This window comes from Erpetoichthys calabaricus, chromosome 13 (genome assembly GCF_900747795.2).
Source record: "Erpetoichthys calabaricus chromosome 13, fErpCal1.3, whole genome shotgun sequence".
NCBI lineage: Eukaryota > Metazoa > Chordata > Cladistia > Polypteriformes > Polypteridae > Erpetoichthys > Erpetoichthys calabaricus.
Window position 1 is genome coordinate 90,559,399 of NC_041406.2, and position 112,231 is coordinate 90,671,629.

The following is a 112,231-nucleotide window of genomic DNA, read 5'->3' on the forward strand; positions in this document are numbered from 1 at the left end:
TAATGTTCCTGTTAGCTTCACATGTTGAATGTATATGCGGTCTTCCATACTACTAGATATATATATATATATATATATATATATATATATATAAATACTCCTGCTCTGGCATCACTCAGACTGGCATGTGATGTCTTAAATACAAAGCAGAGACTCTTAAGGCCTGCGCTAAATGAACTAGAAAAGCAGGGAGGGAGGATTGCTGGTGGCAGCAATCTTGCTGATCTTGAGCATCCAATTCTGTTTTCTAACCTGCATATTTAATATATTAACTCATTAAATCCTATTACGTCATTAGTATGGTATATGTAAAAAATATTTTTTATTAAAGCTACAGAAACAGAACAGCATCAGGTGAAGAAAAATGCAATAGACAGCAGTTAGTAGATTATTATTATTTTTATATGGCTGAATCCTTTTTCTAAGGTAACTCACAACATTTTGAGACATGCAATTAGTTAAATTCCTTATTTCTTTTGACCAGTTGGAGCACAGGCAGGTGAAGTGACGTACTCAAGGTGACACAGTGCCAACCAGTAACTCAAGGTTTGAAGTCCAAAACCTTAACCACTACACCACACATCATGTTGCTTCATTATTAAAAGTCACCTCATAAATTCTTATTCTCGTTAACAAAGTAGTGCATCTCTGTTTTTACTCCACCCCTGTAAAAGGTGGCATTAGTAGAGTTCCATTAACCCATGACAAACTAGATGGAGTAGGACTTGACAGTTGATGGCTATCTGTGGTGATATAATGGGAAAAGGACATTATGTAAAAATCATTGTGAATAGCCAGGTTTAACCATTTCTTAATCCATCTTCATTCGGTGCAAAGGAACAAGAGGATGGAGACTAACAATGGTACAAAATAAATACAAGATGGCAAGAAAAAGTATTGTATATTCTAATGAACGCACAATAGTAACCAGTTAAAGATCACTAAACAGTCAAAACAGCACATGTGTACTGAAAAACTGGTGTACTATGGGAAATGTCATATCAACAAGGGGAGAACAAGCGCATCTCAGACACAAAGTGCCTTATCCTCACTTATCTTCTCCTTTACTAACATATACTGTATTAGTGTTGTGGGACATGGCCGGCCTTTTATCCCGGGCAATACCCCCAGGCCGCCAGGTGGAGCCCTGCCTGCAACATAGAGGTGCCCCGAGTTCCAGCAGGGCATCATGGACAGTGGAGTTTTTCATCACAGCCCTGCTGGATACCATGGGAACCTCCAGGGGATGCTGCAGGAACTATTATGTGCCCTATAACCCGGAAGTACGTTGTAGTCATAGCGACAGGAAGAATGACGTGCTTCCGGGGTGAAGAAGAAGAGTTTTTTTCTGACCTGGAAGTGTTCCAGGTCACGTGGACAGAGAGGGCGAAACACTTCCTGGTCAAGGACTATAAAAGACGTTGAGCTGAGCTGGGTGGAAGGGTGGCAACACGTCTGGGAGTGTGGAGGATTGTATTGATTGATTATTGGTGATTTATGAGTATTGTGGAGTGGAGGGTGCTTTGTGCACATTATTGTTCAAATAAAAATAATATTTGGACTTTTACCTGGTGTCTGGAGTCAAGTCAGAGGGTTCAAGAGGACGACAGCACCCTCTATCTGTCACAGTGTCCAAATGTTTGGGGTCACCCAGACATTTTCATGTTTTTGATAAAAACTGATACTTTTTTTTATTAAGATACCATTAAATTGGATTTAAAAAAACAGTCAAGGCATTACTAGTGTGTATAATGGCTATTACTGCTTGAAATGAATGGTTTTTAATTTATTATTCACATATGGCTGCAAAGTAACATTTTCGGCCGCCATTCCTTCGGCGTCCTAATGGTAAACTCTCTTTGTTTATCCTTAAGTACTGTAGTTATATTTATAAGCTAATTTATTATTAGAGAAACCTTTGTATTTGCATCTGCACCACTGAAAACTCTAATTCTGTTTACTTGTATTGCAAGGTCCTGGTATTCCTAGAGTTCAGTTCTGGACTCAAAAATGGCCAAAATGAAGCAGTTTTCTCAAGAAACATGTTAGTCTATTGCTCTTTTGTTTCTTTGTTTTGTTTAAGACTATTCCATATGACAGTTTTGCAAGAAACTGGAGATTTCATGCAAAGGTATCGATTACCTTCTTGACAGTAGAGGGCAAACTGGGAAAGAAAAAGAAGAGGAAAACTTTGATGAACAAATGCATTTGAGGAGAAGGACGTCAGAGTGTTTAGTTTGAGAAACAAACACCTTACAAGTCCTCCATTGGTTTGTTCCTTAAATACATGTAAAACACCAGTGAGTGTCATCTGCAATTTTATCGGTAAGAAAACTTATAAATGAAAGTGGTCGTTTTTTTTTTTTTTTTACATATTCTGAATTCTTGCTTCAACAGAACTTTACACTTTCTTTAAAGGAATATACCATCATAGGTGTGATTCCTGATGGTATACACACTCTTATGAAAGAGACAGGTTTCCAAAATGTGTCATTTAATACATGAAAACCTGTCAATGGGGTAGGCACAGCAAGTTTATGAAGGATCTACGTCTTCCAAAATCCACTCCCGTTGTGCAATTTAAATGGACATCAAAATACAGGGTTGAGTGGAAAATATATATATATAAAATATATATTTTGACAAATAATGTCAAAAGATATATAAGATAATTCATGCAACAGTTTAATATCTAAATTAATCTCAGATATACCAAATGTATGTAGCTTCTGTGGTGAAAATAATGAATGTATTGAACATGTCTTTTTGTAAATACCAGGGGGCTCTGCCCCCTGCTTGCTTCGCTTGCCAACCCCCGCGGCTCTGCCGCTCGTGTAAGGGGAGGCAGGTATACAATTTAAACAGATTGTTATTTTCATGGGAATTGTTACATAAACATAATAGACCTAACTATTTTACATTACATCGAGTAATTAACCATGGTAAAAAATAGTAAAATGTAATAAATTAAAAGAAAATTATGTTTCATGTTGCGTTAGAGGTTTTTGTTGTGCTATACGTTTACGTGCAAAAGTTCGCTGACGACACTGCTATCGTGGGCTGCGTCAGGAGTGGGCAGGAGGAGGAGTATAGGAACCTAATCAATGAGTTTGTTAAATGGTGCGACTCAAACCACCTACACCTGAACACCAGCAAAACCAAAGAGCTGGTGGTGGATTTTAGGGGGACCAGGCCCCTCATGGACCCCGTAATCATCAGAGGTGACTGTGTGCAGAGGGTGCAGACCTATAAATACCTGGGAGTGCAGCTGGATGATAAATTGGACTGGACTGCCAATACTGATGCTCTGTGTAAGAAATGACAGAGCCGACTATACTTCCTTAGAAGGCTGGCATCCTTCAACATCGGCAATAAGATGCTGCAGATGTTCTATCATGCAGTTGTGGTAAGCACCCTCTTCTACGCGGTGGTGTGCTGGGGAGGCAGCATAAAGAAGAGGGACACCTCACGCCTGGACAAACTGGTGAGGAAGGCAGGCTCTATTGTAGGCACGGAGCTGGACAGTTTGACATCTGTGGCGGAGCCACAGGCGCTGAGCAGACTCCTGTCAATCATGGAGAATCCACTGCATCCACTAAACAGGATCATCTCCAGACAGAAGAGCAGCTTCAGCGACAGACTGCTGTCATCGTCCTGCTCCACTGACAGACTGAGGAGATCGTTCCTCCACCACACTATGCGACTCTTCATTTCCACCGGGGGGTAAACGTTAACATTATACAAAGTTATATCTATCTATCTATCTAATGTTATCCACAGAAGATGTGCTACATTACCTTTCTTATCACCTGTTAAAAGTTTACATGTTACAATTGTTTGACCAATTTTCAATACAACTAATCTTGTCCAATTGCATAGCTTGTCACTCATACATAAATTACACAATAGCACTATGATACATCCTTGTTTCTAAAGTAATTCGTGTGGTGGAAGACTGGACAGTGTTAATGGTTGTAGATATTCTTTGGGATATTGCAAGTTGATGTTTTCATCTTCCGCAACATCACCACCAACTGTTTCAACACAGTCTACTGATACGCATTAACCAATTTGATGTGTAACCGATCGACAATTTTCGCGTCAATTTGTTTGATTTCATCGTTTCTCTGTGCTAGGATTGCCCGTGTACTCGTTTCTTCTGTCGATAACCCTTTGGGATGAAATTCTTCAATAAGATTTTGACATAATACGTCTTCTTTTATTGGGAACTTAAAGTGAGGAAAACGTAAAAATTTATAAGACCCGAGAGCACAGGAAGTGTATCTGTCAAAAACATTCACACGAATGAGATGTGAGAGGACCGTGGGCGCGGGTTGTTAACCGGAAATGATTGAAAGGAGGGTGGGACCCCCTCCACAAACCTGAATAAATCTCTTGGCAATAGTCTCGTCTTGCCTCAAGATTTTCTTTTATAATAGAGAGGTGTACATTCCAAAAATGTCTGACTAGCTTTAAAGAAAAAAATGCAGAGCAAAATAAATACTGAGAATGCTGATATCCTATTTTATTACACAAAAAGTAAGAAGGAATGCAACTCTGTAATAAATGTCTTAATTTTACTTGCAAAATGCTTTGAGCATGGGAAAGGCGTTATATAAATAAAATGTACCGCTATTATTAAAATTGTAGTCAATTTATGAATGGCTTAAACATTTGTGTACACCGTAAAAAATTAAAATAGCAAGGCAATCAAAACACTAAACCTATCACCCAAATATAAATGTATTTGTATTTACTGTTGACTGTAATCTGAATTTTAAATCGCATATTCATCAGATTACTAGGACAGCATTTTTTCACTTAAGAAACATAGCAAAAGTTAGACCTCTTATATCATTGAAAGATGCTGAGAAATTAGTTCACACATTTGTTTTCAAGTCGACTAGATTACTGTAACGCACTCCTCTCAGGAATACCCAAAAATGACATAAATCGTTTGCAACGAGTGCAGAATGCAGCTGCTAGAATCCTAACTTGGAAAAGAAAATCCGAGCACATTTCTCCAGTTCTGATGTTACTACACTGGTTACCTGTGTCATTCAGAATTGACTTTAAAATTCTGCTTATGGTTTATAAAGCCTTAAATAATCTCGCCCCATCTTATATATCGGAATGTCTGACGTCTTATATTCCAAATCGTAACCTTAGATCCTCAAATGAGTGTCTCCTTACAATTCCAAGAGCAAAACTTAAAAGAAGTGGTGAGGCGGCCTTCTGCTGTTATGCACCTAAAATCTGGAATAGACTGCCAGTAGGAATTCGCAGGCTAATACAGTGGAGCACTTTAAAAAACTGCTGAAAACACATTATTTTAACATGGCCTTCTCATAACTTCACTTTAATTTAATCCTGATACTCTGTATATCCAATTCATTATAATAACTATTCATGGTGGCTCTAAAATCCGTACTAACCCCTACTCTCTCTTCTGTTTCTTTTTCCGGTTTCTTTGTGGTGGTGGTGGCTTGTGCCACCACCATCTACTCAAAGCACCGTGATGTTCCAACAGTGATGGATTAAAAGCCACAAGTCTGCATGACCATCATCATCAAGTCCTTCCGTGAGAACCCTAACTACAAAGAGGACTATTTCATTTATGTTAGGTAGAATACCCAGAGGGGGCTGGGTGGTCTCGTGGCCTCAGGACCCCTGCAGATTTTATTTTTTTCTCCAGCCGTCTGGAGTTTTTTTTTTGTTTTTTCTGTCCTCCCTGGCCATCGGACCTTACTCTTATTCTGTGTTAACTAATGTTGTCTTATTTTAATTTCTTACTTTGTCTTTTATTTTTCTTTTCTTCATTATGTAAAGCACTTTGAGCTACTTTTTTTGTATGAAAATGTGCTATAGCCTATAAATAAATGTTGTTGTTGTTGTATTTAATCTTAACTAATACAGTTTTGTCTCAGTGTTAATAGTTTAACACTATTTATTTATATTTATTTATTAGAATTTAAGGTTCATTTTACACTAATTTTACACTGTTTATTAGAATTTTTCAATTATTTGAATGTTCTCCTATATTTTATTAGTCGTAATCTACAACGTACAAAATGTATTAGATACACCGGTGACGCATTGTTATAATGAATAAAATTGTAATAAAAAAAAACAAACCCCTTAGAATTTAATTTATCCCGCTTACCGCCAAATCTCTTCCGTGGTCACGCTGACTTGCGCAAAACGCTCACCCCGCTCTCGCGAGGGTTGGGCTCCGAAAGCTGTTGCATTGTGGGACATCTTTCCTTTCTCTCTGCGGCCATTTTCGGGTATCGTCTGTGGTAAGATACGCTCTGTCGTTAGTAATAAATTTGTCTGTGTCTTTGCGTTCTGAGCAGTGTTTCATTTAGTCTACTGTAAAGACAAATTTCTTGAGTGTTTGTTGTCTCTTTGTTTAGGTTGGCTGGACCGCACTGAACTGCGAAAATGGTGGCTGCCAAGAAAACGGTGAGTGGAGTACGGAAGGTAGCAGGAGCGCAGGCGTCATATGTGGCGTGCATGGCGTTTCACGTGGAGGAGCAGGCCTGGCTTTATCATTTTAGTTAAAGCGAACATTTATTTTATCTGTTTGCTTTAGAATGTATGTCGTAATTTTGGCACCCTCGTCTTAAACGTTCGGTAAAGCTGTGTTCTATTTACGACAAATTGTTTTGTCAGTGTAACGGCTTAACTCGCTCCTTACTTTCCAGTTGTCATAGTATATTTTAATACGCATTATGTCGTTAATTTCTAAACTTTTCCTGCTTTTCTAACTTTGTGTCTTTGTTGGCGTTATGGTTTTCCAAAACGAAACACCGAGAAGGTGACCATGCGGTTACACTCTTGTTACTCCTCATAGTGATAATAGCGGCCTGATTTGAAAGTTTCTGAAGATTGACATCGTGAATCATTTTTCAAAACCCTGTTTCCAAAACAAGTTATTTGGTTTGGTGTTTCCCGTTTCAGTTGTTATCATTTTGAATTTCGCCGTTTGCACTGTTGCCTTCTTTCAAGCAGGTAAGGTAGTACGAACTCTCCCTGTATTGGGTACAGCTTACTAGTTGGGGTTTTATATCTCATTTTCTTTAATCTCGTCGAACTTGCCAGAGGAGTAGTTGTTTTTTTTTTTAAAAAAGCATTTGAAATTGTAACGGTTTTGCTGGTCTTTAATACAGTCTTTCGTGGGGCCCTGGGTGCGTATTATTTGGTGATGGATTTCTATTATGAGTTAATAGTTTGTCCCAACCTATTGTAGGTGCACTTACTTGGCAAATGTTTAGGAACACGATGGTAATACTGGCAAGCCCTCTTTTTGCTTGCTCAACAGCCATAATTTTTTGTGGTCCATGTCGACAAGGTCGCATCAAAGATTTTCAGATGCGTCATTAGGAACCATTGCGAGGCTTTTTAGTTGTAAGCATTTTCTTGCTCAAAATACCCGTTCACAGATAAGTGCAGCGTTGCTGTTAAGACAACAAGTTCTAATGTCCTATGCATTCAAATGTTTCCCATCTTAGCTCAAGGAACCCTATGTATGTCACAAATCCCTTATACAGCTTATATAGGCCCCCAGTGTTCATGACTAGCAGGACTTACCTGTGGTTTTATTCTTTCAACATCTCGCAGAACTGCTAATGGGAGTCCATAAAACTCTGCATTCCTCTAGCGTTTGTGTTCATTAGCCCTCTTGAGTCATTTCTTTTTGGCCGGGAGTGGCCATATTACACTTGTCTGCTATAACCCAATCGTAACAAGGGATAGTATGTTCTGTGTTTTGATAACTGTTCTTTTAAGTTCAATGTGGTGTTGGTCTGCACTAGTATTGTCATCCTCCATCACATGAATATTATCTGACCTGCTGTTCCTCATATGCTAATGCTGGTATTTGTGGTGTATGCTGTCACACTTAACTTAAATCTTGAATCCCCTCAGACCTTGCATGCCCCTGCTTTAATCAGCATTGTGTTTATACGATTTTCATTGATTTAAAGCCTGTTAATCTGGAGGTGGCTGGTGTACTCTTTTAATGTGGTCACATGGCGCATATAAAAATTGAATAATGGCTTTTAGGGTACTCTGTCATTTTCAGTCCACAGCTTATTTTTTGTGACATCTAGGGTTTGATTTCTTCAGGGTATTGGTAAGATTTAGTTTGGGATTAATTTCTGCAAGTTGTATCTTGTCTCTGAACTAGCCATGCTACCTATCAAAGATTGTTAATAGTATTTCTAAATTCTGTCTCTTGCCCTACATGTACCTTCAGTCCCTTTCCTCTGTATTCGCATGTCTGAGCCTCTCTTCACCAGTGCTCCCTCTTGAGTTCTTTCCCGTAAAGTCTACATCTCAGACTTAATTCCTTTCTGACCATAAAGGTGATTCTCTGTGTGCCTTCTGCATCTTTTTTTCCTCCATGTCTTTCACACTCGCACATGCTCTTTTAATCATGTCACATAAGCCATAGTGACCAGTCAGATTTCTCTGAGACATTGGACAAACACACATACCTTAATAGTTACAGTATGGCTACCTTGCTATTAACCCTATTCTTTGTCAAGGCAGACTTGGAGGTGTATATCAGTGACCTGATTCTGGTGTGCAGCAGCCCATCCCAGAAGTAATATGCTGCTCTTGCTTACCAATTTCTAAAATAGTGTATGAAATTATCGTTTTAAATGGATACATTATAAAGATTTTTTACAAGTATATATGCAAGTAAGCATCATTTCCTTACCTGTATCTGGGCTGGTGTTAATACTCAATCCAATCCATTGCCAGATTTGTGACACCTGATTGGACATTATTGCTTAATGTCCAATCTGTTGTGATAGTACTACAGTGTTCAAGTTTCGTTTCACATACTTGGAAGAATCCTAACCCACATACCACAGTTAAATATGAAACTTGTGTATTAGTTTTAACAGTACAAATTTATTCATTTTCAATTTACCATAAGTTCGCCAACTTCCTTTTAAAATTTTGTCAAGCTTTTTTTTTTTTTTTTTTTTTTCTTCAATGTTAAACTGTGCTAAACTGCTGCCAGCTATAAGGCTATGTCTGTTTGCAAACAGTTACAATAATACTGTTGTGTTCAGTTTGCTGGTTAGTTTTCTTGAAAATCACTAGTTTTGTTTTGCACATTTTTCTTGATGTGAGTAGTAGGCATATTCTGAAGATGAGAAAATTAATTTTTTTTTCCCTCTCACAGAAAAAGTCACTCGAGTCTATAAACTCAAGGTTACAACTTGTTATGAAGAGTGGTAAATATGTCTTGGGATATAAGCAGACCCTCAAGATGATCCGACAAGGCAAGGCAAAGCTGGTTATATTGGCAAACAACTGCCCTGCTTTGAGGTAAGAAGACTGTTGTGAAGTTTTGTAAATGTGTAACTGGTTTTCTATAATATGTGCTTTTCACTTTTTAAAAGGAAATGTTTGAATGTTATAGTAACTTCCTTAGCATTGTGTACCCAAGAAAAGAGCCAAAAGGTTGATTTTTAAATTTTTCTTTCAACAAGAAACTGTTGTACAACAGAAACCTAATGCCAAAACGATACTATAGGAGTATGCTGTACTGATGCAGGTTAACTGAATGTTCTTCTATGACAGTTTTTGAAACAGTCACCTACACACAACCCAGTGTTGCAATCAAGACAACAGAAGTGTTTCTTTACGCTTTTTGTGTGTGTTTGTGCACATGAGAGGTTAAATTATAGGTGCCTGATCTACATGGTTGACATGCCCATTGTTATTGTAGGCTACCACAACAGTGTAAGGCTTAGCGACCTCCACATTTCTTTTGACATGAACACTGACTGTTGCTTCATTGTGAACAGTGCTTGGAAGGCTAACATCTTTCTTTTACTAACTTTTGATCAGTCATTTTATCTTTTTGCCATGCTGAAGCTTCACGCAACCAGCTTCACCAGGTATATTACGAAGGCTCGGTCATGCAGTGCCTTGTGCATCAGCTTTACTATCTTTTTAAATGTCTGATGACCACTTCACATTGTTGTCATCACATCATTCAACTAATGGTTTAGTTTGTTCTAAAAGTGGCTTTACATTTTTTGTTTACATGTAATTGTGTGTTTTGGTTGATCGCCCTGCCCCACTCATGAATATTGAGTTACCACAGAATGGCAAGATGTGTTGAAAAATATATATTTTTGGCAGTATAATGTTTTCAACCCAGTAGATGACAGCAGAATACTCTCCCAAGTGCTGTTTGGGCTTAACGCTGTACATATGAACAATACAGACACTCTGGCTTAATTGTGTTTACATAGGATGTAGGCTTGAGAGACGCTTGGGTTAAATGCCAAGGTGTTAAGGGGGTTAGCATCATCAGTGCGTTCATTTCCTTCCATGTCTGAAAATGTAAGTTTTTAATGTAAATTTATATTGCTAGTTAGGCTAGGAACTTTTTTTTTTTTTTTTTTTTAAGATCATTTCTGTTCAGCTCCATAAGGGTCCCACTACTACACAAAGCAAATCTTGGTCACACCCATCATCCTAAATCTTGTCTTTCCATCTGCATTTTTGGAAGAAAAGCATAGCCACTGTTGATTGGCTTCCAAATTGGAACATCAGAAGTGAAAACATTTATTTTGTGGAAAATTAATAAAACCCTTTGTTTACACATCATACTGTTCAAAGTTTAACTTAAATTTTTTTTTTAAGATTTCTTGATACTTTAATGTTTGTAAATGTCAATATTTTGTACCTTAACCTTGGTGACCTCCCTAGTTATGTAGTACTACCAGGAAAATTTGACCTTATGCTACCTGTGTTATGTAGATCGCACTATATTGGAATAATGGCTAAGAAAGGAAGACGATTGCATCTGCCTTTTACTACAGCAGAACAACCTACAAATTGTTGTGCTACTGAAGCAACACGTCCTGATCACTGCACAAGGCATGCATGATTGTGTGTTTATATATTGATGCTGGCATGAAATCAACATTCATCTTTCTGAAAGAAAATCAAAACCACTAAAAATATTCTGTACTTGGTTATAAAAAATCAAATTAGTGCGTATAGTATATTTAATTTTGTTTAAACTTAGATACTTGATGGTTTAATAGATGTGGTAAAGCGCATTGGTAGGTATGCTTATTTGCCTTGGCAGCTGTGCTGGTCATGGTGTCCAGTTTGAGGCTCAAGTGTTTGTTTTAGCTAAAGTTTGAGCAGATAATGCAGACATTTCAGTTGCTTTGATATGACTATAATAGATGGGTTTTATTTATTGTAGAGCAGTAGGATATGTTAGTCACAAGTTGATTTAAGGAGTTAGTTACAGTTACAGCTAGAACTTATGTTGATTTCTTTGTAATCTTAAAGATTTTTAATCTTGTGATCCAGGTTACTTTTCTGCTAGAGTTTTGGCTTTGTATTTTATTGGCTCCATTCCATAAAAATTAATACAGTATTTTCACGTGGTATATATCATCAAAGCACTGAGGCTGGGTGGGAATGTTTATTTGTGCCATATACTGTAGATTTGAGGTATTTATAAATGCTATAGAGATTCCATTACCAAATGATCTGTTTACATTAAATGTAGTGTTTTATGAGTTCGTTTTTGGTTTTCACACTGTTGCAGCAATGAATGTGCAAGTTGGAAGTAAGGCTTTCACACCAGTGCTCCCTCTGAGTGCATGTTTAGTGTGGCTGACAGCCAGTACATTAAAGCCAGACAAATATGCTTCCCTTCCTAGCTTGTCATACCTTACGTTTTAATGTCTCATTGCACTTTTGTGTTGGTTCATTTTTTTGGACTAGTTAGAACTTCTAGCCTTTTAGTTGCAGTAAAGATATATATATAAAGTTTTAATTGTATTGACTAAGTGGGTGGGGAAAGTTCTGGTGTATTTTCTATAGGCTGCTGTTGATGGTGATTTGCGTTATTTATATAAAAGTTGCACTGACTAAGTAGTTTAATATGTATTTTAGTCACTTGTTTTCAATAAAGAAATTAACTACTAGTAACTTGTGCTCCCAACACAATGTACTGTAACTGGAAGAATTGACGGGTTCATTTTCTTAGTGACTTTTAGGGCAAAAATGTATTCATACTTGATTATAATGTTAATTGTAAGAATTTTTTGGCACTAAAAAAGAATACTAAATGAAGAAACTATGCTATGTTTCTTTCTTCAGGAAATCTGAAATTGAGTACTATGCTATGTTGGCCAAGACTGGTGTGCATCATTACAGTGGAAACAACATCGAACTGGGTACAGCCTGTGGTAAATACTACAGGGTATGCACTCTAGCTATCATTGATCCTGGTGAGTTGATATTTATGGAACTTCACTCAGTTATGTTTTTTTGTTTGTTCTTTTTTCAATCAAATTATGAAGCATTTTTCATATGCACAACTGTTTTTTTTTTGGTGGTGGTCATTACATGTTGAAATGTCTTAACAAAGGTTAATTCATTGGCAGCCATAGCACACACTACAGAATAAGCTGACGTTAATGCCACTTGTATTATTTCCTCTTAAGCAGACCTTCACTTCCCACTAGTTTAGAAAATGGATACCTGCCTCCTATGAGGACGATAGTTAAATCAGAACTAAGATGCTTCTTTTAATGAAAGTACACTTGGTAAAAGTCAGTGTGGGTTTTATATTACCTATCCGGCACTTCGAGTTGGCCGTGCCCACCTCCTTCAGAACTTTGAACTCTGTTCTAAATGATGGTGCTCCTTATTTTTAATAATAAAGATAAAACAATTTCTGTCTAAAACAAAAGGTGTTTAGCTGTCTGTTGTACTTACCTTGGTATTTTAAATATCATGTTGTCAAAGATCTAGGAGACAACTGTGCTCAGACTGCTTTACCAAAGTTTATGATTGAAGATATTGGGGCCTTGACCCTGGCTCTTTGGAGAAACATGGAAAGTAGTCATTTCCTCAAATGCAGGCAGTTTTTATTTAAAAAAAGTTAATTTTCCCTTCCTGAGACTTCTACCAGAAAACAGTCGCTACAAGCAGGTATTGAGAATTTTTCACGTTTTATTACGTATTACTTACCCTTTTTTTTTTTAAAAAAAAAAAAGGTACTCTCGTGCCTTATAAAGAGATGAGGCCAAATAACTGAAAGAATAACCTTTGCAGAGAGAGAAAATAAATGTTCGTCCGTGCAGTCTGCATATGGGATTTCAACGCCGTTTCTGTGGTGCTTTTTTTAAAAAAATTTTATTTTATTGTAATCATTCCATACAAATCAATTTATAACAAAAAATTGAAGAGAAATCAAACCCCAACCCTGAGAAGGAGAGCTTAACCAAAGGAGAATTGCTTAGGGCTTTTTAATAAGGCAGCAATAAACAAAAGAAAGGAAAATATATATATATATATATATATATATATATATATATATATATATATATATATATATAATATATCTATATATATCTATATATATATATAATATATATATATAGGTAAATAAAAAATGGAGAAGGGAATTAAATGTGGCAAGTTATTTCTCTTATTCTAAAATAATATTGATTTTTAGATCCTGCCAGGTTTTAAAAAAGTTCTGTACAGATCCTCTAACTGAGAATTTGATTTTTTCCAATTTCAAATATAAAACATCGGTTTCCCACTGACTTGTCAGAGGAGAGTTAGGATTCTTCCAATTTAACAAAATAAGTCTGCATGCCAAAAGTGTAGTGAATGCAATCACCGTTTGCTTGTCCTTCTCCACTTCAAGTCCGTCTGGAAGAACACCGAACACAGCTGTTAATGGGTTAGGAGGGACTGTGACCCCAAGGCTGTCTGAAAGGCACTTAAAAATTTTGGTCCAAAATGTTAGTTTGGTGCAGGCCCAGAACATGTGAGGCAGGAGCTTGGTTGCAGTGTTTTCAGGTTGGATCTTGCCCTGGAAACATTTGACAGTTTTAAGCGAGACATATATATAATCGATATATAATTTTTAGTTGAATAATTCTATGCTTTGCGCATATGGAGCTCGAGTGAATTCTCTGCTTTGCTACCTTCCACTTCTTTTCTGATGTATTGAGTTTCTGTGGTGCTTTGAGTTAGCATTGCAAACCACTGCTGCCACCAGGAATGGATTTTCCTTAATTACTTAGTTCCATTTCACTTTTGTGTACTGTATGTTAAGGTTCCTTTTTTCTTAAACTTTCTGATGTAAATGATTTCTTCCATGTTGAAGTCCACCTGATGAAAAAATTTTAATGCGAATAATTCTCGCCTGTTTGGTCTGTTTAGTGATCTAATCAGGGCTAGACATTCGCTAGAGTAAAAACCTTCAGAGTGTCCACAGATGAGGTTTTCTACTTCTCTCTGTTTTCCTCCACTGTTGGTGACAGCTAACAGTCTTTTTGGATTTGCTTATTCTGTTTCACAAATTGCAAACATTTTTATTGTATTAGACTACACTCGGTAAGAATTTAAGTTGCTTTATTGGAACAGTTAACTATTTTTAATGCTCTTGGGAGTTATTAATTTGATTAAATGTAAGCTAGTCAGGAATTGCATTTGGGGAAGCATGAATGCACTCTGTAGTGAAGATGTGAACTTGCTTGCTTTTGAGTTTTTTTCAATTGTACTTCATCTGCTGATGTGAGGCACCAATATAACTAACATTGCTGGTTTGTTTTGCTGCTTTCCAGGTGACTCTGACATCATCAGAAGTATGCCAGAACAGACTGGTGAAAAATAGATCAGACAGAACTTTCTTGCCTTGTTATAAATAAACCTGATTTAAAAAGAAACTGGTAGTGTGTTCTGTGCTGAAGTTTTTTCCCCCAGTATTACACATTCACATTCTCAAACATCAGAAATGGCACCCATAGACACGCTGGGCCAAATGAGGGCCACCAGTTACCATGCACATCTTACTAAGTGATCGTACTACAGATTGTCTCCATCAATCTTAATTTTCCTCCTTGCATCATTTTTTAGTTTTATATTTAATACACGAGTTTTCTTGGGACACAAATTTTTTTTTTTTTTGTCATGAAAAGTAAATGACACTGGCTTGGTATTTGTATGTATGTTTTTATTACATTCTGTACAAATAGACCTCCCACATCGATGTTAATATTAATAAAATGATCAACTACTGCAAACTGCTGTGTGTCTCACAGGTGTAACAATGAGTTGTTAACTTCTGCTTGATAACCGGTGCTGTATGAATAATAATTTGGCCTGATGTGTGTGTCAGCAGAATACTCCCAAGTGTTTTTTTAAAGCATTTATGCTTAAGTAATTTATCTGTGTATTCCACTGTTCAGAAACAATTTTTCATGATGTATATTCCCTGGAGTGATACGTAATATACCCTAGACTTTTAAATCGAGAGATGGCTTAGTGGTTTAGCTAGACAAACAAGCCTGATGGTCTCTGGTTTGTTAAATTTAAGTTCTTGTGTTTGTTCAGATTCCTTTTGTGTCGTTTAAGTGAAGTGTAGCTTGCTTAGCTTCAGTTTTTAATGACTCCAGAGAACAGAAGCTGCCATTGACACTATGAGGCAAACATTCACTCAGCTGGCTATTTTTAATAAATGATCAGAAAATACCCTCTCCATAATAAATTGGTAATTAATGATGGTGTTTGCCTTTTCTTTCCATAAAATAAACCTGTTGTAATTCTAAAATTTATACCTCTCCTTTAGGTGGTTAAAACCAATAGCTTGCATGTGGATTTGGTGATTGCATTATGGCACTTAAATTGCCAGAAGAGCTACTGACTTATCCAGTGCACACATTTGGTTTGCCCACTTTAAATAGCCTCATACTTTGTATGGGGATTGGTGAAGTATTAACAGTTAAATAAGTTTAATAGTTACATAAAAATGTCACCTCAGTGACATCCATATTCGCAGCTAGCACATTTTTGTTTATACTATTGGAAAATGAGCAGGATTTTCAGGTTAATTTTAGACAATGAAACAACCCTAACAGTGGATATGTAACACAAAATGCATGGTAAATAATACATTCCTTGACATGCCTTCTAACATCTGTCGAAACAGCTTGGTCCCTTTAAAATTGTCAGTTGTATATCAGCTGGTTTTCCAGAGATTCCAGTTTTCTTCCAATCTTTTCCAGTAAAGTGATGAGTTAAGGAAGTTCAGTATAGTTTAAACCTGACTTAGCTCTTCTCTTGCACTTTAGTATAGGTGTTCAGAAACATTTTTCTCCAGTAACCCCTGTCTCTACCCAGCCACCGCCACCCCCCCAAAAACACACTGTCTCGTGGACTAGAATGTGCGGCCTGTAGCTACGACGTTTGTGGAGCAACAGCTGCCTATAAAAAGGAAAAAAAGTTAGTTATTTTCATCCTGAACCGGAAAGACCATAAAACAATGTTTTGGATGTTATCGCCTTCATTAGAAAGAAGGTAGAAGACAGCTGAAATGTCTTGTCCAATGCCGCCTTTCCTTTTCAGTGTGGAAATAACCTTTTAAATTGTAGCTTTGGCAACATGCAGTGTGACTTCTGTCTACACCTGATTATTGTGCATGTTGTTAAAAATAAGGCCACAGGGTGGCAGTATTATACTATATAATGAAGGACAAGACCTGTCCTGCTTTAAATGCATTTTACTTTAAAAATTGCCTTTATTTTAAGTGTCCTGAATGATTCTAAAAAATAACTCTTCTCATAGGGCAAGTTTACCAATTTCTACCCATTTTCACTATTTTAAATGTTAGAGTGTAGAGAATCAACAACAAACTTCCTCCCTCATTCTCTGCTAAAGTGGATATCAGAATGAATACCTGATTGATTAGAATTGAAAGCTGGCAGTCATTAAGAAAGGATATGCTGCACTGTTAGTTTTTGTATTTGTTCGGTGGCTTGGTTTTGGAACTTGATTACATTTTCACACATACACTGGTCTTCTGTGGCAGGCTTTTCTGTCAAAGAGAAAAGAAGAACACGTATACAAAAGCTGGGTTATTGTCAGTCTGAAAAGGAATCATTCAGTGCTAAACACCAAGCTGCAGAAGGACAATGTCACAGTGTTTTGATCACGGTTAATGTCAATATGTTGATTAGACTCTTAAGTTTCACATGACAATAACCTAACTTACCATCCATCTACTAAATAAAGTCCAAAGTTATAACAGAGTGGGCTTGTGCTGAGGCTTATTACTTGGAATGATGTGCCATTGCAATTCATATTGTGGAATGTGTTGGTTTAAAAACTGCGGTGGGTTGGCACCCTGCCCCGGATTGGTTCCCTGCCTTGCACCCTGTGTTGGCTGGGATTGGCTCCAGCAGACCCCCGTGACCCTGTGTTCGGATTCAGCGGGTTGGAAAATGGAAGGATGGATGTTAGTTTAAAAAACCATATGCTGCTGGGATACTCAAACACTCCCATTGGCAAGTAGTGCTGCCCAGTGAACCTGAAGTTTGTGTCTTCAATACATGTCACTGATGTACATACAGGGTGACCCTGAGCAAGTTACTGAGCACTAATGTGCTCTGGTGTGACTAAATAAAAATAAAATGAGGGTGGTAAAGGGCCTTGGAAATGCATCTCGTCTCATTCAGTATTTTGTACCGGCACTGATCTTGTGCAAGCCCATTGGAGGGTAGACACACACATCAGGGCCAATTGAGCATTGTTTATACACCTAACCTGCAAGTCTTTGGGTTGTGAAAGGGAACTCAAAGAACATGCAGTGTCCACCTGGGGAGCACTTGGAACTTGAATCTTGGTCTCTTTGCACTTGCAGTCCATAAGAGTCCAGTTCTTGGAAGTTCTAAGAATTCCTGAGTTAGACACCTTTGGTATATGAGAAGATACCAAAATGCTTGAAAGAACTTTCTAGAATCTGTTAGTAGGAAATGCATGTGATTGGGAGGTTGTGTGCATACAACTGGATGACTTCATGTGTGGATTAAACATCACGAGTAACAGATGTGGCACTCCAGGGAGGCAACTGTGAAGAGTGATGTGGGGCATAGATAGATATATAGGAAAGGCACTACGTGAATAATAGATATATAGCACCTTTCATGTCTCTAAATGCATCTAATAGATAGAAATTTGAACAAAGCAGTTCCTGCCTGTTGTGTCTGAAAACGGAACATGGCATTAGAGATGCAGGACATTCAGAAGTTCACCAGGAACACGGACACCTTATTGCTTTAAAGTGACTGAGACTTTACCAGAGAGAGGATTGCTTCAATGTGATGCATGGCGTGGCACACCAGGGTGATGAGTTGCAAAGTGCAGCGCGCCAACTTCACTAATAATTCTCCAAAGTTCAAACTACTAACAAATTTGCGCATCACCCAAATTAGTTCCTGATTGAATGAAAAATACAACACCTGGAGTAGGAGCACAAAAAAAAAAAAAAAGTACCAGGATCTACAAATGGCCCGAGTTCCTGTGGTGTGGTGGGAATGCTACAAACGTCAGTGAGTTTCTAACAAATCCCTGCAGTGGGAAGGGGCCTAATGATATTTCAGTCTTCTTGGCTACCCGGACGGTGTGGTAAGTTCACATCTTTTTTTTTTTTTTTTTTTATTGCACCCTTTATCCATACATGTTTTTTTTTTTTTTTTTGGTTGAAAGGCTCTAATTGGGTGGTTAGGTGTGTGTGGGGGGGGGTCTTTGGGTTACACTGTTCCCTTTTTAATTGACTTGTCTTCAGGTTTTCCATGCATGCATTTGGTTTCATTAAAAATATGATGAACAAAACAAAAGGACTTTGCTAAGCTGTGGACTAATTTGTTGTTTAACCTCACTGTTCCACATAGTGAAGTGTCCTTTTATAAGATGCACTTGAAATGCTAGCAAATGACACATTCCAGCATAAGCGTAATGGAGTAAACTGGCTTCACTTTTCATTCTTAGTATTTTTTGACTTACCTTCACAGATGCGGGATTTCAACTTCTCAGCGATGGTCCCCATGTTGCTGAAATCTTCTGCATAATACAGATGTTTATTCTGAGGCTCTGAGGCGATTTCATACAGCTCACCCTCGATGGCTTTGCCAACACCCACTGCATACATCGTAATGCCTGAAAAGAAAAATGTGACCATCATCACCGGTTTAAGTCATTTTCAAGGTCCTGGGCATCCAAATAGCATCATCCCTACTGGGAGGCTCATGTTTTTGTGTTGCTTTGCTGTCTCTTTGAATTTCTACAGGGCCCAATAAAATCAGAAGACTATCGGGGCATTTTAGGTTGAATTATATAGCCCAGTGTCAGTAAGCTGTGTTTCAGTTACAAGTCAGGAGTCCTCCCTTTGGACCCAATGACCCAAAACATACTGTACCTCAAAAAAGCATCCGAGTATGAAGGAGAAGAAAATATTGGACCATTCTGAAAGTGGCCCGCTAGGATTCCTGATCTAAATCCCATTGATCAACTGTGGAAAGAGCTGAGAGTTGGGAGAAGGCGCCCATCACACCTGAGATAACTGAAGAAGAGTGGCGTAGTAATAGACTTGAAGTGTGTGCCACTGTAATCTGTGAAGTTTATTTCAAAACGATTAATAAGGCGACAGGGTGAAACTGACAGATGCATGACATAAATAGCAGATGACACAGACATGCAATTTAAAAGTGCTGTTTGATGAATCAAAATATGGCCAGGGTGACTAGAACAGCCATGAGTGACTAGAACAGGGGAAGATGTTATTTGGGCACAGTACACAACACAGACAGCTCAGATGGCAATTGCTCATACCTGGCAAGGTTCATGACAAATTTTAAAACTATGTAAATATGTGAGCGTTTCTAACGGCGAGGAGCCGTCTCCATGCCGCTGAAGACCCTGCTCGACATGACTCGTATAGCTGTCAGCATTCCCCTTTGAAGAACTGAATGCCGACCACACGTTCCATTGGCTTCTCTCTGGCCTGGATATGTAAGTACTAGTCATTTAGCCCGTTACAATAACGGGCGCTAGAACAGTAGTGCATAAACATTAGTAGGAACGGTCTATATTAAATGGCAAGGGACTTTGACCTCATTCTTTTTGTTGGTCGTATTTTTCTTTCTTTCAGCCTTTCTTTTGTTGATGTTTACTTGCTGAGCTGACCGTTCTTCGTGGGCTGCCGCCGTGTATTGTGTGTCTTTAATTTTCTGTGACAGTAATACTGTCTTGTACGGCTCTATTCAATAAGGGCGCGCACAAAAAGGCGAGCTTCAAAAGGGCGACCTCAATTGAGCGCGGCGAATAAAGGCGTTCGTAGATAATTTAGTTCAAATGGCTCTGGAATATGTGAAGAGCAACAAAGGTGCAGATCTTTATTTACGCGCGCCTTTATTCACTGCGCCCAATTGAGGTCGCCCTTTTGAGGCTCACCTTTTTGTGCGCGCCCTTATTGAAGGATACCATTTTGTACGTCCACTGGCTTGTACGTCCGTAATATATCTTTAATTTTCTCTGGCGGTAATACAGGCGTGCGCGTTGGTAATATGCCTTTAATCTCCTCTGACAGTAATACTGGCTTGTATGTGGCTGTAATATGTGTCACTGTATTGTGTACCTTTAATTTCCTCTCGCAGTAATACTGGTTTGTATTTCCGTAAAACGCCTCTAACTTTCTCTGACAGTAATATCGCACATTGCACCGTACCCCGTGCATGCGCACTTCACCAGAAGACACACACACACACGGACACCTGGACGCACATAGGGATTTTATATATATAGATAAATGATTATACATTGTATTTTGGGGAGGAAAGCTGTGTTTTAAAGAAAGTTAAATAGATATTTCACTTTTTGTACCATACTGCTCTTGTCTGATTATTTCCGCTATGGTTACTAAAAGGATGTGTATGGCTTGAGTGTGTTCTGCATCAATAAAGAACACGATGCCAGGCAGCAAGCACCCCCTGCTGCAGCCAAGTGGGCCTAATAACCAGTTGAGAAGTGTAGAAATGTCACTCAGCATTACAGAAAGTGCTTGATGGGAGTTAGTTCTTTTAAAAAGGCTGTGCTATGAATATTCGGTTAAGGGTACCAATAGTTTTGTCACATCCTGTTATGTTTTCATAGGTGGAGTACATCTCAAATCATATAGAAACATTCACTATCTACCCAGTATATGAGGTCCAAAATAGATCCGATGTTACTAATAATAAATCTGTCATTAGGCAACTTAAATAAGATTGCACAATTTACCATACAAACACAATTACCAGACTTCTTTGCTTTATCCGCCCACTCTGAAACATCATCTTGAGATCGGCCGTCAGTAAACACAATGCTCACTCGGGCCACATGAGCTGAGGAAGGCCTTACTCCTTCTGCTTCTGTAAAACTCTTCTCAAACATGTACTTCAGGGCACTCCCTGTCATGGACCCCCTGCCCATGTACTCGATTTTGGAAACCGCTTGCGTGATATCCGCCGCTGTCTTGTGCTGCCCCAGTGTGAACTCAGAACGTACTTTTGTGGAGTACTGCAAAAGGCCCACTCTGCTGGCTTTTGGGGAAACATCCAAAGAGCTCACGATCCCACTGACAAACTGCTTGACCTTCTCAAAATTATCAGGGCCCAGGCTTTTGGATCCATCAATCACGAACATCAGGTCAATAGCCCCTTCTGCACATTCTGAGGAATAAAATCAAAAGATTAAAGTTAAAGCAGGGTTGGGTTTTACAAGAATAATTTACTATTAACATTATGAGGAGCACAGAATCGGTGGAAAGGCACTAATTTCAATCCAAAGACTTTATGGCGTACACTTGGCTGGCCAATAGACAATTGAAAGTGTTGTGTAGCCTCCTGAGCGTTGGATTTTTTCCTCGAAGAAACACATGCAAAGCATTGCATTGTTTGGCATGAAAGATTACATGTTTAATAAAAATGATCTTTCTACTGTAAAACATGCAAAAACACTGCAAGTACAAAGTCAGAAGTGTAGAAAGTACTGTATAATAATGACACAAATAATAATGAATAATAATAACAATAATAAAAATAATGCTAATACCATATATACTGTCAAAATGTGTCATTTGTGTGGTATATCTTGAAGCACAGTGAAATAAATAATCCAACTTCACTGTCGGCATCGGCATAGTCAAGGTCGGTGAATCCTTGTTCACCAACAGATTCCCAATAGCCGCTGGACCCCACAACCAGCCCCTCTCCCAGCCCATGCAAGCATTGAACAGAAAAGGAGAAAAAACACCGCTGACAAACCCCAGAATCAACTGGGAAAAATGCAGAAGCTTTCCCTCCACTCTGCACAGAACTCACAAGTACCATTGTACAGGCCTGCCATGATATCCAGCAACTTCTGGGGGATCCCGTCAAGTCTCAGGATGTCCTACAGGGCATTTGATCACCTGAGTGGAATGTCTTATGAAAATCAACAAAGGCTGCAAAGAACCTGCTAATATTCGTGTTTGCCAGGGTGCAGTCAATGATAGACTTCTTAGGCATAAAACCAGACTGCTCTTGATGCTGGAAGGTGAGGAAGTGATCATGAATCTTGTTGAGGATGACTCTAGCAAGGACTTCACCTGGCACAGAGAGCAGTGTTATCCCCCAGTTGCTGAATCCAAGCGATCACCCTTCCCTTTCCAGATAGGACGAGAAGTCCCGTTTTCCACTCAGTTGGGATGATGCCAGTCTCCCAGATGGAATCAAAGATTGCTTGCAATGCCAGGGGGACAGCCTTACTGCCAGCCTGGAGACATTCACCCCGGATACCACAGATCCCTGCAGCCTTCCCTGCCCTCAGCTGGTTCACCACCTGTGCAATCTCAGCGAGACTGGGTGGTTCACAGCTAATAACCATCACAACACCTTCTAAATGCCTTCCTGGCCCTACTAACCTCGCCCCACCGCAAACGAGCTTACTCTGTGAGTAAGACAATTTAATGAAACGTGACAAATTGCCTGTCTGAAAAGACATCCTTAGTGTTCTACCAAAACCAGGAAAACCATTGGTTCATCTTGTAGAACAGCTTGCTGCAAGAGGCTTCAATCTGCAACGAACATTGGAGGAATGCCAATCTTTAACAACACTGTTGAAGGATGTGGGTGGGTGGGATGGCACTGGACGGGCAGGCACAGCGAAGGCTGAGAGAGAGCCTGTATCTGCTTAAGAGAAATCCTTATAGTTAAAACCCCCAATTGGCCACTGGGGTGATAGGCTTCTTCTTTAGCACAGTGTTATGATATGAACCATTACTACATTTTTATGGGATTTTTAGGAAAGATTTACACAATCTGTACATTGATCTAAGGGTTTTAGAACTCAATGTTTACGATTTTCTTTTTTGATTTGTAGTTAGTGTAAATTTATGGTAATGTTGCATTGCCATATTTGTTTGCTTTGGTACTGCTGCTTTTTTTTTTTTTTTGTTTCCCACTGTCATAGTAATCCTCCCACAATTTGGAGAGATGTGCACCTCCTGTGATATCATCGGAGAGGAGGATTATGGGTTGCTATAAACGTCTCTATATTATTCGAGTATTATAGACAGAACTTATGCTCAAAGCCTTTTTGTTTCTTTTGACTTTCTGATCTCTCGCTCTCAATTCTGACTACTGGTTTTTGATTATGTTTGCAGTTTGTTGGAAAGTTAGGACTGACATTCCGTTCCAAATTTTGTTTGCCTTTTGACTATGCACATATCCTGGTGCTCTACTTTAATAACGTTAATGTCTCCCACTGAGTTGGTATACACAGCGGAGGAAAATACAAGTAAATAATCTGTTGGCCTGAGTTTGATCCCCCAGGGGAAGCAGATTCCTGATAAGAGACATTTCTTATTAATTCATTCTAATTATTTATTAAATATGTAGCAGGTTTAGGTTTAATGCTATTACTGTCATGCATATGGAATGCAGTGATTTTGTTAAGTGAATGTGCTTATCACCATGCCACACATACAGTTAGGTCCATAAATATTTGGACAGAGACCACTTTTTTTCTAATTTTGTTTCTCTACATTACCACAATGAATTTTAAATGAAACAACTCAGTTGCAGTTGAATTGCAGACTTTCAGCTTTAATTCAGTGGGGCGAACAAAACAATTGCATAAAAATGTGAGGCAACTAAAGCATTTTTTTTAACAGAATCCCTTCATTTCTGGGGCTCAAAAGTAATCGGACAAATTAAATAATTGGAAATGAAATGTTCATTTCTAATACTTGGTTGAAAACCCTTTGCTGGCAATGAGAGCCTGAAGTCTTGGACTCCTGGACATCACCAGATGCTGGGTTTCCTCCTTTTTAATGCTCTGCCAGGCCTTTACTGCAGTGGCTTTCAGTTGCTGTTTGTTTGTGGGCCTTTCTGTCTGAAGTTTAGTCTTCAACAAGTGAAGTGCCTGCTCAGTTGGGTTAAGATCAGGTGACTGACTTGGCCATTCAAGAATTTTCCACTTCTTTGCTTTAATAAACTCCTGGGTTGCTTTGGCTGTATGTTTTGGGTCATTGTCCATCTGTATCATGAAACGCCGCCCAATCAATTTGACTGCATTTTGCTGGATTTGAGCAGACAGTATGTCTCTGAACACCTCAGAATTCATTCAGCTGCTTCTGTCCTGTGTCACATCATCAATAAACACTAGTGTCCCAGTGCCACTGGCAGCCATGCACGCCCAAGCCATCACACTGCCTCCACCGTGTCTTACAGATGATGTGCTATGCTTTGGATAATGAGCTGTTCCACGCCTTCTCCATACTTTTTTCTTGCCATCATTCTGGTAGAGGTTGATCTTGGTTTCATCTGTCCAAAGAGTGTTTTTCCAGAACTGTGCTGGCTTTTTTAGATGTTCTTTAGCAAAGTCCAATCTAGCCTTTCTATTCTTGAGGCTTATGAGTGGCTTACACCTTGCAGTGCACCCTCTGTATTTACTTTCATGCAGTCTTCTCTTTATGGTAGACTTGGATATCGATACGCCTACCCCCTGGAGAGTGCTGTTCACTTGGTTGGCTGTTATGAAGTGGTTTCTCTTCACCTTGGAAATGATTCTGCGATCATCCACCACTGTTGTCTTCTGTGGACGTCCAGGTCTTTTTGCATTGCTGAGTTCACCAGTGCTTGCTTTCTTTCTCTGGATGTACCAATCTGTAGATTTTGCCACTCATAATATTGTAGCAATTTCTCAGATGGGTTTTTTCTGTTTTCGCAGCTTAAGGATGGCTTCTTTCACCTGCATGGAGAGCTCCTTTGACCGCATGTTGTCTGTTCACAGCAAAATCTTCCACATGCAAGCACCACACCTCAAATCAAGTCCAGGCCTTTTATCTGCTTAATTGATAATGACATAACGACGGACTTGCCCACACCTGCCCATGAAATAGCCTTTGAGTCAATTGTCCGATTACTTTTGAGCCCCTGAAATGAAGGGATTGTGTTAAAAATGCTTTAGTTGCCTGACATTTTTATGCAATCGTTTTGTTCACCCCACTGAATTAAAGGTGAAAGTCTGAACTTCAACTGCATCTGAGTTGTTTCATTTAAAATTCATTGTGGTACCGTACAGAACCAAAATGAAAAAAAAGTTGTCTCTGTCCAAATATTTATGGACCTAACTGTAGCTACTCTCAGGTGCCATGAGTAAAATTAGCTTATCTTGAAACATCCTTCTCCCTTGCCTGAGATATAACATTAAAAATTACACTATCTACCTTTAGGAGGCATATTGATTTAGCTAATATGGCACAGAATTTGGCATAGGCTGATTTGTGATAATATCATAAAGCAGAAAAATACATAGCTTCACATACTGGGCTTGGAAAAAAAATTATTTTAAGATTACACAATCTAACATTATTATGCTAGTAATATATAATTCATACACACTTCGGCATTTCTTTCCATCTTCAGCCAAGGTGAAACCATCAAAACATTTGCATATGTAGGAATCTTCAGTATTGACACAAAGATGTTCACATCCATGCTGAGCAGTGCTACAAATATCAGGTCCTAAGGATATTAAAAAAATAAGACGTTTTAAAGTAACATAATATAACATACAATAAGTATGTAATTAATCATATCTAACATTAAAACATGTAATTATAAAATTAACGGATAAATCATTTAGTAAATACACAATGAATCACAAAATTAATTACGACAGAAAGGAATTCAAAAAAATAATGTAATAGTAGAAACAATGACCTTAAACCTAAACTTTTAACAAAATACTACTTGAGTAAGCACAACCTGAATTTGAATGCCTTCCTACACTAAATCTTGTGTTAAAACTCAGCAAATACTATCCTCAATTGTTCATCACCATCAACGATTGAAAATTATATTGTACACTGCTGCGTTTGCAAGCGGCAATCTCCAAGCTGCTTTTTTTGCAACCCCCTATCCCGTACCATTGGACAGTTTAGCACGTTTAAGAGATTTAATGCTTTTGTGATTGGGTAGAATTGTGGTGTTTTTTGGGATTTTTTTTTCTCTTCCTTCAGTAAATCTTAATTTCTCAGAAAATATTGGTTACAACAAAAGGTGAAGAGAGAGGTGGCAAAGGCTAAAGAAACGGTGTATGATGAGTTGTATAGGAGGCCGGACACTAAGGAAGGAGAAAAGGACCTGTACCGATTGGCTAGACAGAGGGACCGAGCTGGGAAAGATGTGCAACGGATTAGGGTGGTAAAGGATAAAGATAGAAATGTACTCACAAGCAAAGAGAGTGTGTTGTGCAGATGGAAAGAGTACTTTGAGAGGCTGATGAATGAAGAGAATGAGAGATAGAGAAGGTTGGATTATGTGGAGATAGTGAATCAGGAAGTGCAATGGTTTAGCAAGGAGGAAGTAAGGACAGCTATGAAGATGATGAAAAATGGAAAGGCTGTTGGTTCAGATGACATACTTGTGGAAGCATGGAGGGGTTTAGGAGAGATGACAGTGGATTTTTTAACCAGATTTTTTAACGGAATCTTGGAAAGTGTGAGGATGCCTGAGGAGTGGAGAAGAATTGTACTTGTACCGATTTTTAAGAATAAGGGAGATGTGCAGAGCTGTAGTAAATACAGGGGGACAAAATTGTTGAGCCACAGCATGAAGTTATGGGAAAGAGTAGTGGAAGCTAAGTTAAGAAGTGAGGTGATGATTAGTGAGCAGCAGTGTGGTTTCATGCCAAGAAAGAGCACCACAGATGCAATGTTTGCTCTGAGGGTGTTGATGGAGAAGTATAGAGAAGAGAATAGTTACATTGTGTCTTTGTGGGCCTTGAGAAAGCATATGACAGGGTACCTCGAGAGGAGTTGTGGTATTGTATGAGGAAGTCGTAAGTGACAGAGAAGTAAGTAAGAGTTGTATAGGATATGTACGAGGGAAGTGTGACAGTGGTGAAAACTGCAGTAGGAGTGATGGATGTATTTAACATGAAGGTGGGATTACATCAGGGATCAACTCTGAGCCCTTTCTTATTTGCAATGGTGATGAACAGGTTGACAGACGAGATTAGAGAGGAGTCCCCGTGGACTATGATGTTTGCTGATGACATTGTGATCTGCAGCGAGAGTAGGGAGCAGGTCGAGGAGACCCTGGAGAGTTGGAGGTTTGCTCTAGAGAGGAGAGGAATGAAGGTCAGTAAGAACAAGATAGAATACATGTGTGTGAATGAGAAGGAGGTCAGTGGAATGGTGAGGATGCAGGGTGTAGAGATGGCGAAGGTGGATGAGTTTAAATACTTCGGATCAACAATTCAGAGTAACAGGGATTGTGGAAGAGAGGTGAAAAAGAGAGTGCAGGCAGGGTGGAATGGGTGGAGAAGAGTGTCAGGAGTGATATGTGACAGATGGGTATCAGCAAGAGTGAAAGGGAAGGTCTACAGGACGGTAGTGAGACCAGCTATGTTATATGGGTCAGAGATGGTGGCACTGACCAGAAAGCAGGAGACAGAGCTGGAGGTGGCAGAGTTAAAGATGTTAAAATTTGCACTGGATGTGACCAGGATGGACAGGATTAGAAATGAGGACATTAGAGGGTCAGCCGAAATTGGACGGTTGGGAGACAAAGTCAGAGAGGCGAGATTGCGTTGGTTTGGACATGTGCAGAGGAGAGATGCTGGGTATAATGGGAAAAGGATGATAAATATAGAGCTGCCAGGCAAGAGGAAAAGAGGAAGGCCTAAGGTTTATGGACGTGGTGTGAGACGACATGCAGGTGGTGGGTGTAACAGAGTAAGATGCAGAAGACAGGACAATATGGAAAAAGATGATCCGCTGCGGCAACCCCTAACGGGAGCAGCCGAAAGAAGAAGAAGAAGAAGATTTTGGTTGCAACAAACACATATTATTCATCTTGTTATAGTCTTCTATTTGTGATTATAGGGTTAGGCATGGTTGATCAATGGTTAGTGCTGCTGTCTCAAAGGTTAAGGAACTAATCAACTGCTGATGCTGATGGTACACACTATAATTTTAATTGACTTGCATTTTAAGTGGTTTGTTTATTTCTTACAGCCAGCAGCCAAACATTAATGAGATGCAAAGTGTGCAAACAGATAACCAGGCTAACTTAGATCCATCTCATCTGCCCCTGCGTCTTTTATGCAATATCTGTCTTAAGAAAATATTTGAAAATAAAAAAGTGAATGTTCATCTGCTGTGGTCCATGAAGCATTTGGAAAGCAATCTCAGAAAATCAGTTTTGGCAATGACAGGTGTGGCAGAATGAAACATTAAAAAGCCATAGAATTAAGTGATGGATTTCATTAATACCTAAATGGGTGATTGGCCCTCCAAGACCGTATAAGACCACTGAGTTAGCTTGTCATCTTTCACCTTGCTTTGCTTCTCTTTATTGTTTTTAGGTAAAAATAAAAAAAAATTAAAAAAAGGCAAAATAAGTGTGTTAAATAATTAGCAGTAACTGGTTACTAAGTAAGCCTTTAGCCACTGCGGCCCTCCAGGATCTGAGTTTGATAACACAGCAATAATTAATCAGTGACTTACTTCTACATGTCTTCCCATCTGCATTTAAAGTGTAGCCATCAAAACACTGACAGATGTAGGACTTCTCCGTGTTCAGACAAAGGTGCTCACAGTCATGTCTAAACAACGCACAATAGTCTACCTCTGTGGCCACATGACAGATTCCAGAAAATACAATAGTTAGGATCTAAAGTTTGTAAGACATATTAAAGCTGTAGTAATGCAAGGGCAAAAGCAAGAATGTAAAACTTGCTATTGAGGCTAGATATATTTAAGTTAATTTATTACTTAATTTAAAATACCAGATGTTCAAATATTTTTAAACACATTTATTAAAATGGATTTAATAGAATACTAATAAATTATGTTTTTTAATGCTACATATACTGTTACAGTATCTCTAAGGAAGCATAATATATTAACAAATTATTTAAAGTTTTGCTATTTAAATTAACACAATAATTAAAAAAATGCCACCTTTCAGCCTTCTTTGAGCAGCTTCATGTTGTAGGCAGAAGCCAACACTGAATAGGGTGCCATTCAGACTCATCTCAGGTAAAACCATGGAAAATGTCTAAATACTGTTAGGGTGGACAGAAGCACTGGAAATGTTTACTGCACAGGGTTACTGGCTTTAATCTCGGCACACTGCAGCTATGGAGGACAGCTCTACAAAGGAGCTGCCACAGTGATAAGCCAAGTGAGTGACGGATAAACGCTGCAATAAGCTATAGGATCTGCTAGTATAATTTTCTATCTCTTCTGGGAATATTTAAAAGAAAATATTTTGGAAAAGGAAACAAAGGAAAATAAAAAAACAGAAGGAATGTTTTTTATAAGAACCAGCCATTCAGTCCAAAATAGATTGTAGATTCCAATTTACGTAAAATGTCCAGAATAAGTCAATCTTAGATTGCAAAATCTCAACCTGTTCCACATCATGTACCTAAAGAATTTTTGTTCTACATTACCTTAACAAACGTCTCTCTGTATGACTGTGCTGTTAAAGAAGAGCTCATACTAAAATATCTGTTGACATCTGTTGTTAATTATTCATCCATCCATTTTCTAAACCCGTTTTCCATTACAAGGTTACTCAAAGTTAAACCATATTCTTGCATCAACTGAAAGTAACCCATCAATGGTCCATTGCAGGCCACATTCACTTACACCAGGCCAATTGAAACTTGCTAGTGAAATTAATTTTACATCTTGAGGACGTAGGAGGAAATCAGAATACTCACAGAAGACCCCCACTGACATGGGGAGAACATGCAGTTCCCTAGTAAGGATTCAACTGGAGCTGGGAGGGAGCAGCCATATCCTTGTCAGCACCCTTGAACTTACCTACTTCCTTCATAGTTTTAATCATTCTATCACGAAAAGACTCAGCTGTTTTAATGTTTCCCCATAGCTTATATCCTTCAGTTTCAGAATAACCACAAACACATAAAAAACTAAATATAAAAACCCTCACCTAAGGTCACAAGCTGTGGGTAGTGACTGAAAGAACTAGATCATGGATACAAGTGGCAGAAATTAGCTTCCTTCACGGGGTGTATGGGCTCAGCCCTTGAGACAGGGTGAGGAGCGCAGACATTCAGGAGGAGCTCAAGGCAGAGCCACTCTGTATCGAAAGGAATCAGTTCAGTTGGTTCAGACATCTAATTAACATGCCTCCTGCATGCCTCCCTGTGGAGGTGTTTTAGGCATATCCAACTGGGAGGAGACCTTGGGGCAGACCTGGGACATGCTGGAGAGATTATCTGGCCTGGGAATATTTCTGCATTGTCCTAGAGGAGTTGGAGGAGGTGGTGAAGAAAAGGAAAGTTTAGGCATCTAACCCAAACAAGTGTCAGAAAATGGATAGAGGGATATAAGAACATAACAAAATGGTATATTATTATTAATCACTAGAGATGTGTAAATTATTAAATATGTAAAACTCATGAAGTTATGGGTGGTCAGCAAATTAAAAAGAAAAAGCTTACTTGTACATGTTTTTAAATCTTCATTGAGGATGTAACCCTTATTGCACTGACATATATAAGACTCGTCCGTGTTAAGACAAATGTGTTCACATCCATTGTCAGTCCCTGCACAGTGATCTACTTCTGCAGTAGGGTGGTAAGTTAAAGAAAAATTAAATTAGTTAATCAGTTTAATAAATTGAATATCCACAGACACTGTAGATACATAAACAAATACGTAAGAAAGCAGCAAGACACCTTAAAAAACAGCAGAACGTCTACTTAAAAGTGATGCTATGTGACAATCTAAGTCAAATATTTTTCTGAAAAACATATTTTTAACTTTTAGTCTATCACAGTTTTGCAGTGATACACACCACTGCCTCAAAGTTCAAATCTCATCTTTGCCCTGTGCTGGTATGTTCTGAGTTTTTAGTATGTCCTGGTACCAGGCATTCCTGGTGTCTGTGAGAGTGCCCTGTACTCTTATGAGCCTGGTGTCTCTATGCCAGTATAGCAGAATCAAAGAGTTAAAAAAAAATGGGATGATTTAAAATTTTTTAGCACATTTGTGGAATATTGCAGAAAAATGACTAATTCTATAAATCATAACAGAACTATAAAACAAACACATATACTACACACACAAAGACATACTGTACACACACACACATATATAAATATATATACACATATACTGTACATTATATGTATATTTTATATATTCATTATATATAGTTGGACATGCCTGCTGCGGGAGTATATACACATATACACACATGCATACACACACATTTATGGATTTTACACATTCTATATATGTATATACAGTGCATCCGGAAAGTATTCACAGCGCATCACTTTTTCCACATTTTGTTATGTTACAGCCTTATTCCAAAATTGATTAAATTCATTTTTTTCCTCAGAATTCTACACACAACACCCCATAATGAGAATGTGAAAAAAGTTTACTTGAGATTTTTGCAAATTTTTTAAAAATAAAAAAATTGAGAAAGCACATGTACATAAGTATTCACAGCCTTTGCCATGAAGCTCAAAATTGAGCTCAGGTGTCATCCTGTTTCCCCTGATCATCCTTGAGATGTTTCTGCAGCTTAATTGGAGTCCACCTGTGGTAAATTCAGTTGACTGGACATGATTTGGAAAGGCACACACCTGTCTATATAAGGTCCCACAGTTGACAGTTCATGTCAGACCACAAACCGAACATGAAGTCAAAGGAATTGTCTGTAGACCTCTGAGACAGGATTGTCTCGAGGCACAAATCTGGGGAAGGTTACAGAAAACTTTCTGCTGCCTTGAAGGTCCCAATGAGCACAGTGGCCCCCATCCTCCGTAACTGGAAGAAGTTTGAAACCACCAGGACTCTTCCTAGAGCTGGCCGACCATCTAAACTGAGTGATCGGGGGAGAAGGGCCTTAGTCAGGGAGGTGACCAAGAACCCGATGGTCACTCTGTCAGAGCTCCAGAGGTCCTCTGTGGAGAGAGGAGAACCTTCCAGAAGGACAACCATCTCTGCAGCAATCCACCAATCAGGCCTGTATGGTAGAGCGGCCAGACGGAAGCCACTCCTTAGTAAAAGGCACATGGCAGCCCGCCTGGAGTTTGCCAAAAGGCACCTGAAGGACTCTCAGACCATGAGAAAGAAAATTCTCTGGTCTGATGAGACAAAGATTGAACTCTTTGGTGTGAATGCCAGGTGTCACGTTTGGAGGAAACCGGGTACCATCCCTACAGTGAAGTATGGTGGTGGCAGCATCATGCTGTGGGGATGTTTTTCAGCGGCAGGAACTGGGAGACTAGTCGGGATAAAGGGAAAGATGACTGCAGCAATGTAGAGACATCCTGGATGAAAACCTGCTCCAGAGCGCTCTTGACCTCAGACTGGGGCGACGGTTCATCTTTCAGCAGGACAACGACCCTAAGCACACAGCCAAGATATCAAGGGAGTGGCTTCAGGACAACTCTGTGAATGTCCTTGAGTGGCCCAGCCAGAGCCCGGACTTGAATCCGATTGAACATCTCTGGAGAGATCTTAAAATGGCTGTGCACCGACGCTTCCCATCCAACCTGATGGAGCTTGAGAGGTGCTGCAAAGAGGAATGGGCGAAACTGGCCAAGGATAGGTGTGCCAAGCTTGTGGCATCATATTCAACAAGACTTGAGGCTGGAATTGCTGCCAAAGGTGCATCGACAAAGTACTGAGCAAAGGCTGTGAATACTTATGTACATGGGATTTCTCAGTTTTTTTTTTATTTTTAATAAATTAGCAAAAACCTCAAGTAAACTTTTTTCACGTTGTCATTATGGGGTGTTGTGTGTAGAATTCTGAGGAAAAAAATGAATTTAATCCATTTTGGAATAAGGCTGCACTGTATGTATATATATATTTGTGAGTGTGTATAAAACATACAGTGGATTGGAGGAATATACAGTACGTTCCTTCCTGATTTCCTCTATTGCTACAGATTTTTAAAGTTATTGTTTAGAGGGCCTCATCTAAACTTTTACATTAGACAGGGCACTTGAATACTTTGAAGATCTTTTGGAAAGTGGGTCCATTTTCTTATGGTCAACTCACTTGTGCATGTTTTGCCGTCCAGGTTGAGGGTGTAGCCAGCGTGACATCTGCAGATGAAAGAGTCCACAGTGTTAACGCACTCCTGCTCACAGCCATGGGTTCCTAAAGCACAGTGGTTAATCCCTGCAGTGAAGAATTGTCATATTAATTGCAAATTCCATAGTTAGTGCGTATATATATTTGTATTTCATATAGTTAGGTCCATAAATATTTGGACAGAGACAACTTTTTTCTAATTTTGGTTCTGTACATTACCACAATGAATTTTAAATGAAACAACTCAGATGCAGTTGAAGTGGAGACTTTCAGCTTTAATTCAGTGGGGTGAACAAAACGATTGCATAAAAATGTGAGGCAACTAAAGCATTTTTTGAACACAATCCCTTCATTTCAGGGGCTCAAAAGTAATTGGACAAGTGAAATAACTGGAAATAAAATGTTCATTTCTAATACTTGGTTGAAAACCCTTTGCTGGCAATGACAGCCTGAAGTCTTGAACTCCTGGACATCACCAGATGTTGGGTTTCCTCCTTTTTAATGCTCTGCCAGGCCTTTACTGCAACGGCTTTCAGTTGCTGTTTGTTTGTGGGCCTTTCTGTCTGAAGTTTAGTCTTCAACAAGTGAAATGCATGCTCAATTGGGTTAAGATCAGGTGACTGACTTGGCCATTCAAGAATTTTCCACTTCTTTGCTTTAATAAACTCCTGGGTTGCTTTGGCTGTATGTTTTGGGTCATTGTCCATCTGTATCATGAAACGCCACCCAATCAATTTGACTGCATTTAGCTGGATTTGAGCAGACAGTATGTCTCTGAACACCTCAGAATTCATTCGGCTGCTTCTGTCCTGTGTCACATCACCAATAAACACTAGTGTCCCAGTGCCACTGGCAGCCATGCACGCCCAAGCCATCACACTGCCTCCACCGTGTTTTACAGATGATGTGGTATGCTTTGGATAATGAGCTGTTCCATGCCTTCTCCATACTTTTTTCTTGCCATCATTCTGGTAGAGGTTGATCTTGGTTTCATCTGTCCAAAGAATGTTTTTCCAGAACTGTGCTGGCTTTTTTAGATGTTCTTTAGCAAAGTCCAATCTAGCCTTTCTATTCTTGAGGCTTATGAGTGGCTTGCACCTTGCAGTGCACCCTCTGTATTTACTTTCATGCAGTCTTCTCTTTATGGTAGACTTGGATATCGATACGCCTACCCCCTGGAGAGTGTTGTTCACTTGGTTGGCTGTTGTGAAGGGGTTTCTCTTCACCATGGAAATGATTCTGCGATCATCCACCACTGTTGTCTTCCGTGGACACCCAGGTCTTTTTGCATTGCTGAGTTCACCAGTGCTTGCTTTCTTTCTCAGGATGTACCAAACTGTAGATTTTGCCACTCGTAATATTGCAGCAATTTCTCGGATGGGTTTTTTCTATTTTTGCAGCTTAAGGATGGCTTCTTTCACCTGCATGGAGAGCTCCTTTGACCGCATATTGTTTGTTCACAGCAAAATCTTCCACATGCAAGCACCACACCTCAAATCAAGTCCAGGCCTTTTATCTGCTTCATTGATAATGACATAACGACAGACTTGACCACACCTGCCCATGAAATAGCCTTTGAGTCAATTGTCCAATTACTTTTGAGCCCCTGAAATGAAGGGATTGTGTTAAAAAAAATTATTTAGTTGCCTCACATTTTTATGCAATCGTTTTGTTCACCCCACTGAGTTAAAGCTGAAAGTCTGCACTTCAACTGCATCTGAGTTGTTTCATTTAAAATTCATTGTGGTAATGTACAGAACCAAAATTAGAAAAAAGTTGTCTGTCCAAATTTTTATGGACCTAACTGTATTTACCTTTCACTGATACATACCCTGAACCATACTTACTAAAATGTTACCATTTTCTGCATTTATTCTACTTTAAATATCTATGCATGTGCCTTAGTATAGTTATTTTTTTATTTTTCTCCATATACATACAGTATATATACATATATATATGAATCCTATTTCACTTTTTTTTACATGGGATTGTTGGCACAATGTTACACAAAAGAAATAGCAGTGCTAAAGAAAGACCACAGAAGAGCATCTACTGTAGGCTGATTCCGGAAATGAGGAGTGATTGAAGGAGTTGAACCTTTTCAGTTTGAGCATACCGGGATTAAGAGGTAACATGAGCAAAGCATTTAAAATTATGAAAGGAATTAGTAAGGAATTAGAATTACATTAAAATAAATTCTTCAACAAGAACACAAGGACATGGTTGTAAACCTGTTATGGGCTATATTCACAAAAACGTTATAATGCTTTTCTTTATGCAATGAACCATACATACATGGAATAAATGACCAAATAGTATGGTGGAAAGCAGGACTTCAGGGACTGTCAAATCTCAACTTGATATTATTTCAGACAATGTTGTCAAATAGGACAAACAAGATTGTTGAACTAAATGGCCTGTTCTCGTGACAATTGTTCTAATTTTCTAATGGTAGTACACATAGGAAAACAGAAACTGACAGAATTCTAATGACTTACTCATGAACTGGAGCAATGATTTACAGTACTTCCAGTAAAACGTGTTCGGGAACTAGTCAGATATGTGAAGCAATAAAGAACAATGTAAGATAGAAAGAGGGATGGATGGATGATTCTGGTTTTTTTTTTTTGTTTTTTTTTTTAAACAGAGACCTGTCTCTTCTCTTCATTCGCTGGTCAATAGTCTGGTCTTTGTTTCAAAAAGTGACTCCTATAAGGCTTTCCTGTTAATGATGTGTGCTAATTATTCAGGAGTATCTATTTAACAATATTTTAACAAAAAAGCAGGCATTTTGCATGTTTTGTGCAAACAACTGGCTAACTGACATGTGGATTATAAGACATCAGTAAAATGAGATTTTATTTTTCTCTATGGACATTTTTCACATCAGTTGCTGTTATACAGCACTGGTCACTATTAGCGTCTATTATACGTTTTTCTCTCCATTCTGCATGAAAACGAGATTACATTTTTTTTTGGCCACCACTACAAAGTACATAAAAAATATCATTGTTGCATTTAAGGATTATGTTTTTGGAGTCGTTTTCTTAGGATTGCATTTTAGGCAACTCCTTTGTGCCTGTTTTTGAGCTTTTTATTTATATTATCTACTTTTCTGCAAATAAATCCTTGATTTATAAAGATTTTCTGTTTTACTTCAAACTGAGGGTTTATGATTGTCCCTCCTCTTTTGGGGCTTTGTTATATTTTTGTGATATTTATAGTTTTCTAGTGTCCCATTTTTGGTCCTACTCAGACTGAAGCCACCTGGTGGTATTTGTGGCCTTGCTGGGTTAAGGTAAGGGCTCTGCTGGACAGACCAGTGAAGATCATAGCCTGCTTGATTAGCAACAATTGGAGGACTTGCACCATTTTTCCTTTGTCGAAGACATCATATAATAGTTACTCACAATTTGTGCAGTATTATGAAAGTATGATACACTACTTTTATGTACATTTTTTAAGCATTCTTGTTATCTAAAGACATTTAAGTGTGACATTCAGTACAACTGTGCTGAAGGATGATTTCAAAATGTGGCTAGAAGCTACAGTAAATGGTTTACAAAGTGGGACTATCAAAGACAAGAGATATCTAAAGCATTAATGTTCAGTTAACGCTGTAGACAGTCCTGTCTGCAAGTGTATGACCAAGTTGGCTATGCAGTAGCACTATATACAGACAGGGAACACATTTATTTCTATAGTACATTTTCATACACAGGACGAAGCTCAAAGTGTTTACAAGATGTCAAAAAATAGTTGCAAGCAAAGAAAAAAACATTAAAAATACATTAAAAAATAAATAACATGCAAAAAATAAACAATGCACACTTACATATGATAGATATATAATTAATAGAGTCCTTATATATAGAATTAATTTTAAAGTCAAATCAGCAGATACTTTAATGTGGTTAAGCATCATGAAAATGAATAGACGGCATAAACCAGCACACTTTACTCCGTCTCTTGGCTGCACTCTTTTGTTTGAATTTGATTAAAGTGAACAGCCCTGGCATTTGTTTTGACAAATAAATTATTGCTCTAGTCACATTGTAATAAAATTACAGAATGCGACTGATATATGGAAACATCTTTAGATATAGGCTGCTGACATATGGCAACATCAGTAAAATTTCACCTTTTTACATTAAGAGAGTATTTGGAAAAATTCCAGTGTGCCACCCCTGGAGTGTCTGCTATTGATCTGCCATTATTTTTATTCACCCTGCTGAAGTGTTGTGGAGCCAGCACTGACTCAGCGAGATCTACAGAGTGTTCATTAAAGTCTATGGAAATATGGTCAAACTAGCCAGATGATTGTTTTATTTGTACTTTCTAATTAAAAAAACAGTAAGAAACATTACATTTTGAATTCAAATTAACTAACAGTTCAAGTCATGGGTGATAAGAAAATCACTTGCACTTATGGGTAGTTGTTCTTCATATCTTTGGATGAAACATCGAGCAGCTGCTTATTTACGTACATTCTCAGACCTGCTTAATCCAAATCCAGGATCTATGGGCTTGGAGACTAAACCTGGACAGGGCACCAATCCATTATAGGCCCTACCTTCACATGCAACTATACTCACAGGGATCAATTGGACAATGTGAAATAGAAGATTAAACAACATTTGCATTAGAGTGTTCATCAGTTCAATTAAAGGACATTTACAGATAAAAGTTAAGCAAAAGGACAACTTTTATTGGTTAACTAAAAAGATTACAATATGCAAGCTTTCGAGGCAACTTGCCTGAAAAAGGGGCCTGAGTTGCCTTGAAAGCTTGCATATTGTAATCTTATTAGTTAGCCAATAAAAGGTGTCATTTTGCTTGACTTTCCTCTACATTCATAATGGCTAACACGGTACAACACCCTAATACTAAGGACATTTACAGTAAAGTTTAAGCACCAGGCAGGAATGAGCGGAAAACAGATCCAAAGGACACCCTCATCTCATCATTCAGCCATTTTTGAAAATAGCAATTAATGGTTTGTGCAGTTCGAAAGAAAGAAGCTAGTGTGTTGCCTTGAGTAATATTATAAATTACACATTTCCCATTGCTGAGTTTTCAGGAAAATATTTCAGTAAAAGATTTCAGAGCGCTTTATAGATTAGACTGAAAGACAGCGTCTGCTAGTGCTTCACAGTCTGAATGGACAGGCTGAGAGTGGCTAGGTGTTTGAGTGGCATCAGTCCACATTCTTTCAATCAGGAGGGTTCAAGAAAGAAAGTGGAGACATTCTTAGGAAACAAATCAATTGGAGCCCCTTTGCTGGGTTGCTGTATTTAGTTGTTCATTTTATGATGATCCAGTAGAAGTGCTACAGAGAGTGGACTTCGGTTCCCAGAAATCAGCAGGATTGTGCCAGGGCCAACTAAAAGAAGATGGCATTTAACTTTAGAGGAAAACAAAGTGGTACAAGTAAAGTCTTTGAGAAATAGAATATCAGTTATATACTGTATGTCACGAAAAGTGGCTTTTCTTTTCATTTTGTTCTTTTCTTTTTCTTTTTTCACATACTGTGTATCTGTGTACAATGCAATTCATATTTTTAAGATATGGTGAATGTTATCAGGTAAGATATGCATATCTAATTTATTGTGCATTCCGTAGTGCTCACATAAGATTTAACTGTCAGGCAACAGGACTCCCTCCACGACATATCACACACTAATCATAAACCTTTTAATAAAGATGTGCCAAGTGACCTGTTTGCCCTAGAACCACGTAGAAATAAAAAATTGCAGTATTTGAACAAAACTTAACGCATAAACACACTGGAGTCTCAAAAGCTTTCATTATTATTATGGTAATGCTACAGCAGGCTTCCCTCAAATTACAACAAACAGACCAGGCAGAGGACAGTCTCTGAAAAAAAATCATTCATTAAACAGACAGATTTGAAATGCTTTTTTTTTTGGGTAACATCCCATCCTTTACTATTTTCGAATTCACAAATTTTACAGTACTCACGTTAATATAAAGTTTGGCCATCGTTGGACTAATAACCATAAGCTTGTTCATTCTCCACCACTGACACTCTATATTACATTGAGTTAGACACTTAACCTCCTAATGCTGAATTTGTGAAAAGATAAATTACTATTCTGTACCTGTAAAGTGCCTTAGGATGGTGAGCATTATAGAAAGGTATTATATAAAAATTGCATTCAGTCACAAGCAATTATTAAAACTGCATATATATTGAGTGCTGACATATCTACTCAAAAAACTGCCAAACTGCATTCAGCCCTGTCCAATGTCTCATGACATATAAAAAGTACAAGTAATGACCAAAACCTTTAAAGTTTGTTTTCTGAGCACAGGTTAAGCTATACACACACACAGAGAACTACTGTGAACACTTGTACATCTGTTTTTCCATTCAATTATCTAATCAGTCAATCATGTGGCACCAGTACAATGCATGAAATCATTCATATACAGGTCAGGTGCTGCAGTTAATGTTCACATCAAAAACCCAAATGTTAAAAAATGCAATCTCAATATTGTCAACTGTAGCCCTACTGTTGGTGCCAGACGGGCTGGTCTGAGTACTTCTGTAACTGCTGATCTCCTGGGATTTTCATGCACAACAGTCTCTAGAGTTTTCTGAGAATGGTATGATAAACACAAAACATCCTGTGAGTGCCAGTTCTGTGGATATAAATGCCTTGTTGATGAGAGACAGAGGAGAATGGCTAAACTGATTAGTGCTGACAGAATGGCTACAATAACAGATAACCACTATGTGGTGAGCAGAAAATTATCTCAGGACCTTGAAGTGGATGGGCTACAACAGTAGAAAACTACAGTACGTTGAGTTCCACTCCTGTCAGCCAAGAACAGAAAGCCAAGGTTGCAGTGGGCACTGGCTTACCAAAACTGGACAACTGTAGACCAGAAACACGTAGCCTGGTCTGATGAATGTTGAGTTCTGCTCATCTAGAGAGATGGAATGGTCAGAATTTGGTGCCAACAGCATGAATCCATATACCCAGCCAGCCTTCTGTCAACAGTCCAGGCTGGTGGTGTAGTAATTATGTAGGAAATACTTTTTTTGGCACTTATTGGGCCCATTAATACCAATCAATTATCACTTGAATGCCACAATCCTTCTGAGTATTACTTCTGATCATGTGCATGTCTTCATGACCACAATTTACACATCTTCTTATGACTACTTATAGCATGATAATGCACCATTTTATTTCAAGTCATCTCAAAATGGTTTCATGAACATGACAGTGGTCAGTGGTCTTCCCAGTCACTGGATCTGAATCCAGTGGAACACCTTTGGGATGTGGTAGAACGAGAAGTTTACAGCATGGATATGTATAGCTGACAAATCTGCAGAAAATGAGTGATGCAATCATATCAGCATCTTGTGGAATCCATGTCATAAAGAACTGAGATTGTTTTGAGAGGAAAAGGACTCCCCAGCTAGTATTAGTATTGTCAGTGAGTGTATACTAAATATGAGAAGATGCTGACTTGGATGTAGACGGTATCAGTGTAACACATGCTGTTGTTAGGTGTAAATATAGGCATCACATAGATCAATGTACTCACTACTGCATGTCTTGCCATCAGGATTAAGTGTAAACCCTCTGCGACACTTGCAGATGTATGATTCCACTGTAGTGATGCAGTCATGTTCACATCCGTGCTTTCCCAAGTCACAAAAATCAACTCCTGTAAAAAAAAGACATACTTTGACTAAATAAAACAGACACATCTTGTACAAAGCCAATCAGAAGTTCTATAGGACTTTCACAGCAATTCATGTGACTGTTTTAAAGCTTGCTTTTGTATTGGATAAATTAACCTACTTAGGAAAAGTGACATTTAAACTGATTGTATCTTTGATCCAACTTTGTTGGGTTCATTGTGTGTGTCTTATGGCAGCCCCTAAACTTCACTGCATGTTCTTGGGTACTGTTTACCATTATTAGGCTAAATTGTCTTCAGCTCTTAGTTAATACAGTGCTTGGGAAAACTACAAAAAAAGAGCAGATAAAGAGTAATCAGAGATAAAAGACTAACAGTCATTTATGGCTACTAGTAGCCTCTATCAGGAAGCAAAAAGAGTAAACTTGCCACTTAGAAGAATTTGGGAAATCCAAAGAAAGGGAACCAGCAAAGTGATTTATTAATGGTGCATTCCTACATATTTAAATAACTAATGACTTCCAGCTCACTAGCTGTCTGTGACCCATCTCTGTAAACTCCCGGTTACAGAATTATTATGAAAAATAGTGTATCTGTTGTTTTTTTAACAGGCATACCTTTATAATAATTAACATAACTGCCTGGGGTTTTAACATTTTAAAAGTCATTAAGAGTGCAGATAATCATATCTATCCATTTCTGGCTTAGGTGTACAGTTTTCAGTGAGCGCCAGTTTTGTTCTGATTAAATATTTGGTATGCAGTAGAAAAAAAAAAAAAGTTTCAAATTGGAAGAGGAAATCCTACAATGATCATGAACATAGTATTACCCTAACTCAAAATGCTCCTAGTCTTTTTTATTGATTGACCAACCCATTCAACCTTCTCAGTACCTGCTTAATCCAATTCAGGGTTTTGTTGGCTGGAGCCTACTCTGGCAGTGCTGCATATATCATTTCATCACAACACACTCACTCATATACCAAATCTGACTCATACAGGTTTACATTTAAATGAGGTGTATTTAATTAACTACTAGCTATGCTACCAATCTAAGACAGGTTGAAATTCAAGTAATTAATGTAGACCTCAGTGTTAATATTTTCAGTACACCATCTATTGGTAGACTTATCCTGCAATAATCTGTCAAGTCCCAAATGCAGGAAAGAAAAAAAAAAAAAACAAAGAAAAGATTTCTACTAGGAGTTGCGTTAAGTCCCAGAATAAGATAGCCCCCTAGGTCCTGCCTCTTCTTATAAATCCTAAACTACATCTACTTTATTAATTCACTTCTTCTCCTTTCGGTTGCTCCCGTTAGGGGTTGCCACAGTGGATTTTCTTTTCCATATCTTCCTTTCCTCTGCATTTTTCTCCATTACACCCACCACCTGCATGTACTCTCTCAGCACATCCATAAACCTCCTCTTAGGCCTTCCTCTTTTCCCCTTACCTGACAGCTCCATCCCTAACATCCTTCTCCCAATATACCCAGCATTTCTCCTCTGCACATGTCCAAACCAATGCAATCTTGCCTCTCTGATATTGTCACACAACTGTCCAACTTCAGATGACCCTCTAATGTACTCATTTCTAATCCTGTCTATCCTTGTCACACCCATTGCACACCTTAACATCTTTAACTCTGCCACGTGCAGTTTTATTTTTTTGGTCAGTGCCACTATCTCCAACCTATATAACATAGCTGGTCTCACTACCATCCTGTAGACCACGTGTGGGCAAAGTCAGTCCTGGAGGGCCGCAGTGGCTGCAGGTTTTTGTTCCAACCCAGTTGCTTAATTAATAAACAATCCTGGTCAATAATTAAATTTCATAGCTTATTAGTGCTTTAACTCTGCCATGTCAAGTCATTCTCATATCCTACATTTCTTTTTCCTTTCTACGTCTAAAACAGATGAGTAATTCTCAGTGCTTCATTTTTTTCTCTTCACATTCCTTCCAAGTATTTAATTAAACCAAATAGTGCATGATAAATACACACAGGTGTTAATGGAAACAAGCTAAATGGAGAAATTCTGGTTTATTTTGTCATTTGTATCTTATTGCTAATAAAGAGCAATTAAAAAACACCACAGCTGTTTAAGACTAAAATAAGCAACAAGGGTTCAAAATCTTAACCAGTGAGACAACTAAAATGAAGCAGAAGTGTTACTTGAGCAATAAGTGTTTCTTATTAAGCAACTGGGTTGGAACAAAAACCTGCAGTCACTGTGGCCCTCCAGGAATGACTTTGCCCACCCCTGCTGTAAACCTTCCCTTTCACTTTTGCTAACACTCTTCCCCACCCACTCCACCCTGCCTGCACTCTCTTTTTCACCTCTCTTCCACACTTCCCGTTACTCTGCACTGTTGATCTCAGGTATTTAAGCTCCTCCATCTTCACCAACTCTACTCCCTGCATCCTCACCATTCCTCTGATCTCCCTCTCATTCACACACATGTATTCTGTCTTGTTCCTACTGACCTTCATTCCTCTCCTCTCTAAAGCATATCCCCACTTCTCCAGGGTCTTCTCGACCTGCTCCCTACTCTCACTACAGATCACAATGTCATCTGCAAACATCATAGTCCACGGGGACTCCTGTCTAATCTCCTCTGTCAACCTGTCCATCACCATTTTAAATAGGAAAGGGCTCAGAGCCGATCCCTGATGTAATACCACCTCTACCATGAATGCATCCATCACTCCTACTGCAGACCTCACCACTGTCACGCGTCCCTTGTACATATCCTGTACCATTCTTATATACTTCTCTGCCACTCCCAACTTCCTCATACAATACCACAACTCCTCTTGAGGCACCATGTCATATGCTTTCTCCAGGTCCACAAAGATGCAACTCCTTCTGTCCTTCTCTATCCTTCTCCACTTCTCCAAACATTGCATCTGTAGTGCTCTTTATTGGCATGAAACCATACTACTGCTCACTATTCATCACATTCCTTCTTAACTTAGCTTCCACTACTCTTTCCTATAACTTCATGCTGTGGCTCATCATTTTTATCCCTCTGTAGTTACTACAGCTCTGCATAACCCCCCTATTCTTAAAAATCGGGACCAGTATACTTCTTCTCCACTCCATAGGCATCCTCTGCAGTTATTTAAAATTAGTGCAGGAAAATGGATGCAGCCATGCTAATAGGAAATTATACACCTTTGTAAATAGACTGTTAAGGTACACTCTTAAACATAAAGGTGTCAAAGTGGTTTTCAGCATCATGTCATAGCAGAAATATTTTTGCTTCTCAAAAGAACTATCTACATAAAATTCCAGAAAGAACCTTTATTTATTTAGATCTGTAACAGGTTCCATAAATAGACGTGAACAGATGAGAACAGATTTTTGAAATACCAACGAATTCCTGATTTTAAATGCACTCCTTAATATGGGGTAAATTTAGGTTTTCTTTGTCAATTAATGTCTTACTAAGGAGCCTATAAATATTTCAGCTCTGTCCACATATTAGGAACCTTTTTAAACCCAAAGAAACATTTTTCAAATGCAAAGAACCCCTTCTCAAATAGAGATTCTCCAAGGAATCACAAAACCCTATAATGTGTCATTGAAAAACCAGTATTTTTAAAATTATAGTTAAACCACTTCTCATCTCTTGTAATTCGTCTACCTATAATGTATCAAAATACTGAACAGGGATTTTGGATTAGGATCTGTAAAGAACTACAGTACTTCTTATTTTCATTGAGAATATTAACAGCCAACACCACAGCAATTTAATTGCTCTAATACCCCACCTCAGATTCTCCCCAAATAATTTTCCATACTTTCCAGGAAATATCAGAAGATGAGATGAAGCAAACACTCACTGCTGCATGTCTTTTGATCTTCATTAAGCTCATAGCCAACACGGCACTGGCACTTGTAAGAGCCAGGAAGAGTCACACACAAATGTTGGCAGCCGTGATTCTCAGTGGCACACATGTCAAGAGCTGGAAAAACAATGTGATAAAGCAAACACAATTATAAATACCTCTAACTGATATCACATATTAGAAATAACCCCAAAGCACAAGACTGAAGAGTTACATTTAATAAGGCAGGACAAGTCCCATGAAACTCATTTTCTGGAAACGATCCATCTGCTTTACTTGCATGGCATACAATCTCTGTCACATCACAATGAAAAAGACACATTATTTGTGCTGTCTGAAGTCAATGCCACGATGGCTATTTTTCATTAAGAGATCAACACCTGACCAATTTTAACAAACTTTGTAAAAAGGAAAAGAAGTATGATCAATAACACAACTACAAGCAACAGAAGAAATATCAATGATAATAATACTATTAGACACTACTATTTTGTCATGTAGTTATACTTTGATGTTAGCAGTGGCCTCAAGGCTGAACTCTGGAATTCAACATACAACTTGCATGGGTCAAAGAGTTTGGGAAGTAAAACATAAAAACATAAGGAAGGCATTACACTAATTTAACATTGTGTGTGTTAGGAATACATTCATTTTTATGGTTTTTTGTTGTGACGCTACTAGCAGAAAATCCCCATATATCCCAGGTGTGTGTAGCTGGTCACATCAAACCCAAGAAGACACCATGCTGGAATCACTGACAAAGGTACTTCAACTAAATACTGAGAATATGGACTGAATACTTGCGTCAATATGATATGTCAGTTTGATTTATTTTAAATAAATCTGCAAAAATGTCTAAGATCCTGTTTTTGTTTTGTCATTCTGAAGTACTGATTGCTGCTTGATGTGGGGATAAAATTAACTTAAGTGATTTTAGTATAAGGCAGCAACACAGCTGTGTGAAAAAGTTAAGGGGTCTGAATACATTCTGAGTCCATTGTACTGCAATTTGAATTAAATTAAAAAAAAAGAACATAATATTTGCTAATTAGTTTAAATTATTTTGCAGTCATAAATCTAAATCACCAAATTTGGTAAAACTACAAAAATGAATAATCAGCAATCACTAAAATTGCAAGACTTCATTCTAACCCCAAAGATTTTAAATATACAGTAAATTGTTTTAATTCTAAATACATTGTATGGCCTTTAATGCATACATGTTGCCATGCTACTGCAGTACAAAAAGAAGAAACCACTAAAAATGTCTCTCTCTTACATTTGTAAGTAGCACAAAATGTAACATTTTTTAACCACAACTCAGTCAATATCTGTTTTGTGATGATGCTTGTACTTGTATATCATTAGTATACAATGTCCGCTAATGGCTTGTTTTTTTAAAAAAACACATGATCTGCCTCTTTAAAAAACACCACGTAATCTCCAGAAATGGAAACCTAAACCTTAATCCGCCCCCTAATCTGTGCTAATGAATGCATGACCCTTGAGGAGGCAGACAAGCACAGGATGCACACTCACCGCTGCAGGTTTTGCCGTCAGGGTTCAAGAAGTATCCTTTCCTGCACCTGCACACATAAGACCCTGGGATGTTGATGCAGATGTGTGAGCACTGGTGATCTATGGAGCCACACAAGTCCCCACCTGAAATAAAGCTGTAAATGTTGAACCTTCTGCATAGATGAATGTTGTCACAGTTATAATACATCCAATATGCTATTTGTTAGTGATTAAAAATATAAACATTGTGCTCTTAGAAATGTTATTATTCACTTGCATCAGTAAATGCATTTAAATATTTATACTTTCGCAGGAATAAAAGATAAACTTTATTTTCTGAATAATTTTCATTGCTTTTTAGAACTGATACTGTACATTGTAACAAGAATAACTGAAATATACTATAGAAATCAGATTAATACCTTACAAAATACACTATTACTAAAACTATGTATTTTTTCATTTCCCAGATCTGTACTAGATTCATTGTTACATATGAAGGCTCTATTTTGAGACCACATCCAAACAAAATGATGCAAACAGAATGACCCATTTCATTACACTATCTATATTTATCTGTGCAGATATGAATATTTTTGCTTGTATTTTTTGATGTTGTTTGAACATTACTGGAGCTTGGCAGTCTTTTGGCCTTGGAATATTTAGAATTTATTTTCTCCTGCAGCCTCACTGGCCATCTGTCCATAGTATATGTTATTAAATGATACATTGACATTTGTCATTTTAACCATTAGAGACTTACAAACTAGGGATTAATCTTATATTTTACCACTTTTATAACTTTATTTGGTCTTTTATGTTTACATTTTTTACTTTCTTTTTCTTTGCAGGGCACTTTACAGCTATATTTACGTTTGAAAATGTGCTATATATAAAAATAAAAGTTATTGAAGATATTAAGACTTGTGTTTATGTTGTATTCCTTTTTTCATACTATATTTGTAATTACATATTGGTCTACATTCTCTAGTTAAAGTGAACCCAATGAAAAATACTTAAAATATAATAAACAGCTACATTTGATATAAAATATATTATTACTGTGTCTCAGTGGTATAAAGTAACTATGTTTGAAGTAGTTTGTTACTGTAATTGAGTATGATTTGAAAATATTTCTACTTTACTTCGGTCTACTTCTACTTCACAACATTAGAACAACTGTGACAAGAACAGGCCATTCAGCCCAATAAGCTCACCATTTAGTATTGCAATATTAAACTACACACAATCCCTTACTTAGTAAATTGCCTAAAATACAGGCTTATTTAGAAACCACCATGTTATAAAAATTTGCATTTACAAAGAATCTGGGACGATTTTCAAATACTCGCTGTTGGAACAAACATCTGTCATCTATGCAGTCATTCCAACTACACCTTGCAGAACGGAGCAGTGCTGGATGTTCGAGTCAGTGCTGGAGTTAGTGACACACAATCCCTGTCCCTGTTATTTCCACAGTTGATGCTTACGGCAGCCTTTTAGATGTGAAGAGGCTGATTTACAGGTTGTGGTGAGGTGTGCTTGTACATTCCTATGCTGTGGTTCACTCACCTTGTCACGTGTATTTATCACATGTGTTCTCACATTATCATGGCTCCAAAACAGAGTGTGAACTTGGAAAATTAAACAAAAATCCAGCCATTTCTTTGAATGAAGTGATGAAGTCTAAGTAAATTGCTTTGTTAAATATTATTTAATGATGGGCAAAGTCTTATGGAGTTTGTTTTGATGACCAATGTTACTATAAAACTAATCTGTGAATGTTCATGTAGTTTAGTGTTATTTGAACAAAACTAGGGGACTTTTTGTGACCAGAGAATGCTTAAAAATGTTTTACATATTAATTAACATTCAGGTTAGGTGCATTGGCGATCCTAAATTGTCCCTAGAGTGTGGGTGTGTGCCCTGCCTGGGGTTTGTTCCTGCCTTGCGCCCTATGTTGGCTGGGATTGGCTTCAGCAGACCCCCGTGACCCTGTGTTAAGATATAGCGAGTTGGATAATGGATGGATGGATAGATGTTTGTTCTGAATATTATGAAGATTTATGAAGGGGTTTTCAGGATGTAATTAGCTCCTTCCTGAAGAGGAGGACACCTATACGCCTCTCTTGTTAGCATCTACCCCACTGAATTAGGGGACAAACATTAGGATCTCTGCTCTTGATGAATGACATTGCTTTAAGATGTACTTTCTTTGCTCATAATTTAGTGATTGTAGTGCGACCTGCATGCAAAGAAGGTTGCCTGAACTAATTTCAGGTTGTTAAAGCAGGGGGATATCCACATTTAACTTGTTCATTTGATACTTAAAGGAATATTCCACCCATAAATTATACATTTTTTTATGTCACTTACCCATGTAGTTTGCAGTGATGGCCAAGAAATTCTTTGATCTAATTTTTTCAAGCAGAATTGGAAGAAAAAAATCACATATAAAAAAAAAAAATGATATAATAACACCCAATGGAGTCCAGTGCTGTACAATGGCAAATGATGTGAAAAACATCCATGGTTAAACTGAAACAAATCTCATGTTGCTTGTGTCACAAAAGCTAATTGTTAGTTTTCCAGTTTTATGCTCAACACAAGAAAAAATCATTTTTTTCTTAAAATGTTAAATACATATTTCCAAAATCAGTACACATCATAAACAGGAAACACATACTGCCACCTCTGAATTGAAGACAGGACTCTTAACCAATTAATGTATGGGAGAGGCGGATCTTCAATTCAGTATTATTGGAAGGTCTTTCCTGTTTTTGTGCCAAGTTTTCTGAAAGTATCTAATTAACAATATGTTAGCAAAATATGTGTGTGCTTTACACATTTTGAGCATAAAACTGGATAACTGACAAGTGGACTATGTGGCATGAGTAATGTGAGATTTTCCTTTTTATTTCATGGACGTTTTTCACATTGTTTGCTTTTGTAAAGCATTAGTCACAATTCGCTTTTATTATATCATAAACTTTCTTTCTTGCTTTCTACAGAAAAACACAAGAATAAAACTTTTTCTTAGCCAACATTCCAAGCTACATGGGGCAAATAACATATTAAAGGAAAATAATTTTTGAACAATAACTTTATTTGTATAGCACCTTATCATACATTTATATGCAACTCAAGGTGCAAAATCAACCAGGTATTGTTAAGCAAAACATAACCACTAAAGTGTACCCTTATCAGAAAAAGATTTTCTAATTAAAACATTTAAACATTAAAAGACATTAAAACAAGAGATCAACCAGAACTATTTAATTAAATATATACAGTATATTTACAGTACTACAGTATTACATATACAGTATACAGTGTATATCTACATTTTACCTAAGCATATGTACATGGCAACCCATTGAGTAGAAACAGTTTGATGTTATTAAAGTTAATGAAAAGATACAAAAGCAAATAAAACAGTCCATAGTGGTTTCAGCTGATTTAGGATGTACAATAGATTAAGTTCTTGATTCATGAATGTGCTTGTTTGACCAGCTGACACGAAGGAGAGGAAAACAAAAACTCTTACAATGGGCCTCTGGAGAAATATAAACCTCTGGAGGGCCATGGTCAGAAGACAGAAACTAGCAAATCAAATAGTTACTTCTGATAGTAATAAGCTTCTGCATCATGAACGCCAGAATGACCTAGGCCAGGTGGTTGCCCACCCTCCACTGGGCACAGTTGACACAGTTAGCACAGTTGATAATAAGGTTTCCATGTCCTGCTCATGAATGGAGCATTCCTTTAAGTTCACTTAAAATCAGAGACTTTAAAACTTCTACTTGAATAGTTTTCTCACGGCCTACTTTTACATTTAATTGAGTCTCTTTCTAAGTGTGGTTGTTGGGTACTTAAATACACTGCAGTATATATTTGGAATATAGACTTAAAGCACTATATTGTATAAATATCTCAGTATGTATTTCATGATGTTTGAATGTTTTTGTTTCAGCATTAAATTTTGTAAGTATTCTGCATTTCTGTTTTTTCATTGAATATTTGTAATTGAGTAGAATTTATTGTACACTGCTCAACACTCTTAAGTTAAAATAAACTAAATATAATAGCTATATAAATCTGATATCATTACAGTGTAAAATAATTTGGAAAATAGATTTAGCATACTCCATATACATGTGGACAGGTATTAATATGTTTGTATGTATTTCATAATGCTTGTATTTTTATATTTCATTATTATGGTTTGTTGCATTTCTATTTTTCATACAGTATTCTGAATTATTGTATATTGACCTTGTAGTAAAAATGTAGTTGTTTAGGGGTAATGAAATGCTTTGATATGCTTTCCATATTAAATATATCATTTATCTTAGAAGTAGCATAAAGGGTTAAGCAAAACACTACTAGGAAAACAAATGAGCAACAAGGAGATAAAATGCCATAGGTGGTTTAAGAAGTGGCTGTAGGTCATGTACACATTAAGACTTGACAATTGTAATGTGTAGAGAAATTTTCACAAACAAAGGGTAAGAGCTAAACTTAAGAAATGTTTGAGAAAAAGGACAAGAACGTTGTGGAGAGAGACTTATTTAAGGTACGTAAGCTGGCTATGGTCTCTGTTGGAAACATCTCATGTCTTTTAACTGATCAGGAGAAATGTCCGATGGGTGTGTAAGTTAATAAACCATTCAGAGTAAATGTCAGGTGATATGCAAGAATTAATCCAACACTGTCAAGGTAAACTCAGTTTTCTATTACTATGAGCCTGCAGCTTTGCTCAGTGACCATTCCATTACAGGCTGCTGTGAGGGAGTGTAACCCTCTTCATGAAAACAAATTAAAGACGCATAAACAAGCTTCCTCCTGCCTGGTTCTTTGGGTTGATTATTCATATTGATAAGAGGTCCTAGTTTTTGACAAAGTTTCTTTATTTAATATAAATAGTAAATATAAATAGTAAGTGTGTTTAATATCATATAAATGTAAATTATGATGTAGGATATACAGCGCATGATTATTTTACAGCCATGGCAATGATGTCTATGATGTATTAAATATTTTAATTTTGTTGTGCAGCCTAATACCTTGTTATCTTCTTTTGTCACTTTAATTCTTGTGCCACTTCAAGCTAAGATTGTATATTCTAATAATAAATTATTGAATGTTATTTTGATATTGTGCAAACTTCTCTCTCTGTCTAGGAGGTCATAAACAAAAAATGTACCTCTATAAACATGAATAATAAATATACAGTCATTCTCACCACTTGGTAGCAGTACTGAGCATCTTTTTTTGTTGATTAAGAAATCAGTTATTTGCAAATGATAAAACTGCAAGTGAAAAGGAATTATCAAGCACAGGCAGCCAATCAAAAGTCTCCTCTTACATACTGAGTATCATGAGGTCTCTTACCTTTGCAAAACTTAGACTGGAACACGGATGTCAAGGTTTCGATTTGACTGAAATTCGCTACCAGGAACACATGCTCTTCATGAGGCTCACTTCCCATGGACCGTAACGTAGCCATGTCTACCCTGCCGACACCAATGACATAAATTATGATGCCTGCTTCTCTAGCTTGTGCCGACACCTCTTCAACAGTATCTTGGGGTCTGCCATCTGTCACGATCATGGCTATGCGTGGGATGTGCATAGCAAGAGGGCGTGCACCCTCTTCTTCAGAAAAAGCCACATTCATGGTGTATTCAATGGCCAGACCTGTCATTGTACCAGAAGCTAAGTGGACCATGCCCTGGACAGCTTTCTCCATGTCTACTTTCCTTGTGTAGTTCTTCAAAGAGAATTCATTTTGAACAATGCTGCCATACTGGACAAGACCTACCCTGGTGGCATCGGGGCCAACATCCAGAAATTTCAAGATGTTGATAATGAATGTTTTAACTCTCTCATAGTCATCAGGACGAACGCTACGAGAGCTATCGATGATGAAGATAAAGTCCAGAGGAGCTCCTTTGCATGGATTTTCTGTGCAGAAAAAATAATTAAAAGGTAATAGTAATGAAGAACTATACGATGTGCTCCACGTTTTAAACTGCACTGAAACATATCAGGATTACTCAATGATATTGTTTTAGTGAGCCAAGAACATGGCTTTCATTTACATTACTTTAGATTTTCAAAATCTAACTTCGTATTCTGTGTAGAGCAAAAATGACCCGAATTCTATTTGCAGTACATATAAAAAGTACTCACCCCACTGTTAGTTTTCACCTTTCATTGTTATACAACATTGAATCTTACTGGCTATAAGTAGCTTTTTTGAAACCAATCAGAAGAAAAAGACTCTTTAATGTCAAAGTGAAATCAGGCCTCTGCAAAATGGTTTACATGTCATTGAATACAGCCATCTTTATGGATCCCCCCGTTTCACTAAGAAGTGGATTCATCTTTTACCCTCCATACTAAAAACATTCAATTCACAGTGTTTACTCAGTTTCTCTTACTTAATTATATTTTCTCACCTAGTAAATTAGACTTTTCTGTCTCTTCCTTTTCCTTCACACTTGGAATCCTTTGGCTTCCTATGCTGAAGAAGAGGCTCTGAAACAGCAGGATGGAAGTGATTCTGATCAGCCATGTATTCATCTTGCAAACATAGAACACACACAATCTGCCTGCAGAGAAAAAAAAAACAGTTGCAGCTTTTCTACAGTTTTGCCTGATCAGAAATACTGTGATTGAATGAATACACCAAGTAATCAATCACTCACGCTAATGCCTAAAAGTCAAATATGATTTCTCCAAAATTAAAAACTCATTATTCTTGTATTAGAATAGTCTGGAAATGTGGTGCACCCATTCTGCAAAACTCTTCTTAACCCCGTAGCTCAGATTTTATTGTGACCACACCTCAGTTACAACTCAGAACTCTTTGTGCCAATGCACCAAAACACAAATCACCCATATAAGCACAATCAACCCAAATTACTCACTCTGTTCTCTATATAAGTACATCACCCAATGACTTTGGGTCACAATGGAATTAAAATTAAAATTAAATGCACAACATTAAAAAAAATGTGCAGAAAGTGAAAAGACCTGAATATTTTCTGAACCCACTGTAAGGTCTGGCCTCTTGGTTCGTCTCAGCCATGTTTCCCCTGAGCTTTCTGTTCTTTATGGTATGCTAAACCACATATGTGGGATGCTTTTTGTGTGTTTGTGTTTTTGATATTTGTATGGTACTGTGAATGGTATTTACTGTAACAGTTTCATTTTTCATTTGTTACTAGTCTATTTATGGAACTTTATGTGGATATTTGCAAATAAATTGAAATTATTCTGTTGTGGCAATAGCTACAGTATACCTTACTTCTAAAAGAATATTCCATTTTGATGCAAATGGTTTATCTTTGGAAGCACAATGTGTAAAAAGGAATCTCTGTGAACTACATTTTTGTTGTTTGTGTACAATTTTGACTGAATTATTTGGTTTTAAAGACTGTGTGTGAATTTTACAGCAAAAAAAGTGAGGTTTTCCTTGTTTGTTTATGGTTTTGGGGAAAAAGTATTTGATATTGAGCTTTATGTATATAGTTTTGGAAAAATGCTACAATAATGTGAGAATTGTGTGTATGTGACTGGGAAAAAAAGTATGAAAGCCTCTGCACTTTTGGGATTGCTCCTAAATGGATAATGCAAATGACATGTATCTAACCAAAAGCCTGCTGTTGTAATGTTTGATGATCTAATCTTATAAAAAAAAATAGTCGGAAGGAATGGGGTATTATCTGATTCTAGGGCACCCTTGTAGACATTAGAGGCAAAGGGGATTGAACATCAGGTGAAAAGCAGGAATTAGTCCTGGGCAATCAATCACTCACAAACATACATACATACTCACGCTTGCTGAGACTTGGCCAATTTAAATTTGATGAATATCCTAACACAGGCCTCTTTGTGATGTGGGAGGAAAATGCTAGAAACTGGGGAAAAAATCAAATACGAACATATGGAGAATGTGTAAGCACCACGTACTAACCAGCTGGGAATTGAACTCGGGAATCTGGAGGTGCAAGGCCGCATTAACTGAATATAACTGACAACTTACTTTAGATTGCTTGTCTATTCATATTTGATCCTATTAATCCCTTCCAGAGTCATGAAGGGCTGACGTTTATTGCAGAAGCATCAACATGAGAGACAAAAAAAGGAAATGTGTAAATAAATAAATAAATAAAATAAAAAAATAATTTGAAATTGGAATAAAAAAATTGCAACCCTTATGTATTAACCAATGAAAAGGGTCTGCTCTTCAAAGCTCATGCCTCATTCCAGCACTCTTTTTCCACTATATTGAAGATACTTTGTGTTTTAAAAGTGTTTTCTATATGAAAGTGTTTCTTAAAAACTGGAGCGCGTGCCGTGATGCATCACACAGTGCAGCCACCCAACAAGTTTTGCACTGTGTTTTTCAGTGGAGCTTATAATGTCTTCCCAACTTGGTGTGGGGGTTTTCACTTTGCTGGCATGCTGATTTTCTTAGGCTTCATTCACACCACTACATTTTTATTTACTGTTTTTAAACAAAAAGTTCTCTTTGTCCACACTAGTATTTTCACATTGTTTACGAAAGTATCTCTGTCCACACTAAAGCAACTGAAAACACATATGGTGTGGATATTCACCTACAATGACAATGCATGTTACCAGCAGAGAAATCCTTGAAGGGTAGGTAATGCTGCTGGCCAGAGGATTTATTGCAAAACTGTAGTGACCAGTAACTTATTTGCCTTTTGTGCATGTATACAGCATTCATACTTTACAAAATGCTAGATGCATATAAGGTAAGCATCACAACAAGTAACATGGAAGCCGACTCCTTTATGTCCAGCATGTCGGAATTTGGCTTTCATCTGTGAAAGGTGACTACTCAGGGAACGAGATGCTATAATGAGCAAGATCCAGTCAGTAAACAGTCATATAATAAGCAAAAGCAAATCAGAGCATGATTAGAAACTGCATTTTCAAATGCCTATGTTTTCATCCATCCACATAGCAATACCAAGTCAGCCTTTTCTGAAGTGAGTTTTCAAATTTCTCAGTTTTTGAAGATTAAAAATGCTGTGGTTGTGCAGAAGAAACCAGAAAGCAAAGACTTATGTCTACATGTTTAAATGAATATTTAGTAGTATGGAAGTAACCATACAGTTTAAAGACATACAACCAGGTTATCTGGCATCAACAAACAGGCTCGGTGTGAGTGAGAAGACATGTCTGTGTGACAGCAAAAGACTCCCTGCCCACAGATCCACTCATTGACGGTCATGGACTTTGTAGGAGAGGATCATCTGATTGTAGCTGACACTCATGGCAATCAGCTCTCATTGTGATTTTTGGAAAAGGAACGCAAATGGGGAAAACTGGTAGTTTACAGTTAACTGTGTACTATTGGAAGCAATCATTGCTTCTGAAGAATTAATTCTGCTTTTCGTCATCCTTTCCACATCATTTGACCCATATATTCTTAAATTAATCACTTGTAGCTTGCAGGCTATGCTTAAGACTCTCAGATTGGAATAACTGCATACAAATTCCCAACACACAAATTACACTAACTCAGTATAACACCCAGTGGGTCTGTGGAAAAGAAAGGATGCTTTCAGGACTATCAGCAGGCATGAACAAAAGAGTTGATATACTGTAGACACAGCCGTGAAGCTCGATTTATAATGCAGTTTGCTCAGGAGGCCCTTCTACCCAGTGGGAAACTGCACACCACATTCCTTCTTTTCACTAGAAATCTATTAATGAAAGCACTTTCATTTTTTGGAAGACACTTTTATTAAAATGTCAAGGTGGATAAAATGACTAGCAACACTTTCACAAAGGTCCTAGAGATTGGGTTTAAATTCTTGTCTAGTCACTGCCTACATGGGGTTTGGAAGTTCTTCTCATATGTATATGGAATTTTATACCAGAAATGTACCATATAATATACAGTGCTTATAAAATGTATTCACACCCTTGAAAGTTTTCAGTTTTATTGTAATACAATATTGAATCACAGTAGATTTCATTTGGCGTCTCTGCCAATAATAAAAAAGATATGCCAAAATGAAAAATAGATCTCTACAAACTGGTCAAATTAATTATAAAAATAAACTCGAAATAACTGATCGTAAAAGTAATACGACACACCTAAATCATCACTGGTGCAAGAAACTGGTTTTAGAAGTCACACAATTAATTTAATGTCTGGGGTTTTACTTCATTAATGTGCAAATGCACTTCTGTAACTGGATGGTTCTACTTTGTGGTGAATTACTGTGGTAGGCTAACCTACCCAATGATGACAAAACAACACAACAAGGAACTCTGAACATGGTACTGAGAAGCACAAATCAAGGGATGGAGACAAGAATATATCCAAATCCCTGAATATCACATAGATTCTACTTAAATCATTAAAAAATAGAAAGGGTATGGCAGAGTTGAACAGGCCATCTACAAAAACCAAGTGATCATGCAAGAAAAAGAAGACTAGCGAGGGAGGCCAAGAGATCTCTGAGAACGCTGAAGGAGTTACAAGATACAGTGGTTGAGATTAGAGAGACTGTGCAGATAACAACTGCTGCCTGGGTGCTTCACCAGTCACAACTTTATTGAGGGGAGTGGAATAATTAAATAAATAATTAAATGCATATATAAATAAAACACATACTGTATGACATCTCAGCTTGTGTTTGCTAGAAGGCACATTGGGGAGACTCTCATGGTCTAAGGAGACTAAAAATTAGTTTTTTGGCCATTGAATTAAATGCTATGCCTGTGATAAGCCAAACACTGCACATTATCAAAAACACACACCGTTCTCACTGTGAAGCATGGTGGTGGCAGTATCAGGCTGTGGGCATTGTCTTCTGCAACAGGGCCTTAATGTATTTTGAGGGTAAAATAGATACAGCAAAATACAGGTAAATCCAGGAGGAAAAGCTGATGCAGTCTATAAGAAACCTATGTCTTGACGAAGATTTGTTTTGTAGCAAGACATCAACCTCAAGTATAAAGCCAAAGCTACACTGGAATGACTTCAAAACAACAGTGTAAATGCCCTCGAGTGGCAGAGTTAGAGTCCAGATGTCAAACCAATTGAGAATTTGTGGCTGTATTGATAAAGGCTGTTCACTCAACATCACCATGCAACCTGACAGAGCTTGAGTCATTTTGCAAAGAATCAGAATGGGTAAAATGATAGAGCTGATAATGAGAGACCTGTGCATGCAGACTCAAGGCCGGAGGCAGCCTTAGGGGTGTGCGGGGCTTAGGGCTGACCAACCCCACGCGGGGCCGGTTACGTCAAACGCTGCTACTGGTATGTGTGGACTGTATAAACTTGCATGCAAATTTAATAAAAATAATGTTTACATACACCGGATTTTCTCATTACAGTATTCAGCTAAATTTTTGCAAGATAACATGTGGACTTTATCAAAATATAAAGATATAATCTATTAAAAAATTGCAATTCATAATTTATGACAATACCACGACAGTGCAAAATGTGATGCGGTGTCATGCGGAAATTAGCAGGGCCTCTTCTAGAAAAGTACCCAAATTGCAATAAAAAAAGAACTGAATTTCGATATGCAGGATGTCATAGTCATAACTCACGTTGATATCATGTCAGCCATTTATCATCAGAGATACAAGTTTTTGTGCATTAATATTCAGACATATTTATGGCCTACAAATAAAGTGTGAGTTTCAGTGTTTCGACAGGAAGTGTGACATTAATGTAGAGGTATCCAATGAAATCCAATTTTCTTGCCTTCCGATTGGAAAAGTTGCTGATGACATCTTCGTAGTCTAATCTGGATGCAATGTCTTTTTCTATAGATAGGAGAAGCCAACCCAGCGACTAATGGGCTATACCTATTTTAGGAATGAATTATGCTGGTGACCCTTTATGGGCGATGAAGGTGGACTATGGAATGTTTTCAAAGACGTACATGTACGGAATTTGACCTTTAAGAGGAATTTTAAAATGGTTCCTCCTAGAAGCATCTCAAATATACATATAATGGAGAATATAACTTGACAAATCCGCTTGAACGGTACACACGGACCTCAAAAGCGGGGTCCCCTTAAGCGCAGGGCCTGGGGCGGTTGCCCCACTTGCCACCCCCAAATGCCGCTCTTGCTCAAGGCTGTCATGGCTACCAAATGTGCATCAACTAAATACTGAATGGAAGGTGGTGAATATTTATGCGATACATTATTTTGTGTTTTATATGTGTAAATAATTTGGACCACTTTACATAGCTCTGTTTCTATTTTGAAATTAAAGAGCATTTTCCTGTGGATCAGTGTCAAAAATGCCAAATTAAATCCATTGTGACTTGTTGTATAATGTAAAATATGTAAACTTCCAAGGGGGTGAATACTCTTTATAGGCACTGTAAGTTAACTGGCCACTCTAAAGTGGCCCAGTACAGATTTGTCAGTGAACGTGCACATTAAGGGCTATTCCTGGTCTGTGCCTCCAGTTGGCTTTGGCTCCCATGACCCTCAGCAGGAATATCATTTAATTTGCATTAAGTTGTCTACAAGATACATGTCTCAGTGAACCTGGATTCAAATTTTGGACAGGTCATTGTGTGGACGCTGTTCACAGATTCATCCCATTTTGTCTCCGAATGTGTTGGAAGCTTTCTAACTACAAATTATAAAAAATGCCATGCATAAACAATATGGCTTTTGTACGTCACAATTACGTTAAGCCTATCGGTTATTCAGCGGATTACAATTGACGGCAATGCCTAGAAGCAAATAATGAGCAATTTTAATATTTTATGCTGCTTTAACATGTGACACAAACTATTTCCGTAGTACACACTGAATAAAAATATTTCCTGAGGTTTACATTTTTTTCCATTCTCATAAACTGTCCCCTCATGATTTTTTTTTCAGATTATCCTCTTAATTAAACTTTGTATTAGTGTATGTGGGCTATAGCTGTACGTTTAACATAAAGCTCCGAATTGGATTAGTGAGATCTGTAAGTATTAGTATTAAACACATTGAATTACAGTATAACCTAACAACTATCTGATCCATCCATCCATCAAACTTTTTTTTTCAAACTAATGGATAAACAATCTATCCAGTTACTTTCTTAGTTATAAACCTACATAGATCAACAAATCAATTAAATTGGCCTGCATAACAGTACAATAAAAATCTGACAACATAAAGCAGCTTATATTTTGGATTACTTTCTACTACCGAACAACATATATCATTAATCTTTATTTAATTAGTGCCTTTCATACTGAATATGATGACAAAGTAAACAACACTTGAAAACATTCTAAACAATTCATCACATACAAAAAAGGTGACAGGACAGCAAAGCAAAAAGGCAAAGTGAGGTAAATTGTTACTGTACTGGAATAAAAACAATTGTTATTTTGTAATATTATCACTGTCCTATTTATAATTTGATTCATAAACTAAAATGCTTTCAAATTACAGAACATTTGGTGAATACCATATTTCAAAATGTATTCCCCTAAAAATCTAAATGTTCATAGCCATTTAGTGTTTCAATCTCTATGCAATATAACTAATAACTAATATTGTTATAACATTTCATGTTTAGCTCCTAACTTCCCTCATAGACCTAGAGAATGCATTACTGAATATTATCTCATTGCAAGTGAAATAAAGTAAATTATTAATTCTACTTGAGAACCAGAAATATATTTTGGCAACATAACACTAATACAAATTTCATGTTTCTTTTATCCTCAATAATACACTGTATGCTCTTGCCCTTTTGATTAATGTGTATTCTATAATTTACATAAGCAATAATAACCTAAATGAATGTTATATTTTTTTCTTTTTAAAGTAATGCTGAAGACTATGAAGAGTACCTAAAGGTTATGAATTGTTAATTACGGTATAAAGCCTTAGTTAATAAATAAAGTAGTTAAGGTTAATATAGCCTGAAAAATAATATTCTTAATAATATGAGATCTTACTTGTTTGGTATCATGCTTGTAGTTTGCATTTAATGTATAACATCTTTGAATTCTAATTGTTTTTTTAACTCAAGTCAATTATTGACTCAATAAATAAGCTTACAACTTATTAAGCTATGCAAATTTGTTGCATTTTATCCTCCTATGATGACAGAATAGAAATAAAAAACATCAACGTACTTACATAAATGAAAGAAATTCAGTTTTTGTTCTATCCACCAACCTCCTATGCCTTGACAAAGCAGACTCCCAGACAGGAACCAAAAGAGCAGATGTTGCAAAGTTTATGAAAGCATTACTCAAGCATAAGTTTCTTGGCATTCAGACATAAATCAGCATACTGAGCACTGTGCAATGGGGACATTGTCAGCCACACAGCTGGGGACAAACCTATATGACCTCACAAACACAGATGAGCAATTTCTACTACAAGGAGCAAAAAATCAGGACTAAATTAAGTTCTATGTAACTTCACCAAAACACGTACTGCTTAAGATAGTTGAATAGCTCAGATTATACTCTACTGAGTGTTTTCATTTATTAAGCCATGTGCTCTTTGGACCTCTAAATACAAAGAAAAATGTAGATTTTAGACACGGTCAACAGGTATAAGTATACATTTTTCCTGCACTGGTAGTACTTACGGTTTATGAATTACTCTTACAAGTTCCTAATATTTGTGCAGATATTTGAGGTGGAAACTTTCTGGGTTTGAGAAACAGGGAAATTGACTTTTTTTTTCCCTCTTATAGTAGAAGTTGATAGATTTTGCAGATTCATCTCTGGGGAAACCTGCTGCAAATGAAAATGTCTGCTGCTCCTTTGAAAAACCACATATTTTAGTAAATTTGAAGCACAGTTTTACCTTTTTATTACTTTTGTCTGTATTTTCTTGGTTCATTTCCTGAGTGCAAATTTCCCAAAAATAAATTAACTAAAAAAAAAAAAATGGGGAAAAAACACAGTTAAAAAGTTTACATTTTAAGAAACATTTTTAAATAGGAACTCTGATAGAAATAGGGTATAACTTGAAATTATGTTCATTCATTGACCCATTCTAAAGAACCTTCTTATTTAAATATATGGCATGGTTATGGGTAACTGGAGAACATACTAGAAGCTTCAAGCATTAGGTAGATGTTGCTATATTCACACACCCCTACTCAATCCTACAAGCCAGTTTGTACTCACAACATGCATGTTTATGGCATAAGGAAGGTAATCTAAAGTTATCAGAGAAACCCAGTCCAAACTGCAATGTTTTATGGAAGAAAACCTGTTTCATAAACACACATTTCTATAGCCTGGGTTATCACATTTATAGTGGATCTTTAATTCCATCTCCATCATAACTTACCTTTTTCCAATAGCAGCATGGCATTTGTTAATAACAAAATGTAACTTTTTTGTCACAAGAATCAACTTAAGTGAAACGCATAGTATTTTTCCTGCTGAATTAATATACAGTGCATCCGGAAAGTATTCACAGCGCATCACTTTTTCCACATTTTGTTATGTTACAGCCTTATTCCAAAATGGATTAAATTCATTTTTTCCCTTAGAATTCTACACACAACACCCCATAATGACAACGTGAAAAAAGTTTACTTGAGATTTTTGCAAATTTATTAAAAATAAAAAAATTGAGAAAGTACATGTACATAAGTATTCACAGCCTTTGCCATGAAGCTCGAAATTGAGCTCAGGTGCATCCTGTTTCCCCTGATCATCCTTGAGATGTTCCTGCAGCTTAATTGGAGTCCACCTGTGGTAAATTCAGTTGATTGGACCTGATTTGGAAAGGCACACACCTGTCTATATAAGGTCCCACAGTTAACAGTTCATGTCAGAGCACAAACCAAGCATGAAGTCAGAGGAATTGTCTGTAGACCTCCGAGACAGGATTGTCTCGAGGCACAAATCTGGGGAAGGTTACAGAAAAATTTCTGCTGCTTTGAAGGTCCCAATGAGCACAGTGGCCTCCATCATCCGTAACTGGAAGAAGTTCGAAACCACCAAGACTCTTCCTAGAGCTGGCCGGCTGTCTAAACTGAGCATTTGGGGGAGAATGGCCTTAGTCAGGGAGGTGACCAAGAACCCGATGGTCACCATGTCAGAGCTCCAGAGGTCCTCTGTGGAGAGAGGAGAACCTTCCAGAAGGACAACCATCTCTGCAGCAATCCACCAATCAGGCCTGTATGGTAGAGTGGCCAGACGGAAGCCACTCCTTATTAAAGGCACATGGCAGCCCGCCTGGAGTTTGCCAAAAGGCACCTGAAGGACTCTTAGACCATGAGAAAGAAAATTCTCTGGTCTGATGAGACAAAGATTGAACTCTTTGGTGTGAATGCCAGGCGTCACTTTGGAGGAAACCAGGCACCAACCCTACAGTGAAGCATGGTGGTGGCAGCATCATGCTGTGGGGATGTTTTTCAGTGGCAGGGACTGGGAGACTAGTCAGGATAAAGGGAAAGATGACTGCAGCAATGTACAGAGACATCCTGGATGAAAACCTGCTCCAGAGCACTCTTGACCTCAGACTGGGGCGATGGTTCATCTTTCAGCAGGACAACGACCCTAAGCACACAGCCAAGATATCAAAGGAGTGGCTTCAGGACAACTCTGTGAATGTCCTTGAGTGGCCCAGCCAGAGCCCAGACTTGAATCCGATTGAACATCTCTGGAGAGATCTTAAAATGGCTGTGCACCGACGCTTCCCATCCAACCTGATGGAGCTTGAGAGGTGCTGCAAAGAGGAATGGGCGAAACTGGCCAAGGATAGGTGTGCCAAGCTTGTGGCATCATATTCAAAAAGACTTGAGGCTATAATTGCTGCCAGAGGTGCATCGACAAAGTATTGAGCAAAGGCTGTGAATACTTATGTACATGGGATTTCTCAGTTTTTTTATTTTTAATAAATTTGCAAAAACCTCTAGTAAACTTTTTTCACGTCGTCATTATGGGGTGTCGTGTGTAGAATTCTGAGGAAAAAAATGAATTTAATCCATTTTGGAATAAGGCTGTAACATAACAAAATATGGAAAAAGTGATGTGCTGTGAATACTTTCCGGATTCACTGCAGCTAATTGGACATTCTCTATCACAAAAGAACTTTAAGTGACACATATTTAAAATTTACAATAAGCTTATATTTGCACTGTATATACATGCTGGGTGTGTTTCACCTAAAAGGCGTACAATTTCCTCTTGTACTTGGCCTTAGGAATAACCCCCTTAAGGGTCTAGCAGTACTTAGCAAGCATAAGGATACTTGTCGTTGCTGACCACTCCAGGACCTCCAGGGAAAAAGACCAGATGAACATCCAAGAAATTAACTTTTAAAGATGTAAACACAGAAGTTTACACTTTGGCATCTGATAGCCAACCGACATGGAGCGGTGCCTTGGATGGGGGAGCTGTTTCCTGTCTCAGTATGTCCAAATGTTTTACAACCTACAAACTATGGCAAAACAGACTTATTTTACGGCTCTTCTGGAATGTTATAAAACAAACAACAATAAAAACATTTTAATCCTGAATTTAACTTTAAAAACCCCAAATGTCTGAATAATAGTTTATACAGTATACTTAATATAATGCCTTAAAAAGACATAACTTAAAAACAATGGGTGTTAACAAATTCTTAGTATATTTCTGAAAAAAGTATGAAAAAGTACTTTGAAAACAACAAGTTGTTCTGTGACAAAACCTTTCTTTACCAGCATCATGTACAAATTCAAAATTCTGGCATTATATTTTGTAAAAAAGATCTTAGAAGGTAGAATGGGAACAGGTTACCTTTTTTCTCCCCAAATTTAAAAAGAATGAGAAACATTTTTACAATTAAAACACACAAAGTAAATATTTTGGACTGCCTAAGCAGGGTATTCTGGAAGAGAAGTCTGAAACATGGTACTGTAACTTATATAAAGATGTTTAAAAGAAGACAGTTTTTTATTTTAATCCAATCAGTTTTTTTACAACAATGTCAAAGAACAGTAAAAGTAATAAATAATGCAAGGAAAAAGTACACACAAACACAAAATCAATCTGAGTCAATCTTTATTATCCCAAATTAATTAATTAAATACAGGCAGTGCATTTAAAACAACAAGTCAATTCAGCCTATCAAAATTGGAGCCATAATATAAAACAGAGTTAATCTCTGACACAGATCTTATCCTCTAATTTCAAATTTATTGCATGTGTTGTTGCAGCAAAAATAGATATCGATTCATTTTTTTCAACATTGTATGTAGAGTTTGAGATTTTCCCAAAAAAGGGAAACACTTGCTGTGATTAAACAGCAAACACAGCCTCTCTTGACAGGGAATCAATTGCCAAAATAAATGCTTAAACAAAGCACTTTATGAAGTATCATGAAAAGACTGTAGTAAGCATGTGTCATGCTGAATGTGCAATTAAGTTTTCCAACTAAATATCTTCTTCATAGTGCAGTCCTTTTTATAAAAAAGTAAATATTTTAATGAAATCCAGGACTTCAATATTATTGTGCCCTGTTGTTATAATTGTCTTATAATACAGTATATATTCTTATTTTTCTAATTAAACAACATGCAAGATTTTAGTGGCTTTGCAGTTCTATTGTAACAAATTGGTGACCGACATAAGTAATAGCATTATATTACTAAGCACAAAGCACACTACAGCTATACACAATACTTTTATATTATATGTTTAACTGTAAAGAGTAATGCACCTTTATTTTTGGTTATAAGGACATTTTAAACCAAGGTAAAAAAATACTGTTTATGCTTTTCTGCACCAAACTCATACCAAACTATTCAGTTTTTGGTCATGGGGAGTTAGGTCCCACCCTGCCAGCAGCTGACATAAGGCTGGAATCCATTGTGCATGGGTACCAAATTATTGCAGATACAGAATACCTAATCTCACAAATACCCCTCAGAGGGCATTTTTGACTCATTGCAAAAATGATACATTAACAGAGGAAGAAAACTGCTGACACAGCACGTTAATCCTATGTCCCATGGTGCCTGTCATTTGTTTATAGTGACAGGTTTTGCTTTAGCAAGAAAGTGACTTGAACTTATGTAGTACTCCATTGGCTTAAATTTCACAATACTGGATAGCAGGTGAATCACTGTGTCTGAAGAATGATCCAAACACAACTTTGTACTAAACAACAGGAACTATGCCAACCATTGTGAAAAAACAGACTGTTCTCTGTTCCGTTTAATCTATGTAGTGTTATTAAAATGAATGTAACACAATACCAATTAACTGCTTCATTTGTGTATACCGTTAAGTTAGTAGCTGAATTGTTTGCCTCTTATAGTATATGCAGTACTAAAAAAACTGCATGTAGAATTACCATAAAATGACATAAGAAAAGTATACCCTAGGACGAATAGGAGAACCTAATGAGGAAAAGTTCATAGTTGGGATCTCTGTTTAGGCAAAAGTGTCATAGATGGGCTATACAGAAATTGCACACATTTATAGCCTAAAAAAATGGGAACACTCTAAAAGCAGTATGATTTTTTTCCTTCAATATTGTAGGTCAGTAGGCACCAATAATGATGCAAGGGAAAAATGTTCAGTGTTAAAGTTTACCATAAAAGATGCATTCTCATATCACTGCTGCTGTTATTTACTGCTTACACTGCTTGAGTATTTAGCAGCCCCAAATGAGAATATACATATAATTTACCTGCAGAATTATAATGGGGGTGCAAAGTTGTATCCTATGTGAGGATATGATGGACTCTGATATCACAAAGGAGAATGTAATATTTACTGTTCAACCTAAAAAGTACTAAAATCGTTCAGCACATGTGTGGGAATACAAAAAGTTTTCTTCCATTCCCTATGCAGAAGACCATTTTCTGTAGGTCACTGCTAAGTGATCAACATGCTGGAATTAAGCAGCTGAAAAGTTAAATTATGAAGTTTAGTGCTCAATTTAGTATAATGAACTTTTTTTAAAATGATGGTGCTATAGCGCAGTGGAGAGAACGTCTACCCTAACAACTACCAGGCTCATGTTGAATTCCTGGCTCAGTCATTGCACACTGCAGTTTTTCCCTACATATTTAAGACATGCAGATTAAGCTAACTGGAGACTTATGATTTACTCTTTATCAGTAACTGTGTGTTTGTGTATTTGTGGATTCACAAAGTAATCTTTTTTGGATATAAATTGAAATTTTACTTTTAAGTCAAAACACTCAACAAATTTTATAAGATTTGCCAGAATAAATAATACAGACTAAACTATGTCAAAAGAAATATATCTCCTAAATGTATGATTTTCTAAATATATGTCCAAATTACATTTTAAATTTAATACTGATTATTGCTCTTCAAAATCATTGCAAGAAGTAAGGTGCATAGTATTTAAAGGGAAATAATTTTGCAAGTTTAAAAACGTGCAAATAGCAAAAAAATAAAATAAAATAAAATTACAGAATAATTTTTATTATCTAAATCACTCAGATCATTTTAGGAATATTCTTTATTTAATGGCAATCACCAAGGTGCACTGAATAAAACTTGAAAACAAGTGATAGATGTGTTTTCAGCTAACTGCCCTATGTGCCAAATTTCAAACACTCAATATATGCAAGAAGGCAGTACATACAACCTACTGGCCAAAGGCATGGGTCTGAAATCATAACAATGTATGTTTACATTAATCTCACTGTGCCAACATGACCGCAGTACGTTTCCCTTCCTGAGCTTTAAGCATAAGAATCTGCATCTCTGGAAAACATTTCAGCAGTAAAGTGCATTGAGACAGTAATCATCTTGAAATGTTTCACATAAACTGAAGATTATATAGTATTTGTATCAGATTTCATAGAAGAGTTTGAAAACCAATTTCTAAAAATTTAGAAGTTAGGAATCAAATTATGCCCAGAGCAAAGATTAAACTGTTGCAAATACCCAAGACAACACTGCAAACAAATAGCATTGTATTTCAAACCTGCATAAACATTAAAAGAGAGAAAATAGTATTCCTTTGTTTCCCCCTAAAAGGATCTGTCAGGCTGCTGGACATGATAAAATATCAAGAAATATAGTGGTTTAAAGAATTTTCTTTAAGCAGACATGTATGGAGGTGGTGGATGTTTGGAAGAGATAGTTACAGCTTCGTCATATGGAGGCAACAGGACCTAGGAATTAAAAGAAAAAATGTGAAAAGCTTGCACAGACACACAGTTGAAGTCAAAGAGAAAGATTTGTTTGATTCCTTTAGATCTTAATACATACTGTATAGCTGTTTACCTAAATTCCACTGAGACTTTAGACAATTTAGAAACAGGAAGTCAAATATTCTACTTAAAAGAGTAGAAGGATCTTTGTTATTATTGCCTTTAAGCTGATAGTTACTAAATATATGTAGCACAATTGCTTTGAATGCCTATAAAGAGTACTCACTATGATCTGCATGAATTCGGTTTTTAAATTCCTATGAAACTATGCCAATTACCATTAAAGTCAGAATGTATGTATGAAATACTACAGATGGCTATGCAGGATACCACATAAGCTGATATTTATTATTTAACCTGACTGAATGTAATAAATAAAAGTCTTGTCATTTAGCAAAGCATTTCAGTTGTGCAAGTAAGTACTTATGACGTATCAATTTCAAAAAACTGAATGCAAAAAATGCAGCAAAAATCAAAATATGTGCGTAGTAGATTATTTTGCATTAAGTATGTTACATCACACTACAAAATTAGACATCTGGTGTGAAAGTGTCATTTCCTTTTCAGGCAATGTTGAGGTGAAGAGTGCAGTGGATAAACAGTAAAGCAAATTTGTAATTCTGTCTGTTGTATTGTATAATGATATCCTTTTCAATAATGTAACAGCTGAAACAGATGTTCATATGATAAATGATAAAGCAGGGCTTTAAAAAGAGAGTGGCTACAAACTGGCTATAAAAGCTACTCACACTCAGACTTTTTAACATTTTGTTGTGTTGCAATGTAAGGTTTTAAAGGTTCTGAATTGGGATTCTGCCATTAATTAACCTCATAACTCTTATCCCAAAGGCAAAACAAATTTGTACAGATCTATGTAAATGAATCATAAAGAAAAAAAAAATGATTCTGTCAGTATTCATCTTCCATTGAAGTCTCATACTGTTTCAGTTAATTAGATTGCACCTGCATGCAATGATCTCTGCCAAGTGGAAAGGCTAAATGCACATAACTCTGGTAAGTCTCACATTTGGTTAAAACAGATCCTAACAAAGTGTTTAACAAGAAAACAAAGGAAAACTAAAGCTAAATCTGTAAAAAAAAAAAACACTGATTATCGAAAAATGTGTAAGAAAATTTTCATTAGAATAAGAATTATGCCCAAGGGCAGGCAAGTCTGTAAAATACACAAGGAAATGCGGAGCTATTGAGAATCACTGCACAATGGAGTCTTCCAAAATCAAGCAACTAAAGATCACTGATCAGGTAGCTCACCAAGTGATTAACCTTAACAGTTTTAGCACAGAAGTACCATTTTTAACAAGTGTAACATTGCACCTAAAACTGAAAACACTATCCATATAGTGAAAACTGGTGGTGGGATGCTTCTCTGTGGCATGCCCAGGATGATATACAAAGACAGAAGGCAAAGCCAATTTAGCAAACCACAAAAATTCTTGAAGGAAAACATGCCTGCTAGACACCCTGGACCAATTATCTTGCCCCACTCTGAACTGGTTGAAAAATGTCAGTGTCTGGGAGTGGACCAGTGAAATCTTGGACTTCAGTTCAATCACATGCATTAGAAAATGAAAAAGTCTGTTCACCAATTGTCTCTATTCAGTCAGTGGGGGCTTGAAAAATTCTGCAAATATAGAACAGGTAAAAACCTTGTAGTGTATGAATGTATGAAATTGCTAGAAACTTGCCATAAAAGACGCATGGATGAAACTACTGATAAAGGTACTTTTACCAAACTGCAGGATACTGTTGTTACTTTAAAATGATATTTTTTTTCTTGATCAATGGCAAGAACTCCGAGTTTGATACATTTGATTTCATATTTAAAACAAAAAATTAGCAAATGTGTAAATGACTGAATGTCTTTTATAGCTGTATAGCCCTATTGCTGTATTTTCACTCCATTTTGTTTTAGGGTAAATTAAACTACATCTCTTTAGATCCTCACTGCAACATCTGCCATTGTAATTTACAGTATTACCGGTAAGTAAAAGTGAATTTTAACATTAGAGAGAAAGAGAGGAAAAACTGCAAAGCTAACTGCCTGCCAAAAAGCAGCTGCAGAGGAGTTAATGATTTCTCCAGAATGAAAAGCTTTGCCTAAAAGTAACTCTAAAATTCACCACTGAATGTTTACTACTGTTATATTCAAAAGTTATACTCTAGCTTCCTAAAATCTTCATAAGAAAAATAAACACAAAAATAAAATGTCATGGTATATCTACTAAGACTAAAGGAAGCCATACTCACAGTAGTATCGTTAGTAGTGACATAAAACAGCATATCTGAGGTTACTCTTCCATTAATATATCTGTAGCAGTTCCACACACAGCCGATCAAGTAGGCCTAATAGGTGAAGCAAGATGAAGCATGATGTCAATGTCAAATAAAAAGGTTTCTTCTCTTATAACTGCTTAATGTTAGAACATTTTACTGTATGGCATCACTCAGTGTCACATCTTTAAATATTGGTTCCTCCCTAGAGTATTATTTGTTAAGTTTATACATGTGGTTTGCATGCTGGGCTCTGGATAAATCTGCTTTTTTTTTTTTTATAAAAGAGTCAAACTGGGCTGAACCAGCAACTAGAGATAAGGCTACAGCTAACTTTGGTTGGAATGCTAATCTATGGCACTGCACACTTATGCATACTTCAATACTTGCTCCCACTGTGCCAACATACAAATATTCAGGATGAAAAGGTAGAACACACAAACACGATGCAAACATTTACCAGCTTGTAAACTAAGATCTCGATGCTATGTGAGACATAGGACTATCCACATTCTGTGAGTAGTAGTAGCCCTAACAACTGTGTCATTCAATATGTTGTTATTTTGCATAGATGACATTTATTTAAGAATAACCTCGAATCTGTTTCAGCATTCTTTTAATTAACATCAAGTATTGTAAACAAATCAGATGAACCATGAGTCATGTTTAAAATTTGTTGCTCACTGTAGTGAAGATATACATTAGAATGGGGCAATTCCATTCTACTAGCCTGAAAAAGTTTGACCTCTCATATGCAGTTTAACACAGAATGCAGTATTACTGTAATATACAAAAAATTATTCTTCAAACAAACTACACTGTCCAGAACCCTAACAACCTGCAGTATCTTCCAAGGTCAATGCTGACATTCTAATCTTCACTATACAGTATTTCATAGTTTTAGCACAGTCCTACCACAGATTTTTACATCGTAGCAATATAAATTAACATTGATCAAATTTAAGCAGCAGACAAGTAACCCGATACTCTTGAAACATCTCCCATAGCATACTCTGAGATACACTGGTTATCTGTCTAGCCCCACCTCTCAGACCAGTTTGTTATTTGTAATTCTATGAGAAGCACATATCTCCAGACAACACAGTTGTAAAATTCACTGAGGCACACAAGACTCCTGATGCTACGGTCATAATCCTAGGACAGAATGTGTAATTTATTGAATTTGAAAAGCACCCTGTAAAAAAAGTATGTAAATACACTCTTAATCTTATATATAAACGTCTACATGTGGAAGTGCGTTTGTCTGTCTGTCTGGCCCGGAAGTGACAGATGGAGTCAGGGTAAGGGCTCCACCTTCGAGGAAACAGTGCGGCAGATGGCCGGGACCTATGCCCGGTCGGGACGCCTCTTTGACACTGGGATGCACACTACGTTCCCCGGAACACTTGTTGGCAGTCCCCCTGGGTTGCATCGGGGCCAATAGTTTGGAACACCGCAGCTCATTCCTGTTGGGCTCCGTGGCCACCGCCAGGGGGAGCTGCATGGCTTAACAAGCCCATTTGGGCTGCACTGCAGCCACACCCGGAAGTGCAGCCTGAAGTAGGTCAATGAGCACCTGGAGCACTTCCAGGGGTGCTATAAAAGGAGCCTGCAGCCACTACTCTAGGCGCCAGAGTCGGGGAGTAGGAGTAGGAGTAGGAGTAGGAGTAGGAGTAGGAGTAGGAGTAGGAGTAGGAGTAGGAAGAGTGTGGTTTGGGGTGATTTACTTTGTGTGTTGTTTTGGGACTGTGTTGGGCCTGTGGGACACGGGGAAGACGTGCCTACCACGGTTGAAGAAAAATAAAAAAACCTTTTTCATTTATTTTACATGTGCCTCCATTGACAGTCTGTGTCGGGTCGACACCTATATATCGCCTTTGCCACAACAGGAAACTCGCTTAGCCGTTAATAATAATTCTGTAGTCAAGAGTTGCTTTTTTCAGCTTCATCTTTTAGGTAAGATCGAGCCTTTTTTTAACTTATTGGGATCTTGAGAACGCTACTTATGCTTTTATCTTTTCTCACCTTGATTACTGCAACTCGCTGTATTCTGGGATTAGCAAATCTCTGATACGCAGGTTACAGTTGGTCCAGAATGCTTCCGCTCACTTTCTGGTTGGGGCAAGAAAGTCTGATTCTGTTTCTCCAATATTAGCTTCCTTACACTGGCTGTCAGTTTTCGAATTGATTTTAAAATCGTGTTGCTAGTTTTTAAATCTTTACATGGGCTTGCTCCTACCTATTTATCTGAATTGTGTGCTTTACTCCAGCCATCTAGAGTGCTTGGATCTTTTGGTCAGTTGTCCCTTGTTGTCCCTCGTACCATGTGTAAAACTAAGGGGGACAGGGCTTTTGCTGCTACTGCTCCTCACCTGTGGAACTCTTTACCTCATTACATAAAGGAGTCCTCTACAATTGAACTGTTCAAAACAAGATTAAAGACTCATTTCTATTCACTTGATTTCCGTGACCTTCAGTAATACTGATGGTTTCATCATTGTGATTTATGTAAATCTTACTTCTATTTATTATTTATTTTATTTATGTTCATTTATTTTATTTCTATTTAAGTTAATTGCATGTTTTTTTTCTTCTTTTATTGTAAAGCACTTTGGCCACAGCATTCCTATGTTGTTTTAAATGTGCTATATAAATAAATTAACATTGACATTAATAACACAAGCAAGGCCAGCACGTCAGCAAAACGAAACCTGAGAAGAAAGACAAAGTCTCTTAGCTGCTAAAATTGGCAAAACGGTATCCCTTGTACTATTCCTCCTGCAGCTAATGCACAAGCAATGTGAGCACGTCGGCAAAAGGAATCCTCCTAGTAGAGAGAGACCCAGAGTAGTTCCTTTAAATTACCTGACATCTCTACATTTCACTTTTTTTTCCTGACTATTTCAATAGTTTCTAGAACCCCGGGCTTTTTACAGCACAGGCTTACACAGCTAGTTTTATAAAAATAAAACACATTTAATTGGATACCTTATAGTCTCAGAAATTACAAATTTTACCAAGAGTTTTACTTCTGAAGTAAATTTATAAATATAATAATTAGAAATATGTTTATTTTGAAGTCATATCAGTCTACAGTATCTCTCCACCCTTCTGTTCTTATCCAACTAGCTATTAATGTCATTTGAACATCACTTTACACCTTAACTTATTTTGTTACCATTATAAAATATTGAAGAAGAACATTGTAAAATATTGGCATTGGCTTTTCATTGTAAACTGCAATATAATAGCTTTCATTGTCAAATAATAATACACCTCAATAGATAAGACAGCAAAGTTGAGGGATGAAGGGATACTAATAGACTCTTATCCACTAAATGTTTTGTTGATATTTTTTGGAAGAGTAAAACATACTAATAAGAAATTCTATAAGGGCTCAATGCTATGCTGCAATTGGCGTGACCACCTGACAATCATAGAAAATAGAGTAGTAGTTCCAGGTCCATTCCAACCTGTACAGAGTTTTCATATTGTCTTAGTGTTTTTATCAGGTGTCCTTTAAGTTTTGAAGCTGTCCTTTTCTAAAGGTTAGGTTATTTGCTACCTATAAATTGGCTCCTCGATAGTGAATGTCACCATATAATAATAATAATAATAACATATGATTCAGTGTGCCATGGAACATATTGGTTTTTGGACAGACTTGGTTCCTGTATTGTGCTTAATTCTGCCAGCATGGGCTATGGTTTCCTGTGATCCTGAAATTATATTACGTAGTTTAAAAAATAGATTGATGCGTAGAATTTAAGAAGCAGCTAAATGAAAGACTGAAAAAGAGCATTAATTAAATGACAAGTTCACTAGCAGCAAGAATAATTCTTTAGTCACTGTAGCTCAAGGACCATAATTGTACAAGGTAATACTAAGTATCAGTAAATAGGATTTATTTCATTTCATCACAAGTCACAACATCTATGTAAACAGTTCTTTTACTGTATTGTTTAGGGAATAATGACTTTGGAAAGCAACATGCCACTTTTCAAAAGATCTAAGATTTTTATTTTCTCATTGAAAGATATCACTTTACACTCCTTTTAAGCCTTTGAGGGATTGCCTTGACCACTTAATTGCTTTTTAGGAGCCCATTTCAAAGAAACAAAGGGTGCACACAATGGGATGCCAAGGTCCTCATAGATCCTTCTAGTCACAATTGCCGACTGAATAGCTTTTTTCTAAAGAAAGGTCAAGCAGCGCTTGCTGCTGTGCGTGCGTGTGTCCCGGTCAAGAAGAACAGATTACTCTGTTGAAACTTTAGTATTTCATTTACAGTGTACTGATTACCAACAGACAGTCTGTGTATGTTTAAGCCATGTCTAGCCTGCACAGCATTTTGGATGCACTTCCACATATGGATGAATTAACCGAAGTTAAAAGATGGCGTCTGCAAGCTGATGCACTTTTTTTGGAGGGGAGCAATGGTTTAAGGAAGCCCAATTTCACTTTAACCTTTTGGTTAGTGTTTGTTTAGTTTTCTTTGTATCAGTGTTTTTATTTTCTGGAATATGTGTAAGTGTTTTGTATTTTGTTTATTAGCTGCAGTACTGCAGGTAGTATAAAGATGGAAAACATTTTCCTGGCAGTTCTTAGAAGCTGAAGTAGGATAGTTCAGCGAGAAAGTGCATTCTTTTTATAAAGGTGGTTATTGCTGGAGAAAGGGGATGATCAATTTACAGAGAAGAGCAAGGGTACTTTGTGTGTACAGAACTAACCAACTGAAGAGCAGTGTGGCGGCTTAGCAAATGACTGCTATATAGGAGGTGAAAGTGTACTCCTATGACGGGAGGCTACAGCAGGGTATGCCTATAGATCACTTCAGTTGTGTAGATTCAGCATAGTGCTTGGCGTATGGAAAATTTAACTTTTGCTTTTTGGAACTTTCTGCATTCCCCCCCCCCCCCCGAATATTTTCAGTCCACAGTTGGTTGAATCCATGGCTGCAGAACTCATGGATACAGAGAGCCTATTGTACTTAGAAACTAAATGACCAGCAACAGTAACATAAACAAAGGAATCACTAATGAACAAAACAGATATAAGAATGACATTTGAATCCCAGTCAGTGGAGGGACCCTGGCTGAAACATGAAATGAATCTATACAGAACAATGGAGCATTTTTATAATATTATGATTATGGTCAGCTAATGTACCCTTCAAATGAAACACTATGAGAGGTTTTTTTTTTTTCTTAAAAAGCATGCAGGTGCAAATCTGGCTGGAGTACCAATGAGGTAGTAACATCATGCATGCATGCATATGCTGTAAATTATTAATGCATGTGCAAAGCTGATTGGACAGTGCCATAAAGTGTAAGGTGGAGTATACTTCCAGTATACATGTGTAAAAGTTCTGCACATGTGTGACACAAATTGGCCAGGTGTTGCAGTTGTAGTGACACTCTCATTCAACATGGTTGCTACAGATCTATAATGTCTGACTGGCTTCACAAAGTATCATGGGGCACTGGGAAAAAAAAGACTTTGCCTAAGTCGATGCAAGGCGAATTTTCAGGAAAAAAAATTGTCGAACAAGGTCACCGGCAAACTCAGCAAATTTCCTGTAAAAAATACTCACAAATTTCTTAGATCAACACTACACATGACTCCGCATTTAGATAGTAAACATAGGCAGAATAAGTAATTTCTTTCTGAAATGTTTCTGGAAAGTTCTAGGTCAGAAAGTTGTCATAAAAGTGAAAAAATACAAAATTTAATGTTTGCATTACTTACATTTTACTTCTTTTTATTACAGTAGGCAATGAGATATGCAAATATCCTCCTAATATCAAATATACTATGTGTTCAGAGTAGAGGAAAACTCTTTTTAACTGTTTCACTTTACAAAATTATTCTATATCAGCCATGTTCTGTCATGCTGAAAAATAAAAACAAAAGTGGATTTACCTTAAATGCTAGAATTACACCAATGAAGAGCAAAACAATCATAACTAAGCATGTTGGATTCATAGACATAATCTCCTCTTTGTATGGAAAATTGCTAGGCTAAAAAAAAAGAAAAGAAAATAGACAACGATTACATTTTGCAACCAACAGAATTACTGCTAATACATAGTACAGACACATTCAACACTGAAAAATCATTCTCTAGAATGTTTTCTTTTAAAATTAATGCATATTTCCTACTGCTGCATTCTTATTTTGAGTATGCTGAATCCTCAAATTGTTTATAAAAGTAAACTACACACTTATAACTGCTGACAATTTAAATGTGGACACATGCTCCAGAAATTTACTAACCTGCATAATTCTTTTTAGTAGGCTGTATGGAATGTAAATGTTTTATTAATTTCTTTCTTTCCTTTTTTAATTATTTCCTTTACTTGCTTTAACTTCAATAAGGTAACAAAGCTGTCACCTTCAGACTAAACAGTTAATTAAATATAGTAGATGAGGATAAATTATTTATGGTATAGTGGTACGTATGTTGTTAGGCTAAAAGGGGTTAAAGTTTATTTCCACAATGAAAAAGAAAGAAGGTAATAGACATTTTTGGCTGTATAGCCTTCATCACATTATGTTTTTTACCTTCTTTCCTGTTCAGCATGGTAATCTTTAACCCAGTTTTCCCTTTGCACATGCACACTGACACAGCCATTCACTTGCTCCAGTGGTAGGCTATATAAATATGCAGCAGAAGAGGTAACTTGATGTAATTTGTCTTGCTTCACCTGAGAAGTTGTTTAGTCACTCTTGCTGGACAGGCAACACAAGTTTAAATAGAGAAGAACTGGAGCATATAGTGCTTGACATAGTTCTAACTGTTGCTACTGCGGATCTCTACTGCTTGGTTCTTTTCACTCTTGCTATCTAAAAAAATCATGGGGATTTATTTCTAACATGAAAGTCATACAAGTATCAAGCTAAGGATCAGCAAGTTTTTTTAATTTCTACATATATTCTACATAAAAAAAAAGGATGTGTTCTTTAAATTTTAACAATGAGCTATTGAGACTGTCACTTCATGTGTGTTATTGTCATCTTAGGAAGTTTTTTTCTTAAATTAAATGAACAAGATATTGGAAGACTTTTTTATGAAGTAAATATCAACATATCTTTATTACTATAATATGAATGAAAATCTAGCATTCAGTGCCAAAAAAATGCACAGGTACAGATCAATACAAATACATTTCAAGGAACTAATAACTTTACCATTAAGAGCAGTATTTTTGCACAAATGAGTCCTTTAAAACAAATTGCATACAAAAATGCTGATTTCATTTTGAAAATAATCAAACACAGTATTTTCAAAATGTTGTATAAAGGCCTACCTCAAATGGTTAGCAAATTTTACTTTTGTGAAAAGTCAGACAGCCCCCATCTGGTGGCTAGGGATGATTAATGCGAGCTCTGTCCATTTCACATTTTGCAATAGTGCTTAGCAGCTTAAGAGATTTCTAAAGTCTGAGCTTGTATGTTTTGCCTGACAAAAATATCTCTGCAATAACCACTGAAGTACCAAGAAAAAGAATATAGAGTGCATTCTCATTTTTTAATTTAATCCCCTTTCATCTTTTGTTTTAGTTCATGTGAGGTCAGACACCATGGCATTATTTCTGATAATTTCTGTAATCACAGATTTGGTGCAGACATAAAGGTAGCATAAACTCAATACCTAAAAGTAGGTAAAAATTCAATAACTTAACTGCACAGTACAATGAGAATTTCTTCAAACATACTGTAAATACAGAATGTTTGCCATTTATCCATTATCAAAACCGGCTTTTTTTCCCATGAGAGGGTCATTGTGAGGTGAAGCCTCAGAAGCACCGAGTGCAAGGAAGAATCCAGCCCAGGCGGGAATGTGAGTCCATCACACTTGTACGTATACACCCACACTTCCAAAATAGGCCAACTTACAGTTACCAGCTTTTGCTTGACCCATAGATGTGTTAAATACCATATAAGTTAGTCGATCTCTCTACCTTTTCCAGTCTTTAAATATACAATATATTTTTTTAATCTGTGGATACACAGAGTCTGGCTAGTCTTGCCTGTATTTTACCACTGATTAAACAATTACAGTAAAAAAAAAAACAGCTGGATGTAAAATTACATTTTTAAAAACATTATTTTTTAAATTCAGTTTACATTTTCTAAGACACAATATCTCAGATCACTTACCAACTGCACCAAATAGTCCTGAATTGTATTGGGATAAACAATAACACTAAAGGCAACCAAGGTGTTCAGTGCAAAGTCAAAAATCTGGTAGCAGAAGAATGGGATGATCCAGGCAGCATGTTGCTATAAAAGAACATGAAAAAACAGTTATTTAAAAACATTAAATGTAATGAGGGAAGATTTCATAATTTTAAATTATGCAATAACAGTGTTCATTAGTTTGTGATTTATAAAACCAAACTCAGAAGAACATGAACTGCAGAGAAAGGAAAAAAATAATAAGTATTGTAATGATGAATTTACTAATAAACAGACACACAAACTATTAATCTTTTAAGCTTGTGTGGGGTAAAAAATAACCTAAAAAATTCTCATTCTATATAACGCATGACTACAAATGTAATTGCTCTTTCATAATGCGCACACATGTATGTTGAGGCTTGTGTATACTAAATCCCTAGTCAAATTATATGCAGGTTCGGCAAAATAGATTCAATAGGCACACCACTTGGCCCACAGTCTGGACCTGAAGTTTTTCAACAGTGACAATACATTTGGTAATGATATTGTTCTAACAAGAGCAACAGCAGCCGAGTGTAAAAGCCACTAGCTTATCAGGATTCTGGATGAAATGCAGCAATAGTCCACTAACTCCAATTTCACTAAACTGCTTTTTTAAGATACTTTATAATTTAGGTACCTTGTATGCTCCATATGTTGCCATTCCACAAATAAGTATCATTAGAAGTGAAATTGCTGTAGCAATGCAAATATCTGAAAAAGAAAGCCATCAAAATAAATCCATTAAAGTCCTATATTATAAAGTAGTGGTAAATTTTCTTGAAGCAATATGTTGGCTTTTCTATTATTAAATGCAGTTTTCGGGCCAGTATAATGTTTATACATGTTGACATTTACATTCATACACTACCAATCAAGATTTGAAGCAGTTTTTAAATGAGCTTGTTTAGGTTTTAAACAAGAGTTATTATTCTACTTACTATTAATCTAATAAGTGGACATGCTTAATGATAGATGTCAATTTCACCTTTAAGCTATTATCAATGGGATGCCATACTTTGAGGGTAGAAAATCCATTATCACTGTGGCATGTAAGTGTAAATGAATGGTAAAAATACATAGAAAAAAACATCCAAACCATTTCACAACAAGCAGGCTGCAAATTAGCTTCACTATTAAAAATGACAAAATAGTATTTTTTTCATAATAGCACAAATTCGACAATTGCCGGTAATGGCAAAGTGACAATACAGACACTAGCAAAAAACAGGAGATTTCAATAATGGATATTTAACTTCTGGTAACATATCCAGATGCATTTTCTGACGCTTGCCATTCACCATATTGCTTGTATACAGCTACTTCCAACACCGATTATTCAGTTAGTGTTTGATGATTTGAGTAATTCTGTGGTGTGGAATGTAATGCTCATCAGCGAACTGTATGCACACTTAAATGCGGAGTTTACTGAGTAAATGAGTCAAATTTTAATACATGCAGACCCTTTTACTCAAAGAGCAGTTTTCTATCTTGTTTCTTTGTTCACATAGTGTGGAAAGAACTCAAAGGTCATATTAAGGTTTTAGTTTTTTTTTTTTGCTAGACTTTTAAAATAATACCTCTTAACTATTTCTTGTCATTTGGCCCCTCCGATATATGTTGGGTTGTTGAAACTTTCTTCCAGTGTTTCCTTATTTCTGTTATTAGTTGTTTCAGTGCATCAATATGACAAGCAGTAATATGGAGATTTTTTCTGTCTTTAGATAAAACAGGATCCATATTGACTACATTGTGAGTATGCATAACTTCAGAAAGGTATGATACAGATGCTATCTTGTAATGCAACTTCAGCATACAGTAGATTGAAATCCCTTAACACATAAGCAATCTCTTCCAAGATTTTTTCCGGTTCAGCAATTCACCTTTCATGTTAGTTGCACTGAGTTACAAAACACTGTGTAATGGAAAATGCACATAAGAAAATGAAAACTAACCACCTCAAATACATTTCCCTGGGAAAGTATTTCGGACAACTATCCCAGTACTAAATTTGTAACTTTTTTGCATGTATTAACAAATGCTTAAATTGTCTTGCCATGCACCCATTTTTTTTTTAGTTTCTGTGATGTGCTTAGTGATTTTTCCATAACATTTTGATCTATTCAAGGAAAATCATTTAGAACAAAAAGCTACTTGGTAGGAAAATGCTACATTTGTGAAGACAAAATCTGTAAATTAACCACTGCATGAAGTACACTTGGATCTCTTGTGTTGGTAATTTGATTAGAATCAAAGCAAGTAAGAGATTCTCCCACATTTAATCCTTCCCATCTGTGCAAAACATGTGCTATGAATGAGAACCAATTTGACAGCTAGTACTAAACAGACATGCCATTGCAGCTTACACCAAAGGCAAGGAACAGACATGAGCCAAGGAAAGCCAATAACAGGCATTCATAAATCTGATGTATCTCAGAGAATTAGGACAATGCAGTCAGCTTCAATACAAGTCAATAGTTACCCTAGCATTGCTGATGCTCTCTAAATTATGAATCACTGAATTACATTTTTCATTAATAACATTATATGCTTAAGATGATAACCAAAAGTTATTCAGCCTAACGGCACAAAATAAAAGAAGTTCTCAGACCAAATCATATGCATAAGTTCAAGAGGTACTGCTCTCTACTGATAAAATATATCATTAAGAGTAAAATTTATAACTGACCATGTGAAGATGACTTTGGCAATGTTTCAAAATATATATTGCATTATAAAGTATTTTGACCTTGCAGTTAATGCTTTCAAGGTTTTTCAGTTGTAGGAAGTATGCGCATTAACATAGCATAACTACTTGGTGAATGTACTTTTTTGGATCAACAGAAAAACTGGATGTTCTGATAAATCACTTAAAAGAATTTAATACTCACTTGCATCATCCATGAAGTCAAAATCACTTCCCAACTCCACACTTGTTAGGCGATACTGGCTAGGGTCACTGAGTGCTGTGAGTAAGATAAGTAGTACCACTGCATTGATAATCTTAAAAAAAAAAAAAAAATCCACATATGTGGGGAAGATTAGTCAAATCAATTAATTGCAATTTTCACTTAAATAATTCTAGGTAGAACTAAAATTAAAATATGCCACATTAAAGCATACCTTTCATTGTAGGCAATGTAAACATGATCAATACCAGTTTTGGCCAATAACATTTTGTTTAAAAAATAATTGCTGTGCTGTTCATGCAAAATAACAGTTGATTGAGGATGGATTATTATGCAGTTAGTTTTTCCTTTAGCTTACTCTTATATCTTGGGAACAATACAGGATATTTTCACAGTGGGTTATCTACGTTATCTACTCGCCATCACACAACACTGCTACATACTGACACATAAGGAGTTCTTGATAGTGTTAAGGGTATAACTCTGAGGCTTATTTTCAGAAATATAAAAATAAGGCAATTACTACCACTTATTAATGCAAACATTTTAATGAATTTTTGCATTTTACTTTATACAAACATGTTTGAAACATGACATTATATTTTAACACATTTTATCTATCAGCACAAGCAAATATAGTATAATTGCAGTCATATTGACAAGTTTTCTTTTGTTCATATCACTACAAAAATAGTTTAACATAGAATTCCCAAAGCCGTGTGAAGTGCGGAACAAGAGCTACACCAGGGTATTCAATTAAGTACAAATTACAATTATGTCATCTAACATTAAGAAGTTCATTGCAAATGTTTAATAAATTATCATAGCTTTGTAGAGCACAAACATTTAAGTCAGAAATTTGTTCTACGAATTTTGTGTTCTACTAATATCAAATAAGATTCATTCCAAAAAAAGAATCTAAACTACCAGCAGCAGGAGCTTTGTAGGGCATGCCTAATCATAGTCACACACATACTGTATTCTTAAAGTCACATTAGAGCAACATTTATTATAATCCTTTGTATGATGGAGAGAAAAAAAAATCACATTATAAATGAATGAACATGCAAACTAGGAACCAGAAATAAAATAGTTTTGAGATAAAAACATCAAACATTTTCCTATTCTGCTGGGTTTGTGTTTTGAGAGAATAGAAGTATGAATTTTTTTTTCCAGCTGTAAAATATTCTTGTTTTCTAACACAAGTTTATTTTGTTCCATGTATCTTTATTATTGTTGCTAACATTCTGTAATATTAGCTAATTGCACAGAAAAAAATAAATTCATAGTTGATAGGGATGATCCGCTGAGGCAACCCCTAACGTGAGCAGCCGAAAGAAGAAGAAGAAGAAGAAGAAGAAGAAGAAGAAGAAGAATTCTGCAGCTTGTTTGTAGAAAGTTTTAAAAGCATACCATATTCAGTCAGGGTGCTGAATTGCAAATACTTTCACGTCAAGCTCTAATTGGTCTCACAAACAAACAATGATACAATAAAAAGAATGTTTTGTCAAAAAAAGACAGCATTTTGTGTGGCCTCATTTACAGTGCAAAATTGCCAGTGTTAAATTAACAGAGTGTACACATGGAGTATATATGGATACAATGTTTCCATATACACACTTTCAAAGGTTACTTTAAAGCTATAACAGTTAATTTAAAACTGCTGATTTTGCAGAATAGATTGCAAAACTGAAGCAGTTGCTTTAGTATATTGCCATATCATTTTTTTGGGTAGTCCAGTGGCAACTTCATCAAAGCTTCTTGCAGGTTTTGGCATATGTCTTACTTTGACTTTGGCTGCTTTTTGTTCTTTTCCCTGCCCAGGTGATCCCAAACAACTTTAATTATTTTGAGGTACTGAGGTGGCCAATCTAATACTGCTGGATGGTTGCTCATCAGGTTATAATTTAATCACAATTTTTTAGACTTGTTTGATATGGATCAATCACATCTATTAACTAAAAACAAAACTTTTACAAAGCAGCAACCTAATACATACTAGTTGCTAAGGTGGAGAATGCACAGTACAAGCCCAATCTCTCTGATGAAATACTCCAAATAATAAAAAACCAAATATTCTTATAACTTACAACGAGACATAGATTTCTTCTTGGCATGTTAGTTGCTATTTGTTTCAGAAAACTTTTCAAAGGTACCAGTGGAATACTTTCATTTTACTCTTTCTTATAATCTATTCATTCATTTTCATTACTTTAAACTATTTAACCACTGACAAGGCTGTAATACAAAACTCAGCACAATTTTTAATCCCAATGGAATGTTCGCAGATTGTGACTTTATCACACAACTGTGTGGATGTTCACATAAAGGGCAAAACTGATCTCCGATTTAAAAATTGCCTACTGATTCTTCACTAGTCAATAGGTGCCTAATGTGTAAGAGTCACAGCCAAGTAAAGTATCTGTTGCATGGGTAGAGGAAAAAAAAAGGATACAGCTGAAACTATATTGATTGTTTGGGTGCAGAGAATGAAAGTAAAGGCACACTTCAGGTAAAGCCAGCTAATATGGTTTGAGCAAGAACAGACATGCCAGAAAATTAATTAGGGCTGAGGATTGTGGGAGTACAGTTGATTTTATTGTGGGTGCAAATTTAAAAAAGCTGGCAGAGATGAAGAAAAGGATACACAGGCTGAAATATTGATTTTCATGCAGAGCATAGTGCTAAACTGTGATAACGAAGTGTTTTTTAGATTTGTGAAAGTAAATAATACAAAGATAAGTTTAACTGAACAATCTGAATGGATGCTGAAATAAAATACTGTTAGAATACAAAATATAAAAAAATGTATTCATAGTTTAATAATGTGTGACTTTTGAGAATTGAAGCAATGAAAACTAAATTACAGCAAAGTTTTAAAGGAGCTTAAAGGGGCTGAGGACAGCAGTCTCTCTTATTTGTCCGACAAGAGTACAAAGTATCAGGAGAAGAAAAATGAGATACTACAGAACACATATAAAATGTAAAACGGTCATCTAAAAGTACAGCAAAGTAATTCATATTATAAGAGAAAAATTATAATTTAAAAAGGTGAAGACAGTCAGAATATGTTTATCAGGTGTCATTGAAGAGTTAGGATGTACTGTATGTAACGTGAACTTATTATCAAGTTTACCTTGTGATGTGTTTAAGTACAATGGAATTCTTACTCACATTTGTGCTCTCAGAATTACAAGGTTAGCATGTATTATACAAGTTTATAGGGTCATTATTGTCACATCTAACATATGAAAATGACATACAAACAAATAATATATTATAGACAATGCAAAAAATATGAAACAAGAAAAACAACTAATAGTAAACAATAATAAGCAAAAATTACTTAATCAACAAAAAAACAGAAAAATGTTCAAATGGGAGTGTAAGTATATACAAGATCATTAAAAAGAATTGAACCCTTTCAAAAATGTATTACTCAAGAAAGTACCATGCAATCATGCAGTATGCACCAAACTGCTGAGTTATCCTTATTTTTTTAAGATTGTGATACTTGTAAAATAATGAAGCAGCATGTGCTGGCTGCTGTGCCAATGATTAATAGTGAAATGCTACACGTGATCTGAAATGAATTAGATTAAAGAACTAACATGTGCCGTGTGACATGAGCAGTACATCTTGTGCACTTTTTAAGTTTTTTTTTTTTTTTACAATTGGTTTAAACTAAATATTCATCTGATACTTAAATATGGAACCAATTTTTTAAGTGTTCATTTTTTTTTTTTATAATCACCCTGTAGTATTGAATACAGCTCTTTATAAATGACATTTGTACATGCTGCATTTATTCATTACACCAAAAGAAGCTTCATGATGAATTACTGTACCCATTTTCCCATACTGATGAGGCAGGTAAACAATGTTTGAATTTAGCCTACCCTGTATAGAAATTCAAATCAAAACTGCTGCAATTTATTGTATTCCTTAAACAATATTCAGTGCTATTAAAATAACACCAATAATTTAAGTAAACTAAAACTTATAAGCTTACTGTATATCATATGAATATAGAATTCAACCAAGCTAGTAAATGTAAATTTAAAAAGGCAATCTTCCAGTTCTACCAATATTCTGAATGTAGTTTTACTAGTTACAATGTAGCGGTGAAAGACTCGAACACAATCTGATAAGGAAATGTTTTGCCAGTTCAGCTTGTATTTCCAGTGAGCAATTTACATTTCCTATCAAAACCGTTATGTAAATTTTAAAATCACAGCTACTGATTACTACAAGTATAAATTTATAAATATGCCCTTTCATCCATGTTAGAACTCATTTATTTCACTGCAAGTTCAAATGTGACCAATCTAATTAGCACACAAGAATGCAAGGTAGGACAGGAAACAACAATGGATGGCATGACCAGACCATTACAAGGCACTCTCACAAACACACTTATCCTGTTCAAGGCAATTCAGAGGCAAGCAAGACACAAACATATAGGCATGTGAATGAAACCCAAGTACCTGGGTGATTGGGAGAAACACGTTTCAGCCACGGCTCACACATGCCCTGCCTTTGCCAAGCTGAGGTTCAAAAATCTTGCTTTTGTCTATTTTGTTCATTTATAATGTTAATATTCCTGTTCATATAAATTCTAACCTTCAAAGTATCTTCAGCTGTGTTCCTTGTGTTTTGTGGGTGGTCCTCCAGGATGTGTGGCAACCTGTCCATCACCACAGGAGACTTGCCCTCAGTTTCTTGCAATTTATTGAATGTGCTTTGGTAGTGAGTGGTTTATCTTAAGTACAGCTATTGGATTTTCTGTTTTTTTTCAGTTCTTATAGTTTCTGTCTTAAAGCTTTGATTTTGTATTGTGTATTAGGACTTGTTTGTTTTCAGAGTACCTTATTAGAAACTCCTTTTGCCTCTTTTTTGCTCTTTTTCACACTTTGTTATACTTTCAGATTTTTGTGAATAAATCTTCTATTTTATAAAGATTTTTACATTTACATCATTTAGCAGACGCTCTTATCCAGAGTGACTTACAACAGTGTTAGTTTTTTTCGCATACCCCTTGGGGTCAGAGCGCAGGGTCAGCCATTGTACAGCACCCCCTGGAGCAATTACAGGTTAAGGGCCTTGCTCAAGGGCCCAGCAGAGTAGGATCTCTTTTGGCACTGACGGGGATTCGAACCGGCAACGGGATACCAGCGCAGATCCTTAGCCTCAGAGCCACCACTTTTGTGGTCTTGTCTCTACCTCTAGCTGGAATTTTTATGTTTTTCCTAAATACTTTAAATTTTGAGACTCTTTACTATTCCTTTTTGAATTTAAAAGCTTGATCTCCATTCTAAGGCCTAGTGAGATCTATAATGAACCATTTTCCTGGAGCCAGGCTTTCCTTCAGGTTAGACTGGTTTTGTGGGCTAATTTTGAAGGCCTCACCCTTTACTGTTATGTGAAGCCATAGAATTCATAACACCTGGAGATAACAATGCTAACCATGGCACTACAATGACAATTTAAATCTATCCGACTATACTTTTTTCACATCCTATTTGACACGGCTTGGTCCCAGTTTGAATCCTTGTAGCAACACGTACAAGACAGAAATAACATTAGATAAACTGAGCTGGGCCAATGATCAATTCACTATTATTTTATATTTAATTAAATCACAGACTAAGAAAAAAAACCTACATGAACACCCAGGAAAGATGAAAATTATTCAGAAAGAGACCAGGAACTACAAACTGTGTGGCTAAAGGTACTTCTTCACATGGAAAAACCTCAGACAGGTTTTCCAAGACACAAAAAAGAAAAACTAAAGGAGATAAAAAGAGATGCTAGGAGATAAAAAGAGATGCTACTATATTGTCATCTTTCAGAACAGATGAATTTCAACTATTAAGCAGAATATATTTTGTAACCAAGGAAATCAATGTAAGTCCTAAACTGTGTACCTATCAAAATGATACATCAGTGTACAGAAGAAATTTCTTGATGTCTAATTCTAAATTACTGACTGGACGTGTTCAGAGGGACTCCTGGAATAATGATTAACCATTAGCAATGTTTGCTTACCCAATTCATGGCTCTGAAACACAAGTGCCTATTCTGGTACAGCTCAGTGCAAAGTAGAAACCAGACTTGAGTGGAATGTTAGTCTATGGCAGTGCATATTCATGCACACATCCAAATTGATTAATCATCGGACAATTCAGGGTCCCCAGTTACATCAGTTGAAAAATCTCAATATCCAAAATAAAACTCACATAGACACATGCAGAATTTTTAAGCCTCACACAGGCTATGCCTACAGCGAGATTTAAATTCAAGACTCTGAAGCTGTGATGCAGCAGCACAAAACACTGAGCCAACAATAATTTTAATTTATATTACAACATATATTAGGATATGAATATATTCATGCACCCAATAGTGTACAAAAAAATTCAACGTATCAAATACATTCTGTATACCATATAGCAGTAGCTCATTTGTTGTCTACCAGGATGATTTACTTAGAGTGTATTTAAAAAGACTAAAAAAATGCTTAAAACTCATGAAAAAACATTTTTGCAGAAAAATTGCAGTTGGTGATTTTTGCAAGTATATATTTTCAGCATGTCATCTGAAGGTTACTGACAAGTAAGGAAAGCAGCTATCAAAAGGCTTTGTGTTTAAATTCGGGCATAAGGAAATGCAAGCCTCAGCAGTGCTGAAGCGCTGGACAGCTCCACTGAACAGAAACAATTGGCAAAAATAAAACAACACAGCTGTAAGGTAATGCTGGGTAACGGAAAATCTCGATAATAGTCTTACGTAACCGTATCTTGGTCAACGAAATAAGATTGGGTTACCAGAACTGCTTGCTTTTATAATCAGTTACTGAAAAATTCAAAAGCTGGTCCTTTTGCAATTACTCATTTAGAGATCATTGTTCTACAGATGGATGTGAAAATTCAAAATACTTTCAACTGAGATTATAATTATCATGTTTTTAACATGTAGATCCCCCCAAAAAATACTATCTCAGGCATTAATTCTTGACTGATTATCATACAAGTAACATCAAACATAAACATTTGCCACTGTTTTAATCAATATTATGTTATATATATATATATATATATATATAATATATATATATATATACACACACAGTTTACTGAAAGAAATATAAGGAACAACTAAAGATGTGTCACAAATGACCATGCTTCTACACATGAGCTTTAAATATAATATAATATAATATAATATATTGTCCCCGACATAATTATACAATTACCATCTAATCATGTTTAATGTCATTATAAAAATGTTGGTAGGAAATACTTCCTTATTTGGTTGGCTGCCATGGCTTAAAGAAAATTTCTCCATGACCTTCAGAGAGGGAATGATAGATGGGGCATGTTTTGCAGAAGCTTTAGGGATGAAGACTGCTGATGTTTTATGTGGAAGCTGATATAGGCAGGTCACATTATCTACTGTAGCTAAAAGTGAAAACTCCTTGACTGTGATCTCCATGCACTGATTCAAGATGCATTCAAAAACAAAAAAACAATCATTGACTATCTGACTGAAAATGTCACAAGCTGAGGTGAGAGAAAAAGGTTTAGTCAATAACAGCACAGGGTCAAGATGTGGTTCATCAATCCTGTTCTACTCCAAAAAGTGCAATTTTCTGAATTAAGTTGTCTGGGGGTCTATGGAGGAGAGAGAAACAGTCCTCTGATTAGATAAGCCATCCTTCTTTTTGTTCTCAACAAGAAGACAAATGTGTGGCACACAACAAACATATTTACAGGCCTGAATGTGTGTTTCCCGCTGTTCTATTATGATACTGGGTTACTTTTCCTAGCATAGATAAGGTCAATTGACTCCTTTAAGTATCAAAGTAAATGCTAATAAATACAAAGTAATTCTAAGTAGTCATTCTAATCCTATAATGAAGCACTTGCACGAAATCATTTAGGATGACAATCCTTCTGTTCACAGAAAGCTAGTAGTGACGGAATTAGTTGGAAGCAGAGGACAGCACTGGATATCATTTAACATAGCTATCCCAGGTACAAGATCTTGAAAGAATTGAGAACATATAGGAGAATCTTTAGTGAATAAGCAATAGACAGCTAGCAGAGAGATTAAAGCAAAGGAGGAGTAGGACAATCGATAGTTAGGATAAAGTTGGTGAACAGCACTTTTAATATGTTTAATAAGTCTGGATAGCAGTTGCTAGGAGATTCATCAGCAGAAAGTCACAACAAACCAGTCTACACAGAACTAGGCACTAAGCAAGGGCAAAGATAGTGATGTAGGTTTGGATACTGTGAATGTTGAGATGACAGAAGCAACATCATTAGAGTCCATCCATCCATCCATTGTCTCCCGCTTATCCGAGGTCGGGTCGCGGGGGCAGCAGCTTGAGCAGAGATGCCCAGACTTCCCTCTCCCCGGCCACTTCTTCTAGCTCTTCCGGGAGAATCCCAAGGCGTTCCCAGGCCAGTCAAGAGACATAGTCCCTCCAGCGTGTCCTGGGTCTTCCCCGGGGCCTCCTCCCGGTTGGACGTGCCCGGAACACCTCACCAGGGAGGCGTCCAGGAGGCATCCTGATCAGATGCCCGAGCCACCTCATCTGACTCCTCTCGATGCGGAGGAGCAGCGGCTCTACTCTGAGCCCCTCCCGGATGACTGAGCTTCTCACCCTATCTTTAAGGGAAAGCCCAGACACCCTGCGGAGGAAACTCATTTCAGCCGCTTGTATTCGCGATCTCGTTCTTTCGGTCACTACCCATAGCTCATGACCATAGGTGAGGGTAGGAACATAGATCGACTGGTAAATTGAGAGCTTCGCCTTGCGGCTCAGCTCCTTTTTCACCACGACAGACCGATGCAATGCCCGCATTACTGCGGATGCCACACCGATCCGCCTGTTGATCTCACGCTCCATTCTTCCCTCACTCGTGAACAAGACCCCGAGATACTTGAACTCCTCCACTTGGGGCAGGATCTCGCTACCAACCCTGAGAGGGCACTCCACCCTTTTCCGGCTGAGGACCATGGTCTCGGATTTGGAGGTGCTGATTCTCATCCCAGCCGCTTCACACTCGGCTGCGAACCGATCCAGAGAGAGCTGAAGATCACGGCCTGATGAAGCAAACAGGACAACATCATCTGCAAAAAGCAGTGACCCAATCCTGAGCCCACCAAACTGGACCCCCTCAACACCCTGGCTGCGCCTAGAAATTCTGTCCATAAAAGATATGAACAGAATCGGTGACAAAGGGCAGCCCTGGCGGAGTCCAACTCTCACTGGAAACGGGTTCGACTTACTGCCGGCAATGCGGACCAAGCTCTGGCACCGATCGTACAGGGACTGAACAGCCCTTATCAGGGGGGCCGGTACCCCATACTCTCGGAGTACCCCCCACAGGATTCCCCGAGGGACACGGTCGAATGCCTTTTCTAAGTCCACAAAACACATGTAGACTGGTTGGGCAAACTCCCATGCACCCTCCAGGACCCTGCTAAGGGTATAGAGCTGGTCCACTGTTCCGCGACCAGGACGAAAACCACACTGTTCCTCCTGAATCCGAGGCTCGACTATCCGACGGACCCTCCTCTCCAGGACCCCTGAATAGACTTTTCCAGGGAGGCTGAGGAGTGTGATCCCTCTGTAGTTGGAACACACCCTCCGATCCCCCTTCTTAAAGAGGGGGACCACCACCCCGGTCTGCCAATCCAGAGGCACTGTCCCTGATGTCCATGCAATGTTGCAGAGGCGTGTCAGCCAAGACAATCCTACAACATCCAGAGCCTTGAGGAACTCCGGGCGTATCTCATCCACCCCCGGGGCCCTACCACTAAGGAGTTTTTTGACCACCTCGGTGACCTCAGTCCCAGAGATCATTAGAGTGACAAATGTATTTATCAAAGGAGAGCTTCATCCCATGCCATGCCAAGGTTCCCAGTATTGGTGCATGGTGAGTGGACAATGTTAACAAGTCCAATATGTTGAGAAAGTAATATTGAGCAAGAAGCAAAAGTTATCTGCACCGCATTGGACTGGAGAAGCCGAGTTTAAGATGATGGTCATTCATTCATTAGGAAATGCGAGAAAGGCAGTGAGTGATTGGGAGTCATCAAGATATGTACTTTGCAGTTGACAATAGCAAACGTTCTATTGGTCAGCAACTGTCATCATGTACATTCAGCAGATTAATGGTAAAAATAAAACAGTCTGACAATGCCCTAATTGACCTACCACAACTGACTCTAAGAAATAGTAAATTTACCTCATTTGCACAACTGTTCAAATTTTGCAAAGATTAATACAGATAAATAATTGTACCCTGTGGTGGGCTGGCGCCCTGCCTGGGGTTTGTTTTCTGCCTTGCACCCTGTTTTGGCTGGGATTGGCTCCAGCAGACCCCCATGACCCTGTAGTTACGATATAGTGGGTTGAATAATGGATGGATGGATAATTGTACCATTAAACTTAATTCTGCATCATTAGGTCAGCTGTATTTATAGATTAAGTTCCCTTACGCCTTAGCCTTTGAAAGTTGGCTTTGTGCATGATCAAGCTCATTTTTAACCATTGCATACAACATCCTTACAAATAATATTTCTATTTAATAGTTTGGTGGCATCATAGCATACAAATGATTAATAGCACTATTGAATTTCTACAATTATAATAACCCATACTAGACTAACCATAAACTGTGCACTTTAAGTGAACTAATGTAGATAAAACTACTCTTCAAGTGTTTGCAGTGCCATGTTTTATAAGATGTAACATTAACAGCTGTATAGTTTTTAATTTGATTTTTAGAGGAGTTGACCTACAAATTTTAGATTTTAAAGAAGACAGGAAATGAGCTTTATAAAACATGTCAAGAGGCTTATGTGGCACAAGACCTTACTGTAAGACTAGCTAGTGTTCTAATTATAGTCTGCAGTGAAGGTTATAGTGTGTCTACAAACATAAACTGATTATAGATTTACTCTCTCAAAGCAGCCCTACTTTTGACTTTTTTTTATAATACAGGCAAAATATTTCAGTAGAATGAATTAACTTTTTATGTGCTTTTTTATTTCTGTTTTCTCCTTTTGAACATAAATCTATTGTTTTTAAATAAACAAACAAATCAATCAAAGTTAAGCCGCTAGGAGCATTCACATAAACTGGAGCACTTTTTCCTGTTGACCTGGCATAGTGTTTTTGATAAAAGATTTGTGATCTCTATATATATATATACTTTCTGTGCATATTCATTATTTCCTTTTGTTTTTCCAAACTTGTTAATCTCAACTGCTACACACCAGCACTGACAGACTACGACCTCCTGTAACAATAACATCAGCCTCTGACCTTAAAAACCTAAAATCTTCCCCTACTGTGTAATTTTTAAATTTTTTATTGTTGGATTTCTCCCACCTTTTGAGAATGTGGTGTGAAAATTGGAATGGAGGTACACCAGCTATATAGCATGACACACTTAGATTTTTTTTTCTCTTGTCAAAAACTCTGCTTTATTTCTGTTTATTTTTGTGTCTATTCATTCCAATCACAAAGCCAATAATTTAACCAGCCATTGTTACATTTGTCAAAAATTCTCAAATGACCAGTCTTGTCCTGGTGATCAGTTATTTACACTTTGAAAATGGATTATAAGAGTGAACTTGAAAATATCACAGCAGTGTGTGCTGACTGTTCCTCAAAACTGGAGGGCAACTCTCACTGTCCCTTAATAAATGTAATATCTAAAATATCAAAACGAAAAGTGTTTGATGTGGGGAAGAGTCATAATACTGGCAAGTATTTATTGCAGCCATTTAATTAAATTAGAGGCTTAGTATTTTTTGCTAATATCTGCACTTTCCATATTAACTTCTAACCACCTTGCAGAGTATGATTTTAAAAATCCAATCTAATAGTTGTGATCACAAATTTCAGAAACCACTAAACATCCTCTGTTCAGCTGTCATTTAGACACGAAATTTATCATAACAAATTCGCAGCTAGCAAGACAAAAAACCCACAACAGATAGTCTTTTCCCTGCCCTAAACAACGTTTTTTTTATATCACATATGTTCATACAAAGAATGCACAAAGAAAACAAAAACCAAATAAAACATTCCGAATTGAACTTTATAGAAAACCTCTTCCCTCTTTCTCTCTCAAAAATAACCGATGAAGTTCGACACGTTGAATACGTAAAATGCAAACAAAGTGGATCTGATAGGAAGGGGGGCTTCTTGTAACAATAATCTTCAAATCAATAAACCACGTAAGGGTGCGAGGAAAAATAATCCCACTGTGACACCTGTGGCAAACAGACAGGAATCCGTGACGAGAAGTGACCGTAAAAATAATAAATACAGTAAAATGTAAAAGTGGATTAAGTCGGACATCGAAACAGCGACAGTGATACAGCAGATGAGAACATGCGTTTGTAAATGCAGGTGGCTGGCAGCAAATAAACAAGGAATATTGATGAGGAACAAAAAAAAACATCCCTTTAATAACTCGCTCCCGGCATACTCACCATGTACCAGACTCCCAGAATGATGGTGCCGGTCCGAACATGGCAACACATGCAGCAGCTGCTAGAATACCAGCGGTCCCACGGGGACGTCATTGCGGTTGAGGTGACTGCGTGGATAGCGAGCCCGTGTACAGCAGCCGCTTCTCCCAAAGCCGTGTGTCAGCTCCGGCCGCCTCTGCCCTCAATCCCAGTAGTCGAGAGCAGCCGGAGCTGGTGACGTCACTTATCACCTTGAAGAAGGCGTTTGGGCGGGAAGTGACGAGAGGCGGCAGCGAGAGCGAGCTTTGGAGTGCAGCGTGAAGGTAAACAATCTTTTTACTAGTTACAGCAAATTTGTGTTTCTCAGCTTTGTAAAACCATAGTATAGGTGTAAAACAAACAAACAAATGTTACAGTTCTGTAGCAAAGTATATAAAATTAAAAAAAGTTAAAGTTTGATAAAGTGCTTCGCGAATTTGTGGCATCGCGGCACGCCCGGCCTTAGGCATAGGCGAAGTAGGGGGGCCCCGGATCGACTCCTTAGTCTAATTTTCACGCATTTCGCAGAGCTTCCAGGGGGGCTCCTGGACCCCCCTTTCGCCTAGGGCCCCATAATACCTAAGACCGGGCCTGATCGCAGACATGACAAATCTGTTATGTATGTATGTATGTATGTATGTATGTATGTATGTAATTATTTTGAAGATTCTAAATATAGGTCCGTCTTGAATTGTAATCGTTTGGGGAATTTAATACCAGTTTTGATAGCGTTGTTACAGTACATTTTCTTGTTTTTGTTTCAGGGCGGCATGGTGGGGCAGTGGTTAGCGCTACTGCCTCGCAGAAGGAGACCAGGGTTCGCGTCCCGGCTCCCCCCAACCGTGGAGTTTGCAATGCAGTTTTGTAACAAGACCAATGGATCCATTAAGACAAAGCAAACTTGATGAGGCTCTGGTGAGAATGATTGCTTGTGACTTCCAGCCATTTTCTATAGTGGAGGATAAGGGCTTCAAGGAGTATTCTCATCTTCTGGACCCGTCATACAGTCTACCTAGCAGAAAAACACTATCAAAAACTGTAATGCCTAGGCTGTATGAAAAGTTAAGAGGTGATATAATAGACAAAATCAAGATTGCCTCTGCTGTTTGTCTCACAACAGACTGCTGGACCTCTTTGACTACAAGAAGTTACAAGACTGTGACATGTCATTTCATAGAGGACTTTCAGATGACCTCCTATCTCCTGGACTGCTTTGCTTTGACAGACAGACACACTGCTGCTCACCTGGCAAGGGAGCTGACAAGGGTTACAAATGAATGGGGTGTGGGTGACAAAATTGTAGCTTGTGTCACAGACAATGCCAGCAACATTGTTTCAGCCCTGAAAGACCATCTCCACTGGGACTACATGCCTTGTTTCGCCCATATGCTGAACCTGATTGTCAGAGCTGCATTGCAGGAGGTCCAGGCAATATTGCAGAAGGTCAAGACAATAGTTGAATACTTCCATAGAAGTACAGTTGCTTCAGACAAACTCAAGGACACACAAAAACAGATGGGTCAAGAGCCGTTGCGGTTAAAACAGGATGTGGCCACAAGGTGGAATTCCACATATTACATGTTGAAAAGATTTACGGAAATCAAAGATCCAATCATCTCCACTCTGGCACTAACTAATGCATCCCTGCCAAACTTGTCGCCAGACGAATGGGAAATGTCCAGAGAAATTTTGGACATTATTAAGCCATTTGAGGAGGTCACCACTGAAATGAGTGCAGAAAAGTAAGTAATCCAATATATTTTATTATTATTCATTTTAAAACCACATTTTAAACTCTGTCTCTTATGATGTATGTTCTTCTGTAACCTTATTTTTAACAGAGAAGTATATGCAGTACTGATTTTGATTTTTTATAATTAATTTATAAACAATTTTTACTCTTCATAGGTTTGTGACTGCCTCCAAAGTCATTTTGATGACAAGAGGTCTTCAGAAGATTGTTGTCTGATATCAAAGAAATCCCTCCAGCTTTGGCCATGTTAAAAAGCTAGTGGATTCCCTGATGTCAGAAATGACTAGGAGGTTTGGCAAAGTGGAACACATTGAGAAGCTTGCTGATGCTACTTGCCTCGACCCAAGGTTCAAAAAGCAAGCCTTTGTCAATCACCAGGCAGCAGAAGACACAGTAAAGAGGGTTACAGCAGCTGCAGCAGCTATTAACCCAGCTCAGAGTGAGGAGGAGGAGAATGCTTCAGACCCTAGTGTGACTGACAGTACAGGGGCCATGTTCTGGGAGGACTTTGATGAAAGGGTAGCAAGCTTGAGGCCTTCTCCTACCACTTCTAAGACAGATGCTATGATGGAGATGCAGGCCTACCTTGCAAAACTTTGTGTGACCGTAGCACATTATATTTTTAAGTAAATGACTTTAACTCTCCAGTTTTAATTTCATTTTGGGTTACAACTTGAAGTTTAAGTTATCATAACCTTAATATTTTAAACTAACCTTATTCATTCAAATTCAAAATGTTATTTGCTTTTACTTTGTCATTATGTCCTTTTTGACCAATCTTTTTATACAAATATTAGATCAATATGTTAAGTCTGCATAGGAAAAACAATTATTATACCAGGAAACTCAAAATTGGAGTAAAAATGAACACTGCTATAGAATAGTGTATGATTATTAACTATAAGTACTTTGTAATTGTAGGCTTGGATTATTTTATTATATAGCCTAGTGTTTGTTTACTTTACTGATAGACAAAGACAATGAAAGGACAAATTAATCAATAATTTATTTGTAACAGGATTATTTATTTATAAAATGACACACCACAGATCCTCAAGAAACAGTAACAAAATCATAGTGACAGAAATTGACAGACCTTTTTTATTTATAAGAAAATGCATTTTAGATATTTTTGATAATTTTATAATAATTTCTAAATATGATCCAACATACAACAAATGGAATTTTACGTTAGTATTTGACTGAGGTACTGAGCCGGTAAGTGGTCACGTGACAAAAGAACGAACAACTCGAAAGACTCGAGGAATGAACTAATCAATTCTCTTTCCGGCTCAGACTGCATAGGTTAAGCTTATGGGGCTGTCACGTGATGAACGAACGACTCAAACCCGAAGACTTGAGAGATGAACTAATCAATTCTTTTTCCGGCTCAGACTGCCTTGGTTAGCTAATTGGGCTGTCACGTGATGAACGAATGACTCAAACCCGAAAACTTGTCAGATAAGAGGCGAGGTGAGCGAATTATAGACTAAAGACCCAGGTAAACAATGAATTAATATTTTTTGTTTCTTCTAGCATTATAGTTTTGTCTTGTTTGTAGTGTGATCAACATTTGTGTAAGCAGTAGATGTGTTAGGGAGGTAACAGGTAACATTTTAATTATATTTTGCTAAAATGAACGAAATGACTCAAAAAAGGATTCGTTCATTTTGCTGAACGAGACTCAAAGGTCCGAGTCGGTAAAATGATCCGAACTTCCCATCACTAGTTTGCATGTTCTCCCCGTGTGTGTGGGTTTCGTCCAACAGCCGAAAGACATGCAGGTTGAATGAATTGGTGTTCCTAAATTGGCTTAAGTGTGTGGTTGGTGTCTGTGTGTGTTTGCCCTGTAGTGGATTGGTGTCCAGAGCAGGGTTTGTTCCTGCCTTGCACCCTATGCTAGGTGGGAGAGGCTCTAGCAGATCCCCTTGACTCTTTTTAGGATTAAGTGGGTTAGAAAACAGATGAATAGCTTATTTTAAGTTTTGTTGTATTTTAAGAGAACAAACTCAATCAAGCACAATTCCGTCAAAGGTAATCTCACTTAATCAATAAAGTGTTATAGCTAAGAAAACCATTCATCTAGCAGAAATCAAGCGGCCTCCTTCCCCTACCTATATCTGGGATCTGTATAGCAAAAGGGTCCGATGCGATTCACACATTCAGATGATTCCGAACCGTTCACCTTCTGCGCACTTTATTGTGTTGTAGATTTAATTTTAAATGGATACATTTGCCCAATCATTCACTAAGCCATAATAACAAAGTGAAAATCTTCTTTTAAAAAGGTCTGCAAATGTATTAAAAATCAAAAACTGAAATCTCTCCGTTTTGTAAGTATTCAGACCCTTTACTGTGGCACTTCGTGGTCATGCTCTTCCCGTTTGCTTTAATGATCCTTGAGATTTGTCTAGAGTTTGATTAGAGTCTACATGTGGCAAATTGAATTGATTGGCCCTTTTTAGTACTAGGGTGTTGTACTGTGTTAGCCATTATGAATGTAGAGAAAAGCCAAGCAAAATGACACTTTTTATTGGCTAACTAAAAAGATTACAATATGCAAGCTTTCGAGGCAACTCAGGCCCCTTCTTCAGGCAAGATGTATTACGTCTTGCCTGAAGAAGGGGCCTGAGTTGCCTCAAAAGCTTGCATATTGTAATCTTTTTAGTTAGCCAATAAAAGGTGTAATTTTGCTTGGCTTTTCTTGGCCCTTTTTAGAAAAACACACACCTGTGTATATTAGGGTCCAACAATTCACACTACTTGTTATGAAAAAAAGAGAAAAGCCCTAGCAATTTACTCTAACCTAACACATTACTTTTCCATTGAGCCATTAGAGGCAGACTAGGATTCTTCCAGCTAAGCAATATGAGTGTCCCTGTGAGCAATGAAGTATAAGATACCACAGTGGATTTTCCTTTAGATTATGTTTACACATCTGATGTTATTCTATATGTTTCTTGGTCCAAGGCCATCTGAAAGATATGTAAAAAGTTTAGCTTAAAATGGTGTAAGTGTAGAACATTTCCTTAACATAAATCCTAGTGAGTCAGGCACCTATTGATAGCTATTCAGAAAGATCTGAATTGTGAATGCTGAGTTTGAGTCATCTAAAATCTTAATAGAAAAATCTTATTCTTCAAGATCTTGTAGGGATGGAATCCTCACAGGTGGCGCAGTGGTAGTGCTGCTGCTTTGCAGTAAGGAGACTGTGGAAGATTGTGGGTTCGTTTCCCGGTTCCTCCCTGTGTGGATAGCGCTTTGAGTACTGAGAAAAGCGCTATATAAATGTAATGAATTATTATTATTAATCCTCAATGTCTGTTGACAAATTTTAATTTTAGGAATATAACGTTATCATACCATATCATCATTAGAACTAGCTAGTATTGCACCAGGAGTAGAGACTGATGTAAGGTAAGTAAAGTTAGGAATACAGTATTATTTTTCTATATACGTGTCACATTTTGTGAAAAATAATGTGCTGATGGAATATTATATTAGCAGTTCAAAAGAAACCTGATTTTGTTTATGTAAATATTTCAAATAGACCGGGTTCCTAGTTATTTCCATAAACTGAACACTACATAGAGAATATTAGATATAAGGGTAGCTGGCTAAAACATTATTTGTCTTAAAATATATTCTACGACGGTACCATATCTTCAGAATACTCTATATAATTTTCTGAAAATTGTAATACTCCTAGCTAGAGTAGCATGGTAGCGCACTGGAAGACCTGGGTTCGCTTCCTGGGTCCTCTCTGCGTGGAGTTTGCATGTTCTCCCTGTGTCTGCGTGAGTTTCCTCCGGGTGCTCCGGTTTCCTCCCACAGTCCAAAGACATGCAGGTTAGGTGCATTGGCGATCCTAAATTGTCCCTAGTGTGTGCTTGGTGTGTGGGCTGGCGCCCTGCCCAGGGTTTGTTCCTGCCTTGCACCCTGTGCTGGCTGGGATTGGCTCCAGCAGACCCCCGTGACCCTGTGTTAGGATATAGCGGGTTGCACAATGACGACTGACTGGCCTAGCTAGAGTGAAATAGAGGGATGACCAGACATCTTGTTTAATACTTCCTATATAACATTAAGTTTAAAAATGTCTTTAAGTTTCTTTGTAACAGTTACTGCTAAATATTTAAACTGTTCTGACACAACAGGAAAATGGGAAAATGAATATGTTTAATTGGGCATGTGACAGCCTTTCAAATAGATTTTAAATTCTGAGATCTTATATAACAGATTTAGTCATAAAGATGATAAGATTGGGTCCAAGACAGAGGACAATATTGCCAGTATAAAGAGATTTTTTTTTTTGTTGTTGAAGCCTATTCCCGATAGTCCCATTTATACTAGATTGTATTCAAACATGAATAGTTAGAGGTTTTGATTGCAATCACAAAACACACTGGAGATATTTGGCATCTCTGTCTGGTTCCACATTTCAGACTAAAATAATCAAAACCTATATTACTTATACATGCCAAAGCTTCTGGATTAGTGTAGAGTAAATTAACCCTTGTACATACAGTATATTGGAGCCAAACCTATGTTTTCTCAATGCAGTAAGTGGATAATCACTATTTGACTCTATCAAAAACTGTTTGTTTATTTATAGATAGCAGAACATCTGGAAACTTAAATAATATACAGAATATATTATATTAGGCAAATGATGAATATTTGAAACTAAGTGTTAAAATATTTTTCATTGAGTTGTGAATTAATGCTACAGTATGTTTGTGCTGTGCTTTGGATGCTTTTGGGCAAATTACTACTTTACTAACTGTGGTTGTCAATTTTGTGTATGTTGTTTATATTATAGAAAAAAATATTTGCTAAGAAAATAGTTATTGTGTGTTTTGATTATTGGGCTATGGTTTCATACCGCTTCCTATTATATAGCACTAGAGAATTTTATTAATCATTCATGTTGTATTTTGCAAGAGATATATTATTTTTCAGTGTTGCACATAACTACCTGTTTCTTCCACACTCACCTCAAAATTCAGTAACACAAAAAACAAAACCATCAAATATTATGGACACATACCTTGGTGTTGAATGGCGAAGGAGCATCTCTTATAAAGGCAGGCATATTGTTTCATGGCTTGTGGTCCCTGTATCTAAAATCTTGACTTCCAACCATTGTTTTATTAATCCTTTAAATCTTTAGTCGACTGGCATGTTAAAGTTGCACAATTTTATATACAAAGCTAAATTGAGGAAGGTGAGTAGCACTTAGGATTTCCAAAGCTTTGCAAAGATAAAGTACATTTTTTAAAAAGCGTTTAATTATTAATCATGTTTGGTCTAGCCCTGATTTTTTTTTTCTCAATAATGGCTTGATAAATTACACTTTTAGAGCATTAGAACTGTGCCAGTCAGTAATGATCTACTGATAATGTTAACAATAGGTTCATCCAGAAAGAGGATTGATCTTTTCACAAGTTTTGTTGGGGCAGGGTCTAAGTGACAGCAGATGGTCTCATTTTAGAAATTGAAGTGATGACTTCCTGTTCTGTTACAAAGTTAAAATTATTAAGATGTGGTGTATGCAAGGTTTTACAGAGTTTAACACTGACACAGACACAGTTTATGTAATACTATTGAAATCTGTGATCATTTTTTTTGCATTTTTTGAAAAGCAGAACATTCCAATAACACAGTACTCACTGAAACAAATAATAATAAACTAAAAAAATAGTCAAAATCATTATAGAGAAAACGGAAGAAAAACATAAATGCAAAGAAAGAAAAAACAAAACAAAATTTATCCTCCCTCAATTATTAGGGGGGATTTTCGAGGATTAGCCTTGAAAGCTTGCGTATTGTAATCTTTTTAGTTAGCCAATAAAAGGTGTCATTTTGCTTGACTTTTCTCCCCCCTAAAGGAAAAAGAAGAAAAGAAGAAAGATGCAATCCCACTTAACATTTTATTTATAGTGGAATGATTTAACAGCAAAAGAGAGTCAATCATGGGCCTGGCATGCTTGTTGTATAATAAATTCTTGTTTTAAAAAAGGTTTGGACATTATTACATCCTCTTTAACAGAACTTGATTTTTTTCTTATCTGAGATAATGCAGGATGTTACTTACCCACTGAGTTATATAAGGTTGTTTGGGAATGTTCCAGTTAAACAAGATAAATCTGTGTGCTGGTCATACGGTATGGGATATTATAATTGAATCAATTTCCTTCTATGCACTTTGTCTATCTGGGTGTACAACAAATATGGCTGTTAATAGATTAGGAGTGATTGTGAAACTAAAGCTATCCTAGAAGTATGAAAAAAGTTTTGTCCAAAATTAAGCTAATATAGTACATTCCCAAAACATATGGCCTAGTGATGTTGGAGCTAGATGACAAAGTTGGATGTTATCCTGGGTACATTTTAGATATTTTTAAACATGATATATGTGATTGATGATAGATTTTTTTTTTTTTGTAAAATAATATAATGCTTGGCACATGCAGAACTAGAGTGTATTTTACAGTATATATAGCTGAGTTCCACTTCTTTTCTGAGATGTTAATTGAAAGGTTCCTCTTCCACCATTCCTGGAGATCATTGAAGGGTCGTTTCTTTGAACTATTTTTGTATAGTGTTGATGAAGACTCAGACAGCATTTCAACAAACCAGTATTGCCTCTGAGATAGAAATGGGTGTGAGGTGAGAAACACTGAGGTTTATTTTAACTAAATTTCTAATTTGCATAAAAGAAAGACTGGTGTAGCTGGAAAGATACTATAACCAGAGACCTATGTGTCTGTGTAAAATGTGGTCTGCGATAAACTGGTATTCCTCAAGGCTTGGTTTATAATTGGCAAATAAAATGTGAACTTGGATCAAATACTACATTCTTCTTAATTAATAGTTATATAAATGAGCATGATAGAGTGAGAATTTCTGTCTGATATTCTGAGTTGATTATACAGTACATTATAGAGAAAACCGAGCATTTCATACTAGTACCATGTTAAAATTAATGAAAGTGATAGATGGCAGCAACATACAACAATGGTATGCTGGGCCGCTGCAAGGAACATGCAGTTTAAATACATAGATATATGTACACAGAAGGTACCAGAGCCTAGAAATGTCCCACAGCTTAAAGGGCATGACAGAATGTGCCCCTTGTATTAATTTTCTGCAAAAATGTATCTAGTGACCTGCGGTGGGCTGGCGTCCTGCCCGGGGTTTCTTCCTGCCTTGCGCCCTGTGTTGGCTGGGATTGGCTCCAGCAGACCCCCATGACCCTGTGTTAGGATATAGCAGGTTGGATGATGGATGGATGTATCTAGTGAATGTTAAACTGTTATGATTTTATATTTTGTCCTATTCACCATCACTGGAAATTCAAAAAGGATTAGGATCCTGGTGTACATCATTAAATCAAGTGGAGTTAGTATCCATCTGCCCTCTGGCTTTCATTTTTACGGTTGCTGTCCCCGTGACATACAAAGCATGCTGTTATAGAAAGCTTTTTTTTTGTCCATTATAATCATTCAGTAGGCATGTGTACCTAATTGTTTTTTTCTGTCTTACAGTGTATTTCAAATCTTCATTGAGACACATTAAAAAAGAGTAAGCAGTTAATGTTTTTCCATCTGAGGAATGAATTAATCCTGGAACGTTCTGAAAAAGAGAGGTCTTTCAGTAATCCAGAACCAGCAGATGGTTATGTTCCATAGTGCCTGCCTGGATATATTTATAAATGGAAGCTGCATCATTTTTTAATTCATCCTATTTCCTTTCTGACCGTGTCTTTTTCAATCTAATTCAAAATATGTCATTTTAGGTTTGTTAGGTATTTGCCTGGCAATGTCTCATGGGCACACTATGATTTGTTTTAATTTGGGACCTTTGTATCCTACATTTCTAAAATCTGTCTACCCTGCAGAGCTTTATCATTTCTGTAGTAGGAAACTTTGCCAGGAAAAAAAGCTGCTATGGCATAAATGAGCTGGCCCATTTCATTTTGCCCTGAGCCCTTAAGTCAGAAAAATTACCTCTCTGATTCGGTCAAGATGTGTGACTGGTATGGTAGCAGAAGTTCAATTTGCGATTGTGTGCAATAAGGGCATTCTGAATGAGAAATATATTCTTGAGATAATGATGATGTTTGTCTGGCAGGGATATGTAAGGAGAAGTAATTATAATCAAAAACTAAAACCACCCTCTAAATTACTATGCAAACATGTGTTTTATAATTTTTTTTTTGATAGAATGAATTGATGGGGCTCCATGTTCAGGGAGCATTCACAGAAAAATTACCATAATAATCTTCTTATAGAAATATATAACAGAACGAATTGCTTAACATTTTTTTTACTTTTTTTCTTTAATCAAATATGTTTTTCATTTGAAAATTGCATCTGGTCACATATTCTCAAAATCTCTATTTTACAAATATTACTTTGATTAGAAACAGTAGTTCACCTGAATTCCTCATCTGTGTCAATTTATTTATTTACTTGCCAAAAAACCTTGTTCTGTAAATTAAGAAATTTGTTGGTAATAGGGGTTTTAGAGTTAAAAATTTTCCTTAAATTAAATGGTCACTGTAAAATGACCTTTCTTGATAATGTGCCCTCTGATGGACATGTCCCCCAGTGTTGCCCAGATTCTGTCTCTTTGATGCTTTGTATTAGAATTAAGTCAAGTCAAGTCAATTTGGGACGCATGCACTGGTACAGTGTGTTGTGACACCCACCACACGACGAAGCAGGTCAGGATCCTAGTTGGCAACCCCCCAGGCAGACACGCGCTCCAGTCCCACCCTCTGGAAATGACCCTCTGTCTGCCGCAGCCAGGTGTTACGTGGGCGACCCCTTGGCCTGGCCCAGCCACTCAGGTCCCCAACAATGAGGATCCTACAAGCTGGGTCACCCTCGGGGAAACATGCCACATGGCCATAGTGCTGAAACTGACGCTCCCTCACAATGCAGGTAATTAGAATTAAGAGATTATAAAAATGGATAGAGTGAGGGAAATGTGATAAGACCTGATGGTGAAAAACATTAAAGAAGGTGCTGCATTTCTGGAAGTATATCTCCTTATATTTTTTAAAAGGCTCTTTAAAACATTTTTAGGCAGAATTAAGGATGACTGTCTTAACAAGAAAGCAAACACTGCAATTATTAAGTTAACTTTAAATGCTAAATACTTTCATATTAGAAGAAAAGCAGCTTCACATTTCCCACTCATGGGAAGGTGACATGTGTCAGGTGTCTCCCATAAAGAAATATGTTTGAAAATCTTGGATAAAGGACTGTCAGGTTAAAGGCTATATCAGTGAGGTACGTATTAGGTTAACTAGGTGAGAAAATTTTGTCAAGAGCTCATGAGAAGGAGTACAAGTGATAATGAGAAAATCTGGAGGGGAGATGGAGGCGAGGTATGAATTGGAATTAAGCATGTAAGCTATTCACTCAAGTAGTCAGGGAACTTGTACATTTTTTATAATATTCCCATTTATTACAAAAATGGAAAATGTAGTGCAGACAGGCTGGTAGCAGATTTTGAACGCCAATCACTAATTGGCTGTAGCATGGTAACTCGCATAGTTATCTGGCACTGCCAACAGTCTAGTGGTTACTGACTTGGACACTAAGTGCCTGCTGTTCAGAGTGAGTGACATCTGCATTGCAATCAGCACAGTGCCGGCTTTCCTGCCAACCCGAAAAGAGATTTGCTACCATTGACAGCATGCGTAGTGTTTGATGTCATTATGACCATTTGAATATTTTCTACTGTATGTAACTTTTTTACCTGCCATGTTTTTCTGCCCAATGCACGGAACAATAGAATTAATCATTCTGTGCTGGTAACGTTAATATGACCATGCAGGCTGAAAATTTATGAAGTTGCGAGGTTAATTCAGATGGTTCTTTAGGTTATTATTGTCACATATGCAGAATATAGGGAAATTCATACTTGCATCTGCTAATCAACATACAACACGTTACCACTCTCCATATAACCTTAACAATTAGATAAGTACAGTTCTAGCTTCCTAGCATACGAGGTAGCTTTGTATCTCAAATCTGTATTTATTTTGAACTACCCGTACCGTGCGGCTCAGCCCACGTAGTAGTGAAATAGGACAGCGAGGAGGGCCCTGCCTAGCTCCCCACTCCTGACGTCACGCTTCTCCCTCCCCTCGGCCTCCTCTTAGATAAGTGTGAATATATCAATCCTGTAAGCAAATTATGATTCTGAGCTCAATGAGTACAGTCACAAAAATCAACCAGAATGTTCAAGCAAATTATAAAAAAAAACCTGATCTAAATCCATTAAGGAGTTCTCTCGGTCACTAGCGAAGTTGAAGTAAGGTACGCCCCGAGGCTGGTGTGTGAGTGAGGAGGGCTTCAACACCCTCCCCTTGGCCAGCTGCGTGTCTCTCGGATTCTCACAAATAAATTGGTACTGCAAGATACATAGCGCAATGAGAGAAGTCACAAAATTAACCGGAATGTTCAAGCAAATTATAGAAAAAAAAAAATCTAAATCCGTTAAGTAGTTCTCTCGTGAAAAGCGGAGAGACATACACAGATGTTGGATTTTATATATATATATATATATAATATATATAATATGAGAGAGAGATAACAAACTAACTTGCTGTGCTCAACTTTGGAGTAGTTCTTTGTCTCCACGGTAGCAGCTTCCATGATAACCACCCAGCACCTGGAGCTGGAAGTCTGTAACAGTGTGCTACCTCATAGTTCCAGGACAGGGTACTTTGTGTTTTGTTCTGTATTTTAAAGAAAAACATTTATGCTATCAAGTGATTTTAAACTGGCCTCATATCAGTAAGTGTGCCTTGTGATGGACCTGAGCCCATTGTTGCCAGGGTAATTAAAACGGTATAAAAGTTAAATCTAAAATTTGTGCTATAAATGGGAGAAAGTGTTTATTTATATAAAAGTTACTGTAAAATTTAATGATGTGATAGCATTCAAATATTACTGTGATGGATTGTAAATTTGTTTCTATATATTTCTTACATTGTATTATTATTTCACTGCGGTGGGTTGGCACCCTGCCCAGGATTGGTTCCTGCCTTGTGCCCTGTGCTGGCTGGGATTGGCTCCAGCAGACCCCCGTGACCCTGTGTTCGGATTCAGCGGGTTGGATAATGAATGGATGGATGGATGGATGTATTATTTCAAGTTATTCAGATAGCCAAATAATACCTGCCCATCTATAAGAGTCTGTTATTGTTACATTTTAAAAAAATACAATGTTCATAAATGAATATGTAAAAAATAGGAACATGCTATGCAAATGTAAAATGTAAATTTGAACAGGCACAGTAGTTAGCATTCCTGCCTTTTCCATCGCACGGCTTGGTTGTTAGCTACTTTGGAGGACATGGGAGGAAAACCAAAGATGTGCATGTTATGTTCATTGGGGATTTTCTATTGCCTTCTGTGGCTGTGTGCGTGAATGAGCTCTGCTATGGACTGGCATCAAGTCTAGGGTATGTTACTGCATTGTGCCCTTCGTTGTAGGGTAGGCACTGATTCTCTGCAGTCCTAAAATTGGTTTGAGAATGACATGCTATGCACATTTATAAGGACAAAGGGTGGCACAATAGGTTGCACCACTGTCTCACAGATCCAACGTTCTGGGCTTGATCTGCTCCATGTCCTGTGCACTGGTTTTCCTCTCACATCTACAGATAAATGCATGTTGGGTAACTTGACAATTTCAAATTTATCCTGGGAATGGACTGTTGCTCTTTCCAGTGCTGCTGACAGGGGCTCTGGCTCTCCCAACACCCTGAATTTAATTTGTGGGTGGAGAATATTAAATTAAAAAGAAATAGTAACTATCATTAGTATACTGTATAAGCACTGTATGAAGAGAATACAGACTGAAGAGCTGTGAAATTGCCTTTCTGTGACCTTCCAAACTACTCTCATTCTAAAGATGTTCCTGCATTTCTCGAAGATGACACTTGATACAAAACATTTTGGCAGTTTAGGCTTTTATCTGCACTGCTCATCGCCTTAATATCTGCAGCTGTGCTGACCCTATCAGCCCTTAAGCAACTTTAGTTTTGCCCAATTGTGTATATTTATTGATCTTTGAGAATAACTGAAGTTCTGTACTTCTTGTGCTCTAAAGAGTGTTCTCTATTATACGTTGTAATCATTGAAATGCATGTGTAATGATTTTTGTAAATCATCTTGAAAAAGGATACAACATAGCATGTTCAGAACTGTAAAGTCTAATTCAGGGTAAAATAATCTTATGACCAGGATCCTGAAATCATCTTTTCTCCCACCCGAGTACCTGTAAGGATTACTTCTCAAACTACTGACTCTGATGTAATTATCCTTAAGTGTCATTTGGAACAAAGAAAAGCTGATGGCTGGATTCTAACCATACTACTGTCTGGATGCAATCTTGGTTAAATCCTGTTTGCCTTCCCTCAAGACAGTAATAGACACCTTTGCATAAACTTTTCAGTTTCTTGGCAACCTGTGTCATGGAATAACCTTCCTTCTAGAATGGAAAAAAAAAACAAACCGACGTTTCTTTAGAAAACTGTTTATTTGGGTCATTTTCAACCCAATTAGCATTTAAAACAACCAAGGATAAGCAAAGGGTGTTGACCATTAGGACACTGAAGGAATGGTTACTGAAAAATGGGCTTTGCTGTAATCCCCAGCATTTTTCAAGCAGTAATAGCCATCAGTAATGTCTTGGCTATATTTTTAAATCAATTTAATGGTATCTCGATAAAAAGGTATCCATTTCTATCAAAAACATGAACATTTCTCTAAATTCTAATGTTGTATATTATGTCCCTTTACACCACGGGTGTCGAACTCCGGTCCTGGAGGGCCATAGTGGCTGCAGGTTTTCATTCTAACCATCTTCTTAATTAGTCACCAGTTTTGGCTGCCTTAATTTTAATTAACTTGACACAGACCCTTAGTTGTCTCTTTGTCCTTAACTAGCAGCCAAACAATAATGAGACACAAAATGAGCCACCACATGCCCATCACACAATATCTGAAAATAAAGAAAGGTGAAGGTCTCAGTAAGGTTGATCTCTCAGGTCACCAAACATTTTGACATTGGTGTTCTTAGAAAAAACAGAAAAATCAACAGTTTTGGAAATGTCTGCTGTGGCAGAATGAGAGCAGCAACAAGCCATGGAATTAAATAACAGGATTAATTAGCAGCAAGAATCAGCTTCTCATTAAGAGATCAGTTGAAGTGAAATTGGTTGGAGTTTGAAGCCCCAATTTAGCTGGTCATCTGTTGGCTTGTTTCACGTCTCATTTCTGTTTGGCTTTCATTTAATGAAGAAAGGAATCAATTCAGAGCACTAAATCCTTCAAAACAGGGCTATTAAAATGAAGGAAACAAAATCTTAATTAGCAGTGAAAACTGGTCACTGATTAGGAAAAGGGTTAGAATGAAAACCTGCAGCCACAGTGGCCCTCCAGGCCTGGAGTTCGACACCCCTGCTTTACACCATGAATGTCTCTCATATGCAGAATCTTCAGATATTTTAAGAGCAAGTGTAAATGTAATCCATCAAAACTGTGCACCTCCATGTCTGCGGTGTCTAGATCGAGATCTGATGTCACTGATTTGTACACCAAGTACCATCTATCTATTACTTATATTACTACTATTTAAGTGCATATTGATTTATTCTTATTTACTATTTTTAGTTTCTCATTTTCAACTGGAAACAATTGTTTTCACTTTGAGCTACAGTACATTCCTTGTATGAAAATGTGTTGCCTTCCCAAACATATTTCAAATCACACTGATAAAATACCCAACATATTCCATAACCCGTCATTTAAACAAAGTCTATGAATGAAAATAAACAGATATCATGATGTTACTCAATTTATTCAAACAATTCAACTTAGAAATTTCATTGTATTGTATTTAACAAAGTTTTGAATCTTGTGAACATTATTTGCCATGTTCCAAAAGGTATAAATACATTTTTTTTTTTAAATTTAGTCATTCATTAATTAGGAAAAGCAAAACAAGATATCACAATTAATAAGGCAGGTTTACTGAAGCTAAACCATGATTACCTTCTTGCCCTGCACTTTATATTAAAAAAATAAAGTAAAAACAGGGAGAGAATATTCAGCAGTGTGACAAAACTCAGTACCATACAGCTATAACGGCTTTAATTATGCATCCTTTATGCAACAAAGCACTTAAAGCTTCAGAGACAGTCAGGTTTCTTCTTTTATGCAACACACATTAACCTTAAAAATCAGTGATGGTTTTTGTGGTCCATATTGATAGAAAGTAAGTTTGAAAAGATTTATTTACAATGCACATACTGCAGTACACAGATTTTAAAAGAAAATGAAAACACCTGCCATTTTACTGTATATACCACATAGGGCATTTCAATTGTCAACAAATTTAAGGAACAGTGCTTTTTTTTGCTCCCCAAACTACTGATAATATAAAGAAAACACGATTTTTTCCAAGACTATGTAAATTCTTATAAAATCCCTATGTGCAGTAAAGGTATCTAAATGTATACACCACATACTAGAGGTTAAGGCAACAAATTTCTTTTCTCCTGAAACTGTATTACTGACCCAGACTATATGGATTAAAGCTGTCTGTGGAGAATGTGTCATTACAGTCTCCTAACACAACCATTACATCACATATTGCACTGGATAAGCCATGTTGATTTCAAGCAAAATGACAAAAACATACCACAATCAGATCTTTATCAGAAATGTATTTGCAAGCAAACAAAAGAAACACGACTGAAGAAAACTAATACAACAATTTAAAAATGCCTTTTTTATTGTACATATGGCTTAATTTTACAAAACCTAAATGTATAATTAAGGACTGACTCAAATAAGTTTTTTTTTTTTTTTTTTTTATCTAAGCAGCTATGCAATACAAAAATGGTACACCATGTATTCAGAAAGCTATAATTAATAGTAAAATTACCCAGTGATAATTCTATATTGTTTAATCGAGAGCAATATGTGATGCAAACTGAAACGTACAAAAAAATCACCAAAAGGTTTAAGAAATGTCCCTATGAGAACTTAGTATGTTGCTGCAAATGCTAGCAATAAAACTGAAGTACTACTCAAAATGACTATCTTGCCCTTCCAAAAGGTCCAGTTCTTTTAAAATGCATAAGCAACCTAGATTGCTGCATGCCCACCCAGGTTATTAACAGTAAGGAAAATAAAATAATTTCTGCACTTCATCAGTTAGCTCTGCCTTACAAAATATCCCTTGAACTTTTCAGAGCCTTTTTTCGGATTCCCACATTGCAGCACCTTTCAGATGCACGCCACCCGGTTGCAATTCAGACTTCTTGACTGCCTGGGCATTCAAATATGCTGGTCAAGACTGTAACTGGTCAGTTTTGATTATAAAGCATACAGTCAATGTTTATATAAAATCCTGTACACTTTCAAATTATTGCATAAACATGGACGCTGTCTCCCCCAAAATTGTTTTGCATAATCTTCGGTTTAGGTCGATTTTTTTACAAAAAAAAAAAAAAAAATCATGTTTCTCTTCTTGCTTTTTTCTTCTTCTTCACTTGTTTTGGTGATTCCCAGTTTTCTTCAGATTTTGCTGAAAAAGGAAAAAAAAAAACCCATTAAACTCTTAAGACATAACTACTATAAAACATAGTACAAAAACAAGCTTTTGAAACTAGAGGATAGGGAATCAAAATGGGGTAGGACTTCAAAAATAAATTAAAATTGAGAAAAATCATTTGCATACCAATTGAAAGCAAAGGAAACAAGTCCGGGCGGCACGGTGGCACAGTGGGTAGCGCTGCTGCCTCGCAGTTGGGAGACCTGGGGACCTGGGTTCGCTTCCCGGGCCCTCCCTGCATGGAGTTTGCATGTTCTCCCCGTGTCTGCGTGGGTTTCCTCCGGGCGCTCCGGTTTCCTCCCACAGTCCAAAGACATGCAGGTTAGGTGCACTGGCGATTCTAAATTGGCCCTAGTGTGTGCTTGGTGTGTGTGGATGTGTTTGTGTGTGTCCTGCGGTGGGTTGGCACCCTGCCCAGGATTGGTTCCTGCCTTGTGTTGGCTGGGATTGGCTCCAGCAGACCCCTGTGACCCTGTGTTCGGATTCAGTGGGTTGGAAAATGGATGGATGGAAACAAGTCAATAAATACATATTATGGAGTTTCGAACACATACAAATGTTTCTTTGTGTGCTGCTAGGATTACCAACCTGCAACATCAGCACAATAGTGTACAGTTTGGTCCATAAGTATTTGGGACAGTGATACAGTTTTCACAATTTTGGCTCTGCAAGCCATCACAATGGATTTGAAATGAAGCAATCAAGATGTGATTGAAATGTAGGCTTTCAGCATTAACTCAAAAGAGTTAATCAGAAATATCATATGAGCCATTTAATAATAAATAATAATTCATTACATTTATATAGAATGACAGCCATTTTTATACATGGTCCCCACATTTTCGAGGGCTCAAAAGTAAAGCTGTTCCACAGCCAGACTGGAGTCCAAAATAACGCAAGGAAGGCTCACGAGGTTTCATCCATTTACAGACATCCTGACATTTTCTTCATACCATATACATCCATCACTAGTTTGATGATGCAGACTAGCTAGCTGTGAAGCAGTCATACGGAAGTGGAAGTCTTACGCGTTCCTTTGACGTGTCCCCTGAGCACGTCCTCACAAATTAGCACAACACATGCATGACTTGCAGTACCAGCAGAAATATGGGTGGGGTGTGTGTGTGCGCAATTTTGGTACATGATGT

At 37.2% G+C, this 112,231-nt stretch overlaps 4 protein-coding genes and 1 non-coding gene across 5 annotated transcripts in view; 2 read left to right on the top strand and 3 right to left on the bottom strand.

Moving 5' to 3' along the window:
* Positions 1-6,206: 6,206 nt before the first annotated feature.
* On the top strand, positions 6,207-14,747 carry rpl30 (ribosomal protein L30). Its single transcript, XM_051935761.1, has 5 exons — positions 6,207-6,299; positions 6,417-6,465; positions 9,203-9,348; positions 12,160-12,290; positions 14,646-14,747. Exons 2-5 carry the CDS (start codon positions 6,445-6,447, stop codon positions 14,693-14,695), a joined length of 348 nt encoding a protein of 115 aa, XP_051791721.1. The 5' UTR covers positions 6,207-6,299; positions 6,417-6,444; the 3' UTR covers positions 14,696-14,747.
* Positions 14,208-14,344, top strand: LOC114664269 (small nucleolar RNA SNORA72). The gene has a single exon (XR_003718245.1). It is a non-coding gene; the product is annotated as a small nucleolar RNA SNORA72 (small nucleolar RNA).
* Positions 14,748-15,971: 1,224 nt separating the features above from the next.
* LOC114663777 (matrilin-2-like) lies at positions 15,972-60,812 on the bottom strand. Its single transcript, XM_028817701.2, has 14 exons — positions 60,704-60,812; positions 52,993-53,145; positions 51,923-52,495; positions 46,550-46,672; positions 45,005-45,127; positions 41,063-41,185; positions 33,443-33,565; positions 30,862-30,984; positions 28,892-29,014; positions 25,779-25,901; positions 21,150-21,563; positions 18,862-19,014; positions 16,802-16,894; positions 15,972-16,084 (listed from the first exon to the last, which is right to left on the bottom strand). Exons 2-14 carry the CDS (start codon positions 53,114-53,116, stop codon positions 16,029-16,031), a joined length of 2,274 nt encoding a protein of 757 aa, XP_028673534.1. The 5' UTR covers positions 53,117-53,145; positions 60,704-60,812; the 3' UTR covers positions 15,972-16,028.
* Positions 60,813-67,019: 6,207 nt separating this feature from the next.
* Positions 67,020-93,853, bottom strand: laptm4b (lysosomal protein transmembrane 4 beta). The gene is made up of 7 exons (XM_028817236.2): positions 93,665-93,853; positions 81,125-81,236; positions 78,874-78,947; positions 78,174-78,296; positions 75,933-76,031; positions 69,987-70,082; positions 67,020-67,679 (listed from the first exon to the last, which is right to left on the bottom strand). The coding sequence occupies exons 1-7, from the start codon at positions 93,755-93,757 to the stop codon at positions 67,605-67,607; spliced, it is 672 nt and encodes a 223-aa protein (XP_028673069.1). The 5' UTR covers positions 93,758-93,853; the 3' UTR covers positions 67,020-67,604.
* A 15,450-nt stretch (positions 93,854-109,303) lies between these two features.
* The window catches only part of LOC114663483 (protein LYRIC-like), a 54,553-nt gene continuing 51,625 nt past the window's right edge, over positions 109,304-112,231 (bottom strand). Inside the window, exon 13 of the mRNA XM_028817237.2 lies at positions 109,304-111,056. Coding sequence (XP_028673070.2) covers positions 110,986-111,056 — 71 coding nt within the window. The 3' untranslated portion in view covers positions 109,304-110,985. The remainder of the gene's footprint in view (positions 111,057-112,231) is intronic.

Coding starts and splice junctions, on each gene's coding strand:
- laptm4b (XM_028817236.2), bottom strand. CDS start 93,757: ATGACGTCCCCGTGGGACCGCTGGTATTCTAGCAGCTGCTGCATGTGT. Junction 81,237..93,664: donor TTCTGGGAGTCTGGTACATG/GTGAGTATGCCG, acceptor TTTTTTTTTAAG/ATTATCAATGCAGTGGTACT. Junction 76,032..78,173: donor AGGACTATTTGGTGCAGTTG/GTAAGTGATCTG, acceptor CTTTTTTTTTAG/CCTAGCAATTTTCCATACAA.
- rpl30 (XM_051935761.1), top strand. CDS start 6,445: ATGGTGGCTGCCAAGAAAACG. Junction 9,349..12,159: donor AACAACTGCCCTGCTTTGAG/GTAAGAAGACTG, acceptor TTCTTTCTTCAG/GAAATCTGAAATTGAGTACT. Junction 12,291..14,645: donor TCTAGCTATCATTGATCCTG/GTGAGTTGATAT, acceptor GCTGCTTTCCAG/GTGACTCTGACATCATCAGA.
- LOC114663777 (XM_028817701.2), bottom strand. CDS start 53,116: ATGAATACATGGCTGATCAGAATCACTTCCATCCTGCTGTTTCAGAGC. Junction 46,673..51,922: donor CCAGTCTAAGTTTTGCAAAG/GTAAGAGACCTC, acceptor GCTTTATTTCAG/GTGGGGACTTGTGTGGCTCC. Junction 16,895..18,861: donor GAAATCCCGCATCTGTGAAG/GTAAGTCAAAAA, acceptor TCTCTTTGACAG/AAAAGCCTGCCACAGAAGAC.